Source organism: Python bivittatus, unplaced genomic scaffold (genome assembly GCF_059951505.1).
Source record: "Python bivittatus isolate LINGU-HERP-01145 unplaced genomic scaffold, Pbiv_v1 ctg000200_np1212, whole genome shotgun sequence".
NCBI lineage: Eukaryota > Metazoa > Chordata > Lepidosauria > Squamata > Pythonidae > Python > Python bivittatus.
In genome coordinates, this window is record NW_028277040.1 from 52127 (window position 1) to 180918 (window position 128792).

At 40.6% G+C, this 128792-nt stretch overlaps 1 protein-coding gene across 4 annotated transcripts; it reads right to left on the reverse strand.

Annotated features, from left to right (window-relative positions):
* Positions 1 to 24344: 24344 nt before the first annotated feature.
* Positions 24345 to 114193, reverse strand: IFT54 (intraflagellar transport 54). Of its 4 annotated transcripts, XM_025170985.2 has the most exons (17): positions 113971 to 114193; positions 111752 to 111820; positions 111396 to 111557; positions 95461 to 95586; positions 93748 to 94209; positions 92469 to 92546; positions 91476 to 91551; positions 79804 to 79905; positions 65653 to 65751; positions 61436 to 61456; positions 61074 to 61161; positions 59113 to 59196; positions 42233 to 42347; positions 38699 to 38735; positions 35627 to 35700; positions 26538 to 26761; positions 24345 to 25137 (listed from the first exon to the last, which is right to left on the reverse strand). In XM_025170985.2, the coding sequence occupies exons 1-17, from the start codon at positions 114091 to 114093 to the stop codon at positions 24978 to 24980; spliced, it is 2100 nt and encodes a 699-aa protein (XP_025026753.1). In that variant the 5' UTR covers positions 114094 to 114193; the 3' UTR covers positions 24345 to 24977. The 4 variants fall into 4 exon arrangements, with proteins under 4 accessions (XP_025026753.1, XP_087991656.1, XP_025026755.1 ...); XM_088135530.1 differs by lacking the exon at positions 79804 to 79905; XM_025170987.2 differs by lacking the exon at positions 65653 to 65751 and having other exon boundaries at positions 113971 to 114192.
* Positions 114194 to 128792: the final 14599 nt, after the last annotated feature.

The following is a 128792-nucleotide window of genomic DNA, read 5'->3' on the forward strand; positions in this document are numbered from 1 at the left end:
TTCCAGCATTTCCAGGTAGTCCCTGGGTTAAGAACGCTCTGTTTACAGATGACCCATAGTTAAGAATGGAGCTTATTGTAGCAAAATTCAAGTCAAATACACAATGATTTGAGTTAAATGCACAATGGTATTATACACAAAGTATAATAAATAATACTGTTCCGGCTTACATACAAACTCAACTGAAGGACAGACCTTGGGAACAGAACTTATTCTTAAACTGTGAACTACTTGTATGATTTGTCTATTTTGGCAATTTTTGACAGAGTTGTATACCATCTGTAAAACATTTCATACCAGTTCTCTCTCAGAATCATGGCTTGGAGTGAATTTTACAGGTTTGTTCCACAGTTGTTCCAACTGTATTAGGATTGTTTTCTTGAAGTTTTGCATCCAATTTATCATACATGTTTTTATTTGTTCTGTCTCCATATCATATCTAAGTAGGAGTTTATATAAGTGGCCTAATAAGTGATTCTATTAAAGCATTTTTGAGATCAGATTTCATTTTTCCAGCATTCAGCTGTGGTATGTTCTGCCCTTTATTGAGTGATTCTTGCTGTGTCTTTAATCTGTTCATGGGGTCTGGGGTGGACCATCTTTGCATATTTAATTATACTTTTCTTATTGTAGTCATATTCAACATGAAAAGCACTTAGGGGAGAGGCTAATGATGAAATTGTCTGGGTTATTATTTTCCTTCGCTTTACACAGTAATGTGTCCCTTTAGGTTTTTATCTTATCTGTGTATCTGTGAAGCCCATTAGCTAGGCCAGCTCCTTCCAATATTGACATTCTACTAATACAATACTGTTAACCATGACAAATAGCTAGCTCTCTAATACACTTCTATCTTTTGTAAAATTTTGACTGTAAGTTTGTTTTTGCTTACAGTTTCTTGCCATTCATGTAAAGTTTTTTTCCAGAATTGGAATTCATGCCATTTGAAACACATAATTTATCTTGGGTAAAACATTCATTTTGATAATTACCATTGATCCCATCCAAGAAGGCTTTACGTTTTTCACCTTTCAAAGTCTCTTTTAATTTCTTGCCATAATTTGACATAATTGTTTTGATATATTTCTTGATTATTGCCTGTCAAATGCAAACAAGATATTTCATTGAATGTGTTGTCTGGCAGCTAGAATCTTCCTCCAAGAAATCTGCTCCTTGCATTAACATTTTGTGATTATTTTTGTTTTTTGGGTATTGATTTTGTATCCAGAGAATTCTCCAAAGTTATAGATTATTTTAATAAATTGTCTTATTGCCCCTTGGGGTTCTCTTATAGTTATCTATATTAGTTAACTACATTATATATAGATATATAGTTATCTATACTACCTGCATAACATTTTATTTTCCTTTAACTTTTGACAAGAAAAAAATAGGATTGGATTCAGAAATTGAATTCTTTAGTATTAATAACCTATCAGATATTTTAGAAGCTGCTAAAGCATCAGAACCATATTGAACTGTCAAAATGTGTTTTAACTGGACATATCTCCATTGTTGCATTAATGATTAACAAAATTCTGTTTGCAGCTGTTGAAAAGATTAAAGTAATTATTAAACAATAATTCTTTCCAGTAAAAAGTTTTATCCCCAATTCCTAGATTAGGAAGTTAAGTAGTCATGAGATTCCATATCAAATTTAAGCCCTAACAGGGTCCAAATACATCTTAACCACTAGCAAAGTTGGAAATACTAAATTGCCAAGATTTAAACTGGTAAGTAGGATAACTTTCCAGTTTAGCTCATAATGGCAATTTTTTAAAAAAATCATTCCAATTAAATACATTGATACTAAAATGTAAACTCAGTGATACTTTTGAACATCTGAAACATTAAAACCACCGTCTGTCATTTATTTATTTTATGTATTTGAATTTATTAGCATAGTTTAGAAAGAGAGATTCTGAGTGTTATATACCCAGGCAAATTTTCTCAGAAGCCAGCCAATTTGATCAATATATTTTTTTGGAATAAACATAGGTATCACTCTTAAAACATATACAAGCCCAGATATCATATTCATTTTAATTGCATCTATTTTACCCCACCAGGTCTTATACTTGTATCAGATATCAATATCTGATGAAATTTGTTTTAACACAGTAGACAAATTAAAGTAACTTGGACAAATGTTGAAATAATTTTAGAGATATAAATCCCTAAATATTTAATAAAGTTAATAGAAACCACAAATCCCATCTGTACATACATTCTGATGATACATCCAACCTTAAAGGAAGTAAATTAGATTTACTCCAATAAATCTTATAATCAGAAAATAAGCTATACGACTGAATTTTACTCATTAGGGTTTGTAACAAGGAAATGCATTTACTAAGCATAAACAACCATCAGCATACAGAAAAACCTTTCAGATAATTGCAATTTGTTAATTATTATCTGAAATTATATAACAAACAGGAATTTGACCTAGAAAAAATTAAGAATGTTTAAATGGAATACTGCTTAAAAAAATTTACAGATTAACAAAAGAAGTTCTTAATCAACCTATAACAGAAAATGAAACTAAAGAGGCAATACAAGCAAAATCGAATAAAGATCCATGACCTGATAATATTCTGCAATTCATTAAAAAAACACTTTCCAAGAAATTCTGACTAAACCCTTAACTTGTAATGAGTAGGATTCAAGTAACACAAAGAACTCTCTTTGTCATGGAAAGCTTTTATTTCTTTGACCTTTATGTCCTGAAGCATTTAAACCGATCTCTAATGTAGATTACAAGACTAAATGGCTTTTACATAGTTTTTTTTACAAGACTATGATGCACTGTGACCAGGGTAGCTACATTTCGAAGAGATATATCAGATCTATCTTGAATGTTATTGAGAAGGTAAACCAGAAAAACAAAATTTGGCCTTTTTTTTTTTTTTTTGATGCTGAAAAAGCCTTTTACAATTTCTGATATCTTTTTTTAATGTTTGCAATTCTGAAGAAAATGGGCTGAGGCTCTAATTTCTTTTCAACATGGGTACAGAGTATTTGTAAATAACAAGCCAAAATTGTAGTGATTGGTCTTGTTTTGCAGCCATGTTGAAGGGCATGTCTGACTGTTTATTTTGGTCTAGCATTAGAAGAAGAAGAAGAAGAAGAAGAAGAAGAAGAAGAAGAAGAAGAAGAAGAAGAAGAAGAAGAAGAAGAAGAAGAAGAAGAAGAAGAAGAAGAAGAAGAAGAAGAAGAAGAAGAAGAAGAAGAAGAAGAATAGCAGCAAAAGGCAGCTTTACTTGGAACAGCTTACATCCTGTGACAATACCTTTAACACCATCGAACAACAATATCTGCCTATTTCAGGTCCTTGGGAAAGACTCAATAGGTGGATAAAAATGCCAAATCCAGTCTAACATCTGGCTGACTATACAATCAACAACAACAATAATAATAGAATTTTAGGAGTTAAATCAATTACACAAGAACATCAATTGAAATTATTTGCTGATATTATTGAACTTCCAATTAAGTACATTTTGTACTTAAAATTGAGCCTAGAGATTCTTTAACATTGTTGATGAAACATATAGAACAGTATGGTACAGTGTCAGCAGTTAGAATTAAGACACAAGCAGAAGCTGAAGCTGGAACCAGAACAAAAGATTAAAGTGAATCATAAAGTGTTACACAATCAACTAGATTTAATGGAAGTAATTGAAGCTTACCAGAAGTTGAACTTTACTGAACAGACATATTTTGAGAAAAGTAAAAAACCAGATAAATTGTGAAAAGAACAAAGGAATATATATATATATATATATTGGGATGGAAAGACGTATCAACTTCAGAGGAGATGATCAACCAATTTGTTAAATATTATTCTTGATTATATGGGGAAAAAACATCAAATTTAAAGAAGGTCAGAGTATTTAAATACAACACAGATCATGAAATTTATAGATTGACAAAAGAAAACCTTCAATTAGTCAGTCATAGAAGATGGAACAAAAGAAGCAATATAGAAATTGAAATTAAACCCTAGGACCAGATGGTTGTCTGTAAAAAAAACTTGTAAAGAAATCCTGGCAAAACCATTAACTCAGGTAATGAATGAGATATGACTTCAAATATTTCCTTCCTCATAGCAAGAGGCTTTTATCTCTTTGATATGCAATGATCCAACTTGTCCAGAGTTGTACAGTCCTTCTTATTAAATACAGCCTTTTATGGCACTACTTGAAAATAGGTTAAGTGGCCTATCAGAATACCAGCTTAGAACAAGATGCAGATGAGTACATAGAATTTATTTGAGGAAGAAAAACAATATCTGCAGCAAATAACAGGATTTAATATTGCTGTTGAACCAATTAAGTACCTGGGAATTTGCTTAAAAATATAAGATTTATTTAAAAATAGCTATTCACAGGTTTGGATAAAAATGATAGCAGATATTTTAAGATGGAAAAAACTTGTCAGGGTTAGAAAGAATAGGAACAGTAAAAAGGAACATTTTACCAAGAGTCAATTTCTTATTTCAAATGATTCCAATAGAAATTGAAGAAATGAAATTAAATGAGTGGACCTAATGGTATGTGAGAATGTGACCTTGGGAGACCAGGTGAAGAAACATTCCCTAGGGTAAGGTTTAAGGTTAAGGGTAAGGTTAAGGTTAAGGGTAAGGTTGCCGGGTGTAAGGTTTACCCCGTTCGTCTCAGAGAAACTCTCATGACACGTGTGTTCAGCAAAGAAGTTTACTCAAGTGTAATGTAAGTAAATACAGACAAACCCAGGGTATTTTATAGTTTCCCCGTTCCCGCGCTTTACCCGTTACTTAGTTACAGATTACCCCAAATGGTTACAGTAATCCCCCCTCACCCAAATGGCAGATTCAGTCCGGTGCTTTTGTCTTTCTGATTGCAGTCTATGGGTTGTGCTCTGCGGTTTTAGGTCTCCGAACATCTCTTGACACTCCGGGGTCCATGCGAGGGGCATGCTAGGCTTGGGGGTTTTGCCACTGTCCCGAGTCTTAAGTAAGTCCATTAGTGGCAGGGCGACTTGAGCGAAGTTTGGAATAAACTGCCGGTAGAAGTTAGCGAACCCCAAGAAGGTTTGGAGCTGCCTCTGGGTCCGCGGTGCTTCCCACCCCAGCACATCCTTCACTTTCGCCGGGTCCATCTCAACACCCCTGCTGGATATTCTATACCCAAGCTAGTCCAGTTGCTCTCGATGGAACTCACACTTTGAGAGCTTGGCGTACAGCTGCGCTTTTAACAGTCTTTGAAGCAAGGTGTGCACCAATCTCATGTCAGGGTCTCAGAATATATTAGGATGTTGTCCAGGTAGACAAGGACACCCTGGTATAATAGATCATGCAGCACCTCATTTATTAATTGCATGAACACCCCGGGCCCCTTTTAACCTGAACGGCATCACACGGAACTGGAAACTTCCAAGCGGGCAATTGAAAGTGGTTTTCCATTCATGCCCCGCACGTATCCGGTGTGAGATTTGCCCCGTTCGACAGAGAAACTCTCGTGACACGTGTGGTTCACAAAGAAGGTTTACTCATGCGTAACGTAGTAGTCACAAGCAAAGCCAGGACTGGCTTGGTACAATTGCATCACTTGTTATATTCCCCCCTTCCCGCGCTTTTTCCCGCCTCGTGATCGCGTTGCGGCTGTGGGCTATTAGGCCCCCCAATGTCCCCCCTGATCGTTCATGATGGCAGGGTCGGTCAGAGTCCATTGTCCTTGATTGCCAGTCCCCCTCCGGCTGGGTTGGCCCCTCCCTGCTACGTGCAGACCGCAGGTTCTGTGCTGCGTTGCGATCTTGTTTCGCTGCCCTGCGGCCCCGTTCCTTGCTTGCTCGCGCCGTTATCAGTTCGTAATTAAAAGCTTCCGCTGCGGTTTTCCTGTTTAGCTGGCCGCAGGTGGCTCGTTAATTAGCGGCGCTTTCGGTTCCTCTTTTCCCCGCTAGCTACCGCCGGTGGATTCCGCGTGGTCTGGTTGCGAGCTTCCCTGCAGCCCCGTGCTTCCCTGAAACCTCGTGCTGACCGAACCTGACATGCCGCCCCCCTGACGACAACTCCCCCCCTCGGTCCTATTTCGGCTTCCCGGGGTATTTACTGTAAAAGTCCCGCACTAGGTCCGGCGCCCTTATGTGGGTTTTACTCACCCATTCGCTGTGGGACTTGGGGAAATGTTTCCATTGCACTAGGAGCTGGGTCTGCCCCTTGTGCCTCCGGGCGTCCAGTATCCGGTTGATTTCGAAATGCTGCTCCCCCCCGACCATGATGGGTGGTGGTACTCCCTCCGCCTTGTGCCAGGCGTTCCCCGGCTGGTGCAACTTTAGCAGGCTGCAATGGAACACCGGGTGGATCTTCCCGAGGCTTTTCGGGAGCGTCAGCCTGACGGTCACCGGATTGATGATCTCCGAAATGGGGAACGGCCCCACAAACCTCGGGCTGAGTTTTTTCGATGCCTGGTGCGTCTTTAGGTTTTTGGTTGACAGATACACCTGGTCCCCCACTTTCCACTTTTCCTCTTGCGGTCCGCGTGCTTCTTGTAGTCGGCTTTGGCTCTTTGCAATGCCGCGTGCGCCGCTCGCCGGGTCTCGTCGATTTGGGCGAACCAGGCGTCCAGGGAGTTGATCTGGGATTCCGGCTGAGGCAGCTCCGGCATGGGGACGAATTCTCTCCCGGTGGCTACTTTGAACGGAGAGAACCCGGTGCTCTTGTGGACGGCGTTGTTGTATGCCACCTCCGCGAATGGTAGTAGCTCCGCCCAATCGTCCTGTTGGTGCCCCACGTAGCAGCGCAGGTACTGTTCGAGCCCCCCGTTCAGGCGTTCCGTGGCTCCGTCCGTCTGCGGGTGCGCCGCGGAGGATAGGGCTTGTTTCGTCCCCACCCGCTTCAGGAACTCCCGCCAGAACCGCGCGATGAAGTTGCCGCCCCGATCGCTGACGATACGTCGAGGTGCGCCGTGGAGTCGGTAGACATGTTGCACGAACAGTTTCGCCAGCCCCTCGGCCGTGGGGACTCGCCGGCACGCTACAAAGTGCGCTTGTTTGGAGAATAAGTCCGTGACCACCCAAATGGCGGTCTTCCCCTTACTCTCCGGGAGCTCCACTATGAAGTCCATGGCGACCTCTTGCCAAGGGCCGTCGGGTTCCGCTACCGGCTGGAGTAGGCCTCTAGGTTTGCCTTTGGCTCCTTTCGCTGTTGCGCACACCGGGCAACCCCTGGAGTACGCCTCCACGTCCTTCCGGAGCGTGGGCCACCAAAACTGCCGCCGGATTAAGTGGAGTGTCTTTACGAAGCCGTAATGCCCCGCGCTCCGGCTGTCGTGGGCTCTCTCCATGACCTCCCGTCGGCAACCCTCGGGCACGTACAGCTTTCCTTCGTGCCACCACAACCCCTCTTGGCCGGTTAGCGCCTCTCGGTTCTGCTTGAGCCAACCGTCCCGCTCCGCTGCCTCCGCGAACCCTTGCCTTACTTCAGACGCCGCGTCCCGTCGCTCCCCCTTGGTCTGGCTTCGGGTCACCGCCTTTGCAGCCAGCCTGCTGGCGGGGATGACGGAGTCCACGATCTCCTCCCGTAGGCTGGCGTGCTGGGGCATGCGAGACAGTCCATCCGCTAAGAAGTTGCGCTTCCCGGGGATGTGTTTCAGTGTGAACCTGAACCTCCCGAAGTATTGGGACCACCGTGCCTGTTTGGGGGATAGCTTACGCGGGGTCTTCAGGGCCTCGAGGTTCTTATGGTCCGTCCACACCTCGAACGGTTCAGTTGCCCCCTCCAGTAGATGCCTCCACGTGGCCAGCGCCCACTTGACCGCGTACGCCTCTTTCTCCCACACCATCCACCTCCTCTCCGTCTCGGTGAATTTGCGGGAGGCGTAGGCGCACGGGTGGATGGCCCCTCCGGGCTGGGTTGGAGCAGGACTGCTCCCGTTGCCACGTCTGATGCATCCACTTGGATTATAAACCGCCGGTCTGGGTCGGGATGGCGCAGGATCGGCTCCGCGGTGAACCGCTGTTTTAGTTCCTCAAACGCCCCCTGGCATTCTGCAGTCCACGCGAGTGCCATGCTGGGCTTGGGGGTTTCCCAGTGCCCTTGGTTTTTAGCAGGTCGGTTAGGGGAAGGGCGATTTGGGCGAAGTTCGGGATGAACTGACGATAGAAGTTCGCAAACCCTAGGAAGCTTTGGAGTTGCCTCCGGGTTCGCGGCGCTTCCCAGCCCAGGACATCCCTTACTTTCGCCGGGTCCATCTCAATTCCCCGGCTGGATATTCGGTAGCCGAGGTAGTCTAGTTGCTCTCGATGGAACTCGCATTTCGAGAGCTTTGCGTACAGCTGTGCCTTCAGCAGTCTCTGGAGCACCGTGCGCACCAGGCTCACGTGCTCCGCCAGGGTCTCGGTGTAGATGAGGATGTCGTCCAGGTAGACCAGGACGCCCCGGTAGAGTAGGTCGTGCAGCACCTCATTTATTAGCTGCATAAATACCCCGGGGCCCCTTTTAATCCGAACGGCATCACGGAAAACTGGTAGCTTCCGAGCGGGGTGTTGAACGCCGTCTTCCACTCATCTTTTGCGCGGATCCTAACTCTGAAGTAGGCTTCGCGCAAGTCCAGTTTTGTGAACACCCTCCCCTTCGACAGATGCGACATCAAGTCCTTCATCAGGGGGAGGGGGTATTTGTACTCTGTGCTGATTGCGTTCAGCCCCCGGTAGTCTACGCACATACGGAGCGAGCCGTCCTTCTTCTCCCGGAATAACACCGGGGCCGCTAATGGTGACTTCGCGGGTTGGATGAATCCCCGTGCTAGGTTCTTGTCTATGAACTCGCGCAGGGCTCCCATCTCCCTCCTCGACAGGGAGTACATTTTTGGCTTAGGCAGGGTCGCTCCTGGCTCTAGCTCGATGGCGCAATCACTGGGCCGGTGTGGTGGGAGCTGGTCAGACTCCTTCTCCCCGAACGCTGCCGCCAGGTCTCGATACTGCCTCGGGATTCCGCCGCCCGTCGGGGGTTCCCCGGGTCCGGCCCCTCGCTTTGCGGTTGCCTCGCCAGTCGCCGCTGCCTCCCCTCGCCTCGGGATCGTGGCGGGTCTCCGGGGTCCCGGCGCTGCTGCTGCTGCTGTTGCTGTTGCCGCCCGGGTCTCGGGGCCCATCTGCTCTCGCCCCGTCTCCCGGTGTCCCGGACCCGCCGCTTGTCCGCCGGTGGTTGCGGCTGCCTCCGTCTCCACGGCTCGGTCCCCTCTGCTCTCGCCCCTCGCCGGTCTGTCGACCCCGAACCGCACTGCCTCCGCCGTCCAGTCGACTCGTGGGTTCCGCCGCCGCAGCCACGCCAAGCCGAGTACCACCGCGTAGTCGGCCACCGGGACCACCACGAACCTCAGTTCTTCCCGGTGACTCCCGATCGTCATCTGGACCGGCTCGGTGTAATACTGAGCTGGCCCCCCCCCTGCCAGCGTGCCATCTAACTGGCTGAATGAAATGGGCTCCCGGAGGCGCCTCAGCTGTAGCCCGAGCCCCGAGACCACCGCTGGGTGCATCAAGCAGTGGGTGCAGCCCGAGTCCAGTAGCGCCCGTAGCTGCGCCTCCCCTCCGGATCTCACCCCCTGGACGTGTATCCTCACCCGGAACGGTGGGCAGTCCTCGTCTCCTATTGGGTCCGCGCGCCTCGACTCCCCTGCTCGCACTGGGACGCCGTTCAGTGCGAGCGCGCCTCGTTTCCCGCCGGCTCCGAGTCCTCTCCGGAGGATGCTGTCTCCGGGGTCGACCACCCCCGCGTCCTTTCTCGGTCACCGCCGCCACTGCCCCCTTCCGCGGTCGGTCACCGGTCCTTTCCCGTTCGCACGCGGGGTTTTGACCTCGGGCCGTGGTGGGGCGCCTTCCCGCTCCGTCGGGCACTGCGCCGCTCGGTGGCCTCTGCCTCCGCATCGGAAGCACAGATTCGGGGCTCTGGTCGCCTCTCGCCTCCCGGTGGACTGCCGTCGACCGCTCCGTCTCTCCTCGGGGTCCTCTCCCTCGGCCGGTCCCTCGTCTGGTCCCGTCGTCTTGTGCTCTGTTGGATCTGCCGCCACGCCGATTCCGCCGTTCCGGCCAGCCAGATCCAATCCTTCACTGTGGCCGGGTCGTCCCGCCCCAGTGCCCGTTCCAGGATCTCTGGGTTGAGTCCCCTCTTAAAATACTTCACCTTCAGGGACTCTGGCCAGTCCGCGAGCTTCTCGGCCAACCTCCGGAACTCCAGGGCATATTCCGATACCGATTTGCCCCGCTGCCTGAATTGTAGGATGTCGTCCTCCGCCCGCTTGGCGCTCAATGTGTCCTCGAATCTGTCCCGGAGCGCCTGCATGAAGTCCGGGAAACTCCGTAGTTCCGCCGCGTTGGCATCGTACAGCCCGATCACCCAGCTGGCGGCTTGGCCATCTAGCAGCTCGGCCACGTAGGATACCCTGTCCTCGTCTCTAGCGAATAGGTGACCACCCCTCTGCATGAACCCCCTGACGTGCGTCAGAAAGTGCGGCAGCTGTTCGGGGTCCCCTGAGAACTTCCCAGTGATACCTCGAAGTCTCAGGGCGTCTGCCGCCCGTTGGTCCTCCGACCGGGGCGCCGTGGGTGGTGCCGGCGGGGGTGTCGGACCGCCCCCCCTGTCGCTCGCCTCCTCGTTCACCGCCGGTGGCCCCACTCTCTGTAGTAGGGTCTGGAGCATCGCCTCCACGGCGTCTAGGCGTCGCTCGACTCTCTCCTCTAGTCGGGCGAATTTCTCGCTCCACTCACGGTTCCGGAACCCCGAACCCCGGGTCATCGTAACGCCCGAATCGTCTGGTCCTTGATTCACGCCCATCGACCACCGCTCGGATGGAGTGCGCCCGGCCCTGGCTGCTGCCCTGTCGCTCCCGGGCGGCTCCGACCGCCCTTCCACGAGCCTGGATCCCTCGCGCTCCAGCTGACCCACGGATTCCTCGTCGCTGGTCATGCCTGTATTGAGAAAGAAAACGCTCCTCGGTGGTACCGGGTAGCGCTGACGGTGAGTCCTGGCTTTATGTGAGATTTGCCCCGTTCGACAGAGAAACTCTCGTGACACGTGTGGTTCACAAAGAAGGTTTACTCATGCGTAACGTAGTAGTCACAAGCAAAGCCAGGACTGGCTTGGTACAATTGCATCACTTGTTATATTCCCCCCTTCCCGCGCTTTTTCCCGCCTCGTGATCGCGTTGCGGCTGTGGGCTATTAGGCCCCCCAATGTCCCCCCTGATCGTTCATGATGGCAGGGTCGGTCAGAGTCCATTGTCCTTGATTGCCAGTCCCCCTCCGGCTGGGTTGGCCCCTCCCTGCTACGTGCAGACCGCAGGTTCTGTGCTGCGTTGCGATCTTGTTTCGCTGCCCTGCGGCCCCGTTCCTTGCTTGCTCGCGCCGTTATCAGTTCGTAATTAAAAGCTTCCGCTGCGGTTTTCCTGTTTAGCTGGCCGCAGGTGGCTCGTTAATTAGCGGCGCTTTCGGTTCCTCTTTTCCCCGCTAGCTACCGCCGGTGGATTCCGCGTGGTCTGGTTGCGAGCTTCCCTGCAGCCCCGTGCTTCCCTGAAACCTCGTGCTGACCAAACCTGACATCCGGACCCTGAAGTATGCCTCTCGCAAGTCCAGTTTTGTGAACACTTTCCCCTTGGACAGGTGGGACAGAAGGTCCTTCATCAGGGGGAGGGGGTAGTGGTATTCAGTACTTATGGTGTTCAGCCCCCGGTAGTCCACGCACAGCCTTAGCGAGCCATCCTTCTTTTCCCGGAACAACACCGGGGCCGCCAAGGGGGACTTCGCGGGTTGGATGAAGTTCAGGTTCTTGGTTGGAGGAAGTTCAAGTTCTTGTCCACAAACTCCCGTAGAGCACCCATCTCCTTCCCCGACAGGGAGTACATCTTAGACTTGGGCAACTTAGCCCTGGGCTCTAGCTCTATGGAGCAGTCACTGGGTCCATGGGGCGGGAGCTGGTCCGATTCCGCCTCGCCGAACAGTGCCATCAGGTCGCGGTAAGGATGGGGGATGCTCCTGATGTCCGCCAGATCCTCTGCTCCCCCTTGCGCGGGGTTGGCCGCCGCTGCTGCTGCCTGGGCCACCGCCACCTCCGGGATCCCCGACGTCGCCACTGCCGCCATTCTGGCTTCTGGCGTGGTCTGTGCACTTCCCCACGTGGCTAGCTCCTCCTCTGCCGATTGCTGCTCCGGAGTTGCTCCCTTCTTGGTTGGCGCCCGTTGTCGCCTCTGGTTCTCCCTCATCTGCTCTTCCTTGTCTCGGAATCGCACCGCCTCCGACACCCAGTCAACGAGGGGGTTCTACCGCCTCAACCATGCCAGTCCAAGTACCAGTGCATAGTAGCTCCTTGTGATGGGTCCTGATTGTCATCTTGACTGGCTCAGTGTAGTACTGAGCCAGCCCCCCCTGCAAGTGAGCTGTCCAGTTGACTGAAGGCTATGGGCTCTTGGAGCCGTTGTACCTGGAGGCCCAGTCCCGATACCAGCACCGGGTGTATCAAGCAATGGGTGCACCCAGAGTCCAGTAATGCCTTCAGGTTAGCCTCAGCCTTACTCCCCGGATGTGGACCCTCACCCACATGGGTGGCCAGTCCTCGCTCACCATTGTGTCTTCGTGTCTTGGCTCCTCTGCCCGCACTGGTTCAGTGCAGATGCCGCTCGTTTCCCGCTGGCTCTGCCTCTTCCCCCGACAATGCTGACTTGGGGGTGGACCAGCCGGTCCCACTGCGCTCTGCTGCTGCAGCTCCTATTCCTTTCTGTGGTCAGTCAGGGGCACGCCATCCTGGAGGTTTCGGTGTCCTGGTGTCTACGCGGTATGGGGCCTCGTCCTGCTCCATTGGGCACTGTGCTGCCCAATGGCCTTGTCCTCCGCACCGGAAACAGAGACCTGGTTTCTTCTGAGTCTCCCACCCTCCTGCGGGTTGCCGTTGGCTGCTCCACTTCTCCTCCACAGCTGCCTTGCCCGGCTCAGCTTTGCTTAGCTTCTGGTGCTTTGTCCTTTGCTTAATTTGCTGCCACGCAGACTCTGCCATCTTGGCCAACCAGATCCACTCCTTTAGCATGGTCGGATCATCCCGACTGAGTGCCCTCTCTAGGATCTCTGAGTTGAGCCCGTTCTTGAAATAGTCTACCCTCAGGGATTAGTGAGTTTTTCTGCTAGGCACTGGAATTCTAGGGTGTACTCGGCCACCGATTTTTCCCTTTGTCTCAGGCGTTGGATGTTGTCCCTGGCCTGCCTGGCACTCAGCGTGTCCTTGAATCTATCCTGGAGTGCCTGCATGAACTCCAGGAAACTCTCTAGCTCTGCTGTGTTGGCATTGTATAAACGGACGATCCAACTGGCTGCTTGGCCCTCCAACAAGTCGGCCACGTAGGCAACTCGCTCCCTGTCGTTGGAGAAAAGGTGGCCGCTCTGCTTCATAAAATTCCTCACCTGTGTGAGGAAGCAAGGTAGTTGTTTGGGGTCCCCTGAGAATTTTCCGTTCAGGCCCCGGAACCGCAGTGTGTCCGCCGCCTGTTGGTCTCCTGATATCTTACCTCCGAGGCGCGTTCTCGGTGCCAGATGGGGCATAGGACCAGTGCTGATCTCGCCCGACTCCTCCTTCACCTGTGGTTCTGCTGCAGGGGCCTCGTTCCCACGAAGTATGGCCTGCAGCATCGCCTGGATGGCTTCTAACCACTGCTCGAATTTGACATCCAAGCGGGTTAGGGGTTCCTCCAATTCCCGGGCTTTGGATCCCGAGCCACGGCTCGTCATGACTCCCCATCCTGCCGACCTGTAGGGTCCCATGCTGATGCCAAACGACCACCTGGCATCCTCTGGTGCCCTCTCGGGTGCATCCCCACGCCCCTCGCTCTGGGCTGGTCCTGCCATCGCACCTTCAGGCTTGGGCTCCTCGTTGCACTGCTGGCTTGCGCCTTCTCCGTCGCTGGCCATCTTGGTCAAAGTCAACAGGCTTGGAATACTCGGCTGTCCTGCGGATAGAATTGCGAGTGCTCCTCAGTGATACTGGGTAGTGCTCAGGATGAACCCTGGCTTTATGTAAGGTTTACCCTGTTCATCTCAGAGAAACTCTCGTGACACGTGTGTTCAGCAAAGAAGTTTACTCAAGCGTAATGTAAGTAAGTACAGACAAAGCCAGGGTTGGCTTGGGATAGCTTACATGGTATTTTATAGCTTCCCCATTCCCGCGCTTTACCCGTTGCTTAGTTACAGATTACCCGCAGCAATCCCCCCTCACCCAAATGGCAGATTCAGTCCGGTGCTTTTGTCTTTCTGATTGCAGTCCATGGGTTGTGCCGTTGCTGCCTTTGTTGGGTTTGCCTGTTTGCACGGAAAGCTGGGAATTCTCTATCGTTCGTTGATTGCTTCGCTTCTGAACCTCTGCGCTTTCCTTTGTTTGCAGTGCCCGAGGGGAAACCTCTGCTGATACAAAGTATCCACTTGCGGTTTTGAGTTAAGCGTCACCACCTGGCTGTAATCAGTTCGCAGTTTCACTTTCTCTTTTTCTCGGCTAGCGCCCGGGCAGTGAAATTGACTAGGTGCAGCTGAGCAGTGCTTCGCCGTGCTGACTGAATCTGACAAAGGGAGCATAGCCCACAGCTGCATAGTGGGTGGAGCAAGAGGCTCAGCAGAGACATTCCCTAAGTTATTGGGCTATAAAGGTGATGGTGGGAGAACTGTACTTTCAGACTTGCAAAAGTCTCTTAATGTAGCTTTACAATAAAATAGAATTAGCTTATCTGGTTGTGTTTCCTGTCTGGTCTACCTGGTAAGGCTGATAGTGGCAGAGACAAATAACTACTTTTATTTGAGCACATAAAAGACTGACGGTTAAACTTAAGATTTTGCAAGATGTGAAAGAACTAGGTGGACTGCAAGTACCACATCTCAAATTCTGTTATCAAGCCAGTTGGACTCTCAAAGGTTTGCATAAATATCTGGCTAGATACAACACAGATCATACTTGATTATAAACAGTACCTTAAATTTATGGGATAAATAGAGAAGAATAAGTTCAGACTTCGCACCCCTTGCTTCGCACCCCTTGCTTAATATTTATTTTCATGAAGATGAATTTAGGAAAAATAATGTGGAGAGATGATAATTTGTATATCTCTAACAAAGCAAGCCTTGCATGGTAGGAACCACCTCATTACTTTCAATAACTTCAAACAACTTGTGCCAACTTATAGTAAATAGAGGATGACTTCCCCAACTTTGAAGGTTGCTAGATATATTTGGACATCAATGGAAAAAAGGCTGAGCTGGAATCATCTGAGAAATTTTTGTTTTGGAGTAATCTTAATCTGAAGTTAGCAGAAAAAATGTTCTATTGCAAATTCTGGGCCATTCAAGGGATTAACACCTTGAATCAATTATTATTTTAAGGATTTTTAAGGTTATGTGTTACCTTGCAATTAATTAACATGTATTGTAGCTGCTAGCTTGCTCAGTTCTGCCATGATAGTAGTGGGGGGGGGCACTTAGGTGAATAACAGAGCAGATGGCTTGTTATCTAGTATGCAGGAATGCCAAGGCCGTACCAACATGAGAGCAGGAAAAGGCGCCAGAAGGACTGAGGGGAGGAAGGGGGGCAAGCAAAAAGAGTTAAGAAAGCGCAGGCTTTTCAGTTTCAGCAATTTTCTACTATGGACTGTTAACCCTCAATAAACTGATTTTCTTTTGGATTTGCTGAGTTTCCAGAGAAGGTTTCTTTTTACTGGGAATTAAAAACTGCACAGTGCAGTGACATTATGTTTTAAATATCATTTGCCTGGATCAACTGCTTTGCAGTATACAGAATTAAAGCACGTGTATTAAAAACTATTATGGTCCAGATGCTTCAGAGGTACCTGAAATGTTTAAGAGAGATTGTATTGGAAGTAAAATCAACAATCCAAATCTATATGAAATTTTAAAAATATGATGGAAGTTAATATGATAGGTAAAATAAGGAATTGGGATACTCAGTTTTGGAAAATCAATGTGCCCAAGTTTTAAGAAATGCAAAATATACTTCTTAGCACTTAGGGATTAAGTTAATACATCAGAAAAACATTTGTGTTAGTCAAAGAATGTTTTTAAAAGGTTTAGATATCATACTTTTTCTGTTAGCATTTTAAGAAATTCGAGGGCTATTTGATTATGTTATTTTTCTTTCTTTAAATTTTGGGAAAAACAGAAGTTAAAGATGTAAATGAATTATACTCCAAAAATAGGGAATTTGATATTTGCCTTTATGAAGGCTAATTTCAGCAAAGAGAATCATCCTACATACGTGAAAAGAAATTTACAGTCCAAAGAGTAGATTCAAGAGATGTGTCTTTTATTCATTGTTGAAGTATCTTTTTACTGTAAAAATGAGAAAATGCAGTAATATGTTTCTATATGGTCTAGATTTAATAATACATGAAAGGATTGGGATTTTATACTATTATATTTATTTCCCCTTTAATTTGTTTTAGTTTACTTTAATCACTATTATGTATTTTTGTTTTGTATTGCTGTATTACTAAAAAAAAATTAAAAAGAAAAGCTTTTTACAAAAAAGTCATTTAAACCTCCAACAACATACAGTAGGAGAAGAAAGTCTCTAGGTAATGTATACAAGCTATAGGAAAATGCCCTGGACCTTGCCCCTACCTAATTTAATTAATTTAATTGTATCTATTATTTCTTGCAAAAATAATGATGTAGTTAAATGAACATACTGATCCCAAGTAATCTTCAAGAGATTTATGCCATTCAGAAAGAAATATCTTTCAACTCTGCTTGGTTTTGGTTTTATTGTTTTTCATTGGAATGTTTACGATCTTCCATCAGTACTGTATAAATATAATTGTGTCGAAACAATATAATATATTATATTATATTGGATTAAGATTTACAATGTAATTTTTAAAAAACATTCAGTTATCATCTCCCCTGCCTCCAAATTCAATGGTGATGGCTTGCTTTGGTTTGCTTGGCTCTTAAATTTTTAAACTTTGGTGTTGTTCATTCTTCCACACTGTGCATTCTGTTTTTTCCTTCCCTTTCTTTGGGAAGATTTCAGAATGCATATAAAAACGCAATAACAACAAAAAAGCACTTGATAAACGTGAGAGCATATGTGCCACTTATCATTGTCTCTTGCATTGTTGATATTGTTCAATCTATTTTGCTGCAAAGGCATGTTTTACCTATTTGTTGAAGTCTTTCTTTAGCTCTTCAGGTATAAAAATAGTTGTTTGTTATGCAATAGTGTATGCATAAATTATTTGAATGTAATATAATTGTAATTTATGGGATATAAATGCTGATTGGGAGATGTTTTATGAATGAATTAGCATGTGGAGAGGTTTAACTCAACTTAACCAAAAGCAACCAGCAACAGTTTACTGTCTCCTGCTTGTTCCTAAGTATGAACTATCAAAGAGAAAGAATTTGTTGCTGATACAGGACAATTTTCAAGTTGTATGTAATACATTTTAAAAAAAACCAAAACCAAATGGTCTGTTGAAGCAAAATGTATTTTGATAAACTATGTTTTCTTCAGTGGCAACTTAATATTCATATAGCCATTGCTTAGATAAATCCCATAATCTTTTAAAACCATACAATTTCTATGTGGGAATTAACTTAAAAATTAAGAGTGTGAAGCACTGAAATAAAAAAAAAAATTAAAATATTGTGCTTAAAAATTAGTGTAAGGTGCATTCAAATAATAAATACCAAGATAGATGTTACATCATAATCTAAGACCTACTGCACGGATAGTCTTTTGATGGGTGGCACCAACTCTAGCCCCTTCATGGATCACTGCCGTGTTGTGGCGAAGGGACTTGCGTAACTCAATGAAGCCATGAGCTATGCCGTGCAGGGCCACCCAAGATGGACAGGTCATGGCGGAGAGTTCTGACAAAAAGTGGTCCATTGGAGAAGGAAATGGCAACCCACTCCAGTATCCTTGGCAAGAAAACCCCATGGACAATAACAAAAGGCTAAAAGATATGACACCGGAAGATGAGCCCCTCAGGTTGGAAGGTATCTAATAGGCTACTGGGGAAGAGCAGAGGGCAATTCAAAGTAGCTCCAGAAAGAGTGAAGCAGCTGGGCCAAAGCCGAAAGGACACTCATTTGTGGATGTATCTGGAAGTGAAAAGAAGTTCTGATGCTGTAAAGAACAATATTGCATAGGAACCTGGAATGTAAGATCTATGAATCAAGGCAAGCTGGATGTGGTCAAACATGAGATGACAAGATTGAACATTGACATCTTGGGAATCAGCGAACTGAAATGGACGGGAATGGGTGAATTTAATTCAGGTGACTGTTACATCTATTACTGTGGGCAAGAAACCCTTAGAAGAAATGGAGTAGCCCTCACAGTCAATAAGAGAGTGGGAAAGGCAGTAATGGGGTACAACCTCAAAAATGACAGAATGATCTTAGTGCGAATCCAAGGCAAACCATTCAACATCACAGTAATCCAAGTCCATGCCCCAACCACTGATAGCAAAGAAGCTGAAGTTGACCAGTTCTATGAACACCTATAACACCTTCTAGAACTAGCACCAAAAAAGATGTCCTTTTCATCATAGGGGATTGGAATGCTAAGTAGGAAGTCAAGGAATAATCGGAATAACAGGCAAGTTTGGCCTTGGAGTACAAAATGAAGCATGGCAAAGGCTAATGGAGTTTTGTCAAGAGAACAAGCTGGTCATAGCAAACACTCTTTTTCAACAACACAAGAGACAACTCTCAGATGGTCAATACTGAAACCAGATTGATTATGTACTTTGCAGCCAAAGATGCAAAGCTCTATACAGTTAGTAAAAACAAGACCGGGAGCTGACTGTGGCTCAGATCATTAGCTTCTTATTGCAAAATTTAGGCTTAAACTGAAGAACGTAGGGAAAACGACTAGACCACTCAGGTATGACTTAAATCATATTCCTTGTGAGTATACAGTGAAGGTGATGAATAGATTTAGAGGATTAGATTTGGTAGACAGAGTGCCTGAAGAACTATGGACAGAGGCAGCAGCTAAAACCATCCCAAAGAAAAAGAAATGCAAGAAAGCAAAATGGCTGTCTGATGAGGCTTTACAAATAGCTGTGGAAAGAAGGAATGTGAAAAGCAAGGGTGAAAGGGAAAGATATAAGCAACGGAATGCAGATTTCCAGAGAATAGCAAGGAGAGATAAGAAGGCCTTCTTAAATGAACAATGCAAAGAAATCGAGGAAAACAATAGAATGGGGAAGACTAGAGATCTCTACAAGAAAATTGGAGATATCAAGGGAATGTTTTGTGCAAAGATGGGCATGATAAAGGACAAAAAAGGCAGGGACCTAACAGAAGCAGAAGAGATTAAGAAGAAGTGGCAAGAATACACAGAAGAGCTATACAAGAAAGATCTTAATGTCCCTGATGTCCACGCTGGTGTAGTCACTGACCTTGAGCCGGACATCCTAGAGAGCGAAGTCAAGTGGGCCTTAGGAAGCATTACTAACAACAAAGTTAGCAGAGATGACAGTATTCTAGCTGAGCTATTTAAAATACTAAAAGATGATGCTGTTAAAGTGCTGCACTCAATATGCCAATAAGTTTGGAAAACACAACAGTGGGCACGGGATTGGAAAAGGTCAGGTTACATTCCAATTCCAAAGAAGGGCAATACCAAAGAATGCTCAAACTACCACACAATTGCACTCACTTCACATGCTAGCAAGGTTATGTTCAAAATCCTACAAGCTAGGCTTCAGCAATATGTGAACCGAGAACTACCGGATGTACAAGCTGAGTTTTGAAGAGGCAGAGGAACTAGAGATCAAATTGCCAACATTTGCTGGATCATGGAGAAAGCATGAGAGTTCCAGAAAACATCTACTTCTGCTTCATAGACTATGCAAAAGCCTTTGATTGTGCACAACACACAACAAACTGTGGCAAGTTCTTAAAGAGATGGGGGTACCAGACCACCTTACCTGTTTCCTGAGAAATCTGTATGTGGGCCAAGAAGCAACAGTTAGAACCAGTCATGGAACAACCGATTGGTTCAAAATAGGGAAAGAAGTATGACAAGGGTGTATATTGTCACCCTGCTTATTTAACTTATATGGAGAATACATCATGAGAAATGTCAGGCTGGAAGAATCACAAGCCGGAATTAAGATTGCAGGGAGAAATATCAACAACCTCAGATATGCAGACGATACCACCCTAATGGCAGAAAGTGAAGAAGAACTAAAGAGCCTCTTGATGAGGGTGAAAGAGGAGAGTGCAAAAGCTGGCTTGAAACTCAACATTAAAAAAACTAAGATCATGGCATCTGGACCCATCAATTCCTGGCAAATAGGAGGGGTAGAAATGGAAGCAGTAACAGACTTTATTTGGGCTCCAAGATCACTGCAGATGGAGACTGCAGCCATGAAATTAAAAGACGCTTGCTCCTTGGGAGGAAAGCTATGGCAAACCTAGACAGCATATTAAAAAGCAGAAACATCACCTTGCCAACAAAGATCCGGATAATCAAAGCTATGTGTCAGAACCTCGCAACCAGCATTATAGCTAGCTTGTTCAGTTCTGCCATAGTAGCAGTGTGTGTGTGTGTGGGGGGGGGGGGGTTAGGTGAATAACAGTTAGAACAGATGGGTTGTTATCTAGTATGCAGGAATGCCAAGGCCATACCAAAGTGAGAGCAGGAGAAGGCACCAGAAGGACTGAGGGGAGGAAGGGGGGCAAGGAATGAGAGGTTAAGAAAGCGTTAGTGCGTGCAGGCTTTTCAGTTTCAGCAATCTCTACTATGGACTGTATGTTAACCCTCTGATTTTCTTTTGGACTTGCTGAGTTCCAGAGGTGGTTTCTTTTTATTGCGGTTGAGAGCCTGACACTATGGTTTTTCCAGTAGCAATGATGCCTTTGAATTGTGGTGCTGGAGAAGACTCTGGAACCTCCAGCAATCAATCTATAAGCTCAGTAGTTGCTTGCTTGCTTGCTTCGTTTCTACCATTTGTTTAGTGGGGGGGGCGGGGGGACAGCAAGGAAGGTGAGACCACTGACCCAGATGGATTGTTATCAAAAGCCAGGAATGTACAAGGTTGCACCAACATGAGAACCCAGTACTGGCTGAGGGGAAGGAGGGGCAATGAGGGGGTAAAAGTAGAGTGGGAAAGCACGGGCTTTTAGTTTCAGCAATGCTTTGAAGCTGCATGTACATCTCAATAAATGAACTTCTTTTTGAACTTGTTACGAGTTTCAAGAGATTTTTCTTCGTTGGGATTTGAACATCGCAGACCTGACAGTTCTTTGGACTGCTAGAAGGTCAAACCAGTCAATCCTAAAGGAAATCAACCCTGACTGCTCATTGGAAGGATTGATACTGAAGCTCAAGCTCAGATACTTTGGCCACCTAATGTGAAGAGAGGACTCTTTGGAAAAGACCCTGATGCTGGAAAAGATTGAAGGCAAAAGGAGAAGAGGATGGCAGAGAATGAGATGGTTAGATAGCATCACTGAAGCAATGAGCATGAAATTGAGCAAACTCAGGGATACAGTGAAGGACAGGAAGGCCTGGCGCAATATGGTTCATGGGGTCACGAAGAGTTGGACATGACTAAACGACTGAACAACAACTGACTCTAAAGGATCATGCATGTGATGCTACTGCTAGATGGAGGTGGTCATGGTCAGGAGTGCTTTTGCCCAACTTCTGTTGGTAATCAGTGATGGCTGGAGTGAGAGACCTTTGCATGCTGTCATTGCTACTTGCTTGGACAAAGCTCCCTACTTGGGGACTGCCTCTGAAGGCCATGTGGAAGCTTCAATTTACAGTGATTAACTGGCACTTGTCACCATGAGCACATTACACTTGTGATTTGTGCTCTGGACTGGCTTCCTATTAGCTGCTCGATGCAATTCAAAGTGCTGGTCATTACCTATAAAGCCTCATATGGCTTGCTGCTGAGATATGTGAAGGACTGTCTCCTTCAGCTGGAACTGACTACCCAAGCTCTGCATCTGGGAGAAACAGTTGCTGATCCCCCATTTCTGCTTCTCAGCCTACTCTTTGAAATTGGTTTGGCTGCCACTGTCTGGGCCTTCTTGGAAACTCTGGGAAACTCAGTTTCTCCAAAAGGCCTATAGTGATAAAGTCCACCTGTTCTATAATTTTATATGTTTTTAGTTCCTATCATGAACATTTTATTTAAATCCAATGTAAACTGCTAGGTTTCTTGTAATTGCAATAAAGAAAAACAAAATAAAAATTAGATGGGTATTCATAATAAAACATGATTCCTTAAACAAGTAAAATCAGCCTTTAGCCCAGTAAATTTTCAACCTTAAATGACACTGCTAAGTCCTTCATTCACTAAGCACTTGAATTTTTATCAATACCAAATATTTGAAGAATAGGGAAGATAAATATGATTGCTCTAATATCTCAGAAGAGAATTGACATCAAATAGAACTTGGTAAGAACACTAAAAACATTCACAGATTTCATATTGAATGCTGTTACAGTTTTTAAAAATCAGATTTGATTATTTTCTGCCATAGTATGGCAGACATAATTAATTGCTCTTTGGTTTATTATTATTTCTCCTATTGCTCACTTTTGTTGGCAAGTAGATGGTTTGAGATTTGTTTATTAATGACATTTGTTAGCCTTAATATAATGCATTATTTGATCCGTTATGTACTATAACAGCCTTAGCTGGCAATGAATTCAGTACAGCAGGTTGAAAGCAACCTGGATTCAAGCGTGAATCTATTAAGAAAAAAATGTTCATATACCATATATATTTGTAGTTTTACCAGTGGGGAAATTTACCGCTATACTGAAATATAAGCCACAGGACTTTGATTCCTTCCAAATTTGGATCCACAATATGTGCAAAGATGCAACATGGTTTAATATTAGTTGTTTATATAAAACCATTTCCCCCCAAAATAACTATGCAAACGCTCTTCATACAAAAATAGGCAATTTAATAATTTTATATAAAAAATTAAAATACAAATTACATTTTATACTGTACATTGTTTTTACTCGCATACAGATAAAGTTGGATTCTTCTAACTTAATACAATACAGATCCAATCCTACAAAGAGATCTATGCAGAATGTAAAGGGGAATTTCAGATATCATACTAAGCTTCAAATGTATAATTATATGTATTATACAACTTTAGCATGCAACATCTATGTTGATATATTTGATCCAAATATCTTTACTATCCCTTTTCTAGAACTGCAGGTTTATAGTTTAAGCAAAATGAATGTGTATCCTACTTTGATAATATTTAGCTTGAAATATATGCCCAAACGTAGAAGGAAATTTGGAATGCATCTTAATAAATTAAGGATGGTTTAATTAATAAGACATAAAAATAATAGACAACTTTACATCCAATCAAGCAAATGTTTAAATCATGAAACTGCCTACTGCGTTGGCAGTAATGATTGTTTCAGTTATTTAAAACTCACTTCCAAGCAAAATCAGAGAATCATATGGATAAAATGCAGCACAATTTATTAAATAGCTATGGATAAATTGCAGCACAATGTATTATAGCAACTTAAATATGGCAACAAGCATATTTTCCCAAACCTTTAAGACTGTCTTCTATATTTATTAATCAACACCCCCCAGGCTTTAATATGCATATTAAATTACCTTTCTCCTCCACATCTAGTAAACTATACTTAACCCTTAATAATGAGAAATATAACTTCATTAGCAAAGAGATGATAGATTTTCAAATGGAAAAGTGAATTTTGGTAAATCAATTCATGACAAATGATATAGCTTCAAAAAATAGAAAAAAGTTCAGATTAAATGTTTATATTCATCAGTACACAGACACACACACATCAGGTTTGAAACTGAGTTGTGGAAAGAGAAATTCTTGCTTTCGAGCTGTGCTGTTTTTATAATGATGATTACAAACATTACAGGGCTTCAGAAGCATGCTGAGAATCTTAGAAAAGCAGTACTATTTTCAGGACAAAGGTCATCACCTTGCTAGATTGAGAAATCAGTGCTGTGTTTTTTTCTAAGAAAAATGGGACATAGCAAAGTGTAGCATTTGTGCACACACATTCCTCCCCAAAGCTAAGATGGCATTAGATGAAGGTCAGGATCCTGGAAACCATATAATTAAGTTGGCCAGCAAGTCATCTAATATTTGTGGATCCCACAAAATAAATACAGCAAAGACTTTTCAAAACTATACAGGAACAGTAAAACCCACAATCCTAAGCATAAAAGTGTGCAACTCCCATATCCCAATTCTCTCAGAATGATTTAACCTGAATATTAATATGAAATAAATATATATATATATATATATATATATATATATATATATATATATTTATTTCATATATATATGAATGAAACAGGTGTAAATGTACATTACAAATGTACATTACAAATGTAACCAATATGTTCAGATCAATGACTTATTTTCTCTACCTAACAGTATCCCTTAAATAAAGAAAGGTAAACTGCATTTTTTTCTTGATCTGTAAGAATTTCACTACAAATTTCTTATGGGATCAACTTCTTGCTTTTTGTTCCTTACAATATCACAAAGGTAAACAAAGGCATACAGCATTTTTTTCCTGATCTGCAAGAATTCCATTACAAATTCTCTTATGGGATTCACCTAAGTATTCCAAGACACTCACAATAACTGCAAGCCTCCCAAATTCATACTCTGTATAAAGAATAATGCTTTTCAGAAAAGAAGGGTACAAAGTTTAATTAGGGGTATTGATATTAAAAAAGCAGCAAAACCAACAACAACAGATTAAATACAATGAATGTTTTGCACTTTCTAAAAACTACAAACACTGAATTGAAAAATTTCATCTAAACAGTATTTTCCATGAAAACCATCCACAATTGTTCAAATAAATTAACTTGAAATTGTATAAGCTATTGTACACATAAGTTTTATTTGCAAACAATGTAATTGTTCCAGCCTTCCACTATTCACCTTCTTGAGTTGATAATATGAACCATCTTCTGAATTTTTTCATTGTTCCTTAAAATATTAGCCCTCTTAGTACAAATCTTGTCTTGTTCATCTTTGATCAATTGATCCAACTCAGTAAGTTCTACTTTTAAGGGTTCCACAACACCATCTGTGATACTGAAAAAGATCAAGACAGCAAACTAACATTATAAAACTAATGTAAATCTGTCCTGGATATATAATTACATTTGATTCAAAGAAAACATTAAGAAAAAGAGCTCACAACAGTATATAGCAGAAAGTTATCCTGAGATTTTACTGTGTCAGGAAATAAAGGAGAAAAAAGTCATCTAACAAATTAAACTAAAAACAAAAGTTTAAGCAAGTATTCCGGTCAGTTATTAGATTTTCCACTAGATTGTAAATTGAGTGGAGATTCATCTTACAAAGCTGATGGACTAATGCATCAATAATGTTTGTCTTATGCCACTTGTTTCAGAGTAAATGTCAGTAACAGGTAGCTATATAATTTTTTTTAAAAACTGTATTCTTCACACTTCCCATATTTCATTCATTTCAGTGGATAGAATCAGTGTCAAATGGTAGATGCGCTATTTTATTTGGATGATTAGGTAGGGGTGTGCGTGCGTGTGTGTGTGTGTGTGTGTGCACGTGCCCCTTCAAGTCGGTCTTGATTCCTGGAGACTGCCTGGATAAATCCAGGCAGTTTTCTTGGCAGCACTTTAGGTTATGGTTTGCCCTTGCCTTCTTCATAGGGGTGAGAGTGAGTGATTGGTCCAAAGTCATTCAGCTGGCTTCATGCCTAAGTTTCTGGCCTGGTGCCTTTAACCACTACAGAAAACTGGCTCTTAGTGGTTAATGGTAGATTAAAGCTAATTCAACAGAAGGTTGGATGATGGACTGTTACCCTATACCTAGATGTATACTTACCTTACCATCCTCTCCCACAGTAGTTATAGGAATTAATTTACTAACATTTCACCACAAGAAAACAACCACATCTTTCATTAATGATAAAGCAACAGGAATGTTGTAGAGATTGCAGATTCAGAATGTTGGAGATTGCAGATAAGGCTAGAAAGCTATCTGGCTCAAACTGCAGGTAGGCCTGAAATGGACAGAAGGGAGGGCACTGCTGCATTTATTAACCTCTGCCTGCTAGGCATGCAACCTTGCTTCCTTAGCTGAATTGTGGAAAGCAAGCAGTTTACTTATCTTCAACCTAGCACTGTGCTTTCTTCCTAGAAACAGCAGAACCTACATACTTGCCTTTACTGCTATAGATAGATCCGGTAGCGTGAGAGAGCATATACTCTCTCCCACATACCTATGCAGTTTGGGAGGCTGCTATGACTTTGCTCTCAGTATTTTTCCACAAAAGTGTTAGACTTCTTCTACTCTGCCTTCTTCCTCATTTTTGCACATCCAGTCAAAGAAATTGATACAATTCAGATTTGCCTTGCACATACAGTAAATGCATGTACAACGCAAATGCAGATGGCTTTGGATTAACTTAGTCTTTTATTGAAATTGTTTAGATTTTTCAAGACTCTTACCCTTGTTCCTTCCGTAGGGTCTCTTCAAGCTCTTTATTTTCATTCTGCCATATCTGAAGCTCATTTTTCATGGCATCTACATCTTCTTGAATATAATCCATGATTTTTCCAAGAGGGAGAGCACTCCGACAAAGGGCCTGAATGGAGCCACGAAATTTCTCTATTTCTTTGGTTACTAAGTCTTTTTCCTTTCTTTTTGCTGCTTCTGACAAAAGTGGCTTCTCCTAATAGTTAAAAAAAAGTGAAGAAAATACACAAACACACACATACACAGACAAATACATACACACCTTTAAAGCCCTACATGGCATGAGTCCAGGTTACCTGAGGGACTGTCTCATCCCCATTACATCAACCTGTCCCACCTGATCAGACAGAGAGGGTGTGATGTGGATCCCATCTGCAAGGAAATGCCAGCTGGTGGGGCCCAGGAAGAGAGCCTTCTCTGCCGTTGCCCCCGCCCTTTGGAATATTCTCCCCCCAGAGGTGTGGCGGGCCCCTATCCTCCTGGCTTTCTGAAATGGTTTAAAGACCTGGCTCTGTCAGCGTCCCTGGGGGTGGTCAGCCCCCTGATGATGCTCCCTGGGAATTACTTGCCAATTTTCCATCTTCTTGGAACCTATTTATTTTTAGGATTGTTTTTATGTTGTATTTTAATGAATTTTTATCTTGCTGTAAACAGTCCAGAGTCATTTCACAAGATGGGTGGTGACAAATTTGATAAATAAATTAAAAAAATAAAAAATATCAGTCAACAGGCAAAATAAAGTAACAGGGTTGAAAGAATGTTTTAGAGGCATCAGTGAAACAATGTTCTTTTCAGGAGACATGGGATGTAAATCAAGTAAATAATATCAAATACAGAGAAACAGAATGATTTGCTTGCCCTAGCAAATTTATGTCATTGGATAACAATACAGTAAGCAAACATGCCTAACATAAGGACTGGGAGAATGAAGTACAACCCATCTCATACCCATCCTTCATTTAGAAAGCATGGGCCAAAATCAAGTATTTCATGTCAGCATCACTTCCTTAGTCAACAACTCATATTCCTTCACTTTCTAGACTTTTTCCATGGCCAGATACATGGATAAATGTATCATCTAAATTCAGCATCTGAATCCCCAGGTTCAACTTCCTAGATCTTCAGAGTCCATGGTGATATGGTTGTAGTCCTCATGGCAATATAATTTATCTTTACATAGATAAAAAGGATGGAATAATTCTTAGTGAACTGGATGAATCTTGTAAATTGTCCTATTAAATCTGAGGACTGTGCTCCTGGCAAAAGTACACTTCATAAATCAACTGGTCTGCCTAGCACGTTTGGATCTGTTCCTTGTAGTATTAAGTATCCAGTATCAACAACTCTTCTTGCTGTCTTCTTGTAAGGAACATCTGTATCCCCTTTATCTTCCCATATCCTATCTGCAATGCCTTTTGCTTCTCGCCTGATGACACAGAACCCATTTCTTCCATGAGCCTCTTAAAGCTACTTTGGAATACCAGAAGTGTTTCCTAATTTCTGGGATACTATTATCCACTGAAACTGCTTTCTGTTTGGTTCTCTATTTTGTGGGGAGTTGGTGAGTTGTGTCATCTGATGTATACTTCCTTTGTCTGGCTCAAGAAATCTTCATCCTCTTCATTCTCTGCCTGTGGTTACAATCTTTTTTAAGTATTAAGTTTGCACTAGCTGCAAATATACTCAGATATACTCAAATATACAGTTATTTTCAGACAAGAAAACAAACATACTTACAAGTAGTACTGAATATCACAAATTTAGAGTTTCATTTTTCATTTTTATGTTGGCTTTAATGGCATTTATTTTCTCTCCAGCACAGATGTTTGTTGAATTAGAGTCCTCCTCCCTTAACCTTCTTTTGTAAATTCTTTCACCAGATTTTTGTTTGTCCTGTTCACTCCCTCTGTTTTACTGAAGTAACACATATTACTGTTCCTGTTTCTAGATATTACATCTTTCCTAAAATAAAATGGGAACATGTAGGGGAACATGCCAAGGAAGTTGCGGTTTACATTAAAATACAAAAAAAGTTGGGAGGGGTTTTATTACTAATTTTTTGAGTAAAACTACAGGAACCAGATACCTTGAACAAGAAATGCTATTTAGAAAGAAAACATGGACACACACAACTTCTTGCAGCCATCTGTTGCACTGTATTCACAGAATGTGTTTATGGAAGCATACTGTTTGCTCTGTAACTTAGGACTGTTATTTTCATACATTTTTGAAAGCACATTTTTGCCTTAATCTTTAAACACTCTTTTACCTATCTTTATTACTTCGGTCAGAGATTTTCTCTCCACTAACATCCTTATTAACAAGAATTTTTAATTAAAAATATGAAACTCTTCTTACACAAAGTTGGTTTGTTAATCCAAAATTATCTATAACTGGTAGCTGCTTTCTAAAGTTTCAGGCAGCATCTGAAACAGACTTGAAATATCCATTTTATCTAGGCCTTTTGGCATTTAAAATCCATGCTCTTCCATTTGAGAATAGCCCTCTTTTGCTACCTGCAATCTTTTTAAAATGGGGATTCCCAGGATTGATTCTGGGACCTTCATCCAAAATTCATGCCATTCTAATCCTTCCTAATATTACATCCAAATAAGGAAAACAAACAAGTAAAATAATTATTATGTCCCATAATAAATCATGGGTCTAATATGATAATGGCCAGAGCTTAGGGTGGAAGAAAATCTTGGGTATATCAGTAATTGCTTACATATACGTAGCATACTAGGTCTGGCCAATCTTGTACCAAGGGCAGCCAATAGGTGGAGCTGCATTAAAAATTACCTCATGTTTGCATCTGAAATTCAGAAATGGAACATTCTGTTCCTGAATGGTGATGTTTGCACTTTCCTAGTATTCTATAACAGGACTGTGCAAAGCATTTTAAAAGGGTTATTTGCACAATAAAGTATAAAGCAGTCATATCCCTTGCAAGGCTCATGGACCTATTCTGAAGACTGTCTTGGATTGTCTGCACATGCATGTGCAAGCATAAAGAGCACTACTGCTAGGACTTCAAGTGAAGCATCTGTGCACGCACAAGCACAAGCAGACAGTTGGGGAAAGATTTTGAACCAGCCACCAGTCTTCTAAAGGACATGGCTGCTTTACAATTTTAAGAAGGGTATTTAACTTGGGTTAACACGCCTTGCAAAGTACCTTATTTTCATGCTTTGCATATATCTGAAACTTATATTATTATTCATTTTCTGTTCTGTAGTATACAATTATTGCACTCAGAAAAGTGAAATTGTGTATAGTGATTTCTGTTTATATTGAGCTATACAGTGGTACAGTTTCTTCCCAAGAGCATGTGTCAAACAGGGTTGAAGAATTCCTTCATAAATCAAATTTCTATCTGGTGAAATACTTACTGAACTCCAGCTGAGTTGATAAATATAAGGCAGTCAAAAATACTGCCTATAAAAATAGATTAAAGAAAAACCTTAAAAATAGATTGGTTTACCTTGTGAAGTATGTTCTTTTCAGGACAATATATTAGGAATTTAACAATGTCTTCCGCTGACTGACAGCTCTTACTGTCAAGAAGTTCTTCCTAATGTCTAATATGTATCTACATTCTTGACGTTTCATTCCATTTGTTCTAGTCTTACCCTCTGGAGCAAGAAAGAATAAGTCCAAATTGTAAGGTTTGCCCCGTTCGACAGAGAAACTCCCGTGACACGTGTGGTTCACAAAAGAGGTTTACTCATGCTTAACGTAGCAGTCACAAGCAAAGCCAGGACTGGCTTGGTACATTTACATTACTCCTTTATAGTTGTCTCAACCCCCGCGCGGGCCCCGTTGCTAGGTTACATATTACAAATTAGATTGCAGATTGCCCCCTGTAATCCCCCCCCTTCTACTGGAATGGCAGGTTCAGCCCAGTTCTCTTGTTTCTTTGATTATTGTTGCCTGTGGCGTGGTCGTTGGCTTCGTTGGGGCTTCTGTCGCGCGCACAGCCGGGAGCATCCCCTCGCGCGCTGATCTCTTCCTCAATTCCGCGGCCCTCTCCTTTGTCCATAGCGCCCACGGCCCTCTGGCGTTAAGACAACGCATCCCAACGCATCCACTCCAGATTAGTGAAGTGGCGCCAGGTGGCCCATTCATTAGCTTGTGGTTTCGCATTTCCTCTTTCTGCGCTAGCGCTCGAGCGGTGAAATTGACTAAAGCGCGGCTGGGCAAGTTCCTAGGCGTGCGGTGCAGGCTGAACCTGACACAAATTCTTTACAATGTGACAGCACTTCAGATATAGAAGATAGCTATCATATCCTCTCTTCAACCTTCTCTTCTGCAAGCTAATTCTTCTGCAATACCTAATGTGTTTTAAGCATTCCTTGTAGGACTTGGTTTCCATCTTTTACCATCTTGGTAGTACTTCTGGACTTGCCCAATTTATCAATGTCTCTTTTAAACTGAGGTGTGCAGAACTGAATACAATACTCCATGTGAGGCCTGACCAAGGCACAGTAGAGTGGGACAATCACTTCCTGCAAACTGAACTCTATGCTCCCCTTGATGCTCCTTTCTTTGCAGTGGCATGGACATTATTTATAATTATCCTTTGAGTGTGACCCTTCAGCCAACTGTAGATCCACCTAACAGTTGAGTTGTCAAATCCATATTTGACCATTTTGTTCATAAAGATGCTATGAGAGACTTTGTCAAAAGCCTTGCTGAAGTCAAGATATACAGCATTTCCCTGATCAACCAAGCTAATAATCATAAAAGAACTACTTGTGGCTCAGATTTCTCTTAACAAAGGGATATGAACAGCAAGTTCATGGCACAGAGACTGATTTGCAAGCACTTTGAAAAGTATGCAATAATTACTTGAAGTCAGCATGGATTTGTCAAAAAGAAGTCTTGCCAGATTAACTTTATCTGATATTTTAACTTCCTTCACTGATATTGAAATGTTGTGGACAGAATGTATGTGTGTAAGGTGCTGTACTAGCCCTGGGGAGATCCAAGTTCAAGTTTACCCTCAGACATGGTGTCAGGTTAAGTTCCAACTATATACTTCTTGAAGTGACGACTGAGGACTAGGATATTCTATGAATAATTCACACAGCAGATAATACACTTCAGGGTAGAAGCTTACTCTGGGACTTGGTGGACTTTGGTTTCTACTTGCTTCAATGTATGGAACAATCAATGCCCACACAGAGAAAAAGTTGGAAGCACTCCAAGAAAAATAAGAAATGAATGCATTAGTAAGCTTTGATACCACATACCAGCTTATCAATTCCAAGCTTTAAATTTCAGTCTAATCCCACACCAATATATGGGTAATTTTAACCACCTTAGAGTGCAGTTGCCAGGGGCAGGGATGGGGGAATGGCTGAGGAAGACATTATATCCTTTCTCTGGTCATCCTGTTTGGTGTTCTGTTTCGTATGTGAACTTGTGACATACAGGAGGTTTACTGGAAGAGCACACCCAAATATGTCTACCTGCGAAGATAACTCAGAAAAACATCTTCAGAGTGTTTGCCACAATATAAAATAGAGGATCTGCCAAAATGCTTTTTTCCTTTTTGAACTCTTGGCTTGAGCCAAGTTAAAGCCTCAAGGGTTTCTGCCTGAGTTTGTTATCCATGTTTTTATTATTATCAAGAAACTACATAGGAGTTGTCAGTAATGCTCAATGTCTCAAAGTCTTTCCTGGAAAGCAGGACTGGCTGATGCCATAGTAAAATGGCTGATGAATGGTCTTTTTGAACATGATCTACTGACAATGGAAGCTCACTGGATTACTTTGGGACAGTCACTCTTTTTCAGCCCAGCTTACCTCGGGGGATGGTGGTTGTGGGGAAGAAAAGGGAAGTGAGTGGCCCCTTTGAAACACCAGTAGGGTGTTTCTTGGGGAAAGCCTCATTCCATAAGGCAGGTGCTGTGACAGAGAAGGCATGCTTCTGATGTCCTGATAGATGGCATTTATTTATTTGTTTATTTATTTACAGGACTCACTGTATATGGCCACCTAACTCATATGATGATTCTCAGTGGCTCACAACAATCCATAAAAACAAAAGTACCTATCCCCCTGCACCAGACCAAACATCCTCACAGCTCAATCCCCATCCTAGCCCAAACACTTAGGGGAAGAGTCAGATCTTCATAGCCCTCCAGGGGCGGCCACCGAGAAGGCATGCCTCCAAGATCCCATCAGGTGGCAATATTTAAGGGAGGGGACCTAGAGCACATCCACCCTATCTAACCTAGTAGGATGGGCAGATACCCCCAGAAAGAGGCAGTACTGGAAGTAACCTGGCCCTGTGCCATGTAGGGCTTTAAAGATTATAACCAGCACCTTGAATTGCACCACAAAAACAACTGGAAGGCAGCGCAGCTTACACAGCAGTGGTGTTACTTAGATGAACCACCTGACACCCAAAAGGGCAGCATGTAGAGCACATTGCAGTACAGGTAGTTCCTGGGTTAAGAATACCCAGTTTACAGGCAACCCATAGATAAGAATGGAACTAACTGCAGCAAAATTTGAGTCACTGAATGCACAATGATTCGAGTTCAATACACAATGGTTCAAGTTAATTACACAATACTACTTATTCAGTATTATACAATAATACTGTTCTGGCTTACATACAAATCTAACTTAAGGACAGACTTTGGGAACGGAACTTGTTCTTAAACTGGGGACTACCTGTATTCTAAACAGGAGGTGACTAAGATGGATTTGTGCAAAGGCCCCACATGCCACCTGCTCTTCCAGCAGGAGCTGTGAGTCCAAGAGGACTCCCAACTGGACACCAGATCTGTGCAGGGGAGTATTACCCTATCCAGATTCAGAGCTCTCAACTCTCCTGACCCTGGGGGGCCAAAAACCTACAACCACTCCATCTTGCTAGGGTTGAGTCCAGGCCCTTACAGCCAGCACCTGAACAGCATCATTTGCCCAGCATGGAGTAAAAGTGTATAATTGGGTGTCCTCCCCTGCTAGCACTGACTGGTACTGGCCACAGAGAAAAGAGAACCACTGCAAAACAGTGCTCCCCACTCCCAATCCCTGGAACCAGTCCAGCAAGATATCATGATCAATGCTATCAAAAGCTGCTGATTCAGAGGGGCCAAGATGGATACACCACCCCCATCCTGAGCCCTCCAAAGGTCATCCACAGGTGAGACCAATGCTGCCTCAGTACTGTATTCCAGCCTGAATCCTGACTGAAAAAGATCCAGATAATCCACTTCATCCAAGGCCCTCTGTAGCTGGGAGCTCACCACTCTTTTAACAACCTTCCCTAAAAGTGTTTAGGGAAGGTTGGAGACTGGATGGAAGTTATCCAAAACCATAGGTTCCAATGGGTCCAGTGGTTCCAGTCTTGAGGAGGGGGTGAACCACTGCCTCTTTCAAGGCCAGCAGAAGGCCATGCCCTCCCTCAAGGAGGCATTTACCACCACTTGGACCCAACCACATGCCACCTTTTGGGGGGCCTTAAACAACCAAGAGGGGCATGGGTCCAGATTACAGGTGGCAGAATTCAAAACAGTAAGGACCCTGTCCACTTCCTCAGGATTGACCAGCTCGAACTTTTCCCAGATAATGGATCTAGGATGTACCTGAGTCACTTCCACTGGTTCTCCCCATCCAAAGTCCAACTCTGAATGAAGTCAAGCAACTTCATCCGACAGATGCCTCGAATAGTCCTCAGAGTGACCCTGCAAGGGTTCACCTGGCTTCCCTTACCCAGGAGGGCCCTGGTCACCAGAAACAGGGCCACTGGCTGGCCATCTGGAGGTGTAATAAGAATGGAGAAGTAAGCATGCTTCGCCACTCTTACGCCACAAGGTAAGTCCTAGTAAAGGCTCTTACCTGTGTTCAATTGACACAGTGTGTTGTTTCATTTCCTGGACCCCTGCTGTAAACCCTACAGGATCTGCATAATTGAAGGAACCTGGAACATGCCTACTTGTCAGATTGAATTGGCTAGGCAGATACTATGGGAGATAGGTGGTCCCTCAAGTAATCAGGCCCTATGACCAGCACCTTGAATCACACCTGGAAGCAAACCGGCAACCAGTGCAGCTTGTGAAGCAGAGGTACTGCTGAGGCATGCCTATCTCTGCTCACACTCCTGCATTGTGGACCAGTTGAAGCTTCTGGGTGGTCTTCAAGGGCAGACTCTTGAATTAATAATAGAAAGCATAGCTGACAATAAGGAAGTCAATTATTTCACATGGCTGCTTCCTCCATTTGTTTTCATTTCTACATATCTTCATCCTTGTTTCCTGAAGCTCTTGAGAGAACTAGGGGCAATATTAGAGGAGCAATAATGCAGAATTCTCTGCGTAGGGGAGTAAACAGCTCTACGATATCATCTGCTGAATAATTACCCAAATTTACTTCCAATCTCTCAAATTCTCAGCTATTACCTTAACAGAAGATTGTGAGAACTTCTGAATTGTAACTCTCTTCTGAGGAGGAGCCAGAAAATGACAGAATATGAAAATGGTACAAAATAATAATCAAAATAATATGAAGTTATAGAGATTAATATTAATTAAGTCCCTTTAATCAGCCCCAAGCATGAGTGGAAGACATGGAAAGGAGAGAAAAATTATCAACTCTCCTACATTTTTGAAAATCTTACCACAAGGTTACCATGGATATTAAACTCACCTGCAATAACTGTAAGGCACTTACAATCATCACAACTGACCAACCAAATGCTGAAAAAACATACTGTTAGCCTAGGGTGCCTAAAATCCCCGCTAATCTCCATTTTTGATTACTTAATTCAACCCCACAAGTTTCAAAAAGGCCTCAAACTCTAACCAGGGTCAAGTCAATAGATCTTCTCTTTGGAAAAGAATTATAGATGATATTTAAATCAACAGTATCTAATGCTGTTGAAACAATGCTTTCTTTGTTTAGAAACCACATCTCTATGATAACCACTGCTTTAACATTAAAATCAGGTATACAGTTAAAAGGGGATTAGATTGGAGATACCGACAAAGTGTTAAGAGGTAAGAATTTACCATAATCAATTCTTTGAAGCTTATTAGCAAGTTACCTTCTCAGCAGATTTTGGCAACTGTGACAATTCATAATCTTTCTTTGTTTCCAATATTCTTTGGACAAGACTACCTATTGAAAATGAATATTGTTACTATAGTTATGAACTGCAAAAGTATTCTGTAAAAAGAAAAAAGAAGCACACTTACACATCAACTTAATTTTCTTTCACTAAAATAAAATATTTTGTCCTAAATTTATTTCAGCAGGTCCTCTAGAAGTGACCATGAAAATAATTCATAGATGGCACACTACTCCTCTACAATTAGACTATATAAATAGTCTCTTTTCTAGACTGTGTTGGTAAGATTGGTACAATTGTAACCTTTGATGGCAATTCACAGTCAATCCTTTTGTCAGGTTTTTGAGGATATTATTGGTTGATTTTCACCAGTCTTTCACAATAACTCCTGCTATTGATATTTAAATATATAAATTATATATATGTTGTATAGAAATTGATGCAATATAAGAAATTGATTCAATTCGTATTGTTAGTTTTCAGGTTTGTAATCTGAAAATACTGAAAAATTAAAATGCAGTTTCCAGTGGCAGTGGGAAAATGCTATGGTTAAAAAAATTAACATAGAACAATGCTTTGTAAAACTTTACAAAAAGGATAAATGTTCAAAACTGCTCTTCATTTACTAGCTATGTTAATAATTTCTCATCTGGACATGTCATTCTGAATGCAAACACTGAATATGGATGTTTAAAATATTTGTTTCTCCTACAGATCCCGAAAAGGATTTACAGACAGTAGACAGACTCTAAGGTTTTATTACTTTTTACATTTTATTTAGGTTTTATCCCAAAAACTTATGCTGCTTTTAATTGAAGAAAGAAAATAACAGATCAAAAACTAAAGAAAATAAGTCTATCTATCAACATCTATATTTATCTCAATCACACTTACAGTGGAATATTCATTTGGAGTTCCTTTTTCATTTATATTACTTTTTACATTTTATTTAGGTTAGAGTCTGTCTACTGTTTGTAAATAATTTTTATATTGTCTCAATCAAACAGCTCTGGGTGGTTAACACTAAAACATAAAATGGACAATCCATAAAAGAAATTCAACACCTTCAAAACAGCATAAGATAATTAAAAATGGCCACTCAGTCATCATCCACACCACTCTAATGCCCATTTAAAAAGGCAAGTTTTCAGGGCTTTTCACAATGCCAAGAGCAAAGGGGTCAGTCTTATCTCTGGGGGCAGTACATTCTACAGTATTGGGTGAATCATAGTCAAGACCTACCTTCTGGCCTGTCTCTTTCACCTGTCATGATGGGACCTTGAGCAATCCCTCTGTCATGATTTCATTTAACACAGCAAGCCAACATTTATTGTCTTTGTTGGAAAAAATCATAAAATCCCTAGGATAATCAACCTCTTAAAGGAGTAAGTTGAGTTAGACATTCTAATTAATGGGATGACAAAAAGGTGTGAGTCTGAAGGGCCTCCCTTATACATGGTGGTTGAAACCAATAGTGAGTGTTATTCATAACACAGGATTGTCCCAATCAATAGAATGCTCTCTGAACCTGTCAATGCTCATGAAGCTGGAAAGTGCTATAAAACCATTGCAACAACTTCATCTTCTACTGATCTATGTTCAGCAGATAATATACAAATGGAGAAATATAACACCAGTGTTACTCTTCTCAGGACTGATTGTCTAAGAAAAATCATCTTAAGAACTTCTGTGGTTGAAAGGTGCTGCTATCCTCCTCCTATAGAACTGAAGCATTCTTCTGACCATTTGCTTGACTCCCTCAATCATGTATTGTTCCTTCACGGGACAGTTCATGAAATTCCTGTTATCTTCTTTATTCCCCCTACTTTCCTAGGAGGAACCTTTCTGCCCTCTTTCACATGAGCAAGCCAATGCCCTGGATTCCTTAGATGAGGAAGAGGTTGGTGGTTCCTCCAGACCTAAATGTACTCTGATTTGCTTTGGACCAATACAGTAGTATTGAAAATAACTCCAAGCACATAACTGCTTCTCCTGGTGGTTTGGGGCCGTAGATGGGCCCACCATGGGGGATGGACAGATTCCACTGGGAAACCACCTCTCCTGAGTCCTGGGCCAACTGCTTCCTCTACTTAATGCAACCATTCTTATCATATCAGAGAAGGGTGGGAGGATGGTAGGATCCACTTATATTCTGGAGAGTGGAAGGGAAGGTCTGTTTTCTACCTATTTGTATTCTTTCCTATCATCAGCAGTGAACTGAGCCTTCAGACATTACTGACTGGTTATTGGACTGGGATGGAAAGGCCTGAACAGAGGATCAACTTAACTTCTATTTTTTTAATATATTATGCTTTTCTTTGGCAAAGATTGAGCAGCTGAAGCTTGGAATAAGTACAAATGGGCAGGGAATGGAGCTTATGAACTTTAGTTGTTGCTGCTCTCAGGCTTGCTCCCAAAGAGCAAGTGAGAGGAGTGGTTTCTGCACACCTGTGGTATGAAGTTCTGGCAATAAATACAGGATTTGATATAGTGGCCTTCTCCAGGATAAAAACTTTATTCTCACAATGGGGATATTAAAAAGGGACATGGCTGGAAAACAGTAGAGATCTTTTTAGGGAAAGAAGAAAGGGAGTTAGAAGAAGCACATTTTGGGGAATGCTTCTTCTAAGGTGGGAGAGTGGGAGAGAAAGAACAACTGGACTACAGTTATGTAGGAAGATAAAACAGGAAGGGCTACTTTCCTTTTGGTTTAGCTGGAATGTGTTCTATACAGATGCCAATCTATAAGTGTAATCCACAGAAATCAGGAGAATAACTATTTTTACTAGGCTGCGATGGAAGGGAAGAGCTGACAAACAAAGAAGCAAAAACTGGATCAAGTAATATCACCCTTAAATAGGGGAAAGAGGAGAACAAAAAACTAAATAGTGACAGTATCTAAGGAACTTCATCAAAAGTAGGAAAAGGCAGAACTAGAGAAAAGATGACTTTCAAGCCAGTTCTGTTTTCTGAAATCTAGTTATATGATAGGTGAGTGAAAATGAACACATAAAAGCACAGAAAAAGATTTTTGAACAAAATACTTACCATGCTTCTCATCTCCTTCAAGCTCTACTGTTGCCTCCTGAATTAGAGTAGACAGAAAGATTTCCATTATCATGATTAATAGATTGCATGTGTTTTAATATTTGATAGTTCAAAATCAGTAATACTTGGAACTGCCTCTCTCTTACCCTTTGAACAAAATAAAACTAAATTATCACTTCAATGTCGTATTTTACAAAGCCATTATTCTTTCTGGTAATCAGATGAAATAATCAGATGAAAGCCAAATATTGTTATCATTTTGCACTAGATCTCTATGATATTAAATTGACAGCTTCACAACATAATCTAGCAAAATTTGATAGAATTATTCAAGTTTAAGGGTGTTGTCTCCAATTGTTACTATGCATTCAACAGGTAAAATCCAAAATTATGCAATTGCCAATCTGCAGAAAATAACTTCCCCTAACTCTCTTCATTGTGAATCTTTTAGAGCAGATTTTAAGAATGTGTCCAATGTTACAGTATAAAAGGGAAATCACTCCACCTTCTGTTCTATGAGTAGCCATTGCTTTCATCTGTGCAAATACAGTACTAGATTCTGTTCCATCATTTCTTCATATATTGTTTGCTATGAAAGCATTTATATACCAACAAATACACCAATAAAAACAAAACAGCAGAAACTAAGGCAATAATAAAGCTCATATAAATTGATAAATTAAAAGTCAGTAATACAAACAGAATAAACAAATATTGATTAATAAAACAAATCTCCTGGAAGTGGTAGGTCTTAGCAAAGATATCGGGCATATCACGCTCGGGTGAGCATTCTGTACAGCAAACTCCATTACAGAGGAAGCTTTCTATGTAGCTGCTCCTCACATCACTGGGGAGAACAGCATCTGGAAAAAAATCTCTGAAGATGACCTTAATAACTGGCATCTTAACATTTGAAAAAAGGCATTTTTCCAGATAGATAGTTTAAAAAAATTTGGTTGCCAGTTGCCATACTCACACCTGATTATCATCCCATTGACTGAAACATCTGACTCTAATTTCCCCTTCAAATGAAAGTGATAATCCTAGATGTTCACATACTTTTGCCACAAACAAATATATAGCTTTGGATTATTTTCTTCAATAAATAAATGAACAAGTATAATGTTTTTGACTCATTTGTTTAATTAGCTTCTCTTTATCTGGTTCTAGGTCTTGTGTGGAGAACAGATCACATTTTAGGTCATATTTATGCAGAAATATTGAGAATTATTGAGAATTCAGTAGGGTTCACAAACTTTTAAGAGCCACTGCGGCAATGTTTTTGCTCCATTTGACTTCAAACCATCCTCCCTTTAGTTGCCCTCAATCTAACTATGTACCATGGTGAAAAGGAGACTGATCAAAAGGATAAGGGTACTTGGGATCAATCACCAGGTCATCTCTGTATTTCACAAGTAGGTGAAGGTTTTTATAGAAGTTTCAGCAAGAAAATCTCCCATGGACTTCAGATATTCATCAAATTCTGAGGACAGACCAGCCTAATATGTTTCTTATATTTGTCATGAACAAGAAGTTACAATTTTTTACTTAAACTGATCACCAGAAGGTAGTATGTGACCAATTTTGTCCTCTTTGGAACTCTTCAGATGAACATAGATCTTTTTATCTGGTTCAAACCTAGGTCTCCTTGTACATGGAGACATGACACAATGTAACATCCATATCTCTCTGCTCTGAGTTCTTAAGGTTAGGTATACAGTGGGGCAAAAAAGTATTTAGTCAGCCACCAATTGTGCAAGTTCTCCCACTTAAAAAGATGAGAGAGACCTGTAATTTTCATCATAGGTATACCTCAACTATGAGAGACAAAATGAGAAAAAAAATCCAGAAAATCACATTGCTTGATTTTTAAAGAATTTATTTGCAAATCATGGTGGAAAATAAGTATTTGGTCACCTACAAACAAGCAAGATGTCTGGCTCTCACAGACCTGTAACTACTTCTTTAAGAGGCTCCTCTGTCCTCCACTCGTTACCTGTAGTAATGGCACCTGTTTGACCTTGCTATCAGTATAAAAGACACCTGTCCACAACCTCAAACAGTCACACTCCAAACTCCACTATGGCCAAGACCAAAGAGCTGTTGAAGGACATCAGAAACAAAATTGTAGACCTGCACCAGGCTGGGAAGACTGAATCTGCAATAGGCAAGCAGCTTGGTGTGAAGAAATCATCTGTGGGAGCAATAATTAGAAAATGGAAGACATACAAGACCACTGATAATCTCCCTTGATCTGGGGCTCCATGCAAGATCTCACCCCGTGGGGTCAAAATGATCACAAGAACGGTGAGCAAAAATCCCAGAACCACACGGGGGGAGCTAGTGAATGACCTGCAGAGAGCTGGGACCAAAGTAACAAAGGCTACCATCACCAGGGTACCTATGTCACCAGGGACTCAAATCCTGCAGTGCCAGACATGTCCCCCTGCTTAAGCCAGTAGATGTCCGGGCCCGTCTGAAGTTTGCTAGAGAGTATTTGGATGATCCAGAAGAGGATTGGGAGAATGTCATATGGTCAGATGAAACCGAAGTAGAATGTTTTGGTCTAAACTCAACTTGTCGTGTTTGGAGGAGAGAGAATGCTGAGTTGCATCCAAAGAACACCATACCTACTGTGAAGCATGGGGGTGGAAACATCATGCTTTGGGGCTGTTTTTCTGCAAAGGGACCAGGACAACTGATCAGTGTAAAGGAAAGAATGAATGGGGCCATGTATCGTGAGATTTTGAGTGAACACCTCCTTCCATCAGCAAGGGCATTGAAGATGAAATGTGGCTGGGTCTTTCAGCATGACAATGATCCCAAACACACCGCCTGGGCAACGAAGGAGTGGCTTCGTAAGAAACATTTCAAGGTCCTGGAGTGGCCTAGCCAGTCTCCAGATCTCAACCCCATGGAAAAAACTTTGGAGGGAGGTGAAAGTCCGTGTTGCCCAGCGACAGCCCCAAAACATCCCTGCTCTAGAGGAGATCTGCATGGAGGAATGGGCCAAAATACCAGCAACAGTGTGTCAAAACCTTGTGAAGACTTACAGAAAACGTTTGACCTCTGTCATTGCCAACAAAGAATATATAACAAAGTATTGAGATGAACTTTTGATATTGACCAAATACTTATTTTCCACCATGATTTGCAAATAAATTCTTTAAAAATCAGACAATGTGATTTTCTGGATTTCCCCCCCCATTTTGTCTCTCATAGTTGAGGTATACCTATGATGAAAATTACAGGCCTCTCTCATCTTTTTAAGTGGGAGAACTTGCACAATTGGTGGCTGACTAAATACTTTTTTGCCCCACTGTATATACCATTCTAAAGATAGCTGCAAATATTCTATCTTATGTTAACCAAGACTAGAAAATGTCTCAATTTCTAGTCCTCATCATTCAAGGGCTAGACTTAAATAATTAAGTGGGAAGCAACCTACTGAAATCCCACAAAGAAAATGAGAGAGCAAACAGTGGACAACACATTAACGTTTTCATATTTAAATGAGAAAGCACATTAACCAACCATTGTTAGCTCTGTTATTTCAGGTAGCTGCTGTTCTGCTTCCACTACAAACTGGTCATCCTCTTCTTCTTCTTTGTCTATAATAACATTTGATACTATTTTGGCACTGCCATTTCTATAAGAAAATAAGGATAGAACAATAATTCAGGTATTAAATTGTCATGGATAGTCATTTTTAAAGTAGAAAATAAATCTACTTAAAACAGCCAAAATTAGGCTATTTCTAAAAAGCTGTAAAATTCAAGGATTCAACACCCTAAAATGGAAATTAGAGAGAAATTCAAAACATATTATTTTATTCTCAAATAATGTATTTTCCATCTGGCAAAGGAAGATCTACATCCCTAAAGTAGATGAGTCAAACTAAACCAAATTCTTATTTTTTCACTGTTTCTGAGTCTTCTGTCTGCTACTACCACTGGATATGATAGCTTTCTACCTGCCTTGAATGACCCTCACCTTGTGCAAGCAGATGCCAGCAAAATGCTAGCAGCCCTAGAATCATACAGTTAATTCACTGAATTCACTGAAGATGTTACCTAGCCAGGTAATCAAATATTTGCAAGGAAACAATCAAGCTCAGAGGACCCCAAGGACTCCACTCCATCAACATGGGGCTGGTAGTATTCTTGTAACTTTGTAAATAAAAACTACACAAGTTACTATGTTTCTGACAGCTTCAAAATTAACTAGTCACAGGTTGATAAAACTAATAAATATACTTAAAGATGGAGATGCAAAGTATTGCATCCAAAAGTACCCAACAGAGGAACTATGATGTTATGAGTTATAAAATAGAAATGGCAGATTTACATTACTTCTTAAATCTAGTCAGCTTATATTTTATTATTATATATTTTATAAATAGGGAGGGCTACTGAGGAATCCCAGGTAAGAAGTTCCCTTATGAAATACTGTTAAGTGAATTACCAATCTGAATATATAAAATGGGTCATTATGGTAAGTGGAAAACACAAAAAGATGCAATCACTTTTGCGAAGAACCTTGCATGCTAGAAAGGGTACCAAAGAACTTTGAGATGAAAGCATAGCAATGGGATGCCATCCTTATTAAGTTAAATGATCAATCTAAAAAAATAGTAATCTCAAACATGAAAATTGGAAAGCATATACAATATGTGAACCTTCCAGGTTATTTCCAAAGAATTCACTAATGCTAATGAAAGGAAGTTTGTAAAGAAGTATTTAGCTTCCCAATGGAAAGTTCATTTCCATTTCTTTACTGTCACAGATAAGGTAAAGATGGTATATTGATATTCAGATATACTATTAATCTGTTAACTACGTTCTATGTTTTGCTAATATTTTTATTGTAATACTTTGATAGAAAGATGATAAACTATCTAATACAGCCTACATTGTTAGTTAAAATGAGAATGAATTATACTTTTTGACCCACAGAATGATTTGAAAATAAAATACTGTACTGTAACCTGTAATCCAACCCTATACCATGAATCATTTATAGGTGATAAGCAATACTCTGAATTGGACCTGGAAGTCTGCTAGGAGTTAGTGCAACTTGCAGAGTAGCAGAGTTACATGGGTGAATGGAGGCACACTCATAACTACATTCTGGACCAGTACAACTTCCAAGTGGTTTTAAAGGGTAGCTCCATGTACAAACTACTCCACTTTGCAATAGTTTAAATGGGAGTAACCAAGGTATGAGTGACTGTGAGCAGGGTCTTCTGGTCCAGGGATTGGATGTAGTTGGTGCACAAGATGGAACTGTGCAAAGGCCCTTCTAGCCATGGTTGCCACCTGCTCTTTGAGCAGGAGCTAAGAGTCTTCAGCACAAGAAGCGTTCTATAGAAAAGAAAATGTGGGCAAAGAAAAATGATTTGGTAGTATAGGAACAGGGAGAACTTAAGATGAAGTTAAGGGAACAATTGACAGCAGAGGGATTTCATTTTCAATGGTTTTCATATGCACAATTAAGAGAAAGATTTAATATAGACAAAAAGGTAACTGGAATTAAGCAACACAACACAGAATTTGAAATTGAATTATGTACAAATGATTAACATGTGATTTGTATAAAAAGCTTGTATAAACTTTTTTTGAGATTTGAAAGGGAAAAAGAACAAGTTAAAAGAGTGCATGATAAAATGGGCTTTTGATTATAATATCTGTATATTGGCTCAATGGGAATGAAGGACTAAAATTCACACTGTGTTATAATTTGAGAAAGAACTTTTATAAAAAGTTCCATTGGTATACCGTTGGTATATGACACTAGAGAAATTATCTAAGATGTATAAAGATACTTCTAGTCAATGTTGGAAATGCGAAAAACATGAAGTGACATTTTACCATGCATGGTGGACTTGTGAAAAAACAAAAAAATATTGGATACAAATATATTCAATGATACAAAGAATTTTAAAGATCAATATTCAGATGAAACCAGAACTTTTTTTATTGGGACTTATTGAGAGCCAATTAGGAAAGACTCATAGAATACTGGTTTTGTATATGGTAACTGCAGCAAGTTTATAATATGCATAATGATGGAGAAACACTGAAACACCCACAATGGAGGACTGGATTGTGAAGATGGTGGAATTTGCAGAAATAGCAAAATTGACCTGTTTGATCAGGGATAAAACAATTAAGTACTTTTATGAAAGACTGGAAACCATTTATGGACATTTGCTGAAAATGGAAAAAATGAAATGGTGATTTCTGGATTTGCTGATTAAAAAGGGTTGAATGTGGGATAGAAGGGAACTATGTAATGTAAACTTAAAGAGGGAGGAGGGATAAGAAGTTTGTAACTGCTGTAAAGAAGATCGGAAGTCGTTTCTTTAATTATTTTTCTTTTTTCTTTTTCTATCTATACTGTTTCTTGCACCTTTTCATTTATCTTTTTCTTAACTTTCCTTTATGTATTTTCAAGTTTATCTTTCACTTATGTAAAAATCTTTAAATATATATATGTATCTAAATCTATATCAGGAGCTGAGGGTCTAGTAGGATCCCCAAATTGTGCACCAACTGTTTGGGGACTACTACCCCATTCAGAGCCACAGATAGCAAATCCCCAGCTTAAGGAGATCCCAAAATCCACAGCCACTTAGTCTTACCAAGGTTGACCCTGACCCTGTTCCTCCCTACTGAGGCCTCTACAGCCTCCAGATATTGAGAACACACCTTGATGGGATCAGCTGGCCTGAGGTGGAGATGTATAATTGGGTATTATCAGTATACTGATATTATCTAACCTTGTGTTGTCGGATAAGCTCACCCATCTGCCTCATGTAGATGTTAAATGGGAGCAGGAAGAAAGTAGAGCCTTATAGAATCCTTTGCACATTAGGAATTTAAGACTGGACTTCTTCTTCACGCTAACACTGACTGGAACCAACCCTGGAGAAGGGAGGAGAACCACTATAACATCATGCTTCCCACTCCCAAACACCTAAGTCCGTCCAGAAGAATATCATAGTCAGTGATATCAAAGGCTGCTGTGAGTTCAAGGAGGTTCAGGATGGATGCACCTGGACCCTCCAGAAATTAACAAGTGTGATCAATACCATCTCAGTACTACAACCAGGTTTGACACCTGATTAAAAGGGGTCCAATAACCTGCTTCCTCCATGGGCCTTGAAGATGCAGCCCAACCACCTCCCAACAATCTTTCTCAAGATGGTGAGGTTGGAGACGGGACAAAAATTACCCAATACTATCGGGTCCAAGGTCCACCTAGCTTTTTTAAACTAAAAAAAAGGGGCACTGTCCAATCCTACTATTCTCCCTGGTACTACTTTGAAAGAAGAGTGCTCTCCATATTGCTAGAAGCTTAACTGCACTGATGTAAAACACTCCATAAATGACCAGAGACCTCAACCTGTAATATCTGAAATGTGCTTTCCAACTGCAGATGGAAGCATCTTTGTGCAGGACCAAGATAGTAGTCATGGAGAAAATGAAATTAGGCCTGCAAAGCATAGTCAAGCAGCAGAAATGGGAGGTGACAAATGAACCAAAACTAAAACACATTCACAGCTGCCATTTAATCATGTAGATGATGAACAGGTGGAGATGGAGTTGCTAAGGATAATGATAAGAGATTTTGTTTAGCAGCTGAAAAGCTCAAGTTTTCCAGTAGTCCATTAGCCTTGGGAAGAAAAGGGACTGAACTACAGTAAGATGGGTATTTGGGATTCACACAATCTGGAATTATAATAATAGAATCAAAGTGTTAGAAAGGATCTTGGGGGTCTTCTAATTGAACTCCCCGCTCAGGACAGGAATCCTGAGACTATGCCAGACAAATGGCTGTCCAACCTTTGTTTGAAACCCTCCAATGATGGAGCATCTATGACTCCAGGAGGCAGGCTGTTCCACTGCTTAACAGCTCTCATGGTCAGGAAATCACTCTTAAGTTTGGATATTTCTCTGTAAGGCTTCCAGCCATTGGTTCTTGTTCAAGCACTACAGAGAACAAAACTACACCCTCTTTCCTATAGATGCTATAGATGGTACTTCTTCGTTTCTTATTTATTTGTGCTGTCAGACTAGAGAGCTGTAGATGCTAATTTGCCTGGACCTCATACTAGAAGCCCCAAGACCTCCTCCCTAAAGAGGGAGTGGGGTTGTAATTTTGTACTGCAGTAGTTATTTGCAATCTGAGAATTTGCTTTGAAAAAGGCAGGACTCATTTATGGAACTTACCACTCCCTCCCCCCAATGATATCTCTGAAATGAGATATCATTTTAGTGTCTCACTGAATTTCATCCATTGACTGATGATCATGAGAACTATATCTACTAGATTATTAATATTCAAACCCTATTTTTCATAAGCTTTGAGCACTTGTGGAATGACATCAAAAGCGTGAGCTTTATGTTCCAATTACTAACCTCTTTGCATTTTTATTAAGAAATGTAGTAAGTTTAATTCCAACTGGTCTTCTAGTTCTCACCTCACTGTGAGACCTCAGTCAGTAGTTTTTATAGCTGGGTTTTGAACTTCCCTATTCACTGCAATGTATTTAAAGACCTCCTAATCAAACACCATAAAATGGTGCCCCCAACCCTTGCAGATGAGCCTGAAGGCTGGCATTATCAAATGTTGCTGAGATCTAAAAGGATGAAGAGGAACCTACTCTACAGGTGAAACTCGAAAAATTAGAATATCGTGCAAATGTTCATTTAAGTAAGTTCATTTAAGTAAGGCAACTCAAAAGGTGAAACCAATATATGAGATAGACGCATTACATGCAAAGCGAGATATGTCAAGCCTTACTTTGGTATAATTGTGATGATTATGGCGTACAGCTTATGAAAACCCCAAATTCACAATCTCAGAAAATTAGAATATTACATGACATCAATAACACAAGGATTGGAAATAGAATATCGGACCTCTGCAAAGTATAAGCATGCATATGTACTCAGTACTTGGTTTGGACCCCTTTTGCAGCAATGACTGCCACAATGCGGCGTGGCATGGATGCTATCAGCCTGTGGCACTGCTGAGGTGTTATGGAAGACCAGGATGCTTCAATAGCGGCCTTCAACTCTGCTGCATTGTTCGGTCTCATGTCCCTCATCTTTCTCTTGGCAATGTCCCATAGATTCTCTATGGGGTTCAGGTCAGCTGAGTTTGCTGGCCAATCAAGCACAGTAATCCCATGGTCATTGAACCAGGTTTTGGTACTTTTGGCAGTGTGGACAGGGGCCAAGTCCTGCTGGAAAATGAAGTCAGCATCCCCATAAAGCTTGTCTGTGGAAGGAAGCATGAAGTGCTCCAAAACCTCTTGGTAGACGGCTGCATTGACCCTGGACTTAATGAAGCACAGTGGACCAACACCAGCAGATGACATGGCTCCCCAAATCAACACAGACTGTGGAAACTTCACACTGGACTTCAAGCATTGTGCATTGTGTGCCTCTCCATTCTTCCTCCAGACTCTGGGTCCTTGGTTCCCAAATGAGATGCAAAAGTTGCTCTCATCAGAAAAGAGGACTTTGGACCACTGGGCAACAGACCAGTTCTTTTTTTCTGTAGCCCAGGTAAGACGCTTCTGGCGTTGTTTGTTGTTCAGGAGCGGCTTGACAAGAGGAATACGACATTTGAAGCCCATGTCCAGGATCCGTCTGTGTGTGGTGGCTCTTGATGCACTAACTCCAGCCTCAGTCCACTCCTTGTGAAAGTCCCCAACACTTTTGAATGGCCTTTTCCTGACAATCCTCTCCAGACTGCGGTCATCCCTGCTGCTTGTGCACCTTTTTCTTCCACACTTTTCCCTTCCACATAACCTTCTATTGATGTGCTTTGATACAGCACTTTGGGAACATCCAACTTCTTTTGCAATTACTTTTTGGGGCTTTCCTTCCTTATGGAGGGTGTCAATGATGGTTTTCTGCACAACTGTCAGGTCAGCAGTCTTTCCCATGCTTGTGATTCCTACTGAACCAGCCTGAGAGACCATTTAAAGGCTCAGGAACCCTTTGCAGGTGTTATGGATTCATTAGCTGATTAGAGTGGGACACTTTGAGCCTAGAATATTGAACCTTTTCACACTATTCTAATTTTCTGAGATTGTGAATTTGGGGTTTTCATAAGCTGTACGCCATAATCATCACAATTATACCAAAGTAAGGCTTGACATATCTCGCTTTGCATGTAATGCGTCTATCTCATATATTAGTTTCATCTTTTGAGTTGCCTTACTGACATAAATGAACATTTGCACGATATTCTAATTTTTCGAGTTTCACCTGTAGGTCTTAATGAAAGCCCCAATTTACTTATTTATTTATATTTCAAATTTGTCACCACCCATCTCATTGCAGAGTGACTCTGGGTGGTTTACAGTAAAAAGAATAAATATTAATTGAAATAGAATAAATATGAATTAAAATACATTACAAAAAGGCTTCCTATATAAATAATAAATAGATTCAGGGAGCGTCTTCAAGGTGCTAGCCACCCCCAGGGCTGGTGATATCCCCTCTTGCCCCACACGAGTTGGCAGAGCCAGGTCTTCAGACCTTTCCAGAAGGCCAGGAGAGTGGGTGCCCACCTCACCTCTGGGGGAAAAGTGTTCAATAGAGTGGGAGCAACAGCAGAGAAGGCTCTCCTTCTGGGCCCCGCCAGTCAACTTTCGTTTGCAGACAGGGTCTGCAACATATCTTCTCTGCCTGACTGGGTGTAATGGGGATGAGACAGTCCCTCAGGTAACCTGGTCCCATGCCATGCAGGGCTTTAAAAGTGATAACCAATACCTTGAATTGGACCCAGAAGGAAACTGGCACCCAATGCAGCTCCTGCAGCAAAGGTGTTATGTGATATCCTTGGAGCACCCAAAATTACCTGCGTGGCTGCATTTTGTACCAGCTGTAGCTTCTGGATACTCTTCAAGGGTAGCCCCATGTAGAGCACATTGCAAAAGTCTATACAGGAGATGACTAGGGCATGAGTGACTGACTGGAGGGGCTCCCAATCCAGGAAAGGGCATAACTGGCACACAACACAAAGTTGAGCAAAGGTCCTCCTGGCCACAACTGCCACCTGCTCCTCAAGCAGGAATCGTGAATCCAGGAAGACCCCCAGATTCTGCACCAGGTCCGGCTGGGACAGTGCCACCCCATCCAGAGCCAAAGATGGTAAACTTCTGGATACAGAGGAGCCCCCAACCCACAGCCACTCTGTCTTACCAAGGTTCACAGCTGAAGCCTGTTGCATCCCATCCAGACCCCCACAGCCAAGGGAGGTCACAGCATCACTCAAATCACCCAGGATGGAGATGTATAATTGGGTATCATCTGCATATTGATGATATCTCATCCCATGGTGGCGGATGATCTTACCCAGTGGTTTTATGTAGATGGTAAGGCACCTCACAAAGGAGGGGCCACAGACTGGACCTCTCACTCCTTATCAACACTGATTGAGACTGGCCTTGAAGGAAGGAGGCAAACCAGCAGAAAACTGCACCACCCACCCCCAACTCCCCAAGCTGACCCAAACGGATACCATGGTTGATGGTATTGAAAGCCACTGAGAGGTCAGTAAGAGCAAAGATGGATGCACTACTCCCATCCTGTTCCCACCAGAGATCATCCAAGAGTGCGACCAATGCTGTTTCCATCCCATATCTGGGCCTGAAACCCAACTGAAAAAGGTCCAGATAATCTGTTTCCTCCAGGATCCTCTGGAGCTGCAATGCCACCATCTTCTTAACCACCTTCCTTAAAAAGGGGAGGTGGGAGACTGGATGAAAGTTGTCCAATATGGTAGGATCCAGTGATGGTTTCTTGAGGAGGGGATGCACCAATGGCTCTTTAAAGGCAGCCAGAAATGCTCCCTCTCTCAAGGATGAATTTACCATTGCCTGGACCCACCCACATGTCACCTCCTGAGCTGCCTTAACCTGCCAGGAAGGGTATGGTGGCATTTATAGACCGGAGGACCCTGTCCACATCCTCGGTCCCAACAGGATCAAACTGTTCCCAGATAACAGGGTAAGCACGATCCCCAGGCATCTCCTAAGGCAATGCCCCACATTTGGCATCTAACTGGGAATGGATCCGAGCGATTTTATCCTCCAGATGCCCAGAAACTCAGTGCAGCCAGGCAGGTGGGCCACTGGGTCCTCCTTTCCCAAAAGAGATCGAGTGATCTTAAACAGGGTGGATGCAATAATAGCGGAGAAATATTGGGATTAATTAAGATCATCCACTGAAGTTTTCTGTTTTTCATTTCTGTACCATGACTGAACCTGAATCCTGACTGTAAAGAATCTGGATAATCTGTTTCACGTAAAATCCCCTATAGTAGAGGATTATGGAGATAATCTTTATGAAGGAATGAAAGAATCATTAAGAGAAAATAAACAACAACTGGGAAAGGTGCGAGGGAGAAACACAAAAGAACCTTGCCTTGATTCTGTTTGGTATAGGAGGGGGCAGAGGGAAACTCTGGCAGGAGTCAAATTTGTGTTATTTTATGCTATAACAATAGAATTCCAGAAGTCCTTACGTTGTCTGTTCCATGAATTGATCTACCTTAGAGAATTGACAGTCTCTCCACCACCTTCTCAAAAACCTTCTGTAAAAAAGGAAGGATGGAGACTGGACAACAGTTATCTAAAATGGTCAGAACCAGGGAAGGCTTCTTCAGGAGAGGGCACACCATTACTTGTTTCAAGGTAAACAGCATAATCCCCTCCCCTAAAGATCACTGATTACCTCCTAGAACCAACCATTCACATCCTGCATGGCAACCAAAGGAACCAGGACATGAGTCAATTCCACTGCTGGTGGAGTTCAAGCCATGGAGGCTTCTATCTATTTCATCAAGTTCTATAAGCTCAAAGAAATCCCAGATTACACACAAGATGCTGGTTCATTCACCAGTTCATTCATGGACTCTGCCTAACTAGTGTTCAATTTTGAGTGGATATGGTGACTTTCCACAAATTCCAAATTTCATCTGGCATGATTGTTGGTGCTTTGTTCTATCCATCTTTCCCCAACAAAGGGGCAATCATGAACAGAATTGCTGGGCAGGACTGTGTAGGCACAATAAGCAGAGAGAAGAATTGATGCATTGCCACTCTTATTGCCGTTGTGTAGTCTTGAATATTAGTTCTTACAAGTGTTTAGTTGGGTCCACTTTGGTCTTTTGCCACTGTTACTCTAAGTGTCTTTTCAGTTGCTTCATTCCCCTCAGGTCCTCAGTAAATTGAGAGCTACCTAGGGTCTATGACTGGGCAGAAATCTTGCTAGGTTTCTAGCAAGATTCTAGATCAAATCCCCTGACCAACTCTGTATTCAACAGGTCAACCAGAGAAGAGAGAGAATTTGGGGGGAAAGTTCCTAAGAAATATCTGGAAACCTTCTGAAACCATCAGACACTTGGAGACAATAATTCTAATTGGATCTCCACCCTTGCAGAGATTCAGGGTTTTGTGAACTAGTTTCACAAGGAAGTGATCTGACCACAGGAGAGCTGTTAGTGCTCCAGCTTCTCATCTGCTTCAAAGTAAAGACCAGTGTTTGTCCTTCTAAGTGAACTGGGGCCATGCTTCTTGAGATAAGCTCATGAACACCATGCGTTACATCAGATTATCCCCTTAGGGCAATGGAGGCTGAAATACCATGGCACAAGCAGCCTGTGGAATTCCAATACCAGCCCCAAAATGAGATCACAGAGTTTGTGCAGAGCCACAAGATAGCTGGACAGTAATTACACCAGCAGCAGCCCAAGCTTGTCAGAGTGAATCCAATTCCATGCAAAGACATTTGTAACCAATGCCTAAGACAGCATACCCTACCACCAGCGTCAGATACAAACCCCCAATAAAGAGCACAGCTGGATGGAAGTTAGCACAACAAAACGGCCACAAAATGGTAAGACTAATGATCATGGATGCACACCACAGACTGAACAAGTAGCAGCAAACAATAGACAACCTCAAGGGACAACTAGACCTGACCATGATCCCAGAGCATACTAAGATACTGACTATCACCATCCAGAACACATCCAGAAGACAAGCAGAGAAAAGAAAAACTAAACTTCAAACTAAACTACTCAAATTAAACCCTGGAAACAAAGAGATACCCGAACCAGAATGGGTAATCAACGTGTCTAGCCAGCCACTATTCACTGCAGAACACAATTTCCTCCAGAAAGGCCTCTACTATAACATGGTCAGTCAGTCAACTAGATTTCTGCGCAGCCCTAGAAGGAGCATTCAAAATGACAGGACTCAACCCAGAGACCCAAGAAAACATAAGGCAGACAATCATACCACAGATCAGAAAAACACGATATCAACACCAACTCAAAGCAGAGGACAGAGCAGCCCTCAATAGCCTAAGGAAGGACCAAACCATCATCATCCTCCCAGCACACAAAGGCCGCACCACAGATATTACTGGATAAATCACAATACCTACAAAAAGTTATTAGAGGACAAAGAAACTTACAGCCCTGTTAGCACCAACCCAATACAGAAACTAGACAACCTAATCAAGAGAACCCTCAACGATTTAACTAAGAAAGGCCAGATCACAGTGGCATGACACATTTGTCATAATAAAAAAGAAACAACTAGAGAAGACACATGAAACCATCAACAACATCTTCAAAGGAATAAAATTCAACAATGAGGAAGAAAACAACAATGTGCTACCCTTCCTGGATATCCTCATCAGCAGAGGAAACAATAGTAAATTAGAAACCCAAGTTTATCAGAAGACAACCCACACCAATCAAGTACTCCATTACCAAAGTAACAACCCAACCTCCCACAAGAGGAGCTGTGTAAGAACATTATTCAAGTGAGCACAAACGCATTGCAGCAACCCAAAACAGCAGAAAAAGGAAAAAGACCACCTATACAACATCTTCCAACAAAATGGATATCCATGCAACTGTATCAAAAAGTGCCTGACCACTCAACCTACTACAAGCTAGGAAAAGGATCACACTGCCATACATCAGAAACATCTCAGAAACCACCAACAGACTATTACAACCACATGGCATCTCTGTAGCACACAAACTAACAAGATCACTCCAAAATATCTTAAGTAAACCAAAAGACCCAGTAGCACAAGAAGAAAAAACAGGAGTCATCTACAACATACAGTGTAAGGACCGTAACAAACACTATGTAGGACAGACAGGCAGAAGACTGGCAGAGCGCATCCACGAACACCAACTAGCAGTCAGAAGACATGATGAAAACTCCTTAATCTCACAACACATGGACAGACTTAACCATAGTTTTAACTGGGAAACTGTCAGCATTTTAGACCAAGCTAAATCCAAAAATGCAAGAGAATTCTTGGAAGCTTGGTATTCAGACAAGGCAGCAAGTAACAGACACATAGAGATAAACAGCATTCAAAAGAGACAAAAGACCAGAAGATCACCTCACCAGCAATCATCACCCAGATAAGCAAAGGTTACCACCAGGCACACAATCAAGCAGTAAACATATGCTAATCAAGGAACTACCAGAGGAGCAAAACAAAACCTCCACCCCCATCAGCATGCCACAGTATATAAACAGAGAGCAAACCCCGTCCCATTTTAGCACTGAAGATGTTACCTAGCCGGGTTATGAAACATTTGCAAGAAGAGAACCAAGCTCAGAGAACCCCAAGGAGTCCACATTTGTAACCAATCAGCCCCCAAGCAATGTTTCAAGAGTCTCATTGCACAATCACGGCTACCTGTAAGGAATAAGGAAGATGACCTTGACAAAAATATGCAAGAACCATTACCTAGGCAAAAGGGGCTGAAACATTTTTTAACTCCAGAGAAACAAGGTAACATTTGGAAACAGCTCAGGCAGACGCCATCCTGATTCAGCAGAGTATAAAAGGGAGCACAATCAGACTTGCAATGATTGTTATTATAGCCAATCTCAATAAAGGTAGTCTTAGCTTTCCTGTGGAGTTGATTTCCTGGTCTGGTCTTACCTAGCGTGACTGGTACCACCTCTCTTCTCTAGCCTTGACATTGTGGCCGGAACTTGGAACCCAGCTACGAGAATTTTAGATAGGGCTACATCCCCATCTTCAACCTGCCAGGCTTCAGTAATACAGATCAAGTTGGCCTGCTTGCTTAGCACCATGTCAGAACATGGTCTTATTGCAGACCAAGTGGGTAACTAGCAGCACTGATCTTCCCCTGCAGAACCCAATGACAACTTCTGTTTGCTCACTCAGGGCTCATCTATACAGCTGCTTTGGTGCCATAAATCATATTGGTTCCACAGCCTATTCTTAATGCACAACCAGAATGAGGCTATGCTATGCTGCTATCTGGAAGTTCCTTTGTGTTGTTCCTGGCACTCCTTGCTTGATAAGTATTGTTGAAGAGCTAGAGTTAGAGAAATCATTTTACTGGTCCCTATGTTGAATCACAGAATATATAGCTCTGATCCTCCCCACCCCCGCGAAAAAAAAAAGGAAAGGGAAAAAATGTGGCTACATATTGAAGATGTATCTATATCAGGTTACATTCTATAATGGAGTGAACTTTCTCAAAGAACAATCTGTGAGGGCTTTCCCAAGAGCAACTGCCACTGGGAAGAGAAGTCCATGCACTGAAGGCTACAAAAGTAGCCTTTCCAAATCCTTTCCATTACACTTTCAATTGCATACATTAAAAAGGAGAAGAAAAGGAAGTAGCTACAGAAACTGGGACTCTGCTCTCCTTTACTCTCAAAACAATACTGGAGAGCCTATACTGACAGCAGTGACCAGCAGGGACTTTTGTGGAGCTGACAACCATGGCAAAAAGAGGAGCTGGTGAAGAGACAGGCTCCTCAAAATCACTTTCTGGATTAAGGAGAGGACAAGGATTGCCAACAAGTTTGCTCCATATAGAATCTCCCTGTGAAGAGATAGTAAAATAGTGATCTCCAACTGGTTTGAGGTTCCGGGAGTTGGGGGAAAAAAACATTGTGCCTAAGCCACTGTTCAGCGCCCTTCAAAGAGACACTGGGTTTGCCTACTTCCTCTTAATTACTTTAGCAAGCTGCTTTTGACTGATTTCTTAGAAGTTAAGAACCTTCCAAAGGGCAAGTTTTATTATGCTGGGAGAATCTCCTTCAACCCTGGATGAAAGAAGCTTTATGTAAGCGTAAAGATTAAAAAGAAAAGATTTATTTTTTGGAAACATCAAAAGAGTGACAAGAAAGTGGATTTTCAAAAGTTAAGGGGCTAAATGGACTTGAAAGAATATTTCTTGTGGGGTGTTTAAAAATTTACAAAAGAATATATGAAGTTTCTGAAATTAATTGTAAGAAATCCTCCCATGGGAAAGTTCTGTTGACTGGAAAATAAACAGATGATAAGAGGGGACTTGAAAGTTGTCTAGAAGGAACCAGAGAGAACAAATGATTACAATTAAAGGAGAAAACCCTTTGGAGCAATATTATTTGACTATAAAAGAAATTAAGGCTGTTTGGGAACAATGTACTCAGAAATTACTTACAAGTTTGTCTGATACTATAACAGAGGATACAGAAGAACAACAGATTTTATTGGACAAAACAGAGATTGAGGTTGATTTGAGATGGATTTGGAGTGCTGAATTATAAAAGTGATATGGCAAAAGATGCTGTGGATTTGAAAATGGATTTAAAAATGCCAGAGTAAAAGATGCTAAAATGGATTTACAAATGAAACCAGCTGATGTTATAATAATTAAAAGGGATATATAAATAATAAATCAGAAGAGTGACTTGGAAAGCCTTCTTATTTGGGATTTACAAAAGGATTGTGTTAAACCAATGAAGCTGTTTCTTAAGGGAGACAAAGAGAAACTACTGAAATTGTTCCTGAAAGGAGACAGATAAAAGATGAACCTGTGGTACACTATGTGACAGTATTAAAAATCCAGCTTTTTAAAAGTAAACAGGAGGTTTACAAAGTGAACTTATTTGACTATGGTTAAAATATATATCGTGGTTTCTGGTAGCTATCAATGGGAGGGTTTTTTTTTACCAGGATTGAATGACAGGGTTTTAAGGATTTGTTTATAAATGAGGAGAAATTTCTTTTGCTTTACTTAGAGAAAGTGGCAAGTGGGATTACAAAATGGATTTTTTTTATTAAGGTTAAAATACATATGTTACTATTTTTGGTAGCTCTTAATAGACTTTTGCTGATTAGGATTGAATGATGAGTTTTTATACTTTCATTATTGATAAGGGATGAGTTATGGGAAGAAGAGATCTTTTTCTTTATTGAAATACTAGAGAAGGTGTTAAGTTACTGAAATGGTTTATACGTCTGGAGGAGGGGGCGTCATCTTTTATATATTCTCGTTTTCTTTTATCTATCTCTTTGCACTTCTATTTTTCTTTTTCTTTTTTACATTTTCTTTAGTTTGTATTAGTCCTTTATATTTGTAAACTCTAATAAAATTATTATTAAAAAAAACAAGGAAGCAAAATTACACAGACTTCTATAAGGTGTTTTAATGCTAAGATTGTAACATATAGAATCTTGGAAACTGCAATAGGAACTTCCAGGCCTCGTGTATTAATAAGCTTATTAAGGTGGAGTTTCTTTGAACAATTTGGATCTTTTTTTCCCAGGGTTTTTGCACCTGGACTGAGCTGCCATTTATGAGATAATCTACTAACAAACTCTGTTTATCTCTTGGCTGTTCTATTTCTAATATTCCTCATGTTACTTTCCCAGCTTTCCCACAATCTCTCACATTTCTCATCTCCTTGCTACACCATGGATTGTCCAGATGAGAGGTCTTCCATTTTTCCAGGAATACACACCTTTGATGCCAGATATCTTGGAGTAGTTTCAGCTTGCCCCAGCAGCAGGCTGCCTACAAGATTGAAGCTCTGTTGTGAGGACATGTTTTTGGCAAATGCTAAATGGGGCACTTTTACACTGCAGTAAACAGGCTGTGTTGGAGAAGCCATGAGCTTGCCTCTGGAAATCTGGTCCTCCTGGTGAGGCAGCAACTGCTTGCTAAGCATGAATAACTCAATCACACAAAATAAGCAATCAGCTAATTAGCATATAGCTGTCAGCTCATAGCACTTGTCATTTAGAAGGACAGATATTTTCAACCCACAGTTAATCATACACAACTTCTCAGCACACTGCTTTTCCCACCTATAAAGCTTGGGAGACCAACTTCTGCTTGATCTCCATATTCACTTATTTAGATTATAGCTTAAAGCAGAGATAGGCAACCTTGCCAATAGACAGGCAGTACACTTGAGGGTCACAGTCAGGACCCTTTTCAATGATGAAAAGTGGGTAAAACTATGTTACATGTGTGGTAGGAATAAGATTTTCTGGATTTTTCCCTGGATTTTTTTCCTTAGGGGGTTAAAGTATTTCTTTTTTAAACTATATCAAGCTTATTTTAAAGTTTATATTATAGTTTTTGTTTGTCTGTTTGTTTATTTTATATATATATATATATATATATATATATATATATATATAAAAGAGACTTAAAGTGGAAGTAAACTACACTACCAATGGCAATTCTGGTTGGAGGGGGGATGAGGAGCTGCAAAAAGGGAATTCAGAAACTACATGTGGCACTGGGGCCTCAGGCTGTCCACCCCTGCCTTAATTATGCAGAAATGTGGCCTATGTAGGTATATTTTCAAATAACTGTTTATTTCATCTGAAGTAATAAAAGACACAATCCAGACAAAAGGCAAAACAAGACTGTGTTTACAAAAAAAAAAAAAAAGCAGACTGTCTTTTACTGAGGCTTTAGCAGAAAGTATTCTTGTAGCTTCATAATGTAATACCCTTCTAAATATATTAAATAAACAAAGTTACTGGGACCTTTTGTAATTGAAGGTACAGTAATGAGTAATCTAGATGTGTTGAGATTCCAACTCAGAATTTCCAGCAGCATAAGTTGCAGCATGAACATATTTGAAGGGCATCAAGTTGGGGGAGATTAATCTTTAGATACACAATTTTGCAGCAAATATTTATGTTATAAAATGTTTGTCTTTATTATGTTTATGTTTATAAATATATTTATGGTATAGACAATTTTAGGGTTTAATCATTGTCTTCATTATTTGCTATAATAATTACCATTACTAACCTTTCTTTGGATATTATCATGCTGAATAACCAAAGAAATAGAAAAGGCAAACAAACTGTAATACATATTTTGTTGATCCTGTCTGCAAATAGCATGTATTAGAAAATTCCAAACAATCAGAAAAATAGTAGAAAGGACAGTCTTTTTAACAGATTACTGGACACTGATTGTTTTTAATAATGGAAACTGGATTGTGTTTTCTAATTGGATATATTATGGAACAGTATATCAGTAGTATTAAGAATTTTTCATTATTCATACTTTATCCCTACCTTTCTGGGATTAAAATCTCTGTACTTTCTTGTCGTTTTATACGGGGTGGAGCTGGTCGTGCACTGCTGGGTCGTGGTAACCTTCTGTTAAGTATGGAAGAAATTGTTTTAATAGTAAACACCAATCAATTTTAACATTTTCAAACATCTTCAGCACATATCTTTAATTTCAGATACTAATGCATCTTTTTAAATTAAGCATGCATGGAATAAAACAGCTGCATTATACAGCTTTCAACTGTAATCTATCCAAACGAGTTTAGATTCTGATTCAATCCTAAACTTGTAATTAAGTTTTCACTTGTTGCTATTGATCTAAACAGGCTATACACTATTTATAGACATGGGTTTACGGACCACAAGAGTCCTGCAGTTACTGCAGAGGTGAAGTACCATGAGTAGCATCCAATCCTGACTCCTGAGACTGCACTGCCAAAATGGCTGAATTTCAGGAGAATAATTGAAGTGGTTGCAAATCCTTAACCTCCCACAAAACTTTCAGACCTTTAAAACCCCCAAGGGCAAAAAAAAAAAAAAAAATGTTGGCAGGTTTGTAGATATTGCCAAATGCTGATTCAGTTGAACATATGGAAAATCTTTCTCCATTGCTATAAACAGAAAATTTACATTCCTGTCTGCATGAATATAAGTACTCTCTGGAAGAGGCACTGTACTGCTATTTTGGGAAATAATAACTTTTCAAATAAAAGAGCATCCAGGGTGTAAAGAAGAATAACTTTTCTACCCTATAGGGGTAGTATACATACTGTATATGCATGCAGTTAATATTCTTATTTGCTCTAATCATTTGGTATAATTAGTTCTATTCAGGTCTAATTATATAACAATTATAAACATGAGAAAATTTGGAGTAAACCAAAACTTAGAAATATTGTGATACAGCTCAGATATAAAACTGGTTTCCTAAAATCATAGCTTATAAATTAGTGATCAGTCTTACAAATAATCATTGGAAGTATGAGAAGCATTCCAATGTCAACACATTTTGAGCTTGAAACAGCCATTTAAAGTGTTCTGACTTTGGAACAAAACAAACAAAATACTCATGTTTGAGCCTGGATCAAAACTTCAAATGTTCTGAGAAATGAACTGTGATTTTTTTATAATCTCAGCCTAGCCAGTAGAACAGCAGAGATCAGTCCTACCCCTGCTCCTGTTGGATAAAAAGCAGCAATGCCAGCAGTAATAAGCAAACTGTGCTACCAATTAGCAGTAAGACAACTACCATTACAGCACATAAGACAAGCAAGGTGGCCCAATGGCATCAGATATGATTATACAGGTGATGGCTTTGGGTAATTAATATGGTGCACAATGCTCGTTTCAAGCACTACTCTTGTGTATCATCTTCAGAACCAAGCAGCAGTCTCAATATAAACATGCAGTTCATCTAAACAGGTAGAATACATGTTTTATCTCTCCCTTCCCATGCACTAAGAGATAAGGACAGGATCCCAGAAACATCTGCCACTGTAGCTACCAGCGCCTCCTGTGCTGGGGGACCCAGGTATTTGTGGATGCCATTTCACAGACAATAGAGCTAAATGTGACTCTGATGTGCATGGTTGAGAGCTGGCCATCAGAGCAGCCAAATTTTGAGCATCATCACAGAAACAGGAAATCATGTACAGTCTGTCAGCATCAACTGCATTATCTGCAAACTGTACCTGATCTAGCAGGATGGTGTTAAGCTGGAGGGGGCCAGCACCAACATAATTGCTCCTGGCACCACGACCGGTTGCCACCACCTCTTACAAACACCTTAAGATGGCTGGACATTTTCAAATTTTCAGCTGCTTGAAAAGTAATTTTGTACTTGACTATGATAATTAAGCAAATTTAAGAAGTATTAAAGCACTTAATATTAGTTTAATATGAATGTTTAGGCTTTGTAATATAACTTATATACATTTAATGAAAGAAAGGATACATAGTCAGACCTTTGAGTAACTTGAGATGGAAGTTCATTTGTAAATTCATTACTCTCAGAAAGTTTTTCTGTTGTACCAGTGTTTAGAATGTCTCCCTCTGTGGAATAAAGATTATTTTATTATGTCATTTTGAGCAAATGCCTACAATATTTCTTCCTTGTCTTACTGAAATGTATTAGATATAATGTGACCAAATTAAATTCAATATTGTATAGGAAATCAAGACCAATGTGTAATGTTTATTATAGAATACTAGTGGAGAAAAAGTTTTTAATTTGAATTACAGTAAAACATATTCCTAAATTTCTCATTACTGAAATGAAAATATCATAAAGGGTTATTAGTATATAATTAGTTTACAAAATCATTACCTGCATCACTGAATGATTCACCTGCAAAATAAACATATTTTTCAGACTAAGAAGATCAAACAATTTATTTATTGCCTACAGAACTGTGGACAGAAGGATGCAAGTGTACATGAACAGTGCTTCCCCACCAATTCCGAGACACCGTATCTTGATCATGGGAAAAATAGGATCGCTCTTAAGCTGTCCAAACAGTAAATGTTTAGGCTGAAAAGTGGCTTCTCTTTCCAGAGAAAGCCTGTTGAAAGGAGAAAAAAAAAATCCAGTGAAGAATTGTGTAGCAGATTCAGATTTAGGGCAGAATTCAGTGATGTGTTTCTCTGAACAAGAGTGATTTCCACTCAAGGAACAGTACTGTTACAAAAATCTATTAGCACTATCAGAAAATAGTCACAGTGCCGTTATAGTTAAGCATATCAGTACACACAATGGACAAAGAAATGGGTCATGTATAAAACAAAGAAAAAAGGAGAAATAAACAATCAGTGCATCTGTAACTTTTCACTTATAACTTTTTAGATGCCTGTATTCCATGTAAGGTGAATAACATAACAAATTACTATGTATCATGAGTTTGTGTTTGTATTATTGTTCATGGGTAAATGTTAAATAAAAGAGGCAATGCCATCTGATCCTAGTGGACAAATACAACAATCACTGTTAAAGAAGCATCTAATAAAGAAATCCTCCTCTTTACAGGTAGTCCTTGTTTAGCGACTATAGTTAGGACCTGCAGCTGGGTCATTAAACAAAGCATCGCTAAGTGGGAAATCACATGACCACGATTGTGCTTTCCACTCCCCCACCCTTTGGAATGCGCACCCTGGCTCTGGGATAGCCAGCTCGAAACTGACTAGACTAATCAAATTTCACACCTTCTGGAACCATTCCTCACTGGGATAATTAGCAAGAAGGGAATTAATGCTTGTATTTACATTCATTGAAGAGGAAGGGATTACAAGAGAATAAAACAGGCACACAATGGGGAATCCACAGTGAAAATAATATGCTGGTGCCGGCAGCTCCGAGTGCATTGTGTAAACAGCCCAATGTATTCCCCATCATGTGCCTGCTTACTCTCTTGTAATCTCTTCCTCTCCAATCTCTCCACTCTGCTGGGGGTGGGGGGAGGAAAAAAAAGCAAACAATCTTTTTAGGCAATCTCTCCTGTGTCTGATCTATTTTTTTCTCCCCTCCTCTTGCAGAGTGGGTTGATTGGAGAGGAAGGGATTAGACCGCCCAGAGTCACTTTTTTGTGAGATGGACGGTATCTAAAGTTGAAAAATAAATAAATAAATAAATAAATAAATAAGGGGGGGAGGGAGGGGGGAGGGATTGGAGAGGGATTACAAGAACCTAAGCAGGCACACAATGGGGAATACACTGGGCTGTTTACACAATGCACTTGGAGCTGCAGGCGCCAGCACAGTTCTACAAACTGAGAAACTAAAAACAAACAAAAACCACCAAAAACAAAGCTTCATTTGACTGAAATAAAAATTCAATTGGTTGAAACAAAATAGAAACTGGTGTCAGAACATAAACCAACTCCTTCCACTGCTCCATCCAGATTTTATCCACAATTGCTGAGTTAAACACATGTAAAGTGTTTTTGTGAGTGTGCCCATCTTGAAGATACTTTAGTATTATGTACAGTGGGACAAAAAAGTATTTAGTCAGCCACCAATTGTGCAAGTTCTCCCATTTAAAAAGATGAGAGAGGCCTGTAATTTTCATCATAGGTATACCTCAACTATGAGAGACAAAATGGGGGAAAAAATCCAGAAAATCACATTGTCTGATTTTTAAAGAATTTATTTGCAAATCATGGTGGAAAATAAGTATTTGGTCAATATCAAAAGTTCATCTCAATACTTTGTTATATATTCTTTGTTGGCAATGACAGAGGTCAAACGTTTTCTGTAAGTCTTCACAAGGTTTTCACACACTGTTGCTGGTATTTTGGCCCATTCCTCCATGCAGATCTCCTCTAGAGCAGTGATGTTTTGGGGCTGTCGCTGGGCAACACGGACTTTCAACTCCCTCCAAAGGTTTTCCATGGGGTTGAGATCTGGAGACTGGCTAGGCCACTCCAGGACCTTGAAATGCTTCTTACGAAGCCACTCCTTCGTTGCCCGGGCGGTGTGTTTGGGATCATTGTCATGCTGAAAGACCCAGCCACCTTTCATCTTCAATGGCCTTGCTGATGGAAGGAGGTGTTCACTCAAAATCTCACGATACATGGCCCCATTCATTCTTTCCTTTACACGGATCAGTTGTCCTGGTCCCTTTGCAGAAAAACAGCCCCAAAGCATGATGTTTCCACCCCCATGCTTCACAGTAGGTATGGTGTTCTTTGGATGCAACTCAGCATTCTCTCTCCTCCAAACACGACGAGTTGAGTTTAGACCAAAACGTTCTACTTTGGTTTTATCTGACATATGACATTCTCCCAATCCTCTTCTGGATCATCCAAATGCTCTCCAGCAAACTTCAGACGGGCCCGGACATGTACTGGCTTAAGCAGGGGGACACGTCTGGCACTGCAGGATTTGAGTCCCTGGCGGCGTAGTGTGTTACTGATGGTAGCCTTTGTTACTTTGGTCCCAGCTCTCTGCAGGTCATTCACTAGGTCCCCCCATGTGGTTCTGGGATTTTTGCTCACCGTTCTTGTGATCATTTTGACCCCACGGGGTGAGATCTTGCGTGGAGCCCCAGATCGAGGGAGATTATCAGTGGTCTTGTATGTCTTCCATTTTCTAATTATTGCTCCCACAGTTGATTTCTTCACACCAAGCTGCTTGCCTATTGCAGATTCAGTCTTCCCGGCCTGGTGCAGGTCTACAATTTTGTTTCTGGTGTCCTTCGACAGCTCTTTGGTCTTGGTTATAGTGGAGTTTGGAGTGTGACTGTTTGAGATTGCGGACAGGTGTCTTTTATACTGATAACAAGGTCAAACAGGTGCCATTACTACAGGTAATGAGTGGAGGACAGAGGAGCCTCTTAAAGAAGTAGTTACAGGTCTGTGAGAGCCAGACATCTTGCTTGTGTGTAGGTGACCAAATACTTATTTTCCACCATGATTTGCAAATAAATTCTTTAAAAAACAATGTGATTTTCTGGATTTCTTTTCCCATTTTGTCTCTCATAGTTGAGGTATACCTATGATGAAAATTACAGGCCTCTCTCACCTTTTTAAGTGGGAGAATTTGCACAATTGGTGGCTGACTAAATACTTTTTTGCCCCACTGTATATATTATGTTTGGCTACCACACCAATAAAATCAACATTTAATTAATATAAGGAGATTTCTAAAAGTCTGCATAAATCAAAACTTAAAGGTCTCAGAAACTCCAAAGACAAACTGAAAACTACTTAAGTATAACTAAGTGCATGCCTAAAGTTTATTTTGATTAGTGAAATGAAGCTTTAAATCAACTGGAATCTCAAATGAGGAGGCTTAAGGCTTCATGTTTATTTTTAAGTGCAACTTAAGGATCTGACTTCAGAATGTTTGATCTGATTAATTTGGATCTGAAACCAAACCCAATTAACACAGAGACCCATTTCAAAGAGAATTATTTTATTCCCAAGTATTACTTTCAGAAAGATCTCTGTTATACAGTAAACAAGGCTGCATTTATCAGCCAACTTATTTCTTTCTCTCTTTCCTCTCATTTATTTTTCTTTTTTATTACTCTGTTTTGACCACGAAAATAAACTGAACTTTATTCAGGGCAATTTATTATTTTGGATACAGTATTTTTTTTAATAGTATAGCTAAGATTTCTAAAGTCCTGATTTTTGAATTGCAAAATTAAGGACTGGTCTAGTTCACATGCTATTACTACAATAATTATATTTATCTTGTAGTCTTTTCTTACTGGCTATGGAAGTAAACATTGTGTGTACACCTTAGATTAATTCAGCCTGTACTTAAAGACAGTGATGTGCTAGCATTTTTTTTTAACAAGAGGAGGCAGATCTTTCTTCCTTCTAAATCAGCCTCTGAAAATAGCTGAAAGAGTTTATTTGTACTTTGTACTCTTAAGTACAAATAATGAGCTCTTTCAGCTCTTGTTCTAATTGTATGTATTGTGCTAATTCTGTTTAGAAAGCTGCTTTTTTTATCATGAAATATGTAGCATCTGAGCTGAAAAAGTAAAAATGAATTTTAATAACATAATTTACCTTCTAAAGAGATTACTGAATGTCTCACCTCTCTGTTTTACAGCAGTCTCTTCTTCATCTTTTCCATATAATATAGTTGCTGATTTTTCATCTGCAAGTCTAGCTGTAATATTAGCTCTTATTATTCCTAGCACAAAAGTTTGCAGAAGGAAGCCATTAAACTATTTTAACAGGGCAAAGTGCTCTTCTAGATATTACTTTAATTTTTCAAGCAAATATGAGACTTTCATATATTCAAGATACTATCTATGCTTGAAAGACTTTTCCCAAGTATTTTTCAAATATACTAGATGTTCAAAAATTGTAAATTATAGGCTGAAAGGATGGAATAGTTCACCTGCTCTCTGTTCCCCTAACTTCAGAGAATGAAACATTAAATATAGTGCATTCGGAAAGTATTCAGACCCCCTTCACTTTTTTCAATTTGTTATGTTACAGCCTGATACTACAATCGTTCAAATTCGTTTTTTTTCTCATTAATCTACACTCATTACCCCGTAATGACAAAGTGAAAACAGAATTTTAGAAACGTCTGTAAATTTATTAAAAAGGAAAAAGTGAAATATCACATGCACTTAAGTGTCCAGAACCTTTACTCAGTACTTTGTTGAAGCACCTTTGGCAGCAATTACAGCCTCGAGTCTTTTTCGGTATGATGTGACAAGCTTTGCACACCTGGATTGGGAGATTTTCTGCCATTCTTCTTTGCAAATCCTCTCAAGCTCAATCAGGTTGGATGGGGACCGTCGGTGGACAGCCATTTTCAGGTCTCTCCAGAGATGCTTAATAGGGTTCAAGTCAGGGTTCTGGCTGGGCCACTCTAGGACATTCACAGAGTTGTTCCTAAGCCATTCCTGTGTTGTCTTGGCTGTGTCCTTTGGATTGTTGTCATGTTGGAAGGTGAACCTTTGGCCCAGTCTGAGGTCCTGAGCACTGTGGAACAGGTTTTCATTGAGGATATCTTTGTATTTTGCTCTATTCAGCTTTCCCTCAACTCTGACCAGTCTCCCAGTCCCTGCTGCTGAAAAACACCCCCACAGCATGATGCTGCCACCACCATGCTTCACTGTTGGGATGGTATTGGGCAGGTGATGAGCAGTGCCTGGTTTCCTCCAGACATAACGTTTAGAATTGAGGCCAAACAGTTCAATCTGTAAGGTTTACCCCGTTCATCTAGAGAAACTCTTGTGACATGTGTGTTCAACAAAGAAGTTTACTCAAGCGTAACGCAGCAGTTACAAACAAAGCCAGGACTGGCTTGGCACATTTCATGGTACAGTTTATAGTTCTTCCCTTCCTGCGCTTTGCCACGTTGCTAAGTTACATATTGCAGGTTGCAGGTTACCAATTGCCCCGGTAATCTCCCCCTGCTACTCCAATGGCAGGTTCAGCCAGTTCCCATTGTCCCTTAATTGCTCTGCCCCGCCGGCGTGGTCCGGCGTGGTCGTGTTTCTTCTGGGTCCTTTCAGTTGCGCGCAAGACCCGGGGTTTTCCCAATTGCGCGCTGATTGTCTTCCCGTGAGCCGCAGCTTAGTTCTTTGTCTCGGCGCTCACAGTTAATCAGAGTGGATACAAAACTTCCACTCTGCGGTTTCCCTGTTAAGTGAGCACAGGTGGCTCGTAATCAGCCACGGCTTTCACTTCCTCTTTTTCCCCGGCTTGCGAGCAGGTGGTAGAACAGACTCAGCGCGGCTGGCCAAGTTCCTAGCAGTGCCATGCCGGCTGAACCTGACACAATCTTGGTTTCATCAGACCAGAGAATCTTGTTCCTCACAGTCTGAGTCCTTCAGGTGCTTTTTTGCAAATTCCAAGCAGGCTTTCATGTGTTTTGCATTGAGGAGAGGCTTCCATCTAGCCACTCTGCCATAAAGCCCAGATCGGTGGAGGGCTGCAGTGATGTTTGTCCTTCTGGAACTTTGTCCCATCTCCACACAGGATCTCTGGAGCTCAGTCAGAGTGACCATCGAGTTCTTGGTCTCTTGCTGAGACTTCTCTTACTGAGGCTCTTCTCCCCGATTGCTCAGTTTGGCTGGGTGACCAGCTCTTGGAAGAGTCCTGGTTGTGCCAGACTTCTTCCATCTGAGAATGATGGAGGCCACTGTGCTCTTGGGAACCTTCAGCGCAGCAGACATTTTTTTGTAGCCTTCCCAGAACTGTGCCTTACAATAATCCTGTCTCTGAGCTCTGGAGGCAGTTCCTTTGACCTCATGGCTTTTGCTCTGATATAGTATGCATTGTCAGCTGTGAGGCCTTCTATAGAGAAGTGTGTGCCTTTCCAAATCATGTCCAATCAATTTAATTTACCACAGGTAGACTCCAATCAAGGTGTAGAAACAGCTCAGCAACAATCAAGAGAAGTGGGAGGCACCTGAGCTAAATTTCAAGTGTTGTTGCAAAGGGTCTGAATGCTTATGCCAATGTGATATTTCAGTTTTTCCTTTTTCATACGTTTGCAAACATTTCTAAAATTCTGTTTTCACTTTGTCATTATGGGGTACTGAGTATAGATTAATGAGGAAAAAAAATGAATTTGAACTATTGTAGTATCAGGCTGTAACATAACAAAAGTGAAAAAAGTGAAGGGGGTCTGAATACTTTCTGAATGCACTGTATATCTAGCTATCCAGACAAGTAGCTGGCAAAGTTCCGTCCTGTAGCCATGCCTCTGCAAAAGAAAGATTTTTGCATTCTTGAAAATCACTAATTACAGTGGTGCTTAAAAGTTTGTAAACCCTTCTGAATATTCAATATTTCTGCATAAATATTATCTAAATGTGATCTGTTCTCCACACAAGTCCTAAAACTAGAGAGAACGCAGTTAAACAAATAAGTCCAAAACATACTTGTCCATTTAATTGAGGAAAATGATCCAAAACTGTATATTTGTGTGTGGCAAAAATATGCGAACCTTTGCTTTCAGTAACTGGTGTGCCCCCCCTTGGGCAGAAATAACTGCAACTAAACGTTTCTGATAACTGTTGATCAATCCTGCACATCGGTTTGGAGGAATTTTAGCCCATTCCTCCTTACAAAACAGCTTCAGCTCAGGGATGTTGGGGGGCTTCCTTACATGAACTGCCTGCTTCAGGTGCTTCCACAACTTTTCTATAGGATTAAGGTCAGGGCTTTGACTTGACCATTCCAAAACATTAATTTTCTTGTTGTTTAATCATCCTTTGGTGGTACGTGTGTGTTTTGGATCACTGTCTTGCTGCATGACCTACCTTCTCCTGAGCTTCAGTTCACGGACAGATACCCTGATATTTTCCTGTAGAATTCACTGGTACCATTCAGAATTCATAGCTCCATCAATGACTGCAAGCCATCCTGGTCCAGAGGCAGCAAAGGAGGCCCAAATCATGATACTGCCACCACCATGTTTCACAGATGGGATAAGGTTCTTATGCTGGTATTTGTCTTTCACCAAACATACCACTTTTCATTCAAACCAAAAAGTTCTATTCTGGTCTCATCTCTACACAGAGCATTCTTCCAATAGCCTACTGGCGTATCTACATGGTCTTTTGCAAACTGTAGAATTTTTTTTTTTTGGAGAGTAGTGGCTTTCTCCTTGCAACCTTGCCATGCCCACCACTGTTCAGTGTTCCTTTGATGGTAGTCTCATGAATGTTGACATTTGCCAATGCAAGAGAGACCTTTACTTCCTTGGACATTACCCTTGGGTTCTCTGAGATCTCCTGGAGTATTACACACCTTGCCCTTGGTGTGATCTTGGTTGGTCAACCACTCCTGGGGAGGATAACAATGGTGTTGAATTGCCTCTCTTTGTATACAATCTGCCTGACAGTGGACTGGTAGAGTCCAAACTCCTTGGAAATAGTTTTGTAACCTTTTCCAGCCTGGTGAGCATCAACAACTGTTTTCTGGAGGTCCTCAGAAATCTCCTTTGTTCAAGCCATGACACACTTCCACATACCTTTATAGGTATGTGGAGCTTCATAGCAACCCAGAGTCCCCCGTTAGGGGGAGATGGGTGGAGATAAATTTAATAAATAAATAAAATAAATACCTTTGTTGTGAAGATCAGACTTTGATAGTGAATACCCAGAATTCTGTTCTTTAAATAAGGCAGGATCTCCTACACTCACACCTGATTATCATCCCATTGATTGAAACACCTGACTCTAATTTTCCCTTCAAATGAAGTGATAATCCTAGAGGTTCATATACCTTTGTCACACACAAATATTTAGCTTTGGATAATTTTCCTCAATTAGTAAATGAACAAGCATAATGTTTTTGACTCATTTGTTTATTTGGCTTTTCTTTATCTAGTTTTAGGACTTGTGTGGAGAACAGATCACGTTTTAGGTCATATTTATGCAGAAATATTGAAAATTCAAAAGGGTTCACAAACTTTCAAGCACCACTGTATTTGTTACCAATGAAATCAGCAAATTCCTACTAGAAATAAATAGGAAATAATTGTTATTATAGACTGATCATTATACATATCATTATATTTCAGTTCTTTACATCTATCATTCCTAACAGCCACCCATAGAGTTCAAAGGAGAGGCAAGAATTGTACAACAGATTTTGTATCTGTAGCTGAGTATTTTAGACACTACTGCACACTAGTTCTTTTGGATTCTACAACATTTAAAAATGCTTCTGTCTCTTATAGTAAGAGTAATCAAGTCTGAATTGAAAGTCTATTTATGGTCAGTGACCAGCAAAATAGTTACAACACTAAAACAACACTTAAAAGCAGGTCCAATTGCAATAAAAGCAATAAAACACTAAGGAACTGCCCCCATCAAAATTTACATGTATAGAGAGTAAGCAAAATAAAACAGAATAAAACAGAACAAGATAAAGTAGACAGAATAACAATAAATTTAAAATAAAAGAACAAAAGAGTTTTTTTCATTTTATTGTTCACATTGTAAGCCTTCTTATGGCAATAGCTGCTGATAAGAACTTGGCAACTCTGTTCACAATAATGGGGTTCCAATCTGAGAGTAGGAACTCAATCACATCTCCCTCATTAGAAGCTTGATCTCTACAAGAAGGAGGTATAGGTATATCAACACATAAGTACTTGCAAAAGGAACTGTGCAGGAATATGTATGCTAAGGTCTCGTGTTCATTCTGGCCACAAGGGGAATTTGTCTCATGAAATGGGATTTTGTGAAACCTCCCATCCAATACTGCCGAGGGTAAAACATTAAAGTAGACTAGAAAGAAGGCCCTAAGGTGGGCTGAACAAACCAGATTGAACAGATAGTTTGCAGGTCTAAAAGGTTTCCAGGGAGGAGCTCACCCATGTAGATTGCCAGTAGTGCTCAAATCTGTCTGACATGTAATATTGAAGACTCTTTGGTGAATCTCAGCTTTCACTTTCTCTAGGCCCAGAAGTAGCAGAGAGTGGATGGAAAGGCTGCAATAACGCAAGTCAGCTATGATTTTTACTTTCCATCCTGATATACAGTTATCAAGAAAAATCAGCAGGGCCAGTGGGCCACAAGAAAATAGATGTTTCAGCCAATAAGAGAGATGGCAAAAACGAACTCTTGCCACAGTAGAATCATTCCTGTTTCCATACAAATTAAAACATTTCGGACACAGCATGGGATCTGGAAGAGTGCTCGCAGAAATTTAGACTGAACAGTATCCAAAGTTTTACATGTTTGTAGGTGCATATTTGTACACTCTGCAGTATTTGGGATATAGATTTAGCTTTAAACAGCTTAATACCAGCAGGTATGCATCTACCACCTTTTGAGTAAAAAAAGCCCAGGATTGTCTTGGCACTATTGTTGGCTTTGGCAGGGATTACTCTGAATTGTTTCTGCCAACTTCCAGAGGCTTGAAAGATTACTTCAAGATATTTAAAAGATGGAACTTGTTCTATTTTATTAGTTCCTATTTGGCATTGATGTTTATGGCAACTACGGGTAGTCCTTGCTTAACGACGATAATTGGGACTGGAATTTCCATTGCTAAACAATGAGGTCGTAAAGCACGACATCACATGACCACAACTTGCAACTTCTTGCCTGCTCCCAGTAAGCAAAGTCAAAGGGGAAGCTGATAGGAAGTTGCAAGTACCAGCCAAGACAAGCCTTTCCTTAGGCAGCTCGCAAGCAAGTGGGCAGGCTGCTGAATGGTATAGTGTGTGGGTGGGTGGGGTGGTGGTGCTGCAGCCTGGCATGAGCACAGCTGGTTGGGGGTTGCTACTGAGTGCAGGTCGGTGCACAGGTGGGTGCTATGGCCCAGCGTGAGTGCTGTCAGGTTCGGTCAGCACGGGGCTTCGGGGAAGCTCGCAGCCAGACCACGCGAACTCCACCGGCGGCAGCTAGCGAGGGAAAGAGGAACTGAAAGCGCCGCTAATTAATGGGCCACCTGCACCCAGCCAAACAGGAAAACCGCAGCGGAGGTTTTAACTATACACTGATAACGGCGCGAGCCAACAATGAACGGGGCCGCAGGCAGCGAAACAAGATTGCCGCGCAACACAGAACCCTCGGGCTTGCACGTAACCGGGGGGGACCAACCCAAGCCGGAGGGGGACTGCCAATCAAGGACAATGGACCCTGACCGAACCTGCCATCATGGACAATCAAGAGGGATTATTGGGGGGCCGATAATCCGCAGCGGTAACGCGATCGTGGGGCGGAAAAAGCGCGGGAAGGAGGGAATATAACGAGTGATGCAATTGTACCAAGCCAGTCCTGGCTTTGCTTGTGACTGCTACGTTACGCATGAGTAAACCTCTTTTGTGAACCACACGTGTCACGGGAGTTTCTCTGTCGAACAGGGCAAACCTTACAAGTGCGGCTGGGTGAAGGTTGCAATGGAATGTGGGCAGGCATACAGGTGGATGCTGCAACCTGGTACAAGTGCAGCTGGGCAAGCAGGTGTGTGGGTGGGGGGTGCTGCGGGTAGGTGCATACTATGCAGCACCATAGCGAGGAGAGAAAAAGCAATGGGAGTGGGAGCAACTTCCGACTTTACTAGTTGGCTTCCCCGCTGATTTTACTTGTTGGCAGGGAAGGTCACAAATGGCAATCATGTGATGTTGTAACTGTCATAAGTGCAAGCCAGTTGTCAAGCACCTGAATTGCAATCACGTGACTGCAGGAGTGCTGCGATGGCCACAACTTCAAGGACCAGTCATAAGTACCACTCATTCAGCACCGTCATAATTTTGAAATTTCAGTGTATATATATATTAAACAGTAGAGAAGCCAAAATACACCCCCAAAATATATTCTCAAGTGAGTTCAGAAATGTAAATTTCCAATTTATTCCAAAGGATATTAAAGAGAACAACCTACAAGCGGGGAAGTAAACATTGACAAAAGATCCTGATTAGGTAGGTTAATTATGGACACTAAAGCCAAGTTCTCACAGGATTCAAGCTGAGTAGCTGAAGCACTGAGATTGATTCCTAGTGATTACATGGACACATCCATGCTATCTTCTTGACAACATATAGAGGTGTCATTCAATCATTCAACTCCTCACATCTGGTCTACAGTCCTGGGAATTTGTGATGGTCTTCCATATCAGCCAATTTGGACCTGCTAAGCCTTTCCAAGGTCAGCCATGGTTGGCTAGCTGCTGCTACCTGCCATGATATCATTGATATCATGGACATCATTGATATCCAGGACATCATTGATCATCATGGAGAAAAGAAAGAAGAGAGACCATACACATTCTCCAACACAAGCTACATCCAAGCCCATGAAACAGCTGAATGTTTATAGTTATCTAACAAGCAAGTAGTTGTATCCCATAAGTAATCTGATCTCCTCCAATCTCTCTGACAGGTATGATGCATTAGAGTGGGATTTACAAGCAGAGATTGAAAGCCAACAACTAACAGATCTCTTTCTCTACAGAAGAGGATGCCCCCCCCCCAAACAGACTACCACTATCTGCTCAGCAGCGACACAGCTTCTGCAGGATGGGGATATGATTACAAACTTGATAAACCTAAAAAATGAAAATACAACTGACTTTTTAACCAGATAAAATCTGTTGACAGCAGAAACTATACTGGTAGTCCTCATTTAGCAACTGCCTTGGATAGCAACCATTTGTAATTACAACAGTGGTGAAAAAGTAACTTTGCAATAAATGCCCACATTTAGGATAGCAAAAGCCTTCAGTGTGAAACCCATTAAGGCCTGATCAGTTTCAGGCAGCAGCTGCTGTGGCCAGAGGGTTCTAATCAACTAATTAAGGTCATAGAGCTGAGCTTGTTAACTTGAAGTGCTAGGCTGAGAAAAACAGCTCAGGAAGAGATAGTTTGTTTAAACAATCTCTCCACCCTGTGAGGGGGAAAAAAAGGGGGGAAAAAACCAGTCAGGCGCAGGACACTGTACCACAGAACTTTATATGAATGAGACAGCAGCAACCAGTGATCTTTCCAGCATCTCTCTATCTTGGTTTACTTAGGGACCATTTTGTCAGAACCAACTGCAGTCACTAAATGAGGACTACCTGTACTCTCTATCTTTGAGCTGCTGTCTACAGTCAGAAATAAAGTGGACTCCTTAAAAGAAGCCTTTGTAAAGCTTATTGAAAACCAATCAAATGACAAGACTGAGACTGTTAAAATACAGATCTCCTCTACTAAGTGTGCATAAAAGCAGACAGCATGGAAGTCAGGGACAACCTTGCCACCAAACTGAGGAAGAGAGAGAGTAACAATCAGACCACTCATGTGGAGAAGAAGACAAGTTCTGAGTAGTCATGCAGCTAAAGGAGAGAGGGATGTAAAATCACAAAATAATCAAATAATAGAGTAAACAAAAGATGATGGGGATCTAAAAAACTAATTATATTGTCTCTAAGCCAGCTACTACAATTCAAAAAGCAGCTGACTGAATTACAGAAGGCTGAATGGCTCCCATCCAGCAAAGACTGTGAGTGGATGTTACTAACATTCAGGCAACAATAGTCCCCAGCATGCTGTTTAAAATGAGGCCCTTTCTGAGCACTTTTTCATTTTTCCCCATCCCCATCAGAGGAACTCAGCCCACTCCCAATCCAACCTGACCCAGAGAGTACTGTCACTTGTCAGATTTGGAACAAGCTGACATTATTAAAAGATTGGATGATCTGAGAGAGACTATAGTGGAAACACGCAAAGCAGCCAAACCATTAATAGATTTGGTTTTACCAACTACTCAAGGCAACTGCAATTGGTGGCTGATGTGGGTCTTCCGGGCTGTGTGGCTGTGTTCTGGAAGTTTTGGTTCCTAATGTTTCGCCAGCAACTGTGACCGGCGTCTTCAGAGGACAGGAGCAGTTCTCTCTGTGCCCAGGATGATGTGACCCTTTTGTGGGTATTTATGGAGATAAGGGGGTGTGCCTGCGGGGGGGGGGGTTGTGGGTTAACGAGTGGCTGCTTGTTTTGGTGATCAGCGTATGTGTGTATCTTCCTGTAGATTAGGCAGGGTATTTTGTGTTGAGTTGTTAACAAGTGGCTGCTGAGGGTGATTAGCATATTCATTGTGTGAATTATTCATGCATCCTGGTGGTTGAGCTGAGTGCGTGATCTTTGCAGGCTGCATTTTTCAGGATTGGTAGCCAGGCTTTGTTGATTTTTAGACTTTCTTCTTTTTTATTGAAACTGTGCCAGTGTTTGTGAATTTCAATGGCTTCCCTGTATAGCCTGGTATAGTGGCTGTTGGTGTTGTCCAGTATCTCTGTGTTTTCAAATAGGATTTTATGTCCAGTATGCTTGAGAGCATGTTCAGCTACTGCAGATTTTTCTGGTTGCTGTAGTCTGCAGTATTTTTCATGTTCTTTTATCCTGGCATGGATGCTGCATTTTGTGGTTCCAATGTATACTTGTCTGCAGCTGCATGGTATGCAGTATACTCCTGTGGCGGTGAGGGGGTCCCTTTTTGTCTTTTGCTGATTTTAGCATTTGTTGTATTTTTCTGGTGGGTCTGAAGATTGTTTGGAAGTTGTGTTTTCCATCAGTTTTCCCATGCGGTCTGTGACCCCTTTGATATAGGGCAGAAATACTTTGTTGGTGAGGGGCTGTTTTTCTTCTTCAGTCGCGTGCTGTTTTCTTGGTTTGATGTCTCTTTTTACTTCATTCTTGGAGTAGCCATTTGCTTGTAGGACCCAATTAAGATGGTTGAGTTCGGTGTTTAGAAATTCAGTTTCGCAGATCCGACTGGCACGATCCATCAGGGTTTTGATAATGCCTCTTTTCTGACGTGGGTGGTGGTTGGAGCTTTTGTGTAGGTACCGGTCTGTGTGGGTGGGTTTTCTGTAAACTTTGTGTATTAATTTGAAGTCCAGTTTGCGTGTGACCAACGTGTCTAGAAATTGAAGTTTGCCGTCAATTTCTTTTTCCATGGTGAATTGATTGAGGTGGATGCCGTTTAGGTGGTTCAGAAACTTCTCTAGTTCTTTCTAATAGATAAATTGCCAGCTAGGAACTGGCTGTCCATAAGATCTAACTGGTTCAACCTTGATTTTTCTCACTCAGGAAAGACCCTAAGAGCAACCATGCATTTGGTTCATAAAACCCTACACCAAACAATCACACCAAAATGTTAATGTTCAGATGTAATTATAAGAAATTAACAGCCACCAAGAAGGCCCAATATGCAGCTATGGTTTGGTCTGAGCTACAAAAGTAAGCAAAAGGTTCCAGTTCAGTCATATTTGGGAACACTGTACAGTGGTACCTCGGGATACGAACGCCTCTACTAACGGACGTTTCGGGTTACAACCAGCTTCGGCAGGAAAAATTTACCTCGGGTTATGAACTCGCCTCTAGTTACGAACCGGATCTGCGGCCGTTTTCCCTGCTGCCACGCGGTCGCGGCTTCCTGTGGGCGAGGTCGCGGTAGCAAGGAGACGTTTGGTGAGGCTTGTGGTGTGTTTTGCGGTGTTTTGCGAAGGTTTTTGCTGTGCGTGTTAGCATGGCTCCAAAGAAAATGCAGAGCAGGCTTGGCGGGAGTAAGGCTCTGAAAAGAAAATTGCCTCGGGTTGTGACCAAATTCGGGCGGAGGGCGGAACGGATTAACCGGATTTACATTGAACCCTATGGGGAAATTTGCCTCGGGTTGCGACCAAATTCGGAGGGCGGAACGGATTAACCGGATTTACATTGAACCCTATGGGAAACTTTACCTCGACTTGAGACCAACTCGAGTTGCAACCAGAGTCACGGAACGGATTAAGTTCGTATCCCGAGGTACCACTGTATCTGGTATACTGAAGGAGTATAAGCTTCTACTTGATATCACCATCTCAGCTTCAGTTTGGGAGGATTTTTATACCCTTATTTGCCAACTCCAACTAGGATCACATAGAAAACTACTGAGCTTCTAACCCTTGATAACCTCCCTTCTTCTCCACCAGTGAGAGTGACATAATTTAACATTATTCGGTCACTAAAACCCAATAAGGCACCTGGTGAAGACTTTTTACTGCCAGACCTTTTCAGGACACACATTGACTGGCAGGCTCCACTGCTGGCAGGGCTGTTTACTTATCTAGACAAGACTGGTTATACATCCCATTACAGTTTCTATACATAAAAAAGTAAATAAGATCCTAAAAATTACAGACCTATAAGCTTTACTGATATAACAACTAAGATACATGCAAAACATCTCTTGAGCAAAAGAGAGGATTGGGTAATTGAGAAGAACATACTAGTGGAAGAACAGGCTGGTTCAGATGGTTCCACAATAGATAACTATTTCATCTTACACCATCTTATTACTAAATATACAACAGTTGGTAAACACCTGTTTATATCTTTCATACACCTTAGTGCACCATTTGACTCCATAAACAGAGACACCTTATGGAAGAAGCTGGCCAAGCTAAATATGGAATCCAGATTCCTATACATTGTAAAGGCCCTGTATACAAAAACATGCCTGAAAGCTTGTACTTTCAATGGCTCTCCTACACAGAGCATACCCACTTACACAGGTGTTAGACAAGGATGCATCTTGGCTCCAGTGTTGTTTAACCTTATGTCAACAACATAAAGTCCCTGGAGTTGGGTGGCCAATAAATTTAAATAAATAAATAAACTTCTCAGGATTCCTCCATTCAACTGATGTTCACATGCCAAAGACCCTTAATAGACTATCAACATCCTTTTGTACACAGATGATATGGTTTTGATGGCTTACTCCCAAATAGGCCTGAGAAGACTGATGGGAAAATTTGGTACTTATTGTCCCTCCAATTGTTTGAATATCAAAATCCAAAGTGGTGGTTTTTTGGAAAAAGACAGGCCAAATACAACTGTTACTTGGAAGGGGAGCCCATAGAACAAATAGACTCTCATATTTAGAGGAGGTTTTTACAGATACAAGACCTTAGGCTAACCACTTCAAATGAAGTTCAGTACAGGCCACAGCAAGTTCTAAAATGCTAATTATATTACTCAATTATAACCACCCAAGTACTTTGATCCCCATTTTAAAGGTCCACAAGGCAAAAATTGCACCAGTGATTTTTTTTATTACATTAGCAATGTTATATCTTTGGTTGTACTTCATCATATCTTCTAATTGTTATACTTTACCAATAAAATATTTAAATGTTAAAAAAATTACACCAGTGTTAATGTATGGTACAGGATTGTGGGATCTATCAAAGGCCCCAACTCAAACAAAATCAAGCACACTTTTTAAGATCTGTTCTGGGGATCGACAGGCAGCAGCAATCAGAGCTGAAACAGGCACCCACTCCATTTACAGCCCAACAGTAATTAAAGTCTTTAAATACTGGTGGAGGATTCTCCCAATAGAATCTGACAGGCCACCAAGATGTGCCTTGAAGAACAGATGGGCACATTTCAACCTATCACATGGATGAATCAACTTCTCAAAATCATCTCACAACCTGGCCTATCAACACAGCACCTACACTCAGCTGGACACCAGGCCAAGACAATATTTAAACAAAGAGTCTTGAATGTTAACACCCTAACCTACATTGAGTCACTTGTACATATCAGATCACTGAAATAGCCAGCCAAGAATAAAATCTCTTTTCAAACAGAAAAATACCTGACAATGGGTTTGACTCAGTACCGTAGGATAGCCTTTACAAGAGCAAGATTTATGCAGCTGGATTCTATGGTTAAATACAGACCAAGTGCCATACTTTGAGGGAACGTGTGTATGTGGAGCACCAGACATAGAAGACATTGCACGTGTCTTATTCAATTGCCAGCTATATGCCCCAGCAAGGGCCCAGTATTTATAAACACTACTTGACAGAACTATACATTGGGACCACAATAAAAGACTACCTTATTTCCTTCAGGGCACAAACACATATGTCATTATTACAACTGTTAAGTTTATAGTCAGGGCTGTTCAACTGAGAACACATTTTATAGAACACATTGGGGTAGCATGTAAAGGTGATGCATGTATCTAAATACACACTGTTTTGTACTTTAGCATTCATCTTATTTTATACTTTTGTATTCTATTTTTGTACTATTTTATCTTACTGTTTTCTCTTTTATTTTATTTTATTTTACTCTATTTTTTGTCATCTTACTTCATTTTACCTTATCCTATGTTACAGGTAATCCTCAGTTAACAACTGCCCTGTTTAGCCACTCTTCAAAGTTATGTCACTGGTCGTAAAGTAAAAGTAACTTTACGACCAATCCTCAAACTTATGACGGCTGCAGCATCCCCCTGGGGTCATGTGATTGCAATTTGGGCACTTTAAAACCAACATGCATTTCAGACCACTGTAACATCCCACAGTCATGCGACCACCATTTGTGAACTTCACAGCTGGCTTCCAACAACAGTTGAAAAACTTGCAGTAAAATTGCAAGTTGCAGTCATGTGATGTCTCACTTAATGACATGTGATTCAGTTAATGACTACAATGGATCTGACTTAAGTCCAGTGTGGTCACGTGATGCTTCACTTAACAACGGTGTTGCTTAGTGATGGAATTGCTGGACCCAATTGTGATTATTAAGTGAAGATTACCTGTATTCTACTTTACTGCGGCTGAAATCCATTGTTTCTTGATATGGTCAGTTATTTATTAATAAAAGCTATACAATATAAAACCAGTTATACTGTACAACTAAAGTTGACTAGCTGTGTTATTTATTGTAAATGTCAACATCTATTTAGCATTCAAAAACAGTCAGGATAGTCTTGCCTTTTCTTACCTGATTCCTGTGCTGTTCTAATTCCCTCAATGTTTTCTTTTAATAGGTTAGCTGTCCTTTCAATTTCACCACTAGATACATTTTTAGTAGTTTCCTTTCGTCCTGACATGAAAGAATTTAAAGTGAAATGTACACTACATACAATTAAAATAGATACAGAATCCACACTGTAATAAGATATATAATCAGATTTAGAGAAGCTTGAAAGTATTTAACTCATTTACTTTGACTCCTGAAAATGACCTTTACTAAGGACAAAATACATACGGCAGTGAGAAAAAATCTGCATACCCTTTAACTCTCCATAATTCTGCAGTGCTGTGATCCACAGTGTGATCAGAACTTTATTTAAGTCCTAATAATAGAAGAGATTCTATTATTTAAAAGAACAACACCCAGAACAGCTGTACTGTGTCACTGAACACACTGAGCCAACATTCACTGTCTTTGTTGGAAAAAGTATATGAAAGCCTAGGATAATCAAATCTCTTAAAGGGGTAAATTGAGTCATATATTCCAATCAGTGAAATCATAATCAGATGTGAGTCTGAGGAGCTCTTTCCTTTACATGGTCATTGCTACCACTAGTTGCTACCACTGGAGTCTGCTCTTCACAATGTAGGTCTGTGGAAGTGAATCATGCCTGAACAAAAGGGATCCCCATGGACCTCAGAAAGGTTGTTGATGCTCATGAGGTTGGAAAAGGCTATAAAATCTCTGCCAAAGAGTTTGGCCTCCATCAATCCCCAGTCAGACATATAATTATAAATGTAGAAAATGCAACACCACTGGTTTTCTATCCAAGAGTGGCCATCAGAAAAAAATAGTAAGAACAGCTGTACTGTAGGAGGGATGCAAAGAACCCCCAGATAACAATAAAAGCAACTCTTGCATTATTTGATGCTAGAATGAGTCCACCATGAGGAAAACATTGAACAAGAGAGGTTTACATAAGAGGATACCATAGAGAAAACCACCATTCTCCACAAAGCACACTATTGCCTGTCTTCAATTTGCCAAAGGCCACCAGGATAATCTAGCTGGCTATTATATAGCTATAGCATGACCTGAAGGGAGCAATTCATGAAAGCCCAAAGATATAAATGTGTTAAAGCAGTTCTGTAAAGATGAAGAGCCAGAATATCCCCAAGCCAATGTACAAACCTGATCAACAAATCCAGGAAATATTCTGAGGAAAGAAAACTAGAATGGGAATTTGTAAAGCATAACAGTGGAGCTTTGCAGCTTCAGAACCCAAATGTTGGTAATCATTTAGGGAACAACAAGATTGTGGATTGTAAATTCTACAGGAGAATGCCAGAGTACCCATAATTGAGCTGAAGCTTAAATGAAATCTACACCAACAATCCTACAAGTAGACCTACAATAGAATGGCTGAAGCAGAAGAAATTTAAAATGCAGGTATGGCTGAGCCAAAGCCCTGACCATAACCCAACTGATATGCTGTGGCATGACCTGAAGGGAGCATTTCATGAAAGCCCAAAGATATAAATGTGTTAAAGCAGTTCTGTAAAGATGAAGAGCCAGAACATCCCCAAGCCAATGTACAAACCTGATCAACAAATCCAGGAAATATTTAGTTGAGGTCACTGCTGTTAAAGCTACTAAATCTAAAGCTTCACATACTTTTCCCAACAAAGACAGTGAATATTGGCTCAGTAAAGACGTCACATAGTACATTGTTTTGTGTGCTGTTTGTTTAACCAGACCCTAAGCCTTAATATTCAGATCAGACTGTTGGTCACAGTACTGCAGGATTACAGATAGTTCTAAAGACTTCACAATTTTTTTCTTACCATTTTATCAGTTTTACTGATTTTACATTGGATGTATACATTCCTCCCCCTCCCCCCCCTTCTTGCTATGCTGTGTCAGAGAGGTGTTCCTGGGAGGGATGAGCAAACTCCGGGAGTGTATGCCAAGAGTATATATTCCAAGCAGGGTCAACCAAGGCATGAAGGTCATCCCAGCTGCCCAGCTAAAGCAAGCAGGCAACTATACTGGGCAGCAGCAGATTATCACTTTAGTGACAATGGCAAAAGCATAAATTCATACAGTATGGGAGAAGGCAATGGTAAACCACTCCTGTATTTTTACCAAGAAAACAACATGGATAGAATATATAAAGTGACAATATAGTGCCAGATGATGGGCCCCTCAGGTTGGAAGGCACTCAACATGCTACAGAAGAAGAACTGAGATCCTTTGGCGTTCTAATGGTGTTTATGACATGGCTAGGTTAAAGCCTTTGACTTGTATAGTTGCTAATATTGCCGTACATACAGAAAAGAATATCTGAAGCTTCAAAGAGAGAATTACAGTGGGAACATGGAATGTAAGAAACATGAACATGGGAAAGGAAAGCTCAACTTAGTGAATGATAAAATGAAACTACTACAAATTGAAATCTTAGGCATCAGTGATTTGAGATGGACTGGGATTGGACACTTTTAGTGAAAAATTCATATAGTTTACTACTTAATACATGAAAAACAAAAAAGGAACAGTCCTATTTTATAGTTAGGAAGCAAGAACAATATCTTGGCTACAAAGCAATCAATGACCAAATAATATCAATTAAACTTTATGGACACCCCTTTAATATGATAATACAAGTTTATGCTCCAACCACTGATGAAGAAGAGGAGGAGGTTGCTGAGTTTTACGATCAAGTTCAATTTGAAATTTAAAGGGCATGCTACCAAACTAATGCTTTGGTCATCCAATACAGATTAGAGCCCTAAATGGAAAAAGAGATGTCAGACATTCAAGCTGGCTTTAGGAAAGGCTGAGGAATACAAGACATTATTGTTGATGCATACTGGATTATTGAGAAAGCCAAAGAATACCAAAAAAGAGTTTGTGCTTCATTGAGTATAAAAAGGGTTTTGATTGCATTGATCATATCAAGCTGTGGGATTTAATGGATTCTAAAAAAATGTGAATCCCAGAACATCTCATTACCCTCATGCGAAATCTATATACAGAAGCCAACATGCAGACAAAACATGGTAAAACAGACTGGCTCCAGGTTGGCAAAGCAGTACGGCTGTATGCTCTCCCTTTATGTATTCAACCTAAATGCTGGAAGGGAAGATGAATTGGAAGAAGATGAGCATGGTTTTAAAACTGGACTAAGAAACATCAATAACCTGCCCTATGCAAGTGACACTACTCTGATAGCTGAAAATGCAAAGGATTTGTAAGTGTGATTGAATGGAATTATGAAGGCCAAACTCAGGGAGGAAAACATGCTCTTTCGTCTCCTGAGGAGTGAGGGAGAGATAAGAGGATGAGGCTGGCACCTCCCTGAGGAATTCAAAATTGTGACTGGCTGACTTTGGGAACTGGGGTTTCAGTCTGGGAAGATTCTTGCTAGAGGTTGTAGCTAATAAACACTGCTGAACTGAATCTACATGGTCTCTTGGAGTTCCTTGGGCTAGGCCTGACATCAATCTTCCCAGACTCATACTACCTTCCAGACGAAGGAGTTTACATCATGGCAACAGATCCACAGGGAGCTAATTTGACACCAGTTATTGGCAGCAGCCCTACTACAGCATCAGCAGCAAGTGGATGCACAGATTAATAACCTGCAAGCAGCTATGGGACAACTAATACAGCAACTCGGACCAGTAGCTCAGCCACCACCTCCCCCGCCACCGGTGTTACTGCGTTCGCCTGGTAGCATGCCGGAGAAGTACGGAGGTGAGGTGGAACAGATGAGAACCTTCCTGGCACAATGTGAGTTGTTCATGGATGGCAGGCCAGGAGAATTTCCTACAGATCGAACAAGGGTGGCTTTTGTGATGAGTTTATTGAAGGGCGCTGCAGCCAAGTGGGCTACCCCCCTCATAGAGACAGGGGATCCAATGCTCAACAACTACCAGAATTTCTTTACAGCATTCAGGGGGCACTTTGGAGACCCAGTGAGATTAACTGCCTGTTGGGACATTCGTAGGCTCAGGCAAGGCGACAGACCGGTAAGGTTGTTCATTGCAGATCTCAAGTTACTAGCGGGGGATGTTGAGTGGAATGAAGTGGCTCTTATGGACCAGTTTAGAGAGGGGTTGGACCCTGAACTCCGGTCAGAAATGGTAAAACAAGGCATTCCAAATACTCTGGATGACTTGTATCAGCTTTGTATAATAGCTGAAGCCAGTCTCATGGAGTTGAAACAGTATCCTCCATCTACTCCCCTTGTTGCTCCTCAGCCTCCCTTGACCCCACTTCCCTCCCCTCATGCTGTAACAACAGAATTTGCAGCGGGGGAGCCAATGCAATTGGGAGCTGCTCAGAGAACAGTGTCAGGAGAGGAAAGGCAGAGGAGAAAAGATCTTAACTTGTGTTTCTATTGTGGAGCCCCAGGGCATATGGTGAGAGTTTGTCCGGCGAGAGGTATGCCAGGGGGAGCCAAATGCACACAGCAGGCACCCCCCAAGAAAGCAGTTTCTGTCCTAGCACAGCAGCAGGGAAACTGGCAAAGCCTCCTCCTCAGAGCTCGTGGGGGGGGCTATCAAGCAATTAAGGAGAGCTCACTATGGAGACAGCAATCAGGCCTTCATGTTAGTGCCTCTCACAGTGACATTGCCTTCCGGCTCCAAAATTAAGTTGGAGGCTCTCATAGATTCAGGCGCTACCACGAGTTTCATAGATGTTCAGACTGTACAGAAATGGCAGTTACCTACGGTGGATTTGGACAAACTCATGAACGTAGAGACTATAGATTCTCAACCACTGAGGGCGGGTCTGGTGCTGCAATCCACAGTCCCTCTACAGGTGACCATTAACGACCACATGGAGTTATTACCCCTGTACATGACAGCATCTTTACATGTGCCAGTGGTCTTGGGAACTTCGTGGCTTAGGTTGCACAACCCTGACATTGACTGGTCACCGGGGACCCTCTCATTTTCAGCTCCAGATTGTCAACACCACAAAGTACAGGGAACTATCCTCACCAATTCTCTAGCAGGGATCCAGGATGGGGGAAGGGGTTTGCCTGCCAAGTATGCAGACTTTGCAGATGTTTTTGGGGAGGAGGCGGGTACGGCTTTACCTCCCCATAGAGACTGTGATTGCACGATTGATTTGAAACCAGGTGCTAAAATTCCAGCCAGACGGCAATATCCCATGTCTGCAAAAGAGTTAGCTATTCTTAAGGATTACCTAGAGGTAAATTTGAAAAAAGGATTTATCAGGCCATCAGAGTCTCCAGCCTCAGCTCCCACATTTTTTGTACCAAAGAAGCCAGACCCGCAGACATTCGGAACCACCGCTAGAGGGACAGTTCCGATGCACACAGTACATGGTTACAAGGAGCTGAACAAAGTAACCATTAGAGATCATTATCCGCTCCCATTGATCTCAGATCTTTTAGACCGGCTACAAAAAGCTCGCATTTTTACAAAGCTAGATCTTAGAAATGCCTACAACCTTATTCAGGTAAAGGAAGGGCATGAATATCTCACTGCTTTTGATACAAGATATGGAAAATATGAATATTCTGTGATGCCGTTCGGGCTTTCTAACTGTGAAGCGGTGTTTTCTAGATTTATGAATCAGATTTTCTCTGACAAAATTGATTCCTATGTGGTGATTTATTTGGATGACATTCTGATATACTCTGACGATGTTCAATCACACACGATGCATGTCAGGAATGTATTACAGAGACTGAGAGAAAATAAGCTCTTTGCCAAGCCAGAGAAGTGTGCGTTTCATTTGCCTCAATTGGACTATTTGGGCTTTAGAATTTCAACAGAGGGGCTGCAGATGGATCCTGCTAAAGTGCAGGCAGTGTTATCTTGGCACCCACCCCGTAATGTAAAGGATGTACAACGTTTTCTGGGGTTTGGTAATTTTTACAGAAAGTTCATTCCCAATTTTGCAGAGCGCGTGAAGCCCCTCACGCAGCTATTGAAGAAAAGAAAAAAGTTTGGCGGAGGGAGAGCAGGCAGCCTTCCAACAGTTAAAACAGCTTTTTGCCTCCCAACCTCTCCTCCTGCATCCTGACCCTTCCCGCCAATTTGTCATCCACACAGATGCCTCTGATGTGGCGATAGGGGCGGTTTTGTTGCAGGCAGATGAGGCAGGAGTGGGGGAATGGCTGCCGTGCGCCTTTTTCTCTCGCATGCTCTCTCCAGCGGAGAGAAATTACGATATTTTTAACAAAGAGTTACTTGCAGTTAAAGCAGCGTTCCAGGAATGGAGGCAATGGCTGGAGGGGACAAGGTTTCCTGTGCGAATGTGCACGGACCATAAGAACTTGGAAGCAATGCAGAGCTTGCTCGCACTCGGTCACTCCGCGGCAAGTGCGGTGGAGTCAGTTTTTTTCACGTTTTGATTTTTACATCACTTACGTTCCAGGTGCACGTAATTTGATGCCCGATGCGTTTCCCAGAAACCGGAGTACGTTGCTGAGGAACCACCTCAACAGTGCGCAGCGATCCTGCAGCCTCGCAACTTTAAAGAATTGGATGGCACGAGAAAGAAATTGGGAGCGAGTCAGCAGACAGAAGATTTACTGGTAAGAATAAGGGTGCAGCAGGCACAAGACACTTTTGCGAGGGCTCGGATGGATGACCTCCAGGGCACCTGGCAGGTCGAGGTTTCCCCTTTTAAGTGGAAGGAGGATGCTTACATCATAAGGGGAAGTTATATGTTCCTTTGTCCTTGCGGGAAGAGGTTTTACAACTTTGCCATGATAATGTAACAGCAGGACATGGAGGGGTGTTTAAGACCCTGCACAGGACTTTAAGAGACTATTGGTGGCCTAAGATGGTGGCAAACATTAGAGATTACGTGGCATCTTGTCACGTGTACAGACGAGCTAAGACTTTTCATGGGAAACCCACTGGGCTGTTGCAGCTATTAGAGACTCCCCCCAAGCCTTGGCATACAGTATCAATGGACTTTATTACTGATTTGCCTCCAGTGAAGGGTTATTCTTCAGTTCTAGTGGTTGTGGACTTATTTACTAAGATGGCTCATTTCATACCATGCAAGGGTCTACCTTCTGCTCAAGCTACAGCACAACTATTTTTGGATCATGTCTTCCGATTAAGAGGAATGGTTAATACATTAATAACGGACAGAGGGAGTCAGTTCTCTTCTAAGTTCTGGAAAGCTCTTTTTGGACTGTTGAAGGTACACAGCCACATGTCTTCAGCGCACCATCCGGCTACCAATGGAGAGGCAGAGAGGACCCATCAGATGTTGCAACAGTATTTAAGGTGCTGTACCACCTACAGCCAGGACAATTGGGTTGAGTTAATTCCCTTGGCAGAATTCTCCTACAACAATTCAGTGCACTCTTCAATTGGAATGTCCCCATTTCAAGCACTCTACAGATGGGATCCCCAGGTTTTGCCACAGACTGTATCACAGGGAGGGGTCCCAGGGGCAGCGCATTTTCTAAAAGAACAGCAAGCAGCTCAGCAACTGTTACGGGATCAATTAACAAGGGGGAAGGAGGCGTACAAGAGGAATGCGGATACCCACAGACAGACAGGTCCACAGATTTCTGTGGGGGACAAAGTGTGGTTGTCTGCCAAGTTTCTAGCTTCCAGTAGGCCATCCAGAAAATTAGATGACTGGTTCGTCGGACCATTTAAAGTTTTGCAGCAGGTGAATAAGTTGGCCTTTCGATTGCAGCTGCCACCATCGATGAAGGTCCATCCAGTTTTTCACCACTCCTTACTAGTTAAGGATGCCCCACCAAGTCCCTTGAGAACGCACCCCTCCCCACCCCCTCCGGTTGTGATCACAGGAGAGGAGGAATACGAGGTGGAGGCGATATTGGACTCTCGCAGGAGAGGAAAGGGAATTCAATATTTGATTCATTGGAGGGGCTATCCTGAAACAGAGCGTTCTTGGGAGAATGCAAGGAATGTTCACGCCCCAGAGTTGGTCATTGACTTCCATAGGCATTTTCCTAGCAAACCGAAGCCTCGAATGTTGCCTGGAGCACCAGCAGTTAATCAGCAAGAAGAGGGAGGGGGCAGCGCGCTGGAGGAAGGTTTGGTGGGGGATTTAGGGGAGGAGCGGACTCAAGCTAGCAGTCCACAGCCTTCTACTTCAGGTTTGCAGATGGTAGGAGGGAGGGGGGCTGATTCTGCTAATGTTGTAGCTGTTTTTCAGGACCAATCGGATGACTGGACGGAGGAGGCAAGAGGTACCGAGACCATCATCACCTGATATGTCGTCCCTCCCGCCTTTGCCAAGTTCTGCTGAGAACTCCGAGGGGGAGGATGGAGATGGAGGGAGGGGTGATGTGATGGAATGGAATTATGAAGGCCAAACTCAGGGAGGAAAACATGCTCTTTCATCTCCTGAGGAGCGAGGGAGAGATAAGAGGTTGAGGCTGGCACCTCCCTGAGGAATTCACACTGTTGTGACTTGCTGACTTTGGGAACTGGGGTTTCAGTCTGGGAAGATTCTTGCTAGAGGTTGTAGCTAATAAACATTGCTGAACTGAATCTACATGGTCTCTTGGAGTTCCTTGGGCTAGGCCTGACAGTAAGCTTGAGTAATAAATGTTAAGAAACAAAATATAAAGAAGACTAAATTACAGCTAGCCCTCACTTAATGATCCTAATTGGGACATGGCAAGAAGCCCTGCTGCCGCAGCACAGCTAGCAACCCCAGAGCTAGCTGGTGGTGTAGCTAGCAGTCCCATAGTTGCAGTGGCATGGCAAGAAGCTCCAGAGTCACAGCAGGGAAAGAAGTGCCTACTTAGTTGCCCACCTCCTCTGCACCCCATCAGCAGCTTACCCAAATGAGAAGCCCCAGTGCTGTGGCAAAGGATCGCCCTGGCCGGCTGGGGCCTGGCTTCTTTGTTTCCCAGCGGGGCAGCAGGACACACCCACCCACCCATAGCTCTCACCCCCCAGCCTGCAGGACATTTCCACGGCACCTCCCCACATGTGGCCAGGATGGTGAGCCCAGCGAGGGGAGGCAGGCAAAGATGACGGTAGGTTAGCTAGGGGGGTGGGCAGGGGGTAATCATAAATGTGGGCATGTCCAAATTTTTATCACATGACTGCGGGGGCACTGCAACAGTTGTAAGTTGTAAGACTGCTCACAAGTCCATTTTTTTAGCACCATTGTAACTCTGAACGGTTGCTGAATGAATGGATGTTAAGCAAGGACTACCTGCAATGACAACAGGTACAACAACCAGCCTTAGAATTGGCAATGAAATAGTAGATAACTTCTGCTTTTTAGGATTAAGGATCAAAAGTAAAGGAAGCAGCAATCAAGAAATATACCACAGACTATGGTAGAATAGAATACTTTCTATACTTTTCCATGAAGGCCTTGGAAAAGATATTCAGATGCTATTATGTGTCTATATCTACAAAGATCAGAATAGTACAAGTAATGATATTTCTCAAGATCAGCAATCTCCCTCCCTTAGCTGGTTTGAACTAACCTGAAGCTTCCCAGACCCTCAAAACATCATAATTAGTAAAAAAAAAAATTACTATGCACTAAGTTAGAAACTATGATAAACAGCTGATTTTCCTCTGGAGCCATTTTTTATCCCCTTTTAAGTTTAAATTTGATATCTTTTTCTTCCACCCTTCCTTCAGCTTAACAGAGGGACTCCTGTTTTGTACTTCTCACCCGTAAATGGCAGCTAGTTACTGACATACTCAACATTTCTGCCCTGGGAAACTCTAGTTCCAAAGTATCTCACATAGAGATGAAACCAACAACCTGGCACTACTAGCCTGTGAGTAAGCAAGGGGCCATTCAGAAGTAAGACCACTTATTGTAATCATGACATGCCTAAAGATAGGCAATCCTTTGTGAAAATCCTATAAAGTAGCAGCCGGAGGAATACAGAAAACTCTGAGGGACATTTGTTACTGTGACATCTACTGAGAAACATGTAGAACTACTGAGAACTACTGACAAGCATGATGCCTCTAAGAAATTCCTGACCTGCGTTTCCTGACAATCTTTGCCTTCAAAGGCTGCAGAAAGCCAATAAGGGGATCATCTATTTTTGACTTCATTATAATCAATAGAGAAGTTTTAGTTGGCAAACTGAAATACTGAAAACCTTGGGGGAAACCAAACATTGTCTTGAAAGTATTTTTTTAATAAATTAAGCTGATGTAATACTGAATCACATTGGTATACAGTATTTCAGGTTTGTTTTTGTTTTCATACTGAGGAATCAGTTTTTTGAAATTTTTTCAAACTCTGGAAAATAACATCAAGAAATCTGAAACAGACAAAGTTAACATCTCTAACTAGATGTAGACAAAGCTCAGCAATTAGATGGTAATGTTTCTCTTAATTCATTGTAATCTGTTTAAGCACAGAAATAGGTAAGATATTTGAAATAAATACTGAAATGGTGGTAAATCACCTGCTGCAAATGCTTCATAGCCTTTATGAAGTGAGGACTTTATCTTTGTTGCAAAATTATTCTGACCATATTTACTACTTGCAGGGTTTACTGTAGTATGAGGAAAAGGCTGCCACTACAGCATCCACCATGCCTCCCTTCAAACTCTGAATCGCACGCTGGAAGGAAATAAAGTTAACCCTTTCTGCAGTCTAGATCTTGCTGAGGAATTTTAGAAGTATGAAGATAAAGAGTTTAGGAAGCTGCCAAAGAAAAACAATGTTTTCTTTATGCTTAATTTTTCAGGAATTGGTTCATCTAGCTGGAAGACTGCTGCATGCACATATAAAAGGCATGGGGCTTGTTTCATAATACCAGGTCATCCATTTTGGTTTTTTTGATACCCCTTCCAAATGCTATGAACTGTAAATCTAAGAAATTTCTGGAGTCATAATCTGAGAGTTTGCTACATCTTTGCCTCCTTTCTTTGTCTCTCCCCTTACCTCTTTTAGGAAGAAAGGGAAACTTTAGACAGATTTTCCTCCATATACACTGCACAGCTGAGGCTCCTTGAATTGCTTGCGCCACAACATGATTAAACCAATTCAAGAACTCGGGCACAGCACATTTTAGGAGAACTCATAAGTGCAGTTAAAATGAAAAGTATTAACTTTGACCCCCATTGCTGATGGGATTGGCATCAATTTGAGCCTTCATTTGGATGCCTTGCCTGTTCTGTGGTATTTAGACTATTGGAGTTGGATTTAGCCAAAATGCAGTAGCAAAAATGGGGAAAGAATGAGAGGTTGGAGCTTCCACATCTGATATGGTCACCTGCCACACTGATACCACTTATCACCAGTATCTCTCAATCTACTACTAAAATTCTGTAATCTGTTGCTTGAGTTGAGCCATGTGGTGATTCCTCTTAAATGTGCTTTTTCTGCTCTAAATTTCCTGGATTAAAAGGAGGAAGAGAAAAAGGAGGAGGTAGGAACAAAGAGAGAAAGAAAAAAAACCCCAATACTTATGAAATATAAATGGGTTAGTCTCTTGGAAGCTCCAACTATTCAGTCTCTAAATAGAACTAGTTAGGGATCAAAATTACCTCTCCACTCTGAAGAATCAAACACATGAAGTGGGCCCTGATCATTGTTCCAAAAAGAGCCAACATGAGGTGAAGAATGCCTCTATGACATTTAGAAGAATTGTTATGTTTTGAACCATATTCTATAACCAGCTCCAAATTCTCAAGAAGTAACAAAACAAAGAGATTTCTTTTAATTACCTTCACCTGAAGTTTTATTTCGCTGTCTTGGTCCTTTTGCTGCATGCTGCCTTGACAATCTTGCAGAATTTTCATTCTTGAAAATATACATAAAAGCAAGTAGTATATATATCTTTTAGAAAAGCCGTTCATATATTTTTCAGAATATTAGGGTTTTTTTCCATTTTCTGAATGTTCAATGATATCATAGATACTCAGAGTTTTAAAACAAGCAAATTATAATGGGAATTGAGCTTTAGTAATGTACTCCGAGTTACAATTGGGTAAAATTAGAGGAAATCAAAATTTAGCCTTGTTGATTTCTAAAAGCTCTCTCTACTTTCTATAATTCAAGCAACGTTATGCTCAGAGAGCACAAAAACAATGTGATCATTCCAGCAAAAGGAAAATGAGAGAAGTAAGGTATGTTTTGCTCAATCAATTGAGGATCATTTTCCTTAATTAATAAATGAACAAGTATACTGTTTTGGTCTCATTTGTTTAATTGGGTTCTCTTTAACTAGTTTTAGGACTTGTGTGGAGAACAGATCACATTTTAGGTTATATTTATGCAGAAATATTGAAAATTCAATAGGGTTCACACACTTTTAAGCATCACTGTATTCTCAGGTATCTCACTCTCCTTCATGCATGTTGCTTTAATTGCAGAAATTAAATTTAATTTAATTTGCAGAAGCCACAATTTACAGGTTTGCATTTAACAGATAAAAAATATTGTATGTGTAGAAAAGGGAGGGCAAGTTTCTTCATGCAAAAAAATAAGCCTCTAATTGTACATGACATGGAGTCCTCATTTAGTGACTGCATTGTTTAGCAACCATAGTTACGACAGTGATAAAAAAGTAACTTTACAACCAATCCTTGCATTTTTACTATTTTAACAGTTCCATATTTCAAACTGTAAGCCATACATGATTATTCTCACTTGTCTGTGGAGGGTAAGACAGCTAATTATACCAGTAACTTGTAAAATGAATATTTTCTGTTACTTACTTCTTTATCAAGCTCAGCTTGATCTTTTATAGATCTTTCTGCCAGTTTTTTAGTAACATTCTCTTCAGATCCTGTGGGCTGAGGAGAGTATATTGTTAATAAAATCTCTAAATCATTAACAGAATGTACAGGTAGTCCTCAATTTATGACGTCGATTGGGACAGGAATTTCCATTACTAAGCGATGCGGTCGTAAAGCATGACCACATCACTTAGTGACAGCAATCCTGGCAATCCTGGTTGCCATCATTAACCAAATCCCATGGTCGTTAGGTGGGGCAACTTCCTGCCGGCTTCCCACAACCAAGTCAGTAGGAAAGCTGGCAGGAAGTTGCAAGTCCCAGGTGGCTTGCAAGCAGGCCGGCAGGAGATAATTGGCTGCTGCTAGCTGGGAGAGGGTGCACGGGGGTGCGCAAGGGAGGTGCAGGGAGTGTGTGTGAGGGTGTGCAGGCATGTGCGAGAGTCAGGGAGGGTGTGCAAAGGAGGCATGGCAAGGCTCAGGGAAGGTGCATAAGGGTGCAAGGGATCACGGCAAGGGTTGGGGAAAGTGTGTGGGGGTGCACGAGGGTGTGAGGGAGACACGGTGAAGCTTGGGGAGGGAGGCATGGTGAGGCTCAGGGAGGGTGCTTGGGAGTGCGTGAGGACACGGGGGAGGTGCAGTGAGGCTTGGGGAGGGTACCTAGCCCCAGTCTAGCCCAGGAGCATGGCACAAAGGGGCTTCTTGGCACGCCGCAACCCCAGAGCCACAGCGCACCAAGAAGCCCAAGCCACAGCGTAGCCTTCCTGAGCTCACGCCACACCGCAGCACTGCCCTCCCCCAACTTGTGCATGGCCTACGTTGGCCCTCCCAGGCCTCCCTCACCCCCCCGCAACACCCCCGTGCTCCTTCCTTGGGACTCCCATCTCTTCCCACTCAATGACCCATCCATCTTGGGGTTCTGACTGCAACTGCCTGGGATTGCTGTCACTAAGCAACGCGGTCATGTGACATTGCACTTTATGACTTAGTGATGGAAATTCAGGTCCCAATTGTGGTCGTAATTCAGGGACTACCTATATAGCTATTCCACAAGATTTTTGTCTTACAAAAGACTTGCCATAGAATTTCCAATGTTAGAATTAATTTTTAGCAAGGTATCAGTAGTCGTGACTGCAGCTCATACTTTAAATACCATAACTTGCTGATAATAAGTTAAATTTTTGAGTACAGATACATGCATATGGATTTGCGCAAAAAAATGTTAATTCCAATTATCATTAACAATCAGTTTGCATGTTACCTTTTTATCTGTTTTGTCTTTTCTTTCTTCTCGTGATGTTTCTATATCTTTGCCTCTTTCCCTCCGTTTGTCTTTTTCTTTGCCCCTGTCTCGGACTTTCTCAGATTCCTTATCCTTGTCCCTAGTTTTGTCTTTTTCTCTTAATCTGTCTCTTTCTCTTCCTCCCTCATATTGTTTCCTTTCCCTGTCCCTTTCCTTATCACATTCTTCTTTTTCTCCTTCTCCTTCTCCTTTTTCTTTGTCTCTGATTTTCTCTGTCTCTCTTCCCAGTTTGGACAATCTATTCTTGATTCTCTCTTTTTCAAGTTTTTCACTTTCATTCATGTTTTTATCAAGATTCTTGTGATGGTTTTCATAATCCTTATATTTTTCTTTTTGCTTGCTTTCTTCCTCTCTTAATTCTTCTTTGAGTTTTTGGTCTTGACTTGTGCTTCTGTCTTTTATTTCAGAGTCACCTCTTCCCTAAATAATGAAATGCAAAACATTAAATTTCATCCAGGGGCAATTCAAAATGTTACCTGTTACCTTTAAAACTCTTTTAAGGATACCTGGGTATCTTTGGGATCAGCTACATGAAGTCCTTGGGTTATGACAGCAGTTGGGATTGGAATTTCCATCACTAAATGATGCAGTCATAAAGTGTGGCGTCACACGACCACATCGCTTAGCAACAGCAATCTTGGCAGTCCTGGTTGCCAGTGTAACCTCAGGACCACATGGGTCATTAATTGGGAAGAGGTGGGAGTCCTAGGCAAGCAAGCCAGCAAGTAAAAGCTGCGGGTGAAAGCACTGCGCGGGTGGATGCTGCAGGCAGATGCTATAGAAAGCAGGCAGGTGCGCGGGTGCTGTGGGAAGATGATACAGAGTGTGGGCAGACGCTATGGAGTGCAGGCGGGTGGATGGGTGCTGCTGGCAGGTGGGTGGGTGAGTGCCACAGGCAGGAGAGCAAGCAAAAAAGTGGTGGGAGCAGGAGCAACTTGCAACCTCCTGCCAACTTCCCTATTGACTTTGCTTGTGTGAAACTTGGCACGGAAGGTCGCAAATGGTGATCTTGTGACTGCAGGATGCTGCAACCATCATAATTGTGAGCTGGTTGCCATGTGCCTGAATTGCAATCATGTGACCGCAGGGATGCTGCAATGGCCACAACTTTGTGGACCGTCTTAAGACCCCTCATTCAGTGCCATTGTAACTTTGAGCAGTTGTTGAATGAGTGGTCATAACTTGAGGACTACCTGTACTCCCAATGATTCCTGCCTGTCCATTAAAGCTTGGAAGAGAAGTTCTCTCCCGATCCCTTCCCTGAAAGAAGGTTCTCTACAGGAATCACCAAGGAGGACCTTCTCAGACAGTTACCCTTCTCTGCAAAAGTATTCACCTGGACAAAACTGGCCCCTACCCACCTAAGTTTTTGAAAAAGTATTAAGATCTGGCTTTCCCAACATGCTTTTGGAAACACGATCTCTTCTGGAGATGAGAGTGTTGCATGAGCTTAGTTGTTAATGGTGTCTGGGATATTTTGATCTATATTTCTTACGTATTTTGTTTTAACCTGACTAAATTTAGTTTAATCAGAGTCATCATTCAGAGTCATTTATGACTGGATCAACATAGACCCCCAGTAAATATAAATAAATAAATAAAACAATTTCCCATGTTTTTTATTCAACACCTAATCTATAGAGTTTTTTATGCAATAGGTTGTTTAAATACCTCTTTATGATATCTACATTCTTCTGTTCTGGATTCTCTGTTTTGAGATTTAGATGAAGATGGAGTCTTTTCTTTAATAGCTTTCTCCCCAGCAAGGACTTTCTGAACAGCTTCATCACTGGAAAGCTACATAAAAGAAATGCACATCAAACTAAGATATATATTTTTTGGCCATAATAATTTCTATTGATATTATCCAAATTATCCCAATATCTATAAAAGAAAAAAGCATACAAAATCAGCTATTATTCCTTTCAGAACACAAATCATTTAGAGCTACAAATCTTAGTTAATTCTATTGAACTCAGCACAAATAATATTTATTAAACAACATATCCCTTCATATAAGATGGCAAAACAAATACATCTACACACAAAATGTATGTCAAAACTGTAAGAATCGCTGCATTTGACGCTGAATAAAGACTGTGAGACGCAGGCTCGTATGAAAGCAATTTACTCAGGTGTAATGCATGTGGTTACAAACAAAGCCAGGGTTGGCTTGGCATAGATTACATAGCATTCTATAGTCTCCCCATTCCACACGCTTTCAAAGTCCTACCTGCTGACCACCCCTGACCGCCTTTGCCCATCCTTGGCTAGCCCCTTGCCCTCGGCTCTCCCCACCCCGGGTCAATGGCAGGTTCAGCCAGGGTCCTTTGTTTTCTGGTGCTTTGCTTGCGTGGCAGGTCCCGTGAGGCTGATTGCTCTTGATGGGCGGTTGAGCGCGGCTTGAGCTGGGGAGTTTTTTGTCTTCATTGTTGGGTGCTTGCCTGTGGCAGTTGGGGGAAGTCCCGTTTGTTGCAAAATAATTGTTTCCTGCCACGGGTTGATTGCCACCACCTGTTGGCAGTTTACTTGCAGTTTTGCATTTCCTCTTTTGATTGCCTGCGCCTGAGGCAAGGAAACTGACTAGGCGCGTTTGAAATTAGCAAGGCGGAATGGCGGCTAGCTTGGAAGGCGTGTGCCATGCCAGGTGAACCTGACAAAAACTCCATGAACATGACTAATTCAGTCCTAATCTGAGTTTAGCAATAAGAAAATTCTAGTCCTTGTTTCTTTAACAATTTTATCCATTATGAGATATGATACATAAAAATCAGGTACTCTCCTTGACAATGTTGTAGTAATATATTCAGTATGTAAATCCTGGTAGAAGGAGCAACAGTGCAATAATTTATTGTTTCCACTTCTTCAGAATTATAAGTTGATGCTACTAAAGTAGAATAATGGTTTAAGCCTCCCACCTAGAACTGCCAATGAAAATACTTTTATATGCACAAGTGTTTAAGATTCTGAAAGTTCTTAGTTTACAGGAGATTAATCCTTATAAAATGCAGCTTCTAATAAAAGGGGATAAAATTGCTTTAATATATAGCAGTGGCAGTAGCCTTTATGTTACTGTGGTTAAATATTTAAAAGCCCTCTCTGTCTAGCAGATGAGAGGAAAAGGAGAAGGGTTAACAGCATATTGGGCAAAGGCTCTTCATTTATGTTGTATCCTGTACTATCGCTGAGCCTCTCCTATGGTGGGCTGCACCAAAATCACAAGTATGCTGGGCAGATTATAAAATTATTAAAAGATAACCTAACACAAAGTTGGAAGAAGGACAGGAAAGAAAACGAATCCTTTCAAAAGGTAACCCCCCTAACCAACTTTCCCCATGGGTGGAGTGAGCTAGTAAACAGAGAGTTAATAGGAGTTTGCCTGGAGAATTCAAGGAGGGAGTCCCTATCAAATTTTCCCTCTAAATCGAAAGTCTGAACATAGCTAACATGGATCTTGAGAAAAAGAACAAGAAGAAATTAAAGCCTTTCTATGTGTCCTACGTTGAAAAAGAGAAGATCAACAAACAAGATTGTACACTTGTGATCTGTAATGTTTGTGCCATGTTTGTTTTTCTGCCTCAAAACAAGCTAGAATATATTTTCAGGCATTGTAAGCTTGGAGCACTCCTTAAAGAAAAATAATAATAAAAGGAAGATTGAGCAGAGAAAGGATGATGATGACAAGGATTTATCTGCTGAAAGAAAGGAGGCTCTGCAACAGAAACCCTCCACAAAGATGACAAAAAGGGGAACAAGCCTAGTGGATGACAGTAAAAATCAGAATCCAGAAACAAAGAAAACATTCTGCACCATTGGAACTCAGAAACAGTTTTCAGGCCTCTCACAAATGAAATAGGTTCTCAATGTTCAAGAACAATGGGAGACAGGACAGTGGATCCCTAAAAGACAGCGAAGATGCAGCTGCACATTAAAAAAAGGTAGTTGGTGATTTACTACTAAGAGGATTTGTGAAGTGTGCTGTTTATCAAGAACAAGGATGTGGCATAACAGTTTCCAAGATCTATCAAGATCTAACAATGATATCTTCCTATTGTTGCATGATGGGGACAAGAGATACTGCAAAGAACAGCTAGAATTATATCACCGTAGGCATTTGTTTCCGACCACAATACTGTATGCTAAAATACTGGAACATGCATTGTGATGTCACAATGCAAACTCTGCCCTTTTGTACTTACATTATAACATTGCCCACAAGTACATAAGATGTAGAACTTGCACTGCAATATTCCAAAATAATTTTCATTATTTGCACCCCCTTGTCTTCTCCTGCAGACATCTATGCATATCATTTTAGAATCTCAGAAGAAAGCTCAAGACCCTGGGGTCTCAGGGGTATTGCCTAGCCCATGGAAGAGAACTGGAATGGGTAAAAATACTGCATACTGGCTATGCAAATGTGTTAGTGGAAAAGATTTGGTTTCTGGGACTACAGTCTGAGGTATATAGATGACAGACTGCTAGCACAAGATGGCTGTACCTCATCAGGATTGGTAAAATGCATTTGGCCAAAACATGACAACGAATCCTGGTATATGTGTGTAAACAAAAACTCTGAAATCAGAACTTATACACTGTAAAAAGTGGAATTCCTGCTGAAATTGGTCCTCTTCAATCACTCAAAGACAAATAAAACAGAACATTGGGTCATAATGTTTATGATCTTCATTGTCTACACACTAACACTTAAAAGAGTATACGAAATAAATGAACTTGAACCCTTAGTACAGAAGAGCAAATATTTATTTGTACTTGATCTTAGCCAAAAGACCAAGAAGCAAGCAAATATAATTCACCAGGTATAACAGAGAACATAGGATACTTGACTTGATACTGATCAATCAGAAAGACAAGTGCAAGTAACAAGAATATTGGTGAAAAGTAATTATGTAATGGCCAAGAGAAACTAAAATTGAGTACAAACAAAAATATGTATCTTGGAATTTAAACGCAGATTTTAATAAACTCTGAACAATGATAAGAGGGATGGGAAAAGGAGCTCAACATGGGTGGAAGTTGTGAAAAAAGATATTAAAGTACACAAAAAAATCCACCGAGGAGAAATGCAGAATGAAGAATAGCAAAAGATGCCAATGTGGCTACACAAAAGTCTGTGTAGAAGATCTGAAAACAGAACAGGGCACATCCAGGAGATGGAAAAATGGTTAGGTCACAAACATAGCCTGGAAATTCAGAGCTGGTATCAGGAAAGTAAAACCACAGAATGAGATGAGATTATTAACAAATGCTAAGAAAGCAAAAAGGCTTCTTTAAATTATGTTCCAAATTAAAGAAAGCAATCACTAAAACAACTGATTAAGAAGAAAGTAAAATGTTAACAAATACAGGTAATCCTCGCTTAACAACGGTAATTGGGACAGGAATTTCTGTTACTAAGTGATGCAGTCATAAAGTGCAATGTCATATGACCACGTCAATTAGTGACAGCAGTTCCAGCAGTCCCCAGTTACCATCACTAAGCAAATCACTGCAGATCATTAAGTGAGGATCTCAAATGACCACAACTCACAATTTCCTGCCAACTTCCCCACTGACTTTGCTTGTGAGGAGCTGGCAGGGAAAGTCGCAAATCGCAATCACGTGACCGTAGGGGCACTGTGACAGCCGGAACGTTGAGGATTGGTCATAAGTACACACTCATTCAGGGCCGTCGCAAGTTCAAACAGTCACTGAATGATTGGTTGTTAACCAAGGACCACCTATATCAAAAAAGCTACTGAACTCCTATTTTGGTTGGCTTCTCCCACAAAAAAGTATGTATTCTACCAGGAAATTGTGAAGAGCAGAAGGAAGAGGCAGGATTAAATAGAAACTTGGTCAGTGAATAGTAATTTACTTTGAATTAGTTTAAATTTCTAAGATCAGAAGAACTGCATCCTAAGATGCTAAAGTAACCCTTATCTTTGAGAAATCCTGAAAACTGGTGACTTCTGGAGGAGGTATGGTGAACTGAAGAGGGCTCTGCAAAAGCGAAGCTGATGACCATGGCAAAGACCAAGGTACTGGTTCCATGGAACCTCTCTGGATAAGGAGAGGACAAGAGATTGCCCACCTGTGCTCCAGATGGATGCTTCTCATGAGGACACCACAGGACAGCAGTTTTCTGCAGGTCTGAGTATTGGGAGACAAGGGATTAGCCATCTTGCAACCACAATGGAGATATTTAAAGGACACTAAGTTTGCAAACCTCACTTTCTAAACACTTTTGGAAATTGCTCATTAACTACTTCTAAGCTATTAGAGACCTTCAGAATGACAAGTTTGCAAATGCCTGGTGAGTCTGCCTTCAACGAAAGAAAAATTTAATTATAAGCTTAAAAATTTAAAGAATTTGAAATAAACAGCAAAAGCTAAATAAGATTTCGATCTTAGAAAGTTATATTCTTTTATTATAAACTTTTTATTATAAAGAACAAATAGCTTTTCATGAGAAATAGATTCTGTTTTGGTTTTTACAAGACATAACAAAGATCAGCAATTTCATGATTTTGAAAACTGGACACTAGAGGAGACTAAAGTTTTTAGGTAGAGGAAAGATTTACAACCTGTAAAATGATGCAAAACATAACAATAAAAATACTAAAGGAGACTTTTGAGGAATAAAATTAGAAAATAGTAGCCACAATATCAACAAATGTCAGTAATGATCTCTGCTTCTAAGGATCGACTATGTCCAAAAGATGTTATTCAAGAAATGGCAGATGTAGAACAAATTTTATCTGACAACATAGAGATAGTATCGAAAGTGGATTTACAACTGACAGGCCAAGAGAACTGAGACTTAGAAAAGGATGTTTCATTGGATCTACAAAAGAAACTGGCTGAGGTTTTAAAATTTAAAGGGGAAATACAAATGACAAACCAAGAGAGTGACCTGGATAATTTTTTCCCATTGGATTTACAAAACAGGCTTGTTAAAGCCTTGAAGAATTCTGTGCAATGGGATAAAGATATGAAGAGAAATCAAATCCTACAACAATATTTGAATGAACTAAGGATTAAGACTGTTAAAGTAAAAGGAAGGAATATAAAGTTGGTTTATTTGATCAATGTTAAAACAGGATATGTTGTTACTTCTGGCTACTCTTTATAGACTTTCTGCTGACACCAGGACTGAAAAGATGATGTTTTATGGATTTGTTTGTAGATAAAAGATGGGATAGGGGATGAAGAGATAAATGTTTGTAACCTTAGGGGGGGTGAAGAGTCACTAAATTTGCTTATATTTGTTGTGAGGAAGATTGGAGGTCACTTCTTTATATATTTCTTTTCTTTATTATATTCTTACTTTTCTCTTTCTTCTCTTTTTCTTGCACTTTTTACTCCTTTCTATTTTTTTTTAACTTTAGTTTGTATTAGATTTTACTAATCAAAATTCTTAATAAAAATTTATATCTATCTATCTATAAAACTCCTGAAAATTGGTAAAGTTCCAGATGACCAAAGGAGAGCAAAGGTTGCCCCTATCTTCGAAAAGAGGAAAAAAGGTAGATACAAGAAACTATAGATCAATCAGTCTGACATCTTGCCAGAATGATTTTACCTCTTTTTTATGAGGTAAATTTCTTAGTAGATTTTGTGAATGCTGTAGACATAATATATCCTGATTTCAGCTTAGCATTTGACAAGGTCCCCATGGGGCAAGCTAATTAGCAGTCTGTGGGCTGGGTGGCTAGAAAATTGTACCCAGTTTCTCATCAAATTGGAGACTGTTTTTGATTTTGAACAAGGCATTGCAAGAATTAATCCCAGATAATCTAATTAATATTTTTCTTAATACTTTGGATGGGAGGGAATGCTTATCAGATTTGTAGATGACAGAAAATTCAGGGGATAGCTAATACCTAGAACAAGGAGAAAAAGTTGAAAACAATCCCAGGGGAGAAACAGGGTAGAATTCAATACAGACAAACAGTTCTTCACTGAAATTAATGTGTCAATGCAGGATTGGGAGTGGGGGTGGAATGCCTATATTGGTAATAATAACTGTGAGAAAGACCTTAGAATAATAGTTGATTGCAAACTGTGTATGAGCCAGCAGTGTAATATGGCTGCAAAGAAGGGATATACAATTTTAGGTTGCATCAACAGAAGCAGAATTTCCAAATTACAGGAAGTAATTGTTCTTTTATTCGCTTTGCTCAGACCCCATCTCAAATATTGCGTCCCATTACAAGCACTGCACTTTAAGAAGGATTCAGAGAGGCTGGAAGATTCAAAGAGCAATGATGGTTAGGAAACTAAAAACCAAACCCTATGGAAACTGAAGGAACTAGATATGTTTAGAATAAAGATGCCAGATAGCACTTTTTAAATATTTTAAAAAATGCCACAGAGAAAGTTCTTTCTCGTTCTAGGGTTCAGGAAGTGGAATAATGAATTTCAGTTACAAGATATGGTTGTAATACTGCTTCCTGTCTCTTCTAACAGTTCTCCAAAACTCTTAACTCTTTGCTAAGTTTCTCCCTGAGATTTTTGTCTTACTTGGCTATGGCTTCTCTTCTCTCTTTGGCAATTTCCATGGTTTGTTCTGACATCCAGTTTGCTTTCTTCTGTCTCTTCATCTTTCAGTCTCTTTTCATATTCATCCTTAACTACTTAAGTTCATTCCACAATCCCTCTGTTTCTCTGTCAATGACATTCAGGACTTCAAAGCAATTCCTGATGTTCTTCTTGAAAGTGGTGGGTTTCTGTACAAGAGCATATCATGGAAACTGATTTCTTCTTTAGTTTAACTTGGAACTTGCACATTAGCAATTCATGATCAGTTCCACAGTCAGCACCTGGCCATGTCTTTGATGTATAATTGAGCCTCCTTTTAACAATAATATAATCAATTTGATTTCTACATACTCCATCTGGAATGTCCATATTGTTTGAAGACAGTGTTAGCTATGAAGAAATCACTGAAGTGGCAGAATTTGGTAAGTCTCCTGTTTCATTTCTGTTTTGTAAGCCACACAATTCAACTACATTTTCCTCTTTAATGTTTCCAACTTCATCATTCCAAGTCTCTAGTCAAAAGCACCACATTTTGCTTGCATGTTCTGTTGACTGAACTTGATCATAAAAATAATCAACCTCTTCTTCTTCTGCATCGGTGGTTGGAAGAGTAAAGTTATCACCCAGAGTGAACAAATGTTTCTTTTTCCCTCCTGGGATCCAGAGTTTTGGTGCTACCTTTGAAGGGAGGGTTAAAACAGCCTCACCCTCTCATTAATTGGAGAATTTGTCCCATAAAACAAAACAGAAAGCAAGTATATGTGTACCTACATATGTGTGCCAAAAAAGGAATCAACTCAGAAAGACAGCAGAGAAGCAGGAAAGAGAAACCTCCAATACAAAGGGAAGCAACTCAACAGCAGTCTTCAGACCGTGAAAGAAAGCTGCAAGCCTTGGAGCTGCAAGACCAGATGAGAAGCAAGCTGAGAGAAGCGGGAGGAAAAGAGCCCCACTAGAGTCTGCAAACCAAAGCAAACCCACTGCATGCAGCAGCCCAGGTGCAGAACTCCACAAACCAGCTCCAGAAGGAGAGGTCTGTAAGTGCTGGGGGTGATGGAAGAGAGAAAAACCCATCTGTGTGTCCATAGAAGACCTTTCACATGCAAATGGACTGAGACTGGCTACAAGAGCTGGGTGAAAAAAGGAAGGACTTTTAAGAGCTAGACAGCTAAGATAGAAAACATAGCGCTACAGAGATAGGAATATAGATATAGAACTCAGAGACAGAAATTTATAGATTAAATAAAATAGAAATAGTTGTAAACTTACAGTAATAGGAAGATTGTAGATTAAGATAGATAGGAAAATAGAAACAAGCATAGAATTAGCATTAAGATTAGAGGTAAGGAACAGGAGTTTAATTTTGTATAATAAAACAGTTTTTGAAGGAAAAATAATGCAGTCTTTGTGAGCTATACCAGATTAAGAAAAACCCTAACAAGCATAAATTTGGGTTATCATATTAAAGGGTTGTCCACAAAGTATAACTGATATTTGGTTATTGATTTACACTGTAGCCAAGTACTGTTCTATACCATACCTAACTAAAAAAGCAACCCCATTCTTTGCCTTTCACTTCATTCATAAACAGTGTAACTGAAAGTGTCCAAATCCAGTCCATCTAAATTCACTGATGTCTAAAATATAAATTTGTTTCATTTCATCTTTTCTGCACTGAGCTTTCCCACATTCATGCTTCTTACATTTCATATTCCCACTGTAGTCTTTGAAGCTTCAGATTTTCTTTTCCTGTATGGCAACATCAGCAACTAGATGTTCCAAAGGCTTTAATCTAGCCACGTCATAAACACCATTAGTACTCTGAAAGATCCTCAGTTATTCCTCTGTACCATGTTGAATGCCATCCAACCTGAGAGGATGCCCATCATCTGGGACTATATTATCAATCATTTTATATTTTCTATCCACATGAGTTTTTAAATAAAAATACAGGAGTGGTTTACCATTGCCTTCTCCCACTCAGTATGAATTGATGCCATTGCCATTGTCACTAAAGTAATCATCTGCTGCTGCTTTTGCCAGGCATATGACCTTCATACCTTGGTTGACCTTGCTGGGAATATATACCCTTGGCATACACTCCCAAATTCTTTGCTAATCCCTCCCAAGAACAATCCCCTGCCATGATGAGGCAGCCCAGCAGGACTTGGGGGGCCTTAGAATGATAGCTATGTTTTATTCAAAATCTGTACCTATTAGGTAAAACCAATTTGAGGTCAAGATGGCTTTCCTCAAGCCCCAGTGAATAAAAATGAGAGCCTACAGTACTTCACAGCAAACTGAGGTCCGATGGGAATGTTATAAATCTAGGAATTATTAACTCATGTTTTACTATTAGTAAAGCAAAGAAGGAATTTAAAAGATCCTTTCCCAGGAACTCCTCAAAAAGTTTACAAAATGAATTAATAAAAGTAATTGTGGAACCCAAAATGTGGAAAGAAAATGGGAATTTTCATTACTAGCCACTAAACAAGACCCCCACACTGAATATATTCTTGGAGATACTGGCTCTCTTCTTAAGGGCTACTGGATTCCTCTGGAACATGAAGGTTAGATTCTTTAACCCCCAAGTCAGCTAAAGCACATCTGAAAGGAAAATGTGATCTGAAAAGAAAATGTGATTAATTTGTACCACCAACTTTAAGCTCTGGGACAGTTTCTTTTTTCAGTTGATATGTCCTAGCTATATGGGAGTTCTGAAAGCATTGGAGTAGAGGGTCTTGCCTAAATATTTTCTGTATTAACAATTCAAGTTTTGGTTCAATAAAATCTAGTAACCTTTGCATGATTTTTCTGTATTTCTTTTACATTGTGTTTGCAATTATAGTTCCCAGATGTTTTGGCTTCTACTATAAAAAAAAATTAGAAATATTTCTTGAAAAAATATTAGAATAAATAAGATCACACTTTAAAAAATTCTGTGTTACAGAACAATACTAAGAAAAATTATTATTTTATTCTGTATGGGAAGAGGACACTGGGCATGCCAACTATAGGCTTTCATCCAATGGTGATGAGTTTCTAGGCTAATAGGCTGCGGTCTAATTATCTGATATCCTGGCATTTCACCAACAACCATGGCTGGCTTTTTCAAAGGTAAAGTGATCTGCACTGTAGGGCATGTCTCAGCAGCTCACGGTGTGGCAGGCATGCACACACACACAGGTATGTAATAATCAGAGAGCAGACTGGGAGAGCAGATTGCAGCCAGCAGCCAGCAGCCAGCAGAACATAATGTGCGCACAAACACAGTAGTCAAAAAGTCTAGAGGAGAGAGCCAAAGTGTAGTCCGAGTAACAGTCTGAGGATCAGAGTGTTGTAGCGAGATCATCAGTGAGTGGTTCTTTCCAACAAGAGAAGCCAAACTAGCAGTTGCTTTTAAAAAGAGCCCAAGCTGGTTAATTCAATCAAGACTGGGAAAGCCCCTGGAATGCAAGAAGTTGTGCTAAACACCACTGCTCTGCTCTCCACTGCAAGCAGCACTCTCTGGGTCCAGGTGGTCTTTCCACTTCATATTTCTCATCCTCTGACCAGATGCGCAGCTGCTCCTGGTGAATGCCAGATGGATCAGTGTTAGATGTTTGAGTGCTCAAAGTTTCGTCAGGCTGAAATCCACCCAGTTTTTCCAGAGCAGGCTTTTCTATGTTAGAGAAGTCGGAACTGGTTGTGACAACCTGTGAGCTACTGAGAAGTGCACTACTGTGCAGATCACTTTACCTTTGCAGATGCCAGCCACAGTTGTGGTCAAAAAGTATCAGACAATTAGACCATGTCCTATTAGCCTGGAAGCTCATCACTGTGGCAGGAAGAAGTGCCTGGCTGGAGGAAAGTGGTTGAGTCTGTGCCAAGGTCATGGATTTTTGGGGGGAAGCTGATGGCTCAGCATAATACCAAGAGTACATAAGCAGAAAAGGGGAGAATGCTAGAAAACACCTGTAAAGTAGCATTCTTAGATATAGAATATAAAAAGAGTAAGGAAGAACAGAAAAGGGGTTTTTATATTTCAGATGCTGCAGGACATTCTGCTGGAGAGGACATTACCTGGTTAATGTGGAATTGAGTGGAGGAACAATCCAGCCTGCCAAGTCAAGAGATTACAGCCCTGGGATGAGGAGGTAGACCAGGAGGAAAAGCTTATGAAAATATGGAAAGACCAAGAGGATGTACTATGTTGTGTGTATGGAGTTTCAGATGTTGAACAGTGGAACTCTGTGAGTTACAGGCTTTGTCTGGCAGCAAGACAGCCAGGAGAAAACTCAACAGACATTCCATTATCAGTAATTGGGATAAGGAGAGGGAGAAGAAGCCGTTATAAATTACAAGCAGAAAGTGAGGGAAAGAGACTTGAGAGGGAGGAAAATTAAGTAGGTTAAGACTTGATTTCTTACATTCCTTATCCAATTCTGTTCATACATAGAAACACATACTGGTTTTGTAAATACTACATTCACATGTATATTAGATCACATTACTTCATTAGTTTAGGTACTGTAGTTTCCAGAATAAACTCTCTCATTTGTTTAACTACAGACTGTGTGTGTTCCTGTATCAGCTCCTATCCTGAGCCACCCTCCAACAATAAACATTTGTATGCCAACTGTTTCCCCAGTCCCATTTAATTAATTTAAAAAATGACTGCTCCTGTTATTAACATAATTTGCTGGTAAGAATTAAAACTCACCCAGAATCCCAGGAGAAGCAAAATTGGGTTTTTCGCTCTCACAAAATGTTGGGGAATACAAACAGTAAGAGGACCAGTTTTGTGTAGTGGTTAAAGGCACCAAGGTAGAAACCAAGAGACCATGAATTCTAGTGCTGCCTTAACCACAAAGCCAGCTGATGACTTTGGGCCAGTCACTCTTTCTTATCCCTAGGAAGAAGACAATGACAAAACTATAGAGATTTGTCTAGGCAGTTGCCAGGAATCAATAGTGACACAAAGGGAAGGAAGGAAGGAAGGAAGGAAGGAAGGAAGGAAGGAAGGAAGGAAGGAAGGAAGGAAGGAAGGAAGGAAGGAAGGAAGGAAGGAAGGAAGGAAGGAAGGAAGGAAGGGACTCCCCTCCCCCCAATCTCTCATTCCTCACATGTACCTTCAAACTCACAATGAGGGAGCAGCAGATTTAGCTTATATATTAACTTATTACATTAGATGATGTGTAGTATGTTCCCTATTCCATTTCTTTTAATACTGAAAAATCACTGTACACTTAGAGCAGTCCTAGGCTCTTTAAAGTTTTTTTTTAATCTGCTTATTCTTTACAGAGCATACTGTAGGCAAAGCAGGCATTTTAATAATTTTCAATAATTAATAAAAGAGAAGAAACAGCCTCTCAGTTACCATGGATCTCTTCTAACAGAAGTTAACTCCCCACTTGTTCCCAGGTCAAATCCAGCAAATTTCTGGCCAGATATTTATACAAAACTTGAACCTGAAATTTGCTGCATCAAAAATAAATGTTTAAAACTGAAAAAGCAGTTCCAACTGATTTCTAAATACTAAGAAGCATGATTGAAAAACTGCTGTTGCCATTAGTGAAATTTGGCACTCTATATGAGCTGGAGAAACTAGATACTGGCTGGTATATATGCTCTGACACTACACATTTTAGCAAGGATATAAAGTGAAATTTCCAATTTAGATTTAGGGTTATAGTAAATATCCAAACTGCAGCAATAACATAGGGTGGAATTACAGTAAACCCTCAATTTAGCAGATTTAGAATTTAAAGGACAACATTGAATGAGGATGAGTCAATATGGGATATTGGCAGCAATAGTGTTTGAGGGGAGGAGCAAAAGAGAAGGTGCTGGGAATATCAGGGAACAGGGGCAGGCAGGTCTGTGGATATGGCATATTGGGAGCTGCTCAAAGGAGAGAGGGGACAATGTAAACTATTCTTGCCCTGCTTGCCAGCCAGCTCCTACTTCTTCTTGTTAGGGGTAGAATAAAACCTTAACTGAATAGACATCAGCTTTCACTGATATTCTTTTTCCATGTTAATCCATTAATCAAAAAGTATTTATTGCATTTTCACTATTATAATTTCAATCATTTTTTTCTGATGGTGATCCTTCAGAAGCTCGCTCCTTCCTTCCTTCCTTCCTTCCTTTTCAGATTTAGTCACCACCCATCTCACTCAAAGAGTGACTCTGGGCATATACATATTCTCTCTCTCTCTCTCTCTGTATCTATATATATTGCATATAGACTCTGACTCCATATGTAAGTTATATAAATAAAAATCAGTTTAACTGCTCTTTGTACATGCTCAAATTAGTATCTGAGCTAATTTTAATTAATTTGGTGTCTGTTGGGTATGATAAATGGATGCAGGCTACTGCCTCTCAGCCCAGATGGAACTGAGAGGTAGGGTCCTTCTTTACCACAAGGCAGAGGTGAATTTGAGGGAGGTACAAAACTTAACCTTACCTTTTGGCTGGATGTTAACTCTTTCCTGATGATTCCATCTTCAGTGACTGAGAACAATCTTACATAGTGAAGAAAGATGCTGTGATGTGATAGCGAAGCTTAATAAATGACCTGTGTAACTACACTTGATTGAATAAACCACAATTGGCTGAGTTCAGGTAATATATTAAATCAAAATTTAACTGTAGTAAGTAGAATAGACTCTTAATTTGGAATGGCCTGCTGGCTAGCTGGGATAATGTAATTTTTTTTCAAAACACAGATACTATCCTTTACAGTGGAATATAGAAGAAAAGGAAGTTAGAAGTTTCTTTTTTCTCAGTGAGTCTTGGTTGGAGGACTGCAGGAAGCAAGGACCTGGATAAAATATATTCTATACAATTGGGTCCATGAATTCAACCTAAGTCTAGAATATCTTGGGAAAACTGGAACCTGTAAGGTAAAGTTGGTAGGGAATATGAGTTTTATGAGGGATCCTTTATTATTAAGAGCTGCTTGGGCTAGTTTTATATCCAACCAAATTTTCTATTTCTCTCTCTCTCTCTCAGATTATTTATTATATTTTTTCTATCAGAGTTTCAGAATATATTAAACTAGTTACAGATGTATTTATTTTGATGCCTCTGAGTCGATCTTTACTCTTGGCAACTGCCTGGACAGTTTTCTTGGCAAGGTTTTTCGAAAGTGTTTTCGATTGCCTGCTTCCTAGGGCTGAGAGAGTGACTAGCCCAAGGTCACTAAGGTTAGAGGAGAACTCAGAGTTTCCCAGTTGATGCCTTCACCACTAGACCAAATTTTGGTATGCAGATCTTAGTCTCACGTTATTGGTTGTGGCTGAACTATTCTCACAAATCCTTACTTTGCTTCCTTGATTAAAATAAAATTATTTTTATTTTGATTACTTCAGTGTTGGGTTTGTAAGCTAATGCCATTCATTCCACAACTGGTGAAAATATGGAGCTTACTCCCAGTGAAGGTGAATTTCCTAATTTACCCCATCCAGTTTCCAGGTGGGGGGGGAGGCATCTCCCTATTTAAGAATAGGTGTGACAGCATAACTACCTGGCCAAGTGGAACCCTTTCACCTGGAAGAAAAGCCCACCCACACATCTAGAACTCAGATACAGTGGATGTGAGAATGGAGATCTCAGGAAGGTATGATAAATTGATGTAGGTATTGATGACAAATACCCCATGCCTCATTCCTGCTGTAATAACCCACATAATAGATGATTTGTAAACCCCACAAGAGAGTTGAATAAATGAGAATGAATGTGAAGACTTAGAGCCAAACAGGAGATGCTATGGAGGTCTGGAAATTGTAAGGGTCTGGATGGAATAAAGCAAGTTAAGATGGAATCCTAACAAGATAGAGTGGCTGTTTGTCCAGCAACCACTTGGTGACAGAGTGGCTTTGCCATTGGCTCTGGGACAGGTCACGTTATTGCTGAAAGAGCACGTTTGCAACTTGGGAGTACTCTTGGGAGTCAAGGCTCCACCTACATCAGCAGGTGGAAGTGGTAGCCAGTGGTGCCTCTGCCTAGCTTTGACTAGTGGACTAGTTGTGGCCCTTTTTTAGAGCAGGAAGTTCTAGAAACAGCCATTCACGCTGTCATTATCTCCAGAATGGATGACTGCAATGTGCTGCCCTTGAAGAGTATCTGGAAGCTACAACTGATGCAAAATGCAGCAACCCATACATTTATGGGCATAAGAAAAATCAGTAATATTTGTGAATGCTGTGTGCTTTGAACACATTTCCAAGAACAATTCAAGGTGCCCATTTTAACCAATAAAACCCTACAGTATAAAGTCCCAGATATCTATGCAATTGTCTTCTTTAAGCTAACTCTGGCCAGCATGCCCATTCTGCTTAAGAGGAGACATTCCAGATTTCTTCAGTTTAGGAGATGAAGGGATAGAGGCCCAGAAACAGTATTTCTCTATTATTGCCTAAACAGTCTGGAATATGACAACACCCCCTCCCACAAGATCCAGTTAGGCCTGGCTTTAGTCATCTTTCAAAAAGAGCTGACAGATCTTTGGAAATTAACATTTGGACTATACTTCCTACACAATTAAGCAGTGAGAAGTTTTAATTTTTCTTATATTTTTAGTTATGTTTATGTAAACTGCTTAGAGAGGTGTATTTTATGTAGCAGTATAGAAATAACAAGAATAAACAATACTGTACCTACAGTTTATCAGGTTATGTTAAACGCACTGGAATGAGAGTACTGAAATAATTATTTGTGCTATTTTTATTATATTCTATCTTTCCACATTAAGCAAAAATTTCAAAAGATAATATATTCTTGACCCTTCAAATAAAGTCCAATTTTATTAATTGAATTATCTCCATGCTGCATTGTAGATAATTGAACTTTACATGCTGGTGTTCCTCCACCAAGTGGCAAATTTCAAAGGAAAAGCATTGGGTAAAAGAGAGAAGTTTAATTCTCCCCCTGCAACAATCATCTGAGCTTTTCTCCTGAGTCCAATCTTCCCCCTGAAACCACCTCTCCTTCAGCTAGACTCTGAAATTGTGTTTGAATAGAAAATTCAATGAAGACAATATTTCACAATTTAATGCTGTCTGGTAACATCATACCTTATTGAGACAGCATTTAGCAATTGCTTGGAGAAATTCATTTGTTCTTTCAGGTTCATGTCCTGCAACAACACGTGCAGGCTTCACTGCCAAGTGTTCTCCTGTCACTATGATGACCACATCAATTGCTTTCTGAAGAAAGATGATTTTTGCATCTTTATCCTGAATAAAACAACATACTGTTAAATAAACTCTACAGATTTCAATATAAATTGTGATATTAAAGGCAAATAGTTTTTAAATTATAAAAATAGCACTTTGGCACAATTCTGACATTATATCAAATGAGACTTAATGGAATTGCATCTATGAAATATTTTATAAATTAAAAAAATTAAATGAGAGTGCATACATACCTTAACATTATCAGATTTCATCTCTGCTTCTGTATACAATCCTTTCATGAAACCAGTTGATCTAATTACCTTTAAAACAATAATTTTAACTTTATTATGGTACCATTTCTCAAATTCATATACTTTATGGACAACTTAACAATATAAAATGCAAATACAACTGCATAACATAACACTTAAAAACATCTGAATCTTGAAACGAAATAATTGTGGTGATTTCTGCAGACAATCTGAAGATTTTTCAGTAAGTCTTCGTACATATTGCAATTCTGTTTAATGTGATCTTTCTAAAGCATACAAAATAATTAGAACAGGTTCAAACAATTTTAGAGATAAGCACATTAATCCACAATAAATTCTACTTTTTCTAGTATTCTCATACCACATTTAAGCTATAGTTTGCATCTATAGTTTAGTAAAGTTCTTCTTATAATATAGAAACTAGATGTTCTCCAGGAGTACATGTGGGACAGCAAGCTGATGGGCAATGGAAGTTCCCATAGAAGTTGGGATGGATTTAGAAATTTTCAGTATATATATTAAAAAGAAAAAAAAATTGAGTACTAACTGGTTTAGGGACAATTCTCTTCAATACATTCAACTTATATTAAAAATGGACCAATTCAGAGCAATACAATATAGCCATGGCTAAAACAGTTTTTATCCAGTAAAAGGTGGATTTGGCACAATTCAACAATAATAGTCAAACCTAAAGCAGGACCCACCAATTGGTTACAGTAGTATTGTGGATCATTTGTTATGCTTTCATGGTCTCACAGTACCTAGGTCTACTACATTTTGTGAAAAAGTAAGTTTGCAGGCAAATGGGAAAACAAATCAACAAAGATTTCAATCTGTGCATCAACAAATAAAGTCAAGTGGAGGACTCCCACTAGCAGCTTTCTCCCACTTCAACGGTAGTTCTCTATGTTCCACAAATCTACTTCAGAAAGAGGGGAGAAGACTGAATTAGTGAAAGCTTCAATAGGAACTGGAACAAACTGCCCCTGTGGCATAATTCTGTTCAGGGAATGCTTCTGTTGTAGAACAAATAACAAACAAACAAGTAAACCTAGACCAATAATATTCCCTGCAATTCATCTCTTTATAACTACAGAACGATTGCCAGCTGTATCTCTGAAAAAATCTTTTGATTGCCATTCTTGAGTAGGGGTGGCTCTACAGAGCAGTTCTATAGAACAGTCCAGCCAAACACCAACTGATTTCAATAGAAATATAAAATTTCTCTTCTGAAATGACTAAAAATTTTTAAAAAACAACTAGGTTGAGTAGAGCAATTAGCCTAATGTTACGATGTATGGTTGGGTTTCCAAGCCAGCCACTAGCCCACACAGTTCTTCATAAAGCAAAACCAGACATCTTTTGCATTTCATAGTTGTTTTTAATGTTAACTTCTCTCCCCTGTGCCTAAATCTGATAATAGAAAATAATGACGCACTTGATACAATAGCTTCTAGTTCAGTGTTTCTCAACCTTGGTGACTTTTGAAGATATGTGGACTTCCAGAATTCTGGGAGTTGAAGTCCACACATCTTCAAGTTTCCAAGGTTGAGAAACATTGCTCTAGTTGATAAAATTTTATATAATTACAGTTCATTTTTACAATATTACAAAGTTACCTGGAATAAAATTAAATCCTCACACCACCACTAATACAGTATACAATTCTCCCTTATTCCTAATTAGGCCTATGTAGCTATGCCTTTAACAGAAACAAGCCAAACTTGTTCAAAGAATGAAAAGATCAAAGTCATAGCACTATTCATATTAATGCTGAGCTTCCTTATCTATAAAGCCATAGCTCTATTTTTGAAATTTCAAATCTATTTAAAATATGACTTTTACAAGCAAGAGCTAATGGAAAGGACGGTGAAATTTGAAGTTCTTTGTACATGTGTTTACTGTTTTTAATCAACAAAGACTGCAGCATCTTCTCTTTCTGTCCTTGGTACCTTCATGCGATGGATTGCGACATAATCCAAGGCATGTTTCTCTATCTATAAGAGCCACTAGAGGGGCTGACTGAAGAACAGACAACCTTGGGACCAAGCAGGATGGGGGAAAACTGCTGCCTTGGGGAACCCTTCTGCATACGCGTCTCTTCTATGGCTTCCTCCTCGGGTTGCCAGGCAACTGGAAAACGCGACCGGCCGCTTCCCCTCCTCCCCCTCTTTCCCGTCTCTTTCGCTTCGCCTGACCTCCCCGATTACGTCGTGCAGGTAGCGGAAGGGGGGCTTGCTGAGAAGGCGCTCCGTGAGGGGCGGTTTTCGAATCACGCGCCCCAGCATCTCCTGCGTACGCCGGACCACGGAGCCCTGCATTGCAGCGCTCGGTAGGATCTCTCCTCACCAGGCCCAGATAAACTCCCGGTGCTGCGCAGGCCACACATGCGCACTCCGCCTCCACCTTAGTTACCACCCAACTTTGCGACCTTAGCAACGCGCAAGCAGCCTCCGCCTCCGCCTCCTTCTTCCTCTCTTCCTATTGGGCCGAACGAGCGGAGGCGATGACGTTAGCCGTCGGGTGGTTGGGCACCAAGGAGCGAAATTAGAATATGGCCCAACTGTCGGAAGTCGCGGGTGTAGAGGTGTGCCCCTTATCTTATTATGAGTATCAAGTCTGTTTACGAGAAGTGCTTTTTGGGTGCTAATATCAACGGAGTAGAACTTGTCAAACAGGCCGCTGATGCTTGTAACTTTTCTCCTTTTGTTCTCTTCGATCTGAAACTTCGCAAGATTTCAGTTGTGAGAAACCGTATCTTAAGTAATTGTTAAGAAACGGGGCTGTCAATCAAATGTATATCTGTAAGTTGTATCAAATAAAACAATTACATCTGCGCAGGCTTACGAATTAAAAAATGGTATACGCTTGTTTTAGAAGAGGTATTTTCGTACCTGTTCCAACTGCTGCTTTTATAATTATTTGAATTAAAATTGCGTTTTCTAATATTTAACATTTCCTGACGTGTTTATTGTGGCATTTTTGTTCATCAATTAAATATGCCTAATTGAGTATTTAAAATAATTAATGAATGTTGTGGCTTTTAATGTCAACTATATGGGTCACTATGCCCTTAAGACCTAAAGCTTCTCTACCAGTTCTGCTATTTCCATTTCCTCCCCTTCCTTTTTGTGTCTTGTTTTTAATTTATAAGACTGAGAACAGGAGCACTCTCATTTTTTTAAATTGACAATAAGCTGCTGTGGGAGAGAACAATCTGAAAGTAGGATAAAAATGCAACAAATAAATAAGAAAAAATAAATTCAAATAAGTTTCAGAGCAGTAAGGAAAGCTGATTTCCACTTAAATGGATGTTCTCTTGATTACTGTAGTGCTTGATCTTCCCTCCTGTGACCTCATCACAAAAGAACTCTGGACTTCTTCACAACAGTTCTTGCTAAGAAAATAAATGGCTTTCCTAACCAAAATGATGCATTCTGATCAGACTGGATTTATCCCGAAGAGGTATGTGATGAAAGTATCAGAAACATTTAAATATTATTGACAAGAGAAATGTGTAAAAAATGTGACTATGGTTTTTTTGGATGCAGAAAAAGCCTTTGACAGTTTGGAACGGTCTTTAATCCCTGCAGTTTTGAAAAAGAAAGGTTGTGACTCTCATTTTCTTACATGGGTACAGAGCATTTGCAAACAACAAAAAGCCAAAATAATAGTAAATGGTTCTTTATCACAGTGCAGTGTTCACAGTGACACTCTGTGGAAGCAAAAGTTGGACTTTGAAGAAGCAGGATAGAAAGAATGTTGGAGAAGAATCCTGAGAATACCATGGATAGCCAAGAAAACAAATACTGTAGATCATCAACCCACTCTCACTCAAGGCACAAGTGACAGGTTCAAATTATCATACTATGGACACATTGTGTGAAGACCCAGTTCTCTAAAAAAGTGCATAATGCTGGGAAACAGAGAAGGAAGAGGATGACCAGCAGCAACATGAATGGATTCAGTTACAGCAGTGATGGGTGTATTGTTAGAAGATCTGAAGGACCAGGTTGGGGACAAATCCTCCTGGAGAAAATCTATGTGATCAAAGGGTACTTATGAATTTCTGTCACCTCCACTGGTGCTGAGATAATGCTGTTTTTATGCTGTATCACCTATATCTTTCATTCTCAAATAAACTTTTGTTAATATATAACATAAACTCAGTTGGCAGTATTGTTACTAGTTTAATATTGTAGCATAATTAGAATTATAGCCATGGTGATGCATGGTTCAATAGAGGACATCTATTAAATATTTACTTGATAAATTAGAGGACATCTATTAAATATTTATATCAATAGAGGACATCTATTAAATATTTACTTGATAAATTAAAACAAATTTCTGATTTTTTTCTGTTGTGGCTTCTGGGAATTATTAGGATGTTTTCTTTAATTTTTGACTGATATAATAGGCTACAGTGATAGTGTAATTCTATAGTATCTGCACCCTGTACATATAACAAGTTAAGTCATTGATATAATAGTTTTTGTCATTGTTTTTAGGTTTATATTTTTATTCAATTTGTGACATTTTGCTAACAGTGAAAAGCTATTAGTTGTGCCACAGGACTGAAGTCATTGGTCTAGCATGGAACTTGTAATAGAGAAGTTTATTCAAAAAGGACATGAAGTTGTAGTTATATTGCCAGAAAACAATTTGCTCATGTGAACATCAGGGCATTTTATTGTAAAAACACATTCAATGCCTTACTCTTAGCAGCAGTTGGACAATGTTTACCATTTACTAGGTAACAATTCTTTTAATAATTCTTGATTCTTGGAGAATATTATTCAAATGTACAAAAACTTACCAGAATTAGTTATGTTTTTGCTTCTGCTTGCAAAGTTACTGTATATCATAGAGCTAATCAGGTTCCTCTGACAAAGCAACTAATCAGGTTCCTCTGACAAAGCAACTGTCAGTCCACAAAGTCCAAACCCCAATTCGGAAGAATTCTCATGAAACCAGGCCTGGTTCAGATAAATGCTCCTTTATTGTGTGGTACATGCTTTGTTTCACACAAAGCATTGCTAAAACTAAAGCCTGGGTAAACTTCCCTCTATTTATCCCCCCTCCCCTTGTTGCCCTGGTGCCTCAATTCCTCTTCACCTGGTGGTGACCTCTTTCCTTCCTTCCAGGGATACATAGCTCCTTCCTGGCCATCAGGCCCCCACTGGCCTTGTCTGCAATCAGGCCCAGCCTCATTGCCCATATAAGGTTAGGCTCCTCACCATCTCCCATTACTACTCCTATTACAACCATTAACTACTAGCCTCCCTCCCTAGTCACAATTGGCAGAAGCAAATCAATCAAACTCCCATTGACTGCTATGCTTTGTAAATTAACAACTGTTCAGGTTGTTAATGCAGGTTAACAACCTGCAGGTTCTGACAGCAACTTTTATGTGATATTTTCAGACTCTGCAATTTTCTTGGGAAGATTTTTGGAACCCTTATGTTCCAATTCTGGCTGAAAAGCTTTCCTTACCCACAGTATATTTCTTACATGGACTTCCATGTGCTGTAGATTATCAAGCCCCTTTTCCAGGGCTTCCAAGGTTGCTTACATTTTATTCAGGTCATATGATATTTACAGAGCACATGAAGAACATGTTAGTTATACCCTTACAGGTTTTCAGGTTGTCACTTATTTTTTGTGAAGTATGAACATCTTGCTTCTGAGTTTCTGCAGAGGAAGATTACTGACTTGGAACTTTTCAGTAAGGCTTTCATTTAGCTGATGAAATACAATTTGTATTTGAATACCCCAAACCAGCGATGCCCAGGATAGTATTTATTGGAGGCAACTTTTTTGTGTGTGAATTTATTATATATTATATATGAGAGCCAGTTTGGTATAGTGGCTAAGGCACCAGGCTAGAAACTGGGAGACTATGAGTTCTAGTTCTGCCTTAGGCATGAAGCCAGTAGGGTGACTTTGGGCTAGTGGCTGACTCTCAGCCTTAGGAAGAGCAAACCACTTCCAAAAATCTTGCCAAGAAAATTGCAGGGACTTTTCCAAGCAATTGGCAGGAGTCAGCACTGACTTGAAGGCAGAGATAGAGATAGATATATAGTAATTGTTTTATACATTACCTGTCATTTCTACAATGATATTTCATGGGTGCAGTTATTTTCAGAAGGTCAGAATTTAAACAAACAGGAAGCATTTTGCACACTTATGGGTGTTTGGCACTGAGAACTATAGTGTCATATGTCATATAAGAGAGCAAGAACAGAAATTTTTGATTTTTTTCCGTTGGGGCTTCTGGGAATTATTAGGATGTTTTCTTTAATTTTTTAGGACTATTAGATTATATAAAACATTTAAAAACTCCTAAAGTAACACAACTTGTTTCTCTTAAAGAAAAACAAGCTGCTGATTTGTTGCCAAATTTCATTTTTCCTTCAGCTTTGGAGGTTGCAGGATTTAAGGCCTTGCAAGTTACTATAAATCCATTCCATTTTATTGTTCCTATCAAAATAACAATATTTGTATTTGTTATTTTCTTTTGTGGATCTTTAACATAGAGAATTAAGATAAAAATAGAGACAAAAGCTGATCAAATGTGATTTTTGATGGTATAGGCCAAGCACATTTAATGGATGGGAAAGACTGTGGTAAGCAAGCAGGGCAGGACCAAGAAAGCAGGAGAGCCTGAGCACAGGCAATGAGTAGATAATGGAAAAGCAATGCATGAATAGTGCTAGACAGCATTTCTCAAACTTTTTTTGGCCACTGTCCCCTTAGTTGTATCAAGTTTTTCGTAACACCCCCTGTCCTGCATGTATGTGAATTATAATTTTTTAAAATTATTTATTGCACATTTATTTTTTCTTTGCAGACAATTACAATTACAATTAAGTCATAGATATAGTTACAAATATAGTTAAGTCATCATAGTAATAATAAGTAATACTACTAATAAGTGATTTAATAATATTTTAATATTTAAAGTGATGAATGGGCTTGGTGGAGATTTATTAGCATATCAATATTAGGTTTAATATCCATAAGCAGAAGTTATAAATCAACATGTTCAACAACTTCTGATTTTAATGTACAAATATACATAGAATTAAAATTAAAAACATATACAGTGGAACCTCAGGTTACGAACGCTTCTGTTAACGAACATTTTGGGTTACGACCAGCTCCGGCTGCAAAATTTTGCTTCGGTTTGCGAACTCCGCCTCAGGGTACGAACAGGATACGTGGCCATTTTCCCTCCCGTGACACGTGGTCCGCGGCCATTTTTCCGCCCCGGACACATGGTCTGTGGCCATTTTCCGCCCCTGACATGTGGTCCGTGGCCATTTTCCCGCCTGTGACACGTGGTCCATGGCCATTTTTCCGCCCCTGACACGTGGTCCGCGGCCATTTTTCTGCCCCGACATGTGGTCCGCGGCCATTTTTCCGCCCCTGACATGTGGTCCATGGTCATTTTTCTGCCCCTGACACGTGGTCGTAGGGAGGGGGACTCTCCCTCCAAGCAATAGCCGCCTCCCTGTCCTCCACGCCAGAACGGATTAACGGTAATTAAATTGAACCTTATGGGAAAATTTGCTTCAGGTTGCGACCAATTCAGGTCGCGACCAGAGTCGTGGAACGAATTAAGTTCGTAAACCGAGGTACCACTGTATATACATACACACACACACATATACATATATATATATACTGAATATTCTTCCCTAAAATGAAACAAAGTTCAATATGAAGACCGAAACACAGTGATATATCTACATTCAAATAGAATTGCTCAATAGCTGTTATGTTTATTTCTAAATAACCAAGTGTAACCGAGTGAGCAGCTTGTGTTTTTGTGAATCATATAGTTGTGCTAATAACCAGTGGAGTCATATGATTCACATGGGATGTCGTCAGCATGTGGTCAAAGCAATCCAAAGCGTGATACTATTTCAAACATCCGAAAGTTTGATATAATTATTGTTTACAGTTTTACACACTTAATAAAATTTATTGGATAAGTTACGTGTAATCTTCTGTTATTAAAATCCTAATTGCCCCTCCTGTCACTCCCTTGCTGTCTAACATTCCCCTGCCACCCCCTTAATGCCTAACTCGTCTGAATAATTCAAATACCTCCCGGGGGCAGTATTGCCCACTTTGAGAAATACTGCAATGGTGCATGGTAGATGAAGTGGGATAGGTTGAGTGTGTGCAAAGGGTCTGAGTGGTGAGCCCATGTGGTAGGTAGGAAAGGTAGAAAGCATATGTGGTACATACGTGAGAAAAGGCATATTTTTCAGACGTATGTCATAAATCATAAGACTCTTGTGATTGCAGCAGTTTTAAATGCAGCAAATAAATGAAATAATTAAACAAATGCCAGGGACTTTCAGTAAGATGATGATATGTAACACATAGTTTTAGTTTTTCCCCCTTCAGTTACAAAAATAAAAGATATGGATTGTGTTCTGGTAAACTGAACATTTAATCAAATTTCTTCTGCTGGTTCTGAAGGAGAAGATAATAATGCCTGCAAACCTAGGAAGTAGCCTCCCACTTATCCTTCTTCTCCCATGGCACAGATGTCTTGCACAGTCCTATCCCCCTCTTAGCTTCTGAAGAGACTGTTGCAGAGTTAGCAAGTGAGCCTTCAAGGAAGAAATTATTTATTCCCCCCAGCCTGGTAGGAACTTTGACTGACAGCCCAATTCAGATGGGAAATATATAGAGAGTTATACCAGAAATTTATACCAGGATTTCTATCTGATTATATTACAAAATAAACAGTTTTGAATTCTTATTATGTTACAATAATCAAATATGTGATTCTCTGAAACTGATGATAAGGCTGTTAAGACTGAAAGGCGATACAATGAGGTTAAGCAGTTAAAAGAATGAGAAGCCCAGCTTGAAGTAATCATGAAAGCTTTAACTGCTTGAGAAATAACAATAACTAAAGGACTGGTGTCTTGCCAAGAAACCTTGAATTGCATCCAAGGTCAACAAACAGATAAAAATTGGAGATTCTCTTATTTACACCAAAAATAAACTTTAATAGACATTATCAAAAATATTTTTGGGTCTGTTTCAGAAAGACTCTGCTGAGGCAGTCACATATAACAGTTCTTCACAATCTTCTGATTCTGTTGTCATTTAATTTATTTGAAAATCTGACTTAGACAAAATATTACAGGCAACTAGAATGGCAACACATTTGGAATATGAGGGAAAGAAAGATAAGTTGTTTCCACATCTACCTTTCACAATGGTACAGAATTGCAGAAAGATCCACCAAATTCATCTCATGGCCAGATAATAAAGACTGCAATATAATTTTATCCTTCCACACTGGCATGAAAAAATATTCTGATCCTGAATGCCTGTTAATAACCTCAAACAACAAACAGCTACCCAAAGAAATGCAGAACTTCCATATCAGCCTACTCAGAAATGATATACTAGTTTGGAGATAGATCTATTCATTATGTAGAATTCCTCCGTGTGTGTCTTTTTCCTGTCCTATTGTAATTTCAAAGGCAAAGGGAGAGAAGAGTCTGAATCATCAGTATGTCTCCACTGGGAGTCCTAGTATCCTCAGTTTCAATAGAAGAGAATATATGTAACTCAGGGTTGAACTGTGGAGTCCTTGGAATTCTCTGAGCTTGGTTGTTTTCTTGCAAACGTTTCATTACCTGGCTAGGTAACATCTTCAGTGCTAGAATGGGGTGGGATTTGCTCTCTGTTTATATATAGTAGCTTGCCCTGCCAGTATTGGTGGGGGTGGGTTTTCTTCCTCAAACTTATCCTCAGTTTGCTTATTTATTGTTTATTTTGATTTTGCTTTCATTTCTTAAAACAGAATAGTGGGCTACTTATGTTTCTTTGCAAGTAGTTGTGTAAATAAACTTGAATGTGGTATCTTTGTTAGATATGGACATCACCAGATGGAATATATAGAAATCAAATTTACCATATTATTATTATTTATTATTGCTAAAAGGAGATGGAGGAGCTCAGTTATAGCATCAAAGACATGGGCAGCTGCTGACTGTGGAACAGATCATGAACTGCTCATGTGCAAGTTCTAAGTTAACCTAAAGAAGAAGAAGAAAGTTAGCCAGTTTCCATGATATGATCTTGAACATATACCACCATTTTCAAGGAGAACATCAGGAATCACTTTGAAGTCCTGAACTTCATTGATAGAGAATCAGAAGAATTATGGAATGAATTCAAGTCATTAAGGATGAATGTGAAAAAAGACTGTGAAAGATGAAGAAACAGAAGAAAGCAAACTGGATGTCAGAACAAATCATGGAAATTGCCAGGAAGAGAAGAGAAGCCAAAGCCAAGAAAGACAAAAATCTCAGGAAGGAATTTAACAAAGAGTTTTGAAGAGCTGTTAGAAGAGACAAGAAGCAGTGTTACAACATCTATAAAGACACTGAGGATGGAAACAGACATGGAAAAACAAGGAAAGTGTTTCAAAAGATCTCTCAACTCAGAAGGAGGTTCCAGCCTCAAATCAGTATGTTAAAGGAGTCCAATGGACAGATAGTAACTGATTCAAAGGAGATCAAACAAAGATGGAAGGAATATACTTTAATACTGTAATACCAACATCCAATACTTTAGAAATATTCCCTACTTACAAGAACCTCTAGTACTAGAAGATAGATCAGCAGCCTGGTCATTAGCAATCAGAAGGCTACAGGAACCGATGAAATACCCACAGAAATATGGCAAGCATCATAAGAAGAATCAGTAAAGTTTCTAACAAAGCTATGCCATCAAATCTGGACAACAATACAGTGGCCAATAGATTGGAAGAGGTCAATTATACAATATCCTTAATTTCACATGCTAGCAAAAAACCCTGCATGGAAAAAGAGATGCCAGATGTTCAAACTGGCTTTAGAAAAGGCTGAGGAACATGACATATTTTTTAATAAGAATTTTAATAATCTTTACACATGCAAAGATAAAAAACTAATATAAACTAAGAAAAATATAAGAAGTAAAGAAAAAAAGGTGCAGAGAAAAAAAATAAGAAAAAAGATATATAAAGAAATGATTCCCCCCTCCTGACAAGTATAAACACCTTCAGTAACTTAATGCCTTCTCTAATATTTCAATTAAAAAAATGTCTTCTCCCCATATCTCATCTCTTATCAACAAATTGTAAAAACTCGTCATTCTGTCCTGATCAGCAAAAGTCCATTAAGAACCATTTACAATAACATATATATTTTAACCTTAATCAAGTAAATCATCTTGTATTCCAACTTACCACTTTCCCTAAAAAATAAAGCAAAAGAAATCTCTCCTCATATCTTATCTGTTATCTATAAACAAATCTTTAAAGCCTCATCATTCAGTCCTGGTTAAAAAAAATTCCATTAATAGCTACAGGAAACCACAAAATATATATATTTCCAATAAACAAATAAAGTGTAAAAACGGGTCATTCAGTCCTAATCAGCAAAGGTCCACTACCATAAATAATAACATATATATTTTGATTTTAATCAAATAAATCCATTCTGTGCTAACTTATCACTTTCTCTAAAAAATAAAGCAAAAGAAATCTCTCCTCATATCTTATCTGTTATCTATAAACAAATCTTTAAAGCCTCATCATTCAGTCCTGGTTAAAAAAAATTCCATTAATAGCTACAGGAAACCACAAAATATATATATTTCCAATAAACAAATAAAGTGTAAAAACGGGTCATTCAGTCCTAATCAGCAAAGGTCCACTACCATAAATAATAACATATATATTTTGATTTTAATCAAATAAATCCATTCTGTGCTAACTTATCACTTTCTCTAAAAAATAAAGCAAAAGAAATATCTCCTCATATCTTATCTGTATAAACAAATCGTTAAAGCCTCATCATTCAGTCCTGATAAAAAAAAAGTTCCATTAATAGCTACATAAACCACAACATAATGTATTTTAACTCTGGTCAAATAAATCCACTTTATAAATCTACTTCCATTTACTTTTAAAAAGCTTGATCTTTAATCCCTTCAAATAATGTCCCACAAGTTGATTTCTTATCGTTTTCTCTTTGTCTCCTCTCACAAACTTCTTCATTAGTTTAACAGATCTCTTTTGTAAATCCAAGATAAGAAAGCTTTCCAAGTCACTGTTCTGATTTATTATTTGTATGCCCCCTTTCATTTGTAAATCTAATGTGGTATCTTTTTCCATATCACTCTTGTAGTCTGGCATTTTTAAATCCATTTTCAGATCCACATTCAGATCAACCTCAGTCTCTATTTTGTTCAGTAAAATCTGTTCCTCTTTTGTAGCTTCTGTTAAATTCATTTTTATAGTGGCAAATAGTCTTAAGAGTAATTTCTGGGTACATTGTTCCCAAATATCCTTGGTTTCTTCTATAGTCAAATAGTATTGCTCCATTGTATTAATGGGTCTCTTCTCCTTTAATTATAATCTTTAGTTCTCTCTGGTTCCCTCTAGTCAAACTTTGAAGTCCCCTCTTATCATATATTTATTTTCCAATCAACAGAACTTTCCCACGGGAGGATTATTTACAGTTAATTTCAAAATCTTCGTCTATATTTTTATAAATTTTTAAACAACCCACAGGAAATATACTTTCAAGTCCATCTGGCCCCTTAACTTTCCAAAATCAACATTCTAGTCCCCCTTTTGCTGTTTTTCACAAATAAAATTTTTCTTTTTAATCCTTAAACTGACATGAAACTTCTTTCATCAAGGATAGAAGGAAACTCTCCTGGCATAGTGAAATGTGCCCTTCTGAAGGTTCTTAACATCCAAAAAATTAATAACCAGCAATTTCCTAAGGTGATTAAGAGAGGAAGTGGGCAAACCTAGTGTCCTTTTGAAGGTGCCGAACTGTGGCTTAAGCAAGATGATTTTCCCCCTGGCTCCTAGAGCTCTAAAACCTACCAGAGATCACTATTTTACAAACTCTTCACAGGGAGCCTCTGTAGGGAGCAAACTTGTGGGTGATCCTAGTCCTCTCCTTAATCCGGAGAGGAGTTCCGATGAACTAATCCATTCACCAGTTCCTCTTTCCACCACGGCCATCAGCTCCACTCTTCACAAAGCCATCTTCAGTCTGCCATTGCTTCCCTGGAAGTGGGAACATGACACATTATTGCTGATGCACACTGGATAATTGAGAAAGTCAAAAAGTGTATCAAAATATCAAAAAGAGGTCAGTATGTGCTTCATTGATTATAGAAAGACCTTTGATTATATTGATCACATCAAGCTGTGGAAAGTGCTCAGAAAAATGGGAATCCCAGGTCAGAACATGGTGAAAAAGACTGGATCAGGTTGGCAAAGGAGTGTGACACGGCTGTATACTCTCCCCTTATTTATTCAACCTACTGCTGATAGGTTATTATCATAGGTATTAAGGGAAGCTGGCTTGGAAGAAGATGAGTGTGGTTTTAAAATGGAGGAAGAAACATCAATATCACCGCTATCCTGATGATACTGCTCTGTAGCTGAAGATGCAAAGGATCTCCAGGCTCTAATAATAAAAGTCAAGGAGCACATTGAAAAAAATGGAACTAAATTAAAGAAGACCAAATTAATGACAACAGGTAGAACAACCAATCTTAGAACAGACAATGAAAATACCAAAGTGGTGGATAGCTTCTGCCTTTTAGGATCAACTATCAACTGTAAAGGAACAAGCAGTCAAGAAATATGCCACAGACTAGCACTTGGTAGAGCGGCCATGAAGTCCTTGGAAAAGATATTCAAATGTTGTGATATGACTACAAAGATCAGAATTGTGCAAGCCATTCTGTGTGCAAGCCATTCTCTGTGACACTCTCTGGAAGTGAAAGTTTGAAGCAGCAAGATAGGAAGAGTATTGATGCTTTTGAACTTTGTTGTTGGAGAAGAGTCCCCAAGAATACCATGGACAGCCCAGAAAGCAAATAAATGGATCATTGAACAAATAAACCCAGAGTTTTCACTTGAGGCACAAATGACCAGACTCAAATTATCCTACTTCAGACACATTATGTGAAAACTTAGCTCTCTGGAAAAGACTCTTAAGGTTGGGGAAAGTGAAAGGAAGAGAAGAAGAGGATGACCAGCACCAAGGTGGATAGACTCAGTTACAGCAGCTATGAGTGCACCGTTGGAGAGCTGAAGGACCAGATTAAGGCAGATCACCATGTAGAAAATCTATCTATGTGGTCACTACGAGTCAACAATGACTTGATGGCACGCAATCAATCCATCAAAATATTTGTTGAATGTATTTTGATTCCTTATTTTTTTTAATCTTGATTTTTATTATGTTTTGATAAAGGGGTGTTTTTTTTGTAATAGTGAATTGTATAGTGTTTAAGAAATTTCATTTTTTAAACAGTTTCTGATTATTTGTAATTTAGATCTGGGTACTAGGATAGTTGACACTTCTAATTTGTGGGTTTGTTTATTTTATTGATAACCTCATTTATGTCATAGAGTGTTAAAGGATTGAGCAGGATAGCTAAAAGGAGGTGGAGGTTTTGTAAACTGAGGTTGATGTAATTCATATAAACAAGAATCATGTATTTTAACAAATGAGAAAAATCTTTTAGCAAGGAAATGAATTGAATAGATTTATATAAGTGGAAATTCAAAATCTGCCAGAGGAGTAGCAATTTTAATGAAAATACCTAATTTTACAGCTGAACAAGAGATTTTAGAGTTTGAAGGTCACTATGTAATTTTAGTAGTCAAATGGAGTTGATCAGATGGAGTAGATACATTTTTATAGATCAACTAAAGATAAACCTAATAATTTACACATTGTTTTAGTAATATCTTTGGGAAATAGGTAGATCAGATAATAATTGCTGGAGACTTTAACTTAGTTTTGGATACATTATATGATTTGCAGAAAAGAAAGAGAGAGAGAGATCCCCCAGAGTTGCCATATTCTACATATAGTAATTTTTTTTTTTTGGTGCCTTCGAGTTAGTCTTGATTCCTGGTGAGTGCCTGGAGAAGTCCCTGTAGTTTTCTTGGCAAGGTTTTTCAGCAGTGGTTTGCCATTGCCTGCTCCCTAGAGCTGTGAGAGAGTGACTGGCCTAAGCTCACCCAGGTGCCTTCGTGCCTAAGGCAGGACTAGAACTCATGGTCTCCCCGTTTGTAGCTTGATGTCTTAACCACTACACCAGACTGGCTCTCTCCATACAGTACATACATTGAGGAATTTAACTTCTTAATTCCAGCAGGCAAGAGTATACTTTTTATAGCACATGTTCAAGATTGCCTTATTTTTTAATATCATATCCAATGGCTAATTTGGTTGAGGAATGCAAGATTGGTTCATGTTTAATTTCTGATCATGTACAGTATGTATACTAAGGTTATGAACATCTCATTCTGAGGCTGAATCTAGTGGGTTCTCAGTCTGAAGTTCAGGAGGCAACAGACTGTCAACCACCTCTGAGTAATTTCTCTGTCTTGGTGATTCAGACAGCAATGAGCTAGAGCCCAACCTCAGAGCCAAACATGCTGTCAGCTAAAAAGCTGTAACTGTCTTGTTTTCTGTCTGCATCCATCTAAAGGCTTGAATGGGATAAGTAATGTTACTGAGTTGAACAAAAATATGCTGATTAAGGGAAATGGTATACTACCCTGCTGGCAAATGCACACTTCATGGAAAACAAAATAAAAATGTAATATCTCCTTTGAAAATAAATAGAGGTTCAGTTGATTTATTTGCAATGCATACAATGTATCTGTGCTAAGATCAGAACTTATGATTCCTAGTGGAAAAAGAAAGAATCATAATGTAGAAAATTTAAATTAGAACTAAAAGAAGCATCAAAAGTGTACATGCACAAACACACACACACACAGAGGTATGTCCAGCAAGGCTTGCCCACAGGAAGGAAAACAATTAGTTTTCCTGGAATAGAAAAGTGGGAGGGCATAGCAGCAGAGGACTTGTCCAATGGGAAGACATGCTAATCTTCAGACTGAAGACCTTACAAGCTATTGTCCAAGTGACTCAGCTTGGATGCATTTTTCTTAAGCCAGTATAAATTTAGGCTTAAACTGTAAATGTTTATGATTTATAAACTTGGCAGTCTGGAGTAGAAGCCCCTAAAGTAGGATCTCTTAGAAAGCAACTAATAAGCAGGGAGAGGGACTGTGTTTGATATATAGCAGCAGAAATTTTAAAAAATAATTTGCTCTGTCAGAATAATATGATGTGGGTCAGCCTATGCTGAAATCTGCACAGCAGCTGCAACTATGAAGCAAAGAAATTTCCCAGGATGAAAAGAAAATCACCATGGTCAACTGGGCAAAATGTTTAATTTTAAAATGAGATCTGTGGAGGGCAGTAATGGTGATTTTAAGTGTTATATAAAATATTCTCGTTATGCTCAGAGACATTATTTTAATTGCTACTTGTTAGACTGAAGTTTTGATTTAGAAAACCATTTGTGAGAAAGTTAAACTTCAGTTTGAATCAATCCCTTCTTTGTGTTTGATATAAGGGGTCTTGACATTCAGGGCTGTTTCATACTTTCTAAAAAAAATTAAGATTATAAAAAAAATCAAAAGAAGGATCTTGCTGGATTCATCTTGTTTGAAAATAGTTCTGCATCAAGAAGCATTGTCTTAAACAATTTGACAAAATTGTCTTAAACACTTAAACAAAAATATATTTTTGCATATCAACATATATCCTATAGTGTAATTTAATTTATTAAATTTGTTATAGCTGCCCACTCTAATAGACTCGAGGCGGCTTACAAAATCTAGAACCGATTTAAATCTAGATTTAAAAAACGATTAGACACAAATACCAGTAATACTTTTTAAAAGTACGTGTATATTCACAGATAAGCCCATCTGCAGATAAGCTGACCCTCAAATTTTTAACCAAAATGCCATGAAAAATTTGTCACCCACAGATAAGCCAATTGTGAAAATTAAAACATGAACATTTTGAGAGTCAGCTTATCTGAGAGTGATGCATTTTTCATAGTATTTTGGTTAAAAATTTGCGGGTCA

Bases quoted from the DNA above. Each gene is read 5' to 3' on its own strand.
- IFT54 (XM_025170985.2), bottom strand. From the start codon at position 114,093: ATGCAGGGCTCCGTGGTCCGGCGTACGCAGGAGATGCTGGGGCGCGTG. The intron at 42,348-59,112 runs GTAGGGATAAAG...ATTTTCTTATAG, and splicing joins GAGATTTTAATCCCAGAAAG to AAATGGCAGTGCCAAAATAG. The intron at 25,138-26,537 runs GTAAGAGTCTTG...GATCTTTTTCAG, and splicing joins ACCCTACGGAAGGAACAAGG to TATCACAGATGGTGTTGTGG.